The following is a 144,179-nucleotide window of genomic DNA, read 5'->3' as shown; positions in this document are numbered from 1 at the left end:
AGCACCCGCTGCGGTACCTCCATCTCCAGTCTCTTTTCCCTCCACGGCCTCGTGGCTTCCAGACTCTTCCAGAATCACCACTACAAGTGTCAGTCTGCGCCCTTTCGTTTCACCATGACTCACCTCTGACCTGCTCTTGGCCTCCTCCTCCTCCTGGGAGCTGCAGAGATAGCTCTGTGACTTCTCGGCTGGTGAGCCAAGACTTCTGTCTGGCTGTAGCCCAACACCGACACAAACCCTGAGCCCAGCAGGGCAGAGGTAGCATCTTCACCATGGCCCGGAACAGGGTTGAGGAGTTCTGGCTGTGGAAAGACATATAACCTAAGGCAAGAAAGCGAAGCGAATTGTACCCCTCCTTCTGGAATCTTCACTCTCTCCTTAGTTCTCACTTGACCTTGGCCGCACATAGAGTTGCCTTGGACTTTGATTATGTTTTATTATTTTCAAAAACGTATGTATATGAGTTTGGGTGGGGGGGGGGCAGGTGTAACCACTGAGCCACCTTGTCAGCTGTTGGCAGTGTGATGAGGAGGATTGTGATGAGGATGATCGCAATGAGGATGAGGATTGTAATGCTTGCTCCTGTCACCAAAAACTTTTATTTAATTGCCACAGAGAAAATCTAGGCCTCCATGATTTTAAGAGTTGCCCTAGTGGTTGGATATACAGCCACAGTTTCCACCTCAGCTCTGTTAGCATCAGGCCTCGGAGAAGCTGGCAAAGGGTCCCAGCTCTGTCAGGCTTTCTCAGGATTCCTTTGGACAAGTCAGAGCTCATGGGAGCTTCATTTATTTTCTCCTTGGTAAAGCCTGGAAGTTTGCAGGACCACTGCTGGAGATGGCTGATGGGCCAGGTGTATGATGCTTGCTGTGGTTTGGGTCCCTAACATCCCTCATAGGCCTGTGTTAAAAAGTTAGTCTCCCGATCCTAATTAGAGGATGGAACCTCCCACAGCCCCACCCCCTCTCCTTTTGTTCTTAGATAAGAGATGGATGAGTTCCTCCCACCACTTGCAGAGGTGCAATGGGACCAAGTGACCTTGGTGTAACAGCTAGTGATAACTGTCAACTCCATACAATCTAGAGTCTTTAGAAGGGCCTCTAGTCAAGTCTGTGAGGGATTATCTTAATTAATGGTAGGTGAGGTGGGAGATGCAGCTAACCATTTCCTGACTGCACTCCCGGACTACTTAATAAAGGGACCTGGGCTGCAACACCCATGTGTTCCTCGCTCTCTGCTGTCTTGATGATGGGATGTGACCAGCTACTTCAGGCTCCTGTACCCTGGCTCCTTGCCCATGGTTTACTGTTACCTTAAACTGTGAGTTGGAACACACCTTTCCCCCTTAAGTGCTTCTCATCACACTCTTATCCTAGCAACAAACAGGAACCTAAGACACACAGGCTGAAGCCTCTGAAGTCATAAACCAAAGCAGACCTTGCCCCTTTATAAGCTGATTATCTTGAGCGTCTATGACAGTAACAAAAAGCTTATTAATTGAACGTGTCCAGCCACGAACATCAACGGTTAGGTTTCCTCTTATGCCTTTAAGATGGTACTGCCCTCTCCCTCTCCCTTTGAAATGCAGCTTACTTTAGTATGAGTTAGACAATCTGAAGGGACATGGAATCGGGAGAAAGGCACTCGGGTAAAATTTTAACAAATGATTAAATAGAATCAGGTGTCTAGGGCCCCCACCTAGATTTTCTTTCCCCAAATTCTTTTTTACAGGTAGGATTTGAGGCCAGCCAGAGTGCTGTAGGACCAAGCAGGTGGTCTAGGAAGATGGGGGGAGAATTATTCCAGAAAACTTTCCTCTCATAACTATCTTCAATGCCATTATGCAGTAAGATTTTCCATAGCGCCCCCTCTGTGTGCGTTCTTTATTTTCTGGCGGCACAATATTCCTGGAGGCCTTGGGTGGTCTTTGTCTGCAAAATCTTCTCGTCACCAGCAATCTCCTCACCTCTGTGAACGTGAGTAAACAGGCTGATGACATCTATGGCCAGGTCATAAGTCCTCCCAGTCACCTTTAGCTCTCTGTCCCCCATTCCTAATATTGCAAAGCTGTTATGCAGGGCATAGAGGATACACCATCAGTGGATAAAAAGCTGGCACAAACATTCCCACTCGAGGAAAAACAGCTCACCAAACACTCTTCATAATGAAAAGAATGATGCATCTCTCCCGGCGGAGTTAAAGAAAACAGGCTGGAACACAGTCCACAGAGGGGCCCCAAGAACCCAGTCGTGATCGGAGAGGCCTGAGCTTTCACCTCAGTGTTGATGCTGTTCCAACCCGAAGGCTCCCACATCACCTTTTCCTAGAGACCCGCCTCCCACTGAGATGAAACACAAACAACCACGTCAAAGATGAGCAATGAATGTTGAAAGGCAAAGAGCCTGACAGCAACTCCATTTCTCAACACGAACGCCGTTCTAAGACACAGGACAATTATCCGCAGGCTTTAACATACTCTGGGAGCACCTGGAAATTCTATGCATTGAGTCACCCAGTTCAGCCAACATCAGTGGTCCTAATCAGCGTCTATTTATCCTTCTAACCACTAGTATGTTACAGGGCAGACCCTCCAAACTGTAGGCCTTGATTGGAGACTGAATGCTTCACACACTGGCAACTCTATGTAGCATGAATCAGCTGGGGAAAATAACTGCATGGATTTAGCCGTGCGTTCTGGTGAACTGAATGAGCAATTCGCTATATAAAGAAGCTTTACTGCCAAATGAAAAAAAAAAACTGTTAAGAGCTTGGTATTAATTATTAACAATTATAAAAATATTATGACTTCAACATTAATTTTATTGTTTCCATTAAACTTTATTTAATGGTGGCTAATCATTTCTTCTGACCCAACTTGGCAGTAATACAATGGATGAAACAAAAGATGTCAAGTGCTTAACACAGTGTCAAAAAAAAAAAACCAACCCACCGAGAGAGCAGTGAAGACATGATGGTCTTTATTTTATAATGGTGAAATCTTAATTCTCCCCAAAGGCAAAGATATTGGGAGAGAAAAAACCAGAAAACTTTCCAAAGAGAGGTTAAGGATGGTGCTAGCCCACTGACCACCCTTCTGGTTATGCCAATAACCATGAAGTTCACATTTTGATACTGATGGACACCGAGTTTTTGTTTGTTTGGCCTCAATATGCAGCGCAGACTGGTCTTGAGGTTTCTATGTTTCCCATGCTGCTATTCCTTCTTCCTGTCCCAGTCTCTCTAATGCCACGATTACAGGTGTGTGTACCGGATCTGCTGACACTGGTACTTTTGGTTGGTTTTGTCCTTCCTTGAATGAACAACATCATTACCATTAGCAGATATGACTTACTTCTATTTTGTGTGTGTGTGTGTGTGTGTGTGTGAATTATGTATGTGGGTGTGTTCCTATGCATAAACATGTACATGTGTGCACACGCTTGTTAAGGCCAGAGGTCAACCTCTGGTGTCATTCCTTAGTTGCCGTCCACCCTGGACTTTGAGACAGGGTCTCTCATAGGTTGACCCAGAGCTCACCAATCCAGTTGGCTGGCTGGCCAACAAGCCCTACTATCTCTGTGTCCCTGTCTTCCCAGTGCTGGGATTACAAATTGGTGGCCCCATCTTTGGAAATCAGTATGGTGGTTTCTCAGAAAATTGGGACTCAACCTATCTCAAGACTTAGCAATACCTCTCTCGGGCATATACCTAAAGGATGCTCAATCATATTGTAAAGACATTTGCTCAGCTATGTTCATAGCAGTATTATTCATAATAGCCAGAACATGGAAGCAACCTAGATGCCCCTCAACTGAAGAATGAATAAAGAAAATGCGGTACATTTACACGATGGAGTACTACTCAGTGCTAAAAAACAATGACATCATCAAATTTGTAAGCAAACTAGAAAAAAACCATCTGGAGTGAGGTAACCCTGACCCAGAAAGACGAGCACAATTTGTACTCAATCATAAGTGGATATTAGATGTAAAACAAAGGATAACCAGCCTATACTCCACGACCCCAGAAAAACTAGGTAACAAGGAGAACCCTAAGAAACAAAGATACAAGGATCCCCCTGGGAAGGGAAAATAGACGAGATCTGAGAAAATTGGGAGTGTGGAGGAGGGGCAAGAAGGAAGGGTGGCAGGGGAGGTGGAGAGAAGAGGAGGGGGAGGAGAACTTGAGGGAATGGGATGGTCAAGATGTGGGGGGAGAAGAGAGAGCAAGAACAAGGAAAGAGATAACTTGATTGAGGGAGCTATTATAGGGATAGCAAGAAACCTGGCACTAAAGAAATTCCTAGGAATTTATAAGGATGACCCCAGCTAAGACCCTAAGCCATTGTGGAGACGGTGCCCAAACTGGCCATGCCCTGTAGTCAGATTGATGACTCTCTTAAATGTCATCATAAAACCTTCATCCAACAACTGAAGGAAGCAAATGCAGAGATCTACAGCGGAGCACTTTGGGGCTGAACTCCCAAAGTCAAGCTGAATAGAAGGAGGAACACTAATATGAGAAAAGGGGTCAAGACCATTGGGGACACCCACTGAAATAGCTTACCTGAGCTAATGGGAGCTCACCGATTCCACCCTGACAACAGGGGAACCAGCATAGGACCAAACTAGATCCTCTGAATGTGGGTCACAGTTATGTGTCTGGGGAAGCCTGCGGGGCCACTGACAGTGAGACCAGGATTTATCCCTACTGCTTGTACTGGCTTTTTGGAACCCATTCTCTTTGGAAGGATACCTTGCTCAGCCTAGATATAGTGAGGAGGGCCTTGGTCCTGCCTCAAAGCAATGTGCTTTGAAGTGACTTTGGTGACTCCTGTGAGGATTGGATGTGGGTGGGGTTGGAAGGAAGGTGGAGGGAGTTGGAGGAAGGGAGAGTGGGAACTGGGATTGGTATGTAAAATGAAAAGAGATTTTTTAAAAAATACAAAAAATGAATTAAAAAATAAAATATACAACTTAAAGGAAAAAAAAAAACAAATTGCTGGCCCCATACATGGATTCTGGGGATTGAACTTTATGAATGTGTGGCAGGTTAGGTACTTTCCTGACTAAGACACCTCACCGGCCCTATAATTATTAATACTAGATGCTTTTGTGGTGGTTATTGTTGACATCAATTGCTTTTGCTTGCAAAGTCCCTTGCCTTGGCTAACAGCTACATTTTCCTTCAGATAACTACTCTTCCCCTTGGATCTGACCTTGTTTATATGTCAAAGCATACACCTTCCTCTGAAGAGAGACTCCAAGTTGGTACCCAGGTGTAGGCAATTTGTCCTGATAGCAACATGTTGATGATAACATCCTTCCTTCCCATCACTGATATGTCTTGGCTTTCCTGCTATTGGGAGCAGTGTAGCCATTCAGCTCACCCTCTGATTCTGCTATCAATCTCAGACACACTCAACGTGTCCTTTTCTTTCTCTTTCTCTAAAGCGAAACAAAGGTTGTTTGCTCTCCTTAGTAACCTAAGGACTTTCAACAATACTTGGTACGTAGCAGTAAAAAACAGCTATGATTGCTATTGTCACTTTCAAAGCACAACCATCTTTTATGTACCACAAAGCTTTTATGTCTGGAGCACATTCTAAGCATAAGCTGGTGACAGTCTCCTAACAGCTCTGTAAGGTACAAGACACAAATCATTGGCACCTACTTTGAAGATGAAAAATACAATGGCTTTGAGTTATTGGTAACTTGCCTCTAGCTAGTTAAGTGATGGAGGCAAGATTTATACGTTCCATTTCCAACGGTGACACCTGTACTCTTGATCACTCAACTGCCTTTCTCTGGAATGGCTCCGTAGGATGTACCTGGCAATGTGCAAGTCACTTCCCATCACTTACCTTGTTTAACTTCCTCAAGAACAACAGAATACTTTAAAAAATATTTTTCATTACAAGGCTTAAGCGGGGGCCTTTTGACTCAGTACTGGAGTGCAGAGCTCAATTCTGGCCACATTGTCTTCTCCACAGCCAATGCTTACTGTTGGCCAATGATGGCCTCCTGTGTCCTCCTGCACACTGGACAGCAGATGCCCCTGTTTTGTCTGGGGGCATGAAGCAATTACCACTCAGGGCATCTATCCCGCAGTTACCATTCAGGGCACATCATCTGGCACAGAAAGGTCTGAGCTTGTCAGGAGAAGGATGAAGAAAAGAAAAGGGCTTGCCTGTTGCACAGAACAAAAGGAGCCTTAGAGGATGCTCAAGATCAGCAACCCTCGGAAGATCCCCAGGAGGTTTCATTAGAAAAGGCAAACTTCCCTGCGCTGAGATAACTTTGAAATCCTCAGATCCAGGCCAGTTTCCCCACTCTTTCTTCTTTCTTCATTTCTTTTTTGAGAATTTGAGGCCTGATTAGGTCATGCTCGGCACTTGAGCCAGCCCAAGGTCGTACTTTAAATGACTGTGCTCCTGGTGACCTTATGAGAACACCATCCGAGGCTAAAGCTGTTTGTTTTACCCTGAGATAATGGAAAATAAAGCCACCCCTGCTCCTTTCCTGGAGACCTGGCTTGCCAAGTTGGTTTTCATAGCATACTTTTACAGTTGATTTAGCATCTCTGAAAATTGAGGCTTAGGAACTGAAAAATAAAGAAGTAGTTAGCTGTGCTTGTGCCAAAAATAAATAAATGTAAATAAATAAATAAATAAATAAATAAATAATAAATAAATAATGATGAAGGCTACAGGTGTCGTCATAGACCATGTCCTAGAATAAGGAGTCAGCGAGCTTCCAGACACAAGAAAGGAGATCCTGCCTTCCTGTGAGACCAGAGGAGCATTCGGTGGTTACATGGCTGGGGTTTTGTCCGGAAGTGCATGCTTGGAAGGCACTTTGCAGACTGCTGTTTGGCCTCTTCTGCCACATTACCAAATCCCGTTGGTATTTCTGGTCTCCACCTCCAAACTCCTAGGTGTAGTGTGCTTACAAACTTAGGATGTGCACCCAGTTGGTGCCTGGAGTCATTTGTGGGGCTTTAGGTGATGGTGAGTGGGGGCAGCGTGAGGAGGAAAATGACAAGATAAAAAAGCAAAGGATTTTGACCTCACCTTTTGTAGAAGTCATCTCTGGACCTAAACAATCTTTCAGAAGCATTATGGGGCAGAACTGTCCTGGACTGAAAGCCTCTGGTCCTCTTATTCACTTCTGTGAAATAGGGACAATCTAGTGTCTAAGTCAGTGTAAATGGGAGAATCCCATGTACTAGTGAGTACATGGTGTCGGCCACAGGGAACTGATCAAAAATGACAGCTTCTTGCTTTCTTAACCTTGCTCCCAAGTACTTCCATTCTGGGTCACCCAGAATGTATTCTTTCTTCAGGGATTTGTGACCCACTAAGGCCCCCATTAAAGTCCTCCCTGGGTCCATGCTCTATTGCCTGGGCCCATTCCTCCTGTTTCAGAAAACTGATTGTCAGAGAGGTTGAGTGGCTCTGGGTGGTGGTAGTGGTGCACACCTTTAATTCTAGAGGCCAGTCTGATCTACAGAGTGAGTTCCAGGAGAGCCAGGACTGTTTCACAGAGAAACCCTGCCAGGAGAAAAGAGAGAGAGAGGGAGGAAGGGAGGGAGGGAGGGAGGGAGGGAGGAGTTGAAGGAAAAAAGAGGGGGGAGGGGAGGGAGGTTGAGTGGTTTGTTTGAATTCACACAGTTCAGTTTAATTCTTTGTTGATTTTATATGTTAGCTATCTATTGCTGTGTGACGAACCACCCTGGAAAGCAGAGCGTGTTAAAATAACAATCTTTTCTTTCAAGGGATGTGAGGGTCAGGGATGCGGAGAGGGGGGTAATGGTTTACATGTAAAATTCTTTTTCAAAGTCTTTCTTGAATGTTGAGTCAAGGCTGCCCAAGGCCGTGGTTTCTGAGGATCTGAGCGACTCTGAAGGATACAGAACTTGCCAGTCCGGCATGGAGGTTGTTGACAGCAAAGGACTGGCTGAGAAGAAGCAGAAGCATGAGACAGTCTCTCCCCTGCGCCTGCTTCCCTAAAGCAGGGTATAAATCCACAAAGACACCTCCCTCCCCGCTGCCAGGAGAGAGAATCTACTCCCAAGAGACAACCCCAGAGGAACTGACTCAGCAAATCTCACTAACTGACCCATGTCTCCCACTGGCTTTCCCAATTTGCAGCCCCTGGAAGCTAAAAGCCCCTGTCCTTGGTCTCACCGATTCTCTACAATACACTGGGCTTCTGTTAAGATGCTCTCCAAGTCAACATCCTATCACCTCTGTGGGTGCCTTGCAACTGGGTCTATTGACATTTGCTGCATGCACACATCAGCCCCCTCTGGGTTTTCTCTTGTTCATATCTCTATTGAACTCTGTAGGGCACCAGCAAATTAACCTAACCCTGGAAGCACCATTGTTTTTCCCTCAGCTGTTGTCAGGGAGCAGCTCCTCTCTACATGAGTGTCTCCAAGAGGCTTTGCGACGTGATGTCCCTTGGAGAGCAGTCTGAGAAGCTTGGAATGGAAGCCATCATGTATTTCACTGCTGAATCTGAGATGCTCCATGATTTTACTTCTCTCGCCTGTTTACTGTCTCCCAGGTTGTTAATCCTGTCATCTTGGCCAGATTGGGAGATCTAGGGGATTAGGAGAGCACACCTCAGGGTGGGACATTTCAGAGCTGATTAGATCATGAGTATTCAGATCTAATGAAGGGTTGAACCAATGGAATGTTGGGGTGTGGCAGATGGATAGGAGGAAGGATGTCACTGGGCTCATGTTGTTGGGGATGATTACTTGCCCCAGTCCCTTCTTGTTGTAGCTGTACTGCTTCCTGTCCATCACAATAGGCACTGCTCCCCCATCCCTTCTCCATCATTATGGACAGAGACTCCTGAAACCATGAGCAAAGTAGACTTTCCTCCTTCGGAGTCCTTCGTAGCAGGCATTTTGTCATAGCAACAAGAAAAATGACAGGTAAAGTCACACAGACCCACTCTCCAACATGGTGAGGGGGAGCCATGCAACTTCATGAGGATGTAGAAATCATGGGATCCCACCTAGGAGGTCAGTGGCTGCACCCCATTATGGAAAGACACGCTCCTAGCACGTCTAGAAACCTGCCTACCTCTTCAGGCTGCCCTCACCCGTGACTCCCCAAAGATCTCATGTTTCAGGTCACACCACCCTGTTTCCAGTGTTTTGCATATGCCAGGTTCTTCTTCAGCCGCCTTCCAGGTCTACCTTCTTCATCACTCCTGGCCTAGGACAGTTCTATGTCACTCCATGGTCTTGTCAGTTCTTCTTCCTATAAAGCTGGCTCTTTAAGGAAGCCTTCCTGATTCCTGAAAGTTAAGTTTTCTTTTCTAGTTCCATGTGTGGTATTAATAAGAATATCACAGTCAACTATGAAATGCACATTTCCCTTCGAGGCTTCTACAGTCTGACTTATTGTTCCAGTTCCCCAGCAAGGAGCATAGTCTCAGATTCCAGGTGGATTCTGGGTGCAAACTGGTAACCACTTTTTACTCCTCATTCCTAGAGGGAGAAAAATAGATGTTATTGTGCCTTGTTCTTATATAAGGCTCTTTTCATTAGCCCTAAAAATAGAATCATGCATATTTTCCAAACCAAGCATCCAGCCTGCAGTTTTGCTTTCAAGTTTCTTACATTGACCATCAGAAAGAGAGCACTTTCTTTACAGTATATTATTGTAGTTCCTTACCAATTTGACTTTTTTGTCAGTGAATACAGGGTATTAAACATCACCAACAGCCCTACATGTCGCAGGTTTGCTTTGGAGATTAAGACCTGCTGCCAGAATACATGGGGTGAAAGAGCTGGAAGAAAGAATTCTTGGTTTTACTGCGTTTTATGGTTTGGCATAAATGAGTGAGCTGCTTAGAATGCTGTTTTCACAACAGCCTCCCTGTATTTGTTTCCTTCTCCCTCCTTCCCCACCCCCACCCCCACACCATGCTCCTTCGATTTTTGAGACAGCGTCTCATGTATTCCAGGCTGTCCTCCAACTTTCTATGTAGCCGTAGACGACCTTGAATTTCTTATGTTCCTGCCTCTACCATAATCCTGAATTGTCAGGATTATGGGACATAGACACCAATTTTATGCAGTACCAGGGATGGAATCTACAGTGACCATGTCAGTCTGAACTCTCTCTCTGTCTTTCTCTCTGTCTGTCTGTCTGTCTCTCTCTGTCTGTCTGTCTGTCTCTCTCTCTCTCTCTCTCTCTCTCTCTCTCTCTCTCTCTCTCTCTCTCTCACACACACACACACACACACACCCTTCTCTCAACTCGTTATTTGCTCCAATGATGTAAAGTGCAGGTGTGTGTTTGTTAAGTCTTAACTTGAGCTTACAATGGAATTCACATCTGTAAAAGTAGTGCGGGGCCTCAGGAGGTGATTTGTAGGCACGCTCTCCCACCCAAAGCTGGAAGGAATAAGGGATGGAGAGGAGCCCGTTTTTGCATTCCATACCTTGCATTTTGAGCGCTTAGAGAGGAGGTGCATAAGGATTAGAATTGAGAAAGTGTATGTATTAGACAATAGACCCCCCTCCTTCCGCCCCTGTAACACTTACACACACAGCAGGGCTGTTTGCAGATCTGGATGATCCTATGTTGTGGAGAGAGACAATCTCCTCCCTTCTGAGCAGATTAGCTCATTGGCGTCTGGAGACCCAGTAGTTGTGTGGATGAGTGGACAGCCCCTTCACTGTGACTGGGCATACATATTGAGAGTGCTTGGGGACTTTAGATGTGGGCGGCAAAAGTGGAGTGGGAGAAGATAAGAACCAAGTAACTTTTGTGTCTAGACGACGAGCACATGGGAGACCCCTCCTGGAATGCCAGGAGACAGAGACTGAGAAGTTGCAAGGTACTGGTATTCTGTAGGCTCCTATGAAAGAGCCAGGAATATGTGGAATGGCTGTGAGAAGTGCCAGGTTTCTATCCACAGGTCACAGAGAACTGTGAAGCACAGGTTCGTATACAGAGCAAGTTCACTGATGGGAGAGGCTTGCAGGACTTTGCAGGTGAGTCACGCAGTCCCTCACCTTAATGGCAGGATGCTGAATCTTACAGAGAGAGGCTACTTTCCCCAGTACAGAGAGCTAGGATAGAGATCTGAACTCTAGGTATGCTGATGTTTCCTTCAGACTACTGAGGTCTGGAGAGTGGACGTATGTTAAGACATCAGCGGGGTACCATGTTGTGTGGCTCCCAACAGTGTGATTACAATGGAAGAAAGCCAGCCAGCCTTAGGTGCCTCCCCAGATGGTATCCTTAATCAAAGGCATGCTCCAATAGGACTTTCTTTCTCTCTAAAACTGTGTACTTAGCAAAGACATAGTGTGTGTGTATGTGTGCACGAACATGTGCATGTGTGTGTATATGTGTACATGCATGCAGAGGCCTGAAGTTGTCATCAGGTATCTTCCTTGATGGCTTTCCATCTTATATAGGGAAACAGGCCTCTCACTTGAACCCAGAGCTCATTAATTTGGGTATTCTAGCTAGCCAGATTGCTATGGGGGTCTCCTGTTCTCTGCAGTGCTAGGATTACAGAGATATATGGTTATGACTGCTGAGAATTCATGTGGGTGCTAGGGATCCAAACTCCAGTCTCATGTTTACCTAGCACGTGTGTTACCCACCGAGCCATCTCCCCAGCTCCAGCAGAGATGATTTCAATGGGACAGTTTTCCCAGTAAGATAGACAACCCTGGAGGATCTAAATTCCTCGTGTGAGCCTGTGAGAGCCTGTGAGGTGCGAGTCAATGGCTACAGCACAGGCAGAGATGCCTTCAGATCTGAGCTGTAGCAGGCCTGGGTGAGCCCTGTAGGGGTGGTGTCAGGATAGCTGAGCAGAAGCTAAAGTGAGGGAAATAATAGATGCAGAGGACAATGACACTATTTATGCCTCCTTGGGGGGCAGAACTCACTGGTTTTAGATGCTCCGCAGGGTATCAGTTCTGTTTACAAAACCCCTCCCAGGCGAGAATGTTCCAGAATGGCCTCATGTTTAGGCTCTTGGCCTTGCCTTCCTGTAGGAAGGAAAAGGAGAGAGAAGCGAATGGGAACGAAAAGAAAAGAAGAAAAGCAAAAGGGAAGTAGGGAGGATAGAGGAAGGGCAGAAAGACGTGGGCGCAAGACAGTGAGAAACCAAAGTGTGTGTGGAAAAGAGAGAGGCTTCGCAGAGAGCCATAGTGAGAAAGAACAGACAAGGGTGGTAAATTGTTTCCAGGGTGTAAGGAACCCAGTGCACTTGAAGAAGCCCCCGGGGCCACTGTTTAATAGCATCCTGTCGTCCAGCTGCAGGAGGCGGGGGGAGGGTCTCACCTGACTCCCAAGAGTGTGCCTTGCCTCTGGAAACCTGTGTGATTTATGGGCCCCTCTGGGCTTCTGGCCAGACTTTCACCCCATCCACCACCTCTAGGGTGACCCTGATGTGCCCTCCTTCCGGAACTTGGTCCAGCAGGTGCACTTGACTTTCTAATGACTGCAGATACCGCTGTTTCTCTGAAGCACTTGCCATGGTGAGGGAGAACAGACCCAGGCCATACAGCGGAGGAAGCTAGCCTTGCTGGAGGCATGGAAGAGCCATGAAAGTGCGGGCCCTGTTACATTTCATTACCTGTTTACATTTCTCTGGCTGCCTTCCACTGGTTACTGGTCCAGAAACAGACCTGGAAAGTAACCTCAAATGAGATCAGATTTTCCAATGAAACATGATAAGGAAAAATGTCCAGAGCCAAATCATAGGTAAATGGACCTAACCTAGCAGAGGGACATTCCAGCAGAGCCAGGTGACATGGCCCTGTTCCAGCCTGAGGGATGGTTGTCTTGAGGCTGTGGGAGGCCCACTGTGAAGCAGAAGGGGGAAGGGAGAGAAGGTTTGCAGAGAACAAGGAAGGTATGGACAGACTGGGATTTAGCCAGATGCCTCCAGACCTCTAAGGTTTCTGGAGGGCAGCATCCTTCCCCTCTTGGGAATTCTGCTCCAGGTCACTGAAAGTCAAGACTGAAGGTTTAATGTCCATGGTCAGGCCAGAAGGGTGGAGGAAAAGAGACTGCATGAATCCTGGGCTGCGGAGAAGGCTGAAACCTAAGTTCAATTCCCAGAAGGCATGTTAAAGAGAGCCGGGTAAACCAAGCATGGTGTTGTAATTTTGGAATCCCACTTGAGAGGCAGGGTGTCAGGAGGATCCCTGGGAATTGCTGGTCAGGCATCTTAGCTTGTTTTGGGAAATCCAGGTGAGTAAGAGAGCCCATCAGAAACCAAAATGGAGAAGCAGTTAAGTGATGTCTTCTAGTCTCTATCTACACACACACACACACACACACACACACACACACACACACACACACACACACACACAGACACCGACACGGACACACACACAAGGACACACACACCAGAGACAGAGGTAGGGGAGGGAGAGGGAGAGAAAAAGAGAGAATGCCAGTCCTAAATCTTTTAAGAGGAAAAAACAGTTCATGATTGTTCCTTGGTAAGCCACTTGGCTTCATTCCCAAAAGCATGCCTGGAAACCATCCTAATCTATCTAGACTCAGTGTGTGGTGCCAGCTCCCAAGGGTCAGGCTCTCTGGCTGCCGCTTTCCCATTTTACCAGAGGAGAGTGCATTCCCTGCTAACCTGTTCATGACTCCTGTAGAGGCTATGAGAAGAGACCTTATGAGAATGTGACCTTAGAGAAGGTGACATCTGTCCATCTCAGTCCCCACTATGTAAGTGGCAGTCCAAGGACCTATGTCACGTTGGAATCATTTAGGAGAAGTGCGACATCTCTGGTCTCTGTCCCAGCCTTGTTGGATCTGAAAGTGCCTGTGGGAACTCAGCTCTGGGCCCCCTGGCATGCGCAGACCTTCTAATAGTCAGATTGGCTTCTGCGAGCTATAGCCCAGGGTGTTAGCCTTGGTTAGCCTCCATCTCAGCCACCAGGGCCATGTGTTCATGCATGCATGTCAGGTGTCGGCGGCTGATGACCATCTCTGGCTATTGTTAACTTGTTCCGCAGTTTGTGTCTGTAGATCTTCTCTGACTTACTGTGGGAGGGCTCCTGATAACCCCATCATAAACTGGTAATGGAAAACGTGTTTGCATAGGCAACGCCCTGCACACCGTAGTTTGGTAACACAGCACAGGGTGCAGTGTCCATTGTCAACCCTTGTGACCCTGTGGCCTCTTAGCAGCTATCGCTCACCGATTCTGCCAGCATCTCTTGTAATATCATATAGTTCATCACTAGCCTAGAAGAAATATCCCACTCAGCATCACTTTAACACCATCATCAAGTAAGACAACCTTAAGTTGATCCATTGTGTGTCTCCACTTGGCTGGCCGATGCCTGTTCTCGGCGACTGAGTTCTCTTCCACTACTGCCGTACTTAACAGTCCCACTCAGTGTCCCTACCGTACACCTATCTGCATGCCTCACTCCGGACCTCCCCAGTCACTCAGGCTCCCGATCAGCCCGCAAAACCCTAAGCCTGTATGTGTATGCTGACATCGGACGATTTTTCCTTCCACACTACAGAGGACTAGTAGCGGCATGCAAGTCTTGCTGTAGAGACAGCTTTCTCTCTTTCAGGGCCACTCCTGGATACGGCAGCAACACCCACCACCCATCCTTACTGGCTATGCTTCGGAGGCTGACTCACACAACAGGGCAACTGATGGTGGCTGCCTCTTCCCTCTCCTCCTCCTTTTCCTCTCCCTCCCTCCTCCTCTCTCTTTGAATAGAGGGGTTCCTTCAGCGCTCTACCATGTGCCAGGTAATATCCACACAGCCCTCACACAGGGAATCGCCGTGGCTCCTCTCTCAATCCTCCACGCGCCATCAATCACAGGTCCCATCTTTCTGACCTCCTTACTGCCTCTTTCATCAAGTCACTTCTCCCCACCCAATCGAATGCACGGCACAAAGAGCTGTTCTGAGGTTCGATATAACCCGGTAACTGTCTGGGGTTCAATTGTTTCTCATTGTCCTTGGAATAAAGTTCATTGTTTGCAAGGTCTTGTCGCCGTATTAAATGGTCCATTCTGATCCTCTAGCCTTGGCTCTTTTTTTTTTCTAAGTCTTGAAGAACAATGTCTCTTCCTCTGAAAGGGTTTCTGACCCAAAGGGAAGATTGAACTCCTTTTTATCGACGTCAGAGATATTCTGTTTTTGCTTGTTGTACTTAGCACTTTGCTCAGGGTTTAGTCCTGTGTGTTCTGTATGTCTTGAATGGGGGAACTCACACAGGTTTCCCTCACAGCCATACTGCTAGGATCTACAATGATGAACGTAACTCATAATAATGTGTTGAATGACTGAGAGGAGACTGCTTATCTAGTATTTGCTTTATATCATTGATTTCCTTCCACAGAGAGAAGCAGCTTAATTTATATACAAACCCTTCTCAACCTAGTAAACAATGTGGTGAGATTGAACCAGATTTTCAAAGCTAGGCTCCTGGCAGTGCAGGGGTGTTTCTGAGACCTGGGCAGGATCCAATTAGAATAAGCTTCTTCTGTTTTCCACCAAATGCATATTTTACCCCTAGACCTCCAGCTAAAAGCATAATTGTATAAAAAAATACACTTTTAGAATGTGCTGTTGTCTTGAACCAATAGCAATATAATGTAGCTTAAATTACAGATCTGAGGAAAATAGTACCCACTTTTTAATTTCAGCTAACAATTTGAATGGAATATTGTTTTTGAAAGAGCTGAAGTGGGATTTTATAGATAGGCACAGTAATGGTAAATATTGGTTCTTTTGTATTTTCCAGACTCATTTGAAAATTCTAAGCAAATTTATAAGGTTGTTACCATTTCCATTTAAATTTTATCAATTATTTCTTTATTTATCACGTGTGTGTTTGTGCACGCATGTGCACGTGCACACAGGAATGCCATGAAGGTCAGAGGACAACGTGTGGAGGTCAGTTTGCCTTCTAACATGAGGGTCTCAGGGAACAGACTCAGGTTAGCAGGCTTGGCTGCAAGTGTCTCTCTATCTGCTGCGCTGTCACGACCAGTCCTGTTTGGCTTTAAAGATGTAGAAACCGAGAGCCAGAGGGTCAATGCAGAAAAGTCAGCAGTAGATCCTTGGTGCGTATGGGGTCTGCTGCATACAATGCCCGCTTTGTGTTCTGAGGTCATACCTACCTCCACCCTCTGCTGCCTTCTCATGAAATGACTTTATTTTGTGTTCGCACCTCAAATGGTTCCACTACTTAAAACTCATCAGCTAGCCACTTGGATCATGGCCAGACATTCGCCAGTGTTTTTGTAAAGCTGTGTGTAGCAGGCAACTCTTATTTTTAGTTGAAGTTCATAAATACACATGTGGAAGTCAAGCCCACGGCTCTCCAGCTGCTGCAGGAGCACATGGACTCTGAAGCAGAGAGGCTTGCTGGCTTTCAGCAATTCGCTTGGATGACATAGGGCCAGAAGAATGCGGCCAGAGAAGAACCACAGAGGCACCTTCTCTAGCCTGACTCCCAGTAGGAAAGGAGAGGAGCAGAGCCAGCGCTAGAGGCAGAAACATGGCTGTTTGTTGTTTAGGAGAACAGCAGGGATTTATTATGTCTGGACACTTCCATGGTGGGGCCAGTCATAGCAGGCTCCAGAGGAAGGTTCTTTTCCTTTCCACAGAGCTCCCCTTTCCTTCTCCTGTCCTGGTTGACTTGAACACGGGTTCTTGTGATGCTGATGGATACCAACCTTAATTATCCCACTCCCTTCACAGACCACTCTCCCCTGTCTTTTTTTCCCTCTGGATTCTCCTGTGTGGAGATGGTCTGCAGAGACTTACAGGCTAAAAAATGGGGAACTGCTGGCATTCGTAAAGACAGCCAACTGTCTTTATATGTTGGTGTTGCCTGTGTATAGTATATGTGTGGGCTGGAGGTGCCAACAGGGGTGGGGTGGGACAGGTTTTATTGAAGCATCTCATCCTCTCATGTGAAAGTTAGTGGCTATTAAGAGTGGTTTGACTCTGTCTACTACAGCCCATTGTTGAATTCTGAGTGCCAAACTAGTCTTGAATTGACAGAGATCCTCCTACATCTGCCTGCTGAGTGCTGGGATTAAAGGTATATGTCACCACATCTAGGCAGGACATAATTCTTAATCCTGCCTGTCATTTCTACTTCCGGAAGTATGATTCTGCCTTTTTCATACTTAACCTCTTACTTGGGATGTATTACTCGCTGGAGTATTGGATAAGAAGCATAGATGTCTAGTGGGCAAGATGGTTTGGTAGGTAAAGGCACTTGCTGCCAAGGCTTTAGGATTTCTATTGCTAGGCAGAGACACCAAGACCACAGTAACTCTTCTAAAGGAAAACGTGGAATGGACTTCAGTTTGTGTGTCAGAAGCGACATGGTGGAAGGAGAGAACCAACTCCTAGAAGTTGTTCTCTGACTTACACACACACACACACACACACACACACACACACACACATGCACACACAAATAAATAGATGAATAACTGCAAAAAAATAAAACAAGAATTATGGATGCCACTATTATATACCAAGTAAGTGTTAGATTTTAGGTACTGTTCTGAGCGCTTTGCTCCAGTCCTCTGGGAGGCGGTACCATTATTTGCTCCAAGCCTATGGGAGCTGATACCATTATTTTTCCCACTTGACAAATGGAAGAAGTAAGAACATCATAAGTCCATAGATCATCAGGGGTCAGTCAACACTAGGGAGCATGATCCAGGGTGAGTTCTAAGTCAAGAATACTATTTTCTTGAAGATTTTATTTTTATCTGTGAGTATGTCTGTGAACATGCTGTGTAGGTGCCCATAGAGGAGAGTGGGTTGGATCCCCTGGATCTGGGGTTACAGGTAGTTGTGAGACCCCTTACATTTGTGCTGGGATTGGAACTCAGATCCTTTGCAACATCAGCAAGTACTCTTAACTCCGACCCATCTCTACATCTCTAGAAATACTCTCTTTTAAAGGTGGGGTACAGACCTTGCAAACATCTTGTTTATGGCCTAGACTCAACAATTTCTTAGCTGTACATAACTCTTTTTCCTAAATTTAAAAAAATAATATTTAGTCAAGTTTTTTTTAAATCTCATCAAGATCAATGTTCGTGAAAGTTTATAGACGATATTTTAAAGAAGGCTATGGCTTCCTCTTCCTTCAAGAGTGGTGGACAAAATATTTGCATTTTGAGACTTTCCAAGGCCCTCTTAAGTCCCCTTTTTCCATGAGACTCCTTGTGTTTGTTTGTTTGCTTGCTTTTTAGGGGTTAAAGCTGAAGATCAGAGAAGCAGAACAGTAAGCCACTAGAGAGACCTTTTACCTCTACCAATGCTCAGACCAAAGGGGCGATCCTCAAACTGCCTAGACTGCACTGTGTCTCCACCAAACCTCAGATTCCACACTCCAGTGACTTCCTGTCTCTTCCCCTTTATATTCCTCTCTCTGCCCAGCCATATCGTGTCTGTCTCCACCTCCCTTGTGCTGGGATTAAAGATGTGTGACTCCTGAATACTGGGATTAAAGGTGTGAGCCACCACCACCGGGATCTGTTTCTAGATCCATATTGTGTGGCCCAGGATAGCCTTGAACTCACAGAGATCCATCTGCCTCTGTCTCCCATGTACTGAGATTAAAGGTGTGAGACTCCCTGTTTAAAAGATCTGATTTAGAACAACACTCAACTCTCTGTTAAAAATGGTACTGATATTAATGGGAATGCAGGAATCTACACTCGTATTGGAAAACAGATTTCAGTAACGTTGTGCAGCCTCAGACAATCTGACTTTCCCACGTCAGCATCACAGCAGCCCAGCAGCTCCTGTGAAGTTTAGCAGAGCATTATCTGATGGTTGCTGCTTTCAATCATCCACACAAATGTTCGTACTCCTTTGTACGGCAGAGTTTTTTTTTTTCCAGAATGATTTCCAAGTTCCCTTGCCCAAGGAAACCTGCAAACCCAAATTAATGGCTCAAACTAGAGTGCAGACTCCTGTGGGGATTCCAGAAACAGAAGAGGAAGTGTTTTCAGTTCTTCACTCCAGAGAAGCCAAGAACTGCAACCCAGGACTTTCTTAGGATGCAGTCAATAAGGTTTAGAAAAGAGGGGGATTATCCTTTTTTTCCTCTAACCATTTTGTGATCATTGATTGGGGTCTTGCCAATTAGACAGTAGAAGACAGATTAATGAAAGGAAAACTAAATATATACACAATCCATATACCTGGGAGTATACATGTACATGCATGTTTTTACGTGCTCATGGCACATGAGTGTACAGTATGCATACATGCATGTATAAAGAGGACAAGCTAGGACTATCCTTCTCAGAATTGCTGTCCACCTCCTTTGAGACACTGTCTAGGAGCTCACCCATTAGGCTAGACTGACTGGCCAACAGACCAAGGAGGTCTTCCTGGGGTTGTATTACAGGAATGTACCACTACACCTAGTGTTTATAGAGCATCTTAGCAGAGCAATGCATTTGTGAGGTGTCAAGAATAAGGATGATGGGTTTCCATGGCTACAGCTGCGAGAAGCCATGAATATATATGGAACCTATTTGGAGATAGTAGGGTTTGTATATCAGTTCCTCCAAGCCTATAAGGGTTATAAATACTAGCTTGTGATTTTCCTATACAGACAGGAAATGGGGACTCCTTTATAAGTAAGGTTTTCCAAATGGAAGGAGTACTAAGTTTTTCTCACATTAGTGCCTTCTCAGTTAGCTTCAGCTCAGTCTTTTGTAGGAGTGGCGTCTTTGGGTGGCATGTTTCGATGCTCTTCAGGTTCATGACCCAGAACCCATCCTGTCTGGGGTACAGCTGCCATAGGGAGGAGGCTTCTGGGGCTTGGTGCAGTTTTACCTTTGAAGTCACATAGCATAGTGGGTAGGGATACAACCTGTAGATCTAAGAGCAAGAGGCTCAAACCTCACCTGTGCCCCTTACTTGTGTGACCTTAGGTGAGGTAACTCTCAAGGACTCATTTCCCTGTTTGTGGGAAAGAGGCTTGGGTGATGGAGGCAAAGGAAGGAAAGAAATGGTCCAGTCAACTGTTAGCAGATTTGAGAGGTCTTAATAGCCACAGGTATTTAGAAGCGGCACTACCTCTGTCCCATTGCCGTTACCGAAGGACCAGGAATGGTTGGCCAACAACAGAGCAGACTTCTTTTCTCTAATCTTTGCCTTGAACTCTTTCAGATATCCATATTGCTCTTTGTAATTTTTCTTCTCTTTAAGGCCACTCTTGATGCTCATTTATACAAATATCTCCTGGACAAAGACGTTGACAATGAGGAAGAAAGCCCACACCAAGTGTTTCCTCAAGGTCAGTCTCAGGATAGACAATGACGAGGCCTAACATTTATTTGTGACAGTCAGTGTATGCTAGATCATGTAGTGCCCTTGCATGTATAACCTCATTCCATTTTCCAAGAGTCTCCAAGACAGGTTTGACCATTGCACTCACTGTGTACTGAAGAGAAGTTGAGAGAGTGTGGCTAGCTCACTCCATGTCATGTAGTCAGAACGTGAAGGAAGGCAGGCGGGGCATACCTTCAATCCCAGCACTTAGGAGGAGGAAACAGGCGGATCTCTGTGAGTTTGAAGTCAGCCTTGTCTACGGAGAGCTAGTTCAAGGACACCCAGAGCTCCACAAAGAAACCCTGTTTCAAAATAAAATAAAATAAAATCATGAAGCAAGGATTTGGACACGGGTCATTGAATGCTGAGTTCTCCAAGACTCTTCACTGCTCTTACCCAGTTCCATGCATGGATGGAGAGCCTGCTCTTCTCTCTAGCCCTGGGTGATCTCCCTGAGTGGAGAAAGTGGAGCCCTGTGGCATGGCTCTTGTCTTTCCAAACTGTCTCAATTTCTGGTGTTCACCATCCCTTAAGTTGTCTCTGTCATATTTTCCCTTCCAATTCTATGGTTTGCTCCTTGTTTCAGGCCCTCAGGGGTAGTCCAGCGTGATTGTCTTCTTTGCTTTGTGACCAGTACTAAATCATCAAGGCCCCAACAACTAGAGGATAAAATCTGGACACCTTGCTGCACTCACACTTTGTTCTTGCTCATTGCCATATCCAAACCCCACACTCATCCTCTTCAGTGGGCTTTGCTATTTAACCTCCATCTCTCTCTATATATATCTACCATCTGTCCATCAATTATCTATCATCACTCTCTCTATATTGCATCTATCTATCTATCTATCTATCTATCTATCTATCTATCTATCTATCATCTATCTATCCATCGATCTATCATCTATCTATCTATCTATCATCTATCTATCTATCTATCAATTATTTACCTACCTGCTTATTATATATCTATCATCTGTCACTTATCTGTTGGTCTACCTATTTATCCATCCATCCATCCCTTGTCATCTATCTAAGCCATTTAAAGTGCATTTGGTTGGTTAACTTTGCTATAGATAATTTGGAGGAAATGAATGTCTTTGTTAGGGTTTCTATTGCTGTGAAGAGATGCTATGACCATGGCAACTCTTATGAATAAAAACATTTAACTGAGGCTGGCATATAGTTCATAGGTTTAGACCATATTATCAAGTCAGGAAACATGGTGGCACACAGGTAGACATGGTGCTGGAGAAGGAGCCAAAAGTTCTACATCCAGACTGGCAGACAGCAGGAAGAGAGCACGCGAGAGACAGACAGAGAGAGAAAGAGACACTTGGCCTGGCTTGAGCATCTGAGATCTCAAAATCCACCCTCAGTGATACATTTACACCAACAAAGTCATGTCTCCTTCAACAAGACCACATCTCCTAATAGAGACACCCACTATGGGCCGATGGGAGCCATTTTCATTCAAACCACCACAGTAAATATATGCATACTCTGAGATTAACTTTTTCTCAGTTATTTTATTTTATTGTTTAAAATTGTTTTTATTGACCTATATATTTCTCTCCTCTCCCCTTTCTTCTTCTCCCCACCTCACCTTCTACCCTCTCCCATGATCCCCACACTCCCAATTTACTCAGGAGACCTTGTCTCTTTTTACTTCCCATGTGTATCTCTCTTAGGGTCTTCTTTGTTGTCTAGGTTTGAGATAAATTTATAAACACACATTGTTCCCAAAGGCACTGGCGGGGTTTAGTTTTCCTTCTAGAAAATTCTTACTGCTCTCTTCCATGGATGGAGCTCTCATTTTTCTCACTAGTTTTGGCCTGGAAGAATCACCCATTTCTCTTAACTTTGTGTTTTAATCTGATATCACAGTATTGGCATAGCCCAGAGCTCCCAGTCAACATTAGACTTGAGTATATCATAGTCCAGTGACTATGCAAGTCGCTCAAAATCTGAATCTCTTTCCAGAATCTTTAGAAAATTCTACTGATTGTATGTCTTGACTATGTTGGTTAAACTTACTTTTATGTGAGTTTTACCTTTGAAGCCATATAGCATAGCATATTAGGCCTACAGTCTGTAGGTCTGACAGCCACAGGCTCAAACCCCAGCTTGTGCCCCCTTACTCGTGTGACCTTAGATAAGTTAACTTTCAAGGGCTCATTTCCCTGTTTGTGGGAAAGCAGCGCCAGGGTCCTTCCGGTAAGCACTGGGAAGCGCTTTTTGTGCTGGTGAACTCACTGTCAGGGTTTTTTTGTGGGAAGATCGGTATTTCCCCAGTACCCTGCTTAATAAGCAAAGGGCCTGTTTTCTAAACTGCAATTACACGGGGCAGAAATGGGGAAAGAGAGCTTGGAGGTAGAATTGGAGTGTTGAGGAGGAAGTATAGGCGCTTTTTCTACATCTGCCCATCACGTATTGGGGTCGGATGAGAGGCTCTCCTTCTGCGGCTTGATTAAATTCAGGTCCTAGCACTTGAACAGTTAACAGTTCTTCCATCTCGCTGGCCCCCAGGCTACTCTTCTAATCTGACCCCCTGCCTGACCGATTCAGGGAAATAACAACCAACACCTGTCCCAGCCTCCCATTCCAGCCTTCTGAGCCCTCTTTCTCAGTCTCTTCCATCAGCCTTCCATCCTGTCCTCTCAGCGCCCCATCCTAACCTCCTATCCCCGCTCCATCCCAGCCTTCAATCCTAGCCTCTCAGTTTAGCTTTCTAGCTCAGGGTATGCGGTGGTGTGGGATGTTTGAGCGAGCATCCTTCTAACCTCATAAAACAGAGAGGTCCCAGAACCGTTCCTAACTTCTGTTTCCGGCCAGGTGCTGTCTGCCGCACACCTCTACCCTCATCCTCACTAGAGGTTGACCACGGAAGTCCTGCGGGACCGAGCTGGCTCTGGTGTCCCGCAACTTCCCCGTGGGTCGCGGTATACCAGCCTCTAGGCGCGGGCTTGTCAAGGGTTAAGAGGAGAGCTTTGGGCTTACGTCGCTCTGGTTGAAGGTGGTTCCCCTCTCGCTGAGGGTGGGAGAGCCCTGTGGGCTGAAACCTGAGCTCCAGCTCAGCTGGGACTTGGGGAGGTCCCGGCAAGAGCTGAGCCTGCTGCCCTGCTCTCGCCCAAGCGTCACTCCAGTTACTCAGGCACCACCGGCGCAGCAGCAGCAATGATGGAGCTGGACCGCTGGGCGCAGTTGGGGCTCGCTTTCCTGCAGCTCCTTCTCATCTCATCCTTGCCAAGAGGTACTGTTAGTGACTGGGAGCCCTCCTGGGGGCACATGGGGAGCCGTACCAGGCTGGGAATTGTTGCAGTGATAATTTGGGGTATTCGCTGGTGGCTCTGATGCCCCTGCTTTCCTCCCTAAGAACTGGCTCATGTTTTATCCCTAATTGGGGAACTGTCCGGAAAGAAGAGAGCTCCTATGCAATCTATCTGTCTGTCTTTCTTTCTGTCTGCCAATTTCCTTAAAGTAACACATTGCCCCGGGAAGTCCATTATTTGTGAGTTTGTGGTTCTGATCTACAAAATCAAAGTTTCCTGGGAGAGCAGGGATTGGGTGGGTATATCGTTAATGAACCTTGCTTGGTGAAGTCTCAAGGTGGGAACTCTACTTAGAAGATCCCCAGTATAGGAGATGTGCTCACTCAGAAAACACCCTACATCCTGGGAAGTATGAAGCAAAAGCTTGGAGAAAATGGGCAAGCTGTTTCTTGGGGTGCAGCGCTTGGTTTGAAAGAGCTCTGGCTCATTTGTTACTCATATGTCTTATTTGTTACCACAGTTCCCAGGAGATGGGCTCCTAGGGGTATAAGAGGCTGGGACACGACAGGGTTCATGGCAGCCCCTTGCCAGATCATGGAGCAGAAGTCAGAGAACAGCAGGTCTCAGAAGAGGGAAGCAAGGACTCTATCTGCTTCTGTCTTGGGAGGCTGGAAGGCTGAGGTGTGAGGAGGTGAGGTTAGAGGGGTGGAGGAAGCCTGAAGGCTGAGGTGTGAGGAGAGCTGAGATGCCAAGCAGAAAGGCGGAGGCACAAGGAAGTGAGGCTAGAGGGTTGCCGGAGTGGTGAGGGGTCAGGAGAGACGGTAAGAGCCCACCCAATGAGCACTGCTGGGATTTGCCTAGGAGGGGAAACTTCGCTGGGGGGGGGGCACCTATGAGCCCTTCTGGTAGTCTTTGTGTGTTGGCTGGCTCTACCCTGCGCTCCCCACAAAGGGACGGTGCTCTGCTCCAGCAGGTGACCGGCAAGGTCCCAAGAGAGACACAGAAGTGGAAGGTGCTGAATGCAGTGGCTTGCTGCAGAGAAAGAGAACACAGCCTTCAGAAGCTTCCCTTAGTGTCAACACAGAGCCCAGAAACACAGGACTTCCCTTGCCATGTTTGGTTAATAACTTCCATGTACAGGAGCCTGCCTGTGTTCAGCCAAATCTTCCTTAATGATTTATTGCCCAAATGGTGGGGGCTGTTTGGCTGGGTGTATATCTCAGTGACATGGAGCTCGCCTGACGGTGGCTTGCTTGTCTCAAGCAGACTTCACCTCACTGACATCTTGTGCAGCTGAGATACAGTTCTGAAGGAAGGAAGGAGCCCTGTGAGGAGGGCTCATAAAACAAATGCCTGAACATTTAGGATGACTTGAGAACCCAGAATCAAGACTCATCCCCACTTCATTGCTGCCTTTTTTGTAGAGAATACAAATCTCTAGGGTGTGCTGAGTAGCCCAGACCCACTCCAGGGGGTCTTGCTTCCTCTAAGTTCCAGAGCCCAGTGCCCCAGACCCCCAGGGTGCCACCAACATTCATTCCCCTGCTTAGCTTCTGTGCTATGGCAAAGGAGACAGCACCACCCTTTACAAGTTAGGAAACACAGCTCAACTTGCCCAGGGGCTGAAAAACTCATTTATTGTTGACCTAAGACTCTCTCCTACCTTTTGCTATGGAAAAGTTCCGAGGACGGTGTGAGGTGAGCTGTCAGCCAAGCCGCTGGCTGAACCAAGCATCCGCTTTGTGTGTTTAGCAGGATTACCCGTCCTAGGGCTCAAGGCAGAAGGCAGAGTGGGGAAGGAAAGCATTTCTTCCTGCAGGGAAGGAGTCTGCTCCCTGGGCCTATCAAGGGAAGCTTGGAAGGACATTTCCTTTAATTGCTTTTCTAAAAAGAGTATCTGGTATGTAAACAACTCGTGGGTTGGTCCGGGAAGTTGTTGTTCACGGACATGTGATTCACATTGGAGGAGGAGAATCTAAACACGGGGCCAAGTGATAAACCTAACATAAACAGCCTGTGAGGGGAAACCTAACTCTGCGGACTCCACCAGACAGCAGCAGCAGGGGCGCTGCCAGCGGGACTCTGTCTAAGAGGAAAACCTCATTGAAAATATGGGGCTCTAGGGAAATGGAATCTTAATACGGATCACTTCACAACTGTGGCTTCCAACAGACGTTAGCTTGTAGGGAGTGGACACAAATGTGAGTGGGGAAGATAATTGGAAGCACAGATATTCAGTGAGCAGGAGCAGCCAGCTGAGAAAGGGAATGTTGAGAGTAAGCAAGGGAGGAGCGGTCAGAAAAAATTTAGAGGTTCTTTATAGCGGATACGTTAGCACATTCCAAGAAGAACTATGGAAATCGGCCTCCTTGGCAGGGGTGTTGTGTGAGGAGCATAAAGAGGGTGTTCCCCTAACATCTACTCTGAGAATGCCTGGCATCCCAACAGGGAAATCATTTCATGGGGGATGTACTTCCGCCACAGGCCCCTGAAGACCCTGAGCTGAGTCTGACCTGAAAGCTTCCTCCCTGAGGGCTAGCTCTCATGGTACCAGAAGGCACCGTGCAAGCTTCCAACAGAGGGAAACAGCCTGTAGTCCCACCCAGCTATGATGCCTGTGAGTCACAACAACCAGTGCAGTGCAATAATCGTAAAGGTGTGGTAGTGGCACAGATACCTCGGTGGTAACTAACAGCTCTCTAACTATACTTAAGACCTGTTCAATAAGAGGGAAAATGTTGTGTGATTGCATTTGAGTGTCATAGTTACTTTTCTATTGCTGTGATAAAGTACCATGAGCCAGGCAACTAGTGGGAGAAACAGTTTAATTGGACTTATAGTTCCAGAGAGTTAGCATTCATGATGGCAGAGGAAGAGCATCAAGCAGTTAGCTGGAGCAGCAACTGAGCACTTACGTCATGCACCATAAGCAGCAGGCAGAAAGGAAAGAATGGGCATGGTGCTAGTCTTCTGTAACCTCAAAGCCCTCTCCCAGAGACATACTTCCTCCAAAAATACTTCTACCAACTGGAGACTTAAGTATTCAAATGTATGAGCCTCAGGGAGCCATTGTCGTTCAAACCACCACAATGAAGCACAGTGAGAGTCATTAAGATGAAAGTTAAGATATGAATTGCCAGGTCCTACGGGAAGTAATTGGAAGTTAGTCTTTAATGAATACTGACCTGTGTCTTGATATGATGAAAAGGTTTGGCAATAAATGTTGGTCACTGTATGACATCAACAAAGTGAATATTGATGTCATTGAACTATTGTGTGTGTGTGTGTGTGTGCAGGTACAGTTAGTGTGTTATAAAGGTAATCATGTTGTATATATTTTCCTACAATAAAACTCACTTTCAGGACATGGCAAGTGGTTAATGCCTATAATTCTAGAACTTGGCAGGAGAACTGTAAGTTTGAGGCTAGCATAGGCTACATCATGAGAATCCCCTTCTCAAAAATAAATAAATAGATAAAAATATCTGAAGACACAAATTAGTGGACCCTTAGGTAAACTTTGGCCGCATAGTTTTCAAAATCACCTCATAACCTTTTAACTACCCCATCTAATCTTGGTAAAGCTTAAGACACACAAGGCAGAGGAGGGAGCCCTTGCCATCCTTGTTCGCAGGGCACCAGTGCTTGCTCTCGGGTAGCTGGGGTGCTGAGAGAGGCCACAGAGTAAAGGACTGCACACTGGTCACCAAGAGGCCACATGACCTGAAGTATCTAGTGGGGCACAAGGGTTAGAAACATTTGACCCTGACTGTGTTGAGGGAGGCTGGCTCCTCTCCGCAGCTGGTACATCCCATCTTCTCATATTTGATACTGGCTACCAGCACTTGAGTTTCTGAGAAAGATGCAGAAGGCTGAACAAGTGTGTAAAACTGCTACAGACTGATGATTGGCTAACAGAACTCTTTTTTGAGACAGGGTTTCTCTGTGTATCTCTGACTGTCCTGGAACTCACTTCCAGGCTGGCCTCGAACTCACAGAGATCTTCCTGCCTCAGCCTCCCTGAGTGCTGGGATTAAAGGCATGTACCAATCACTGCCCTGCTGGCTAACAGGACTTTCATAAGTTCCTTCTCTTTATCTATATAGCCCTCAGCTATGTTCCAAGCCACAAGTCTCATAGGGCCTGGTCTCACTTCTCTCTGTGACCTCCTTACCCCTGGCATACTACCTGCATACTACCTGCATACTACCTGCATACTACCTGCATACTACCTGCCTACTACCTGCCTACTACCTGCCTACTACCTGCATACTACCTGCCTACTACCTGGCATACTACCTGGCATACTACCTGCATACTACCTGCATACTACCTGCATACTACCTGCCTACTACCTGCCTACTACCTGCCTACTACCTGCATACTACCTGGCATACTACCTGCATACTACCTGCCTACTACCTGCCTACTACCTGCCTACTACCTGCCTACTACCTGCCTACTACCTGCCTACTACCTGCATACTACCTGCATACTACCTGCCTACTACCTGCATACTACCTGCATACTACCTGCATACTACCTGCATACTACCTGCCTACTACCTGCATACTACCTGCCTACTACCTGCATACTACCTGCCTACTACCTGCATACTACCTGCATACTACCTGCGTGAGCTTTTGGTGGAAACTGAGGGTGAGGCTGGGTCTATGTCTGGTCCTAAACTGTGGGTGAAATACTTCGGAACTAGAATTCCAGAAGCGGAAGTCACAGAGCATGCAAGGCCCTTGTGAACACTCAGAGCCTTTTAATGCCACTGCCATAGAATGTGAGTTTGATTCAATCTTGCCTGTATCTGGTTACAACGGAGAGACAGGACTGGCAGAGCCATAGTGTCTGAGGGACCTATGACTAGCCTCAAGTTAGAAAATTATTTCCATCTGCCCAGTTAAGGGCCAGGAAGTCCTGATGTAAAAGAAAACTTCTCCACTGGCCTCCCCCAAGGTCAGCTCTAGACACTGCAACTGATGTGAGCTGTATGCTTGTTGGAGAAGGTGCCCTTTCTGTGATGAATGAGGAAGGGTATGATCTTGTCCTCGGTGTGGGGAAGGAACTGGCAGCTGCACTCCATGGCTATTTTAGAGTAACAAACACTAGGCTTCCTCTCCTCTTCTTATCTTTACAATGGAAGTGAAATGCAGTGTTATGTGTTTCAGTCCCCAACTTCTGGGATAAAGACCTCAGAGGCCAGCCAGAGCACCCAAAGCTTCCGGATCAGCAGAGGAAGTTCACCAGATTCTAAGCCGATCCCCACTGAAATTGGTCAGTCATCGTAAGATCTGAGCAAAGCTATGGGTTTATAACTGAGAAGAAGTATTGTTTTTTAAGTATGACAAGCTAAGTCTCATTATGTATAAACAGCAGCCTTCAAGGAAGGTAGAAAATTAAAGCTGGCTGGAAAGTTTCAGGCTCTGAAACATTTACCATCTCTGTTTACCACACTCCTGTCATTTTTCTGGGTTGCAATGACCTGTGAGTAGATTCAGCTCTTATGGGTTGAGAATTGAGTAAAAAGGGTTGCGCATCAAATTCTTTACTGTTGATGAACTATCAAAGGTGGAGGCAACTTTGAAGAGGCTTCTATCATATTATACCTTACCTGAGGGATGTAATTCCAAGTTTGGTTACCTAAACAACTGACTGTTTCTGATGAATACATGGATATATAGTTCATCCTTGCAATAAACATAGGAAAAATAGGATTGTGAGCCTCAGATCACATGTGGAAGGACTCAGACAACGTTTCCACCAAGGTTGAAGGTTGAGCGCCTGTCCTGAGTGCAGACAGTCTGTCTACATGAAGTAGGAACTGTATTGTTGCAAGCATTACTGCAGTGAGCAGTAGGTCCAACAAGACTAAATGTCTGACTATCCTGTGGCTGTTGCAAGTGCTCGGCCTGACCCAAACGAGGGCACATGCTCACCTCTGTGGAAGTGATTTTTCTGAGAACAGCAGAAAAATCAGCTTCAATGGAGCCATATGGATTCTGAGAGGAGCCATTCCACAGAGGAAAAAGCTGCTAAGCAGACTCAAAACCCAACCAGGTTCAGGGATGGTATTCACAGTGTCCTGCATCCCACTCTGATTAGACATGGGAAGCGGGCATGGGAATTGTCCCATGGTCAGTTTTTGTAATGTGAATCACGTCTGTGTTTGCAGGGTGGGGACTGAACATGAGACGAATTTCAAGTTTGTCCCTGACTCTATGTCTTCCTGTTTTCTTATGGATTTGTTCTGTCAGGTTCATCAGTTGAATGCTTGTAAGCCATGGGATGGGGGAACTGGCCTGTAAGCTTCTTTTCCTTTCTGTTTTGGCATAACACAGTTGATGGATATTGCAGAAGATGGAGACTTGGTCCTTCACTATAAATAGCAGGATGCCTTTTAACCAAGTCATTTCAGTCTGGAGAATGCAGTGCCTGACAGACACCATCATCCTGGGGTTTGGGCCACAGAGAGCAAAGGCCCCTATTTCTGCCACCCCGCAGCCTCCACAGTTGGATAAACACTTGACTCCTTCAGGCTTGGCGTCTTCACCGGCCCTCACAGAGGCTCTGGCTGTCTCAGAGGGCTGAGTTAGTGGTTTGGCAGTGTGTCTACATAAGTAGATGTCTGGTCAGTTGGTTTTGTGATTGGAAAACCATGGCTACTGTTGTTGCCAAAATGGAGCAAGGAACATATTTAGCCAACTGTAGCTTACAGGGAAATTCAATGGTTTTCTTCATACCTTAATTTGATTAAAAAAAATACCAGCCTTTTTAATAAAAATAAAAATAAACCTTGAGTGGAGGGCAGATTTTAGTCCAGTCTATTTCAATTGATTAAATTGTTTGAGACTATGAGGAATAAACACTAGTATTTTCAAAGCCACTTTCCCTTCCCATTACTTCAGAAGATTTCACTAAAGACAATCAGTGAATTCCCTTGATCATATGATCCCTCTTCCAGAGTTACCAATAAAGATGAGAATGTCTTATGTGTCCTAAGACATGGTACCTGAGCTTGAATTATGGCTGGGAAATTCTCATCATAGTTCCAACATACATCTGTCTTGTCTGAATTTAAGCATAAGGAAAGATAGGATTGGGAGCAGAGTATCTTTGTCTAGGACGCTTTGACCTGTCTTTCTGCCTCTAGGGGGTGTACTGCTCTCTTCAAAATGGTGCCCAGCATGTCCTCTGGGTAAGCTTGGCTTCCTGGGCTCATGTGTCAACAGAAGAGTAAGTGTCTGAAGCCGTATAGAGATGTGACACAAGTATTAATAGACAGAAATGCCCAGCTTGAGGGATATGATGGATCTCCAGACACCACAATAAAGATGGAAATATCGGAGCTGGAGAAGAGTCCGGCATTTGTCTCTGTCACGAATAGCCTTCACTTCAGGGATTACGCCTGCCTCTTTTGTCCAAAGTCATGTATCTATTCAGCAATGTTTAACAAGCACCTATCAGGCATCAAGAATGTTTCTAGGTGCTGGGATATCATGATAAATAAGACAAAGTCCTTTTCTTAACAACATTTGCAGCCTGTTGAGGGAATTTGGGTTCATCCTTGCAATTCCCTCCCAATGTGAATTTCCCAAATTGCAAGTCCAGGTTGATGTTTAATAACAAAAGAGAGGATCCAGGAGGCTATGATAATATAAGCCTGGGGATTGATAATATACGAAGTCCATTATAGATTTGAAGGGTCCAACAGCCAGGAAAGCCATCACTAGTATATCACAAAGTTGTTTGGCCCTAGAGCCTTACTTGGCACACATCTTATACTGCTCGGTAGAACTAGTGCCTCATGGGGTATAGTTGTAAAATCTAGTCTCTCACTCACAACAAGTAAAACATTGAAGAATAATTTTACCGCTACAGAGGAAAGGGTAAAAAAGGGCTTTTAAAGACCAAAAAAGTATGGGCTTCTCTTTTTCAGACTTTATTTTTAATTGTGAGCAGAATCCGACGTTGGTACTACTAGTACTTGCCAAGATACTAAAAAGATCCTACAGAGGGTGATGCATCCACGGTACTGGAAGAAAATTCTGGCTAGCGTTCAGCTGCGTGACTCACTGAGAAAATTCATTTCCTGCAGTCAGGTTCCAATGTGATTGGCTTGGGATCATTGGGCATTCTGGGCTGTGAATCTGATTGATGAGCCACTCACAGTGAAGTGATGGTTCTGAGGAGTGAGAGGACTTGGGACCTGACTTCCCGACTAGATGCATCTCTCCTTCAAGAGCAGCAGAGCTAATTGATCATCCTTTGAATTCTTAGGAGCACTGGTTCCAAGGCCTACACCTACCCTCCCCATGACAAGATCCACTCATTTCCCCTTGTCCCCAGTCTAGTCTCGTGTTATTTCCCCAGTACTTCTGGAATAGTTCACACACAATACCGGATTTGTACAGCTCGGAAGTAATGAGGCTGTTTGCAGTTGGGACATATTCCGTGGAGACAGCACATGCATTTCTGTTGTTCATTGAGCCTTGGTTTGCTATTTCTTTACAAAATATTGTTCTTGTTCTCATGCAACATGTTTTCTGTGTTGGCAATCATACTGCCTGCCTCCTCTCTGCCCAAACTTGTTTCAGATGCAATAATAGTGGCCGTGGGTGAAGAACAAAAACAGCTGTTCCTATAAAAGGCATCTTGTCTAAGTGGACTTGGGAACATGAGATCTCAGAGATTCAGCTCCCACTCACCATGTATATGAGGCTCATCTTTGACGTGAATGTCTTGGTATGAGTAATCCACATGTATTTGTGCATGTACACAGAAGAATAAAAGCCTAGATCTGAATGTTTATATATTCATGTATAGATGTGATAATAATGTATACATGGGATCTAGTGTGTTCCCAAGCTGGGATCAAATCTCAGATATGTCATTTACCCCTATATTCCTCTTTACTTCCTTCATCTCTCTTGGGTGATCATATCACCTTCCAATCTATAGACCAAGGATAATGATGGCTACTGTTCAGGTTTATTGAAAGTTTTAAATGGAACAATTTAATAAAGATGGGGACTATTCAGGAGATTAAAGTCTTCTACCTACTCCTTTCTTTTAGAAATACTCCCTTCTGCCAAGCATCCTGACCATTCTCACTGCCCTCCTCCCCGACACCTCATCCACCTCCCCATAGATCTTCCTCTCATGCTCAGGTTGATTCATTTTGTTTTGTGATCCATTAAGGTTAGCCAAAGCCATCTGTGTGACCACAGGTTTGAATGATCCGCCGGAGCCTGTTCAATTCAGCAGAGGGTACCACAAAAGAAAAGTGATTTTCCCTCTCCCGATTCTTCCAACAACCAATAGTCCTGGGAGCTCTCCTCTTCCTTAATTGATTGTTGGCTGGGCTGGTTTTCTGAGGACCCAGTGTCAGTAACCACAGTTGTGTGAGTTAACGGTAGCTGCGACTGTGCTGAGCCTAGAGAATGGAGTTTCATGGCCCTTCAGTCTGTCTAGTCTTACTTGTCCCAGCGGCAGAAATTTCACAGTGGAGAATGGAGAAGCAGCAATAGCAGCCTTCTTCATCTGCAGTAGAAAGGGACTTGCATGGTCTTCTTGAGGTTTCCTTTACCCATGATTAGTCCCATTCTGTTCATCTGTGCTCCTGTCAGAAAAGAAAATCCCCAAACACTCAACATGTATTTTTTTTTTTATGAAACATACTCTCTTCCTTTGCTTTTGCCATCAGTGTTTTCTCCAGCATTAGGGGACATGCTTTCATATTCTGTGCCTTAAAGTCTATTTATTTGAAAAGGGGCTCTTGGCAGGGATTTACAGGGATTTACTTAGGAGACAGTGTTTAGTAGAAGAAGTGATTCTGGGGCAGTTATGTTGCAGCACAAACACTGAGGTTCCCTTAATAGTATGAAGATAAGATGTTGCCAGTGGCTATCCACTGTGCCCTAGCCAGGCATTTCAGTGAGAAGTTCCCTTCATCTTGTTCTAGCTTACAGAGCTGGAGGAGGTTACTCTAGCAAGGGCTAGACTTCCTGAGTTGCCATGAATATCAGAGCTCAACCTGATGGGACTCAGCATTACAATTATAAGCTATCTGCACTTAATATCTATTATTAGTCAGCTGTCTTTAATAGAAGGAGAAGCTGGCTTGCATTGGCATTGGTGAACATAATTATGAAAACAGTAACGCTAACTTTATGAGCGCTTGGCTGTGATGTAGTGGGTCTAGGCACGTCCAACCATTTGACATTGAAATACAGAACTCACCTAAGAGTGACTCTATAGAGTCACTAAAAAATAGCCCAAACATAATGTTTTAAGTACTCATGTGGTTTTGTGTTGGATTGCATTCATAGCTATCTTTGTGTTGACAGTGGATTGGACCTGTGGAAGACCAAGATACCCATGGTAACCCTGCATCCTCATTCAGAAGACTTTAATGTGCACGATTAGAAAAAGGGAAGTGGTTCGTAGAATGCCCGGGTCTAGGGAGCTACAGATCGGATGCTAAAGGCATTCCTTAAATTTCATCATTTTTAACATAGTCATTGGAATTCTTCAGCTAATACAATTTTTTACTGGATTCTATTGCCAAGTGAGTTTAGATACATCATCAACTGTTTTTACAATTTCTTTTTATTACTTTTAATTGTGTGTAGGTGTCTGTGTCTGCGTGTATGTATGTGCACATGAGTGAAGATGACCACAGACATGAGAGGTATCAGGTCCCCTAGAGATGGAGCTACGGACCTTTGTTAACTGGGTGTTGGAAACCGTTCTTTGGAAGAACAGCAAGTGCTCTTAACGTCTGAGCCACCTCTCTAGCCTACAACATTTTTTTCCTAGTGGCCAATGTTAATTTAAAAAAAGAAGAAAATCTGTCCATCTTATATTCTCAAATTCAAAATAGCCCAGAACAGCTGTCCTTGGAGAACTTCTGCACCACAGTTGTTGAGGATAAAGGCAATTGGGGAGTTTCTCCAAGACCGTAGCTTTGGGTTCCCTTTGGCTGTGCATGTGGAATTTCTATTTCTAATGAAAGGAAGCAGGGGGCGATGCATGCCTTTTTAAAAGCTACCCAAATGAGAAGCACTATAGTTTGAATATGTTCTCCAGTTTCATATGTAGGAAAGTTAATCCCCGAGTTCATCTGTGAAATAGAAGTGGGAAGTTTGGAAGAAGATGAGGTCTATTCATGAATGAACTAGCCCTTGGGTTTTGGAGAAAGTAGCTTCCTGTAGCTTGCTCGCACTGTCTAAGCTGACAAAACCCTCTACCTAACACTAGGTAGCGAGAAGACCCTCACCAGAAGCTGAGAAAGTTCCAGGAGTGTGGTTTCAGACGTTCCAGCATCCAGAACCAGGCTATACTCTATAACAAGCTACACTCTATAAATTATCAAGCCTTGTGAGTTTTGTTACAGTAGTAGCAACAACAAGAAAAACCGACTTAGACAAGAGGTGTTAGAGGAAAGAAAATAAGGTCTAAAGGCAGGTGGGAAGAGCCAGGAGTGGGTCAGAGAAACAGGAAGAAATGGCTTGAAAGGTGGGAATGTGTGAGCCTGTGGAGGACACACAGAACCAGGAAGAAACGGCTTGAAAGGTGGGAATGTGTGAGCCTGTGGAGGACACACAGTTTCTCACCCTCCTTATTCTCTGTGGTTTAAGCAAAGCTGTTATTTGAAAAAGAAAAAGTATACAGTGGATAATGGTGAAGTCTGAAAATTATGCAATTCTCCTTCCAAAGTCCTTCACGGTCATTGTCATCTTTGAGTGCAATGACATCTTTAACCCCATCCCTTTGGGGCTTTGGGGAAAGGCTGGGACAAGATGTCCTGTCTGTGACTGTCTATCAGTACAAAAGAATGGGTTCTATGGATTCAGGTTTGGAGTGTGGGATTCCTTTCAAGGATTTCTTCACTAAGGAGTCAGGGACATCATCCTGGATCTTTAGACTAGTGGGAAGGGAGAACCATATAAGTCTAATTTTTCATGGACTGGAAGAAGGCTGGCTGAAGCAGCACAATAAAGATGTAATTCTAAAAGAAGTGTTTGTTTTGTTTGAAAAGCAGAAATCTAGATTCTATCTCTAGTGGTGGTAACAAATGGGCCTGAATTGGAGTCCAGACATCCTGGTATATTCAGCACAGATGCTGGTGTAGATGAGAATGCTACCTTCTAACACATACGGACAGAGTCTCAGCTCTGCCAAGTACCATGTATCTTTGGTCAAGATTCCTAACCTTTTGTTGCCTCAATTTCTTCAACTACAGAATGTGAGACCATCATGTCATTGAGAATGAATTAACACATGGAAACACAAAGAAGCGGTCTACCCTTAGAACAAGCTCCAATAGCTGTTAAGTCTCTTGCGGTCATTCAGAATCAGGAATAATGTCTGTAAGCCATACAGAAACAGGCCACCTGTTTATGAACTCTATCTCTGATATGTACTACTTATGTGATGTTGGATGTCTTACCTACAGGCTGTAAAATGGGGTATTTCTTCTGAAGTTCTTCATAGTGTGTGACTGGTATACCTGTTTCTGTACATGTTTGCATGTGTATGGCTTCATACATATGGGTATGTGTTCGAGCCAAAAGTTGATGTCAGGTGTCCTTGAACACTCTCCATTTTATTTACTGAGGTAGACTGTTTTTTGACCCTGGCGCTCATAGATTAGGCTAGTCGAGCTACTCAGCGAGCCCTAGGGATCCACTGTCTCTGCTCTCCAAGTGCTAGGATTTCAGGTAGCTGCTATGCGGGGTCTGAGGGATCAGGACTCTGATCCCCACACTTGCATGTCAAGCATTTCCTCTACTGATCCCTCTCCCCAGTCCTGCTCCTTTCTTTTTAAATGCTAACCTTAGATGTTGAGACTCTGGAGAACTAATATGTCACATTGGCAAGATAGAAGTGTTGGTCCCAGTAAGAGTGGGGTTCTGATTTGTCTGTCTTTTTTTACTTCAGAGATGTACAATATGAGGCATCTATTTGCTGTATTCTTCCTTATTAAACGAAGACAACAACACACACTTTGAATGGAGCTGGGTGGACTGATGAGTTTCAAAGACTGAGAGCCAGCCCCAGTGTGTGGTGGGATGTAAACAAGGACTGAGCAGCCCTGTGGAGCCACGTGCTAATAAAGTGAAGAGGAAGAGCAAGTGATGAATTTAATTCTTACTCTCCTTCCTTCCCAAACATACAGGAATTCAAATATCAGATTTCTAAAGAATTCATTCAACACCATGACTTGCAAAGTGTGGTAATAAAGGACTTGACTTTGTAGTTGCCATTATCTTACTAACAAAAGAGGGACCGAGAGAAAGGAAGCCTAAATCACTGAATTTGAGAAGCTAGGACCACTGTTGTAACAAATGATGCGGTGGTTCAATAGTTCAATAGGATATGAAATAGATGGATTCCTGTTTCCATAGAGAGTCCCCAGTCTTCAGATCGACCTTAGGGGCCATCATGTCCACGTATATCTTTAATAATGGTGAAAACTTTGCACCTTAAGTTTCCGCTAAGAGAAAGGGATTCCTCTTCCCCCCCCCCCCGCCTCCATAAGTGCACACTGCTGAAGGAATTGTTTTTCCAGTTCATCGGCAATAGAAGGAGACCAGGGCCGGATAACCCTAAAACAAACTGCCAGCACATTCCAGAACAGTGAAAGTGAGTGCAAAATAATGATGGTGACAATGATGACAGCAGCCAGCTGTCCTTCTTGTCTTACTCATTTGTTTCGCCAAATGCATGGCAGCTGTGCTGATTGAGCAGCCTTGTGTAGGTTGCCCTGGTATTCTCTCTGTAAGGCAGAACTAAGATGTGAAGCAACTCCCGATATTGGTTAACCCTGTTTTTATTTTTTTTTAAATAAAGGAAACATAGAGAAGCCCTTATACATATAGAATAATTAATTATGCAGCAATTTCAAATAACCATTGAGATTTCCATGTCAAAGGAAAAAGTTCAGGGTAGAAGTAAAAAAGAAACTCTCTGAATTAAAGTATGTCATCAATTTCGAGAGGTCAGAATACTGTACGGTTACAGCAACATGTGGATATTTATGTGGACTAAAAGCACGACGTGAAAGATAGTCACCAAAATGTTGAGGCTATTTCTGAATATTATGTTTTATTGATGATTTTCTTAACTTCTCAAGCTTTCACAAGGATATCCCCCTCTACATGTATTATTTTGTGGGTGAATGAGGAAGAGATGTACGTAACAAGAAGTGAACTGGATATTAAAAATGGGCTGGATGATAATTAGTGGATTGTAACAAATTATCACTCGGGAGAAGGATGCTGTCAGTGGAGACACCATGCAGGCATGGATGGCCGATCTTTATACCTACCCCCCCGAATCTTATTATGAACCTAAAATAGCATCTTAAAAAGGAATTTGGAATGAAAAATTATTTTGTCCAAAGAAAAAGCAAGTAATGTACAAACAGAGAGCCCAGGGGCTGGGGAGAGGATTCACTGAGGAGGGATTGCTTGGCAAATGTGAGGACCTGAGTTTGAATCCTCGGCACACATGTGAAAGTCAGGCAAGGCTATACATGCCTGTAACACCAACACTGAGGAGAGCAGAGACAAGGGTCCCCTCCAGAGTTTTCTGGCCAGTTAGCCCATACAAAACGCTGAACTTCTGGTTTCGTGGCAGCCCCTTTCTCGAGGCAATAAGGTAGTCAGAGATAGATCAAGATACTTGTCTTTTTCCTCCTACTTCCCTATGAGGGTCCATGGATCGTCAGACCCACACAGTTATGTGTTAGGCACCACACATGCATACCTTTCTCTTACATAAACACACCTGAGGTTTGAGAAGATTAGTTTTAGCCATGAAACGCAGAGAAAGTAAAGTTGATCCCACACCAGGAGTTTGTTTCCCCTAAGTAGCAAACTTGTTCACCTTCTTCCAACCCTGGAATTTTCTTTCTTTTTAAAATGAATTTCTTAGAAAAGATGCTTGGGTGTGTCTTAGGGTTTCCATCGCTGTGAAGACACACCATGACCATGGCAATGAGCTCTTTCTCTCTCTCTCTCTCTCTCTCTCTCTCTCTCTCTCTCTCTCTCTCTCTCTCTCTCTCTTTCTCTCTCTGCAACACTTATAAACGAAACATTTAATTGGGGCTGGATTACAATTTCAAAAGTTTAGTCCATTATCATCATGGCCAGAGTGTAGTGTGTGCAGTCAGACATGGTGCTGGAGAAGGAGCTGAGAGTTCTATATCTTGATCTGCAGACAGCAGGAAGAGACAGACAAGCCTAGCTTAAGCTTCTGAGACCTCAAAGCCAGCCCTCTAGTGACAAACTTCCTCCAACAAGGCCACTCCTACTCCAACAACATCATGCCTCCAAATAGTGACACTTTTTATGGGGGATTTTTTTATTCAAACCATTACATCCTGTTCCTTGCCCCCCACAGGCTTATAGCCATATCATAATGCAAAATGCATTTGGTTCAGTTTCAAAAGTCCCATAGTCTATAACAGTTTCAAACTTGTTTAAAAATCCAAAGTCTCTTCTGAGAGTCATGGCCAATCTCTTAACTGTAATCCCTGTGAAGTCAAAATGAAAAAGCAGATAACACCCTTTCAACATAATGGCACAGGATATACATTACTGTTCCAAAAGAGGGGCAAGGGAACATAATGAGGAAAATACTGGGCAAAGCAAGACCAAAGCCAGCTTGGCAAACTCCAGACTCTGCATCTCCGTATCTGGTATTAAAGTGTTCTTCCCTTCTCCAACTCCTTTGAGCGTTGTTCATTGCAGTGTGCTTCTTTGTCTTGGTCTGGTTCCAGTCCCTATTCGTAGCTTTCTTCGGCAGGTATCTTACGACTCTGGCATTTCCAGTATCTTGGGGTTTCCAACTCAATCCAGGCTTCACCTTCACAGCTTCACTCAATGGCCCCTATAGGCCTCCATGCAGGGACATCCCTGACATATACCTGGTCTTGGTGACTTCTCTTACCTGCAGTGGGTGAATCCATAACCCCTTTCTTCTGTCCTTGACTCTAAAGACAGGACACGTAGTCAAAGCTGCCACGTCTGATTCTTCTTGAGACTGGAACATGACCCTTTCGTTCAAATACATTTTCACCAGCCTTCTGTTTTTCATGGTTTCCTCCACTGCCTAAGCTTGACTGTCCTGGAACTTGCTCTGTAGACCAGGCTGGCCTTGAACTCCCAAATCTGCCATCTGAGTGCTGGGATTAAAGGCATGCATGTACCACTACACGTGGCCCTTAGCGTTTCTTTAATTTCTTTTTGTACAAGTTGGAAGCTTAGTTGTGTGGGATCTTGCCTTGAGGTCACCACTGACTTTATTTCATTTAACATCAAGCTTTTTTAAAAATCTGTTTATCTCTTTGAACACAGGACTTAGCTCAGTTCCACTTCCTGGTAGCCCCTGTCTCCTCTTGCTGCATAGTTTTCCTTGTTCAGTTTGCTCCTTTTCATTATGTATTTGCATAAAAGTGAACAGTAATAGCCACATGACAGAGTCATTATTACGTTGTTTTGAGATTTCCTTTGCCAAAGCAATTAATCCAAAACTGTTCAATTTAGCCTCAGGCAGACTCTTCAGACAAGGGCAAAAAATAGCTACATTCTTTGCCAAAATATCACAAGGATGATCACTACACCACATATTAATATTCTTCTCCTCTGAAATCTCTTGAGCCAGGCTCCCACGATTCAAATCACCCTCAGTACCACTGTCTTCCATGTTCCTACTAGTATGGCCCATTAAACATCACTTAAAGTGCCCAAAGTCCAGGCAAAGACATGGCCTATCACAACAATTCTCCAGTCCCTGGTACCAATTTCTCTAAGTTAGGGTTTCTATTGTGGCAAAGAAACACCACAACCAAAAAGCAAGTTGGGGAGGAAAAGGTTTATTCAGCTTACACTTCCACATGGCTGTTCATTATCAAAGGAAGTAAGGAGGACAGGAACCTGGAGGCAGGAGCTGATACAAATGTCATGGAGGGATGCTGCTTACTTATTCAAACTACAACATGTTTCTCTGTGCTTCCATTAATAAGGTAACTAAGGTCCCCCCATAGTCTTTCCTCCCTGGTAAAATGAAGGCTGGAGCAAATGATTCTGACTTAAAAGAAAGCACACTATGAACCTCCCTGGCTCACTTTGAAGAAGACTGCATAAAGAATATAGAAGTGTCTTCAAAGTGAGGGAAATGCTAACGTGCCTCAATGTGGTAGTTTGAATGTAATCTATCCCCATAAGCCCATAGGGAGTGGCACTATTAGGAGGTGTGGCCTTGTTGGAGTAGATATGGCCTTGTTGGAGGAAGTATGTCACTGTGGGGGTGGGGTTTGAGGTTTCCTAGGTTTCAGGAAACTGCCCAGTGTCTCAGTTCGACTTCCTGATGCCTGCAAGATGTGGGACTCTCAGCTACTTCTCCAGCACCATGTCTGCCTGCACACCGCCATGCTCCCTGCCACAATGAAAATAGAGTGAATCTCTGAAACTGCAATCGAGCCATCCCAATTAAATGCTTTAGTTATAAGAGTTGCCTTGGTCATAGTGTTTCTTCACAGGAATAGGAACGCTAAGACACTCAGCATACATAGAGGAGACAGGCAAAATGTCTACTGCTGCTGTTGTTTCTGTCAGTCTTAGGTCCTGAAACTGGACCTCACTTCCATCCTGAAACACCTTGAATTTGTATAGCTGAAGCCAAGTCCTCAGTGTGCTCTTCCCACAAACGTAATTCCAATAAATGGAGAAGACTTCCAAGGCGCTGCTCTTGGCTGCTTATTATATACAGCTCAAGTCTCCTTAACAGGTTAGCTCAAGCTATCCTGGGATATTTCAGGTGTCTATTTTTAAAATGTATTTTGTTTTCAAGTATGAGTGTGTGCATCTGCATGGGGACATGTGCACATGTGTAGAAGCTGGGAGAAGTATTGCATCTCCTGAAGCCAGGGTTACAGGGGATTGTGAGTCCCTCGTTGTTGGTGATGGGAATTGAACTCATGCCCTATGCAAGAGCAGCAGGTGATCTTAGCTGACGGACTACATCTCCGGTCCCTGTCTGCTTACTTATTACAAGTCCATTTCAGAGGCCACATTGCTGAATCTTTCAAGCTGACAGAGTAAGAAGGACCATGGACTTAGACCATGAGAAAAAGAGCTTTGTATGACCCTTTGAAGCAATGACCTCTATTTGTCAAGTCCTGTCTTCCTGGAAAAGGTCTCATCTTTACAAATAGATTCGTTTCTTTCTATGACTTAATTTAAATGACCCCAGTCCAATTTATTTAAAGATCCTTTCATGATTACTTACTTTCATAAGTTTCTCTTATTTCAGTTTATGATCCCATGGGGTCATCTGAGCCTCTATCCCTCTACCAAACTGTGATTTCCTTGAGGTCAGAAATGGTATGTTTGCTCTCTGTTTATTCAGTAGTCAGTCTCTTTCCTAAGACATACCTGATACTTAATAATTGCTTGTGGAATGAGAGAGCTAATTCATCAGTTCACCCATGGCCTTGGTGCTCAGCCTAGTAGGGAAATGAGACATAGAGTGGCCATGTGACTTGCTGTGGCTTAGTCTGTCTGAGTGGACCCAGTGTGTTAATCCCCTATTGATTTTCCAGTCTATAACTACAGACTTAATGACTTTGAATAGCCCACATTGATCACCTTCTACTTTGGAAGTCAGCTAAATCTGAAATGAATCTTCCAGGCAAAACTGGGCTGTTCAAACCTTCGCTTTCTCCTTTCTAGTTTCCAGAACTCCTCCTTCTCACTCCCCACCCGACCCCCTCCTCCGTGGTCAAAGTCCCCTCAAATTCTACGCATATCTAAACACCTTCTTTTCTGACTTTCACCCTCTTACTTCCTTCTTACACCCTCCTGTGGTTTCACTGGTCACATCTGGACTATCCTGCACCCTTCTCTCATCCCAGGATACCTTAATAAGTTGCATCTGCCAAATCCTTTCCACCAGGTTCCCCTGAGGTCATTATCTGGGGCTGAAAAGGCTCTCTTAATAGAACAGGCTAGCAGGGCAGAGCTGGGCTTGCTCACTGAAGTAGAGACATGCTAGTGAAATTACTTCAGGGAATTAATTTTTGGATAAAATGGAGGCACCCAGGTTGGAACTGAACCAATCTGCTGCTTGGCGAACAGGATGTGGCCAAGTAGAACAAACCTCATTTGGCCTTCCATGTCAGAATACGACGTCTTAGAGATAATTCCTAAAATTTGCAAACGAGTTTCAACTGTGCGGTGAGCTGCCTCCAGAAGTTACCAGGATCTAGAACTTTTAGGAATCCTGGGAGGGGATGGTGCTCCAGGGTGGAGGGAGGGAGAGGGTTAAGACATGAGCCCACACCTTGCTATTTGCTGTTCAGAAAAAGCAGAAAACATTGTGGACAGGGGCTGGATTGGAGGAAGACAGACCCATAGTGGAGAAAACCTGGGCCAGCTGTTCTAGACACTCCCTCCAGGGGAAGAACATGTCCCAGCTTTGATATCACCCAATGGGCAAAGCTGACTCCTGGCTCAGAGGTCCAAGGTGGATCCTATGGATTTAACTGGAAAGAGGAAGCTAGCTCTAGAGTTTGATGAGCTCTGATCAATCAGATCTTGCTTTCTCTGCACTCTCTAGCACAGCCTTCCTGGCAGCTGTGACTGAGTTAGCTGCATTTGGGTCATGCAAAGGGGACAGGAGATAAGCAAGGAGAGTCACCCCACAATGGTATCCAAGGAGGTTGGTTCCAGATCCCCTGTGGTTATACAAAGTCCATGTATGCTCAAGTATCTCAGGTAAAATCAGTCTTTGTGTAATACCTGGCACATTCTCCTGTATGCTTAGAAGCATTCCTAGCTTATCAGAATTACAGAGTGCCATGGTAGAAATAGCTGACATATTCTTTAAATAATGGTTTTATTCTTTGTGTGATATTTTCCCTCTTTGTTTTTTAATAGGAAAATCACTTGAAAAGACAAAAGACTAACCCTGCCAGGCAGCCTGTCTGCTGCTGGCTGCATCAAACCCTAACATTCCAGATCTGAGTCACGGTGTTCAAGTTCATGTATCAAAAAGCAATGTAAAAAAAGTTAAAATGGCACCAGCAATGGAACACAACAAAACTTGTTTTCAAAAAGTCTATATACATGTTTAATATAGGAAAATTTGTTTTTACAAAATTTGACTAGAAGCTGTTTGAATCTGGGGGTGCTGTGCCCATAAATGAGGAGGGCTGGCTGTGGGGGTGCTATGCCTATAGGTGAGGAGGGCTGGCTATGGGGATGCCATGCCCATAGGTGAGGAGGGCTGGCTGTGGGGTGCCACACCCATAGGTGAGGAGGGCTGGCTGTGGGGGTGCTATGCCCATAGGTGAGGAGGGCTGGCTATGGGGATGCCATGCCCATAGGTGAGGAGGGCTGGCTGTGGGGTGTCACACCCATAGGTGAGGAGGGCTGGCTGTGGGGGTGCCGTGCCCATAGATGAGGAGGGCTGGCTGTGGGGGTGCCACACCCATAAGTGAGGAGGGCTGGCTGTGGGGGTGCCGTGCCCATAGATGAGGAGGGCTGGCTGTGGGGGTGCCACACCCATAGGTGAGGAGGGCTGGCTGTGGGGTGTCACACCCATAGGTGAGGAGGGCTGGCTGTGGGGGTGCCGTGCCCATAGATGAGGAGGGCTGGCTGTGGGGGTGCCACACCCATAGGTGAGGAGGGCTGGCTGTGGGGGTGCCGTGTTCATAGGTGAGGAGGGCTGGCTGTGGGGTGCCATGCCGATTTGAGAAGAGGGCTGGCTGTAATAGAAACAGAAAGAATAAAAACAGCGCTGTGTGCTGAAAGACAACCAATGGGATGCAGTGTGTGGTGGAGACAACCTAGTGGGATGTGTGTGGGATGCGTTTCTGAGGAGAAGGCCAGAGAGGCCCTCCCTGACAGATGGGATACAGAACTGGGACAGAGGCTGCGGGAAAAGCACAGAGGAAGGTCCGGCAGTGGGTAAGAGCTTGGGGAGGAGCGTTCAGAGCAACTGAGAAAAGATGAGAAATAGTGATCGCAGACAGACAGCAGGGTAAGGCAGGGGGAGGGGCGAGGAACTGGGCTCTTCACAGCTCTGTGGACACAGCAGAGAGTTTTGGGCTGCCATCTTGACTATTATTTGTGTTTCCTTCTTCTTTTCCTTTCTCTCTTTCTTTTCCTTCCTTCCTTCCTTCCTTCCTTCCTTCCTTCCTTCCTTCCTTCCTTCCTTCCTTCCTTCCTTCCTTCCTTCCTTCCTTTTTTCTCTTTTTTTAACCATACGATTGAAATAGATTCTTTTCTCATACAATATATCCTGACTACAGTTTCCCCTCTCTCTACTCCTTCCAATTCCTCTCACTTTCCCTCCCTTCCAGATCCACTCCCTTTCTGTTTCTCGTTTAAAAAGAATAGGCCCAAGAGACAACAACCAGACAAGTTAAAATAAAATGGTATAAGATAGAACAAAACCATCATATTAAAGCTGGAAAAGGTGACCCAACAGGAGGAAAAGAATTCCAAGAGCAGGCGAAAGAGTCAGAGACCCAGCTGTTCTCACACTTAGAAGTCCCATAAAGATACTGAGCTGAGAGCTGTGATATATATGCAGAGGACCTGGTGCAGACCCACTGTGGGCCCTGTGCTTGCTGCTTCAGTCCCTGTGAGTTCATAAGAGCCTCTCATAGTTAATTCAGAGGCCTTGTTCTCCTGGTGTCCTCCATCCCGTCTGGCTCTTGCACTCTTTCTGCCCAGATCCTCAGGTTCCCTGAGCTCTGAGAAGAGTGGTCTGATGGAGACACCCTATTTAGAGCTGTGTGTCTCAAGGACTCGCTCTCTCTGTGTAATATGTGGCTGTGGGTCCCTGCATCTGTTCCCATCTGCTATAGGAGGAAGCCACTCTGAGGATGACTGGATAAGGCTCTGATCTATGAGTACAGCAGACTATCATTAGGAGTCAACTTACTAATTATTTTAAAGATTAGTAGTATTTGACTTTACATTAGGTCTCTGGGCTATCTAGTCTCCGGTTCTTGGTCACCCAAGCAGTGTTGGGTGTGGGTTCAATCTTGTGGAGGGGCCTCGAGTCTAATCAGACACTGGTTGAACTACTCTACAGGTTTTCTAGAGTATCTGTCCTCGCCTATTTTGCAGGTAGAATAGGTTGTAGGTCAAAGGTTTTGTGGCTGGATTGGTGTTTGTGTTTCTCTCTTGGTAACCTGCAGAGCACCTTTCTGAACCAAAGACATTAGAATGTAAGGGTGAAGGCTCCGTGCAGGCTCCAGTTCTACTTCTCCATGTTCAATGAAGTGTGTTTGTCCTCAGCAATGGGGCCCTGCTGTCAGTTTTTGAAGCGTAAACCATTGTTTGAGCAACAGCCTCAATTATTTGGGGATTTCCATAGGATCCCCTTGGCTGATAACTAACTGCAACCCAGTCATGATACTAGAAGTCTCATTTGGCAACAAGAGATAGCCAGTTGGGATTCCGTAGCCCCCATTATTAGAAGACCTCATTAGGATCGCCTTCATGTATATTAGGTAGTTACCACTGTCCTAGGTTTCTGTATCATCCCTCAAATGGCTCTCCCCGAATTCTTTCCCTCAACCCTTACCCCCTCCCCATCCTCACCTTATCTTTCTGTTCTCATCCCCACCATCCCCCACTTCACCCTCAGTATCTATTCTACTTCACTCTCCCAAGGAGATCCATGTGCCCTCCCCGTCCCTTCTTTTATACATAATGTCTCTGGGTCTATGGTCTGGGTAGGCTGATTATCATTTATTTAATGGTTAATGTCCACATATAAGTAAATAATACAATATTTCTGGTCTGGGTTACCTCTCTTGGGATTGGTTTTTTTCCTAGTTCCATCCACTTGCCTGAAAATTTCACGATGTCATTTTATAAACATCTGAATGTTACTACATTGTGTACATATACCTTTCTTCATCCATTTTTTTTTTTGTTGAGGAACATTTAGTTTGTTTCCAGATTTTGGATATTGTGAATACAGCAGCAAGGAACTGCAATGACTGAACAAGTGTCCTGGTGGTAGGATGAAATGTCCTTTGGGTATGTGCCCAAGAGTAGTATAGCTGGGTCTTGAGGTAGATCAATTCCCAACTTTCTGAGGAACTGTCATATTGATTTCCATAGTAGTTGCACAAGTTTGCACTCCCACTAGCTATAGATGAGTTATTTATCTATTCCACATCCTTGCAACACGAGCTGTCACTTGTCTTACTGATCTTAGCCATTCTAACAGGTATAAGATGAAATTTCAAAGTAATTTTAATTTGAACTTCCCTGATGGCTAAGCATGTTGAACATTTCTTTAAGTATTTCTCAGGTATTTGAGATTCCTCTATTGAGAATTCCCTGTTTATGTCTGTATCCCATTTTAAATTGGATTATTTGATTTTTTAAAATATCTAGTTTCTTGAGTTTCCTTATATATTTTGGATTGTAGTCCTCTATTGGATTTGGAGTTGGTAAAGATCTCTTCCCACGTTGTAGGCTATTGTTTTTTTCTGAATGATGGCATTCTTTGCTGTACAGAAACTCTTCATTTCATGAGGTTCCACTTATTAGTTGTCGACCTCGGTGCCTGTGCTATCAGTATTCTGCTCAAGAAGTCATCTCTTATGCCAACGAGTTCAAGGATAGTCCCTACTTTCTTGTTTATTAAACTCAGTTTAATTTTGAGGTCTTTGGTCCACTTGGACTTGAGTTTTGTACAAGGTGATAAATATGGATCTATTTACATTCTTTGACATGTAGCTATCCAGTTTGACCAGGACCATTTGTTGAAGTTGCTGTCTGTTTTTCAGGGTGTGTTTCTCACTTCTTTATCAAAAATCATGTGTCTAGATGTGTTTAGATTAATGTCTGGGTCTTCAGTTCGATTTTGCTGTTCAATATGTCTGTTTATATGCTTGTACCATGTGGTTTTTATTAACATAGCTCTACAGTACAACCTGAAGTCAGGGATGGTGATGCCTCCAGCAGTTCTTCTATTGTTCAGGATTGTTTTAGCTGTCCTGGAACTTTGTTTTTCCATATGAAGTTGAAAATTGTCCTTCTAAGGTTTGTAAAGAACAGTGTTGGAATTTTGGTGGAGATTGCATTGAATCTGCAGATTGCTTTTGGTAGAATGGCTTTTTTTCTACATTAATCCTACTGATCCATGAGCATGGGAATCTCTCCATCTTCTGGCATCTTCTTCAATTTCTTTCTTCAAAGACTTGAAGTTTTTATCATTCAAGTCTTTCACTTGGTTAGAGTTACCCCAAGATATTTTATAGTATTTGAGGCTATTAAGAAAGAAGTTGTTTCCCTGATTTTTTTCTCAGTCCATTTGTCAGTTGCATTTAGGTTTAGAAGGGCTACTGATTTTTTTTTTAAAGTCAATCTTATATCCAGCCACTTCGTTGAAAGAGCTCGTTAGCTGTAGGAGTTTCCTGGTGAAATTTTTAGGTGATTTATGTATACTATCATATGAAAATAAAGATACTTTGACCTCTTCTTTTCCAATTTGTATACCCTTGTTCTCCTTCAACTGACTTAATGTTCTAGCTATAGAGCTACTATATTGAGTAGGTATGGAGAGAATGGCCAACCTTGCCTTGTTCCTGATTCTAGTGGAATTGCTTTGAGTTTCTTTCCACTTAATTTGATGTTGGTTATAGGCTTGCTATATGTTTAGGTGTGTCTCTTGTATCCTTAAACTCTCTAGGAGTTTTATCATGAAGGGGTGTTGAGTTTTGTCAAAGGCCCTTTCTGCATCTATTAAGATGATCATGTGGGTTTTTTTCATGTGTGTTGTTTATATGGTGGGTTACATTTGTTGGTTTTCATATATTGAACCATCCCTGCATCTCTTGGTTGAAGACTACTTGTCATGGTGTTCTTGGATTCAATTTGCAAATATTTTATAGAGTATTTTTATATCTATGCTCATAAGGAAAATTGATCTGTAATTCCCCTTTTTTGTTGGGTTTTTATGCGGTTTGGATATCAGGGTAACTGTGGCCTCAAAAATGAATTTGACAATATTTTTTCTGTTTCTATTGTATGGAATAATTTGAAGAGTATTGGTGGTAACTCTTCTTTAAAAGTTTGGTATAATTCTATGCTAAAACTGTCTGGCCCTTATTTTCTTTGTTAGGGATGGTTTTGAGAGATGTTTCTCTGTAAAGAAGTTCTGGCTTGTCCTGGAACTCATGCTATGGACCAGGCTGGCCTTGAACTCACAGAGATCTGCCTGCCTCTGAGTGCTAGGATTACAAGCATGCACCACCACCACCCTCTGGTTGGGAGATTTTTAATGACTGCTTCTACTTCAATAGGAGTTATAGGTCTATTTTAAATTGCTTACCTGATTTTGATTTAACTTTGGTAAGTGGTGACTATCAAGAAAATTGTCTATCTATTAGATTTTCCAATTTTGTGGAGTACAGGCTTTTAAAATTATGTTCTTATGATTCTCTGGATTTCCTCAGTGCCTGTTGTTATGTTCCCCTTTTTGTTTCTGATTTTGTTCATTTGGATATTCTCTCTGTGCCTTCCAGTTAGTTTGGATAAAGGTTTGTCTATCTTGTTGGTTTTCTCAAAGAACTAACTCTTAGTTTCATTGATTCTTTGTATTATTCTCTTTGTTTCTATTTATTGATTTCAGTCCTCAGTTTGGTTATTTCTTACAGTATACTCCTCTTGGGTGCGTTTACTTCTTTTTCTCCTAGAGATTTCAGGTGTGCTGTTAAGATGCTAGTGAACCTTGAGTGCATTGGCACAGGAGAGCACTTCCTAAATATAACCCCAGTAGCACAGACACTGAGAGAAACAATTAATAAATGGTTCTTCCTGAAACTGAAAACCTTCTGTAAAGCAAAGGACATGATCAACAAGACAAAACAACAGCCTCCAGAATGGGAAAAGATCTTCACCACCCCCCACTGGACAGAGGGCTGATCTCCAAAATATACAAAGAACCCAAGAAAGAAAAAATAATCCAATAAAAAATGGGGTACAGACCTAAACAGAAAACTCTCAATGGAGGAATCTAAAATGGCTGAAAGACACTTAAGGAAATGTTCAACATCCTTAGCCATCAGATAAATGCAAATCAAAACAACTCTGAGATTCCATCTTCTACCTGTAAGAATGGCCAAGGTCAAAAACACTGATGACAGCTTATGCTGGAGACGTTGTGGGGTAAAGGGAACACCTTTCCATTGCTGCTGGGAGTGCAAACTGGTACAGCCACTTTGGATATCAATATGGTGATTTCTCAGATAATTAGGGAATAACCTCCCTCAAGACCTAGCAATACCACTTTTAGATATATACCCAAAGAATGCTCAATTGTGCCACAAACACATGTGCTCAATTGTGTTCATAGCAGCATTGTTTGTCATAGCCTGAACCTGGAAACAACCTAAATGCCCCATCGCCCAAAGAATGGATAAGGAAAATGTGGTACATTTACACAATGGATACTACACAGCAGAAAAAAAAATAACAGCTTGAATTTTGCAGGAAAATGGATGGATCTAGAAAACATCATATTGAGTGAGGTAACCCTAACCCAGAAAGACAAATATAATATGTACTCAGTCAGAAGTAGCTTTTAGACATAAAGCAAAGAAAAACCAGCCTACAATTCACAATCCCAGAGAACCTAGACAACAAAGAGGATCCTAAGGGAGATATACATGGATCTAATCTACATGGGAAGTAGAAAAAATACAAGATCTCCTGAGTAAATTGGGAGCATAGGGACCGTGGGAGATGGTAGAAGAGGAGAGAAAAGGAAGGGAGGGGAACCGAGAAAAATATATAACTCAATAAAAACAATTTAAAAATGACAAAAAAGATGCTCGTGAGCTCTCTCTCTTTAATGTGAGCACTTAGTGTTATGAAATTCTCTTATCACCATTTTGAATGTATTTTAGTTGGAAAGTATTTTTATATCTAGGTAATTGTTATCTTTGTGCACTGATAGACTGGTGGCCAGTTTTCATGTTCCTAAGCAAAAGAGGATGGGACTCTGAGCCTCAGAGTGATGCGATGCTAACTCGCTGAAACTTGCTGTGAGTGCTTCCTATTCGGTGGCTTAGAGGCAAGTTCATGGTTTAACGTTTTTGTTATGACGGAAGATCTATAAATTAGAAGACAATTCTCAAAAGTGTGCATCTATTTCATGTGAGTAATGTCGCAAAACCACGGGAGTAATTCATATTGCAATTTCAATGCTGTTTTTGTAAATTAAAAAAATTTTATGTTCTGGAAAAACTTTTATTCTTAACGTTACTTGGGTTAGATTACTGTGACTGAGTAAACTATAATTTATTCCTGCATAGTATTTATATTTTTAACCCCTGTCTCTTGTTATTCTGTAATAAAATAATTTTTTGGCAAGATGCAACTTACAGTATAAAGAACACAAGGACATTCATCATACAGAGAATCAAATTAGTCAACAAATTGTGCTACTATTATAGCTTCAAAACAAATATTGGGAAAAAGTAACATAATCAGGGTGCTTAGCTTAGAAGGCGGAAAGATCTATGATATAAATATGTTGCAAGGTATTTGTTTTATAAATCTTCAAGAAGATGTGATTAAAGGTCTTTCTTTTTCTTGATTTTTTTTCCATCCAGATCACTTACATCTTAGCAAGTGGCCAATCATGGTTCAAAAGTCTAATTGTTGGTAAACAATAAAGACATAGATAAAAATATTAATATCCTCTGTTTACCACCATATTATTCTAAATGAAAGTGACCAACTTCTTACTTGAAGAAGTTTTTGACAAAAGAATAGCAATATCCTTCATCTATAAATTTCCTTGTTCTAAAGAAAGCAGTTATATTCTCTATATAAAATTATGTAAATAATAATTATTTTACACCAAAAACCCTCCTAATGATGTATTGCTATACACATACATCGGTACATTCTCCAACCCTCATCAGAGAAGCTTTTTCTTGCAGTAGATGATAAACACAGAGACCCAAAATTGGACAAAGTGCAGAGAATGGGAGACTTTGGAGTGCTTAGCCCTGAATGGGATGTCTTTCTCATGCCCCTCACTCAGTACACAGGGATCCATGTCAGAGGGGTTGGAAAGATTGTAAGAACCAGAGGTGGTGGATGGTTTTAAGAAAATAGCGTTTCTCAGACACCACAGGACAAGTGCACATGAGTTTACAGAGACTGTGACATCGTGTTCAAGACCTGCACAAGTTTAAGCCAGACATAACATTGGGAATTTTCAAATGTGGACGAAAAGAACAGAGAGCTAAGCTATGAGATTCAAAGGTCTTGAAGCCATAGCGGCTGCTAGGCAGAATGCATGCTGGGGATCCCTGCAGACAGTTTCTAGGGAAAGCTCCATGGAACCTTGCCCAGACAGATACACTTTCTTCTTCAAATACCTGACCCACTTTTTAAATCGTCTTATGCAACAGTTTTGGAAATGGAAAGTGGGGAAGAAGAAAATCAAGAAGACTAAATACAAGCTAGCAGGTCTGTTTTTTAGCCTGGGTTGCTCTGTACAGCTTCCAACTAATCCCTCTTATAGATCTTGCCAGATGGTTTTCTTTTTTACTTAAGGTCTATATAAAAAGAAATGAAAAAAATGAAAGAAAAAATATCCCACCCACAAACAAATACTTTTTGTCTGGGGAAAGAATGCTTGGTTGTACTAAGTTGGGCTAAAGAATTCAGCCCTGACATTCTCTCAAACATTCTAATAAAGATACTTGTTATCTTCTCTGTTGGTTTTATATTTGAAGATTCTACGGCTATGGTATGCTGCATCATGAAAGAATCAAATTTGGAAGCAATGACATAGTTTCCACTTGGTCACTCGTCTTGTATTTGAAAGGCCCCATCTAGATAGTGGTCTCTGGGCTTTTCTGATGGGTCCCATTTCCAGGTTGTCCTATGCAACCGTGCAGTAGAATGTTCTCTCTTGGTGTTGTGCAGTGAGCAACACATGCATCTATAAGCAGTAGCCAAATATATCTCAAGAAAAATAGAAATGAGGACTCAGGAGGGACCGCAGTTTGGCAATAAGTGCTTTGGTTTCAGTCTTTAAAACAGCTAAAACAAATTCAAAACCGAAGGAATCTGTATTGGCGTATTGATTATAAAGACAAGGAATCTGTATTGGTGTATTGATTATAAAGACATTTTACTGCTTGTTTACCTGTATTTGCCTGAAGCACACTTTAAAATTTTATTTGAGAAAAGTTCTCCTGTAGTTCAGGCTGGCCTAGAACTCACTATGTAGATCAAGGATGGCCCAGAATTCATAACCCTCCTGCCTCCACATTCCAAACACTGGAGATTACAGATATGAGCCACACCCATTTTTGTGGTGCTGGGGATCAAGACCATGCATACTAGCTAGGCAGGTACTCTACTAAGTGGATTACATCCACAGCCCCTGAAGCTTGATTCTATAAAGATTAAAAATAAGATGAAAAACAGAACCAATATTTTATGTATACCAAGGAATGGCTTTGAATACTCCTGGGGTAGGTCACCTTACTTTGGACATACTGACCTGGTAAGAGGTTACACCAGTGCCTCTCATTCAGACAAGATGACACTCTGGTAGGGCAAGGTTGCTCCTAACGGCGGAATGTTTGTGGGTCTTCCCATGCCTACTAGTCCCTAGCCTCACCTGCTTGTTTTCCATTGCAGAGTACACAGTCATTAACGAAGCCTGCCCTGGAGCTGAGTGGAATATCATGTGTAGGGAGTGCTGTGAGTATGACCAGATTGAATGCGTCTGCCCAGGGAAGAAGGAAGTGGTGGGTTACACCATCCCGTGTTGCAGGAATGAGGACAATGAATGTGACTCCTGCTTGATTCACCCAGGTGAGTGTGCAATGGGACACCACAAGTTATCATCACATTATCTGAGGTCATGGACAGGCGCAGAGTGGACGTCTGGATTCTAGCAAGCAGCCATCCATCCAGGGCTGTGGTGCAAGGGTTATTAAGAGTGACACAGCTCAGCTAAGTCTGACTGCAAGGAAAAGAATCTTATCTGTTATCTATATAATTGGTATTCTTTTCCATGATCTAGTTGTACATCTGAGAGTTTGTCTACTCATCCGTTCACTTAGCAAGCAGACCGAGTAGCCCTTAGGCAGTTATGGAGATGACAATTTGAGATGATTTTGTTGTTGTTTTGTTTTTTAGATTTTAAATTTTTATTTAACTATGTGTGTGTGTGTGTGTGTGTGTGTGTGTGTGTGTGTGTATTCCCACAGAGGTCAGAAGAGGATGTTGCATCCACTGGAGCCAGAGTTACAGGCAGCTTTGATATGGGTGCCAGAACTGAACTCAGCAAAAGCAGTATACATTCTTAAACACTAAGCCATCTCTTTAGCCATTTTGTTTAAAGACACATTCCCAACATTGCCAGAGCTTACAGCCTGATAGGGAAGGTGGGGAACAGGGAGCTATGATTGTTGCTATGTAAGGACTGTGGTAGAGATGCACAGGGTACCATGGTAACAGGGATGAGAATGGGGTGAGGCAGAGGAAAGATCAATGAAGACTTATTAAGCAAGGTGATGTGATGTGTGTACTGAAGACGGAAGCAGCAGTCTCAAGAGGACCTGGGGGACTGGAGGGTTCAGCTGTTGATAGAATGTGCAAGGGACCTGCATCAGGAGGAAGCATGAGGTTTTAAGAATTCCAAGGAGCTCACTCTATCAAGGAAAGCAAGTTTGTGCTGGGAGACGTGTTCAAAGAGAGACAGGCAAGAAGATATTAAGGGAGAGCAATTTGAAGGAGGAGCAGGAGCAGAATAAAAAAAGAGCCTTTGCCAAAGCCCTGCCGTGAGATCCAGGCTGCTGGAGATCTTTTAGTGAAAGGTTAAAAGCAATTTCTCTTTAGCTATAGATGGGCAAAATATCTGAAGGAGGGCAGAACGAAGGGCAGGAGGGAGTTAATGGGCACTGCAATGAAGGTCAGAAGGCTGCTGGATAGAGTTAGGTAAAGGGCTGAGAGTCATCGGGGAGTGGAACTGGGCGGGAAGAGCAGAAAGCATGGACGATGGAGGCTGAGCCTCTCACTGTGTTTCCGCTGTGGCTGGCTCTGGGCATTTACCAGAATAAAACAAGGGACTATTACTGTCTTACATTCTGACTCCCACTCTGCCCCCAACCCAGGAGGCTTACCTTGAACCTCCAGGACAGGTCAGAAGGAAGGGGACACAGAGGCTGTCGGTGAACTTTCTGAAGGCGAAGGAATGAAAGATCAAAACTGTGCTGGTGGAATTTCTTTCATTCTTGTCTTCCCCCTTCTTTTAAAAACAGAGGGTAGTTTTGAAAACAAAGCAGGACTAGCTTCGGTAGCACTGAACTTTTGATTTCAGAAAGGCACCTTAACCACCCAACTTCCTGGCTGGCAAGAGGGGTCTGTAGAGAAATTACTGAACAATGCCTCACGATTCCTCTATTATGGGACACTAGCCACAGTCTGTACGATTTTGAGTAGTTTGAGGGAGACCTGTGTTTGTTTACTGTGTAACCACAGGGTAGCCTCAGCTACTATAAGGTGATATGGGTGTCAGTCAGTCATGTGCTAGGCAAGAAAGGTACAACCTACAGGCAGCATGCAAGATCTGCAGTCCCTCCTTCTGAGGTCCTGGGAGTGGCCACTGGCTCTGGAGAGTGGAGGGTTGTCCCACAAGAATCACTCTGCTGCTCTGAAGGGCAGGCAATGCAAAGGAAGAAGGGCTGCTTTGAAACTCCTTTTCTGAGCCCTGAGAAGCCATCATTGGGGTCCAAGAAGCCTCAGTGTGTGCCATTGGGAACCGCAGTTTGTTTATATCCGAAGTTTATCAGCTTCAATCATTACCTTCTTTAGCATACATATGACCCCACTTTTAGGGTACTGAGAGTTCCTTTAGTCTTTACTCCTTGTCTTTTAGAAGCGTTAGAAGCTTCTTGGGTTTCTACCATGAACAAGTCTTTCAGATTATGTATATATTCATTCCAGCCCAGATCTGTATTCAGTCATTTCTCCAAGAAACTCTTATCCTAAGAGCACAGTCTTGGTACTGTGGGTATTTCTGAATTTTGGGTTGTCATTTGCTGATCGATGTGGTAGTAAGTATTAATGTAATTGGGCCCCATAAACTCAGGGAATGGCACTACTGGGAGGTGTGGCCTTGTTGGAGGAGGAGTGTGACTGCGGAGGCAGGTTTTGAGGTCTTATATATACTTCAGTCATGCCCAGTATCTCAGTCTACTTCCTGTTGGCCTGTGGATCAAGATGTAGCAGGCCCTTCTCCAGTATCCAGTACTAAATCTCTCTGCCCACCACCATACTCCCCGCCATGATGATAATGAACTAAACTTTTGAAACTATAAGCCAGCCCCAATGAAATGCTTTCCACTATAAGAGTTGCTGTGGCAATGGTGTCTCTTCACAGCAATAGAAACGCTAACAAGACAATAGGTAATCAGTTTTTAGTTTCCTTCTTTGTATGATATTTGTTAGAGCGCGTGTGCGCACACACACACACACACACACACACACACACACACACACACACACACACTTGCAGTGATAGGAATCATGCCCAGAGTGCCTGGCATGTTACCATTGTGTTACATGCCCAAATCCCAATGCTTTTAAGAGAGCTACTCTTTGTAGCTCAGGCTCTTAAACAAAATTCAGCTCTTCAGTGCTGGGTTTAAAGGTGTGGTCAGTCTGTATATCTACTATCTATCTATCTATCTATCTATCTATCTATCTATCTATCTATCTATCCATCCATCCATCCATCCATCCATCCATCTATCTATCTATCTATCATCTATCTATCTATCTATCTATCTATCTATCTATCTATCTATCTATCTATCTATCTATCTATCTATCTATCTATCTATCTATCTATCTATCTATCTATCTATCTATCTATCTATCTATCTATCTATCTATCTATCTATCTATCTATCTATCATCTATCTATCTATCTATCTATCTATCTATCTATCTATCTATCATCTATCTATCTATCTATCATCTATCTATCTATCTATCTATCTATTTATCTGTCTGTCTGTCTGTCTATCTATCTATCTATCTATCATCTATCTATTATCTATCTATCTATCTATCTATCTATCTATCTATCATCTATCTGTCTGTCTGTCTATCTATCTATCTATTCTCTGTATCTAATCCCTCTATTATCTATTCTATACCTCTTCTTTTTAAAGAAATAATAGAAAGCACGCAAATGCTCAAGTCCATACACAACAGTACAAGGCTATTTACTTCATTGATTTTTTTTCTCATGGTGAAAAGTCATTTCCTATAAATATTAAGGTAATTCCTTATTTGCCTCATCTTATAGAATACTATAAATGTGAAAAATAACAACAGCATTATCTGTACCACCCATAATCCCACTTTATACAGTTATGATTCCTTATGGCTACTCTTGACTTTAGAGTGCACGCCAGTAGATGTGTATAATCAAAATGTTGTACTGTAAAATCAATGGATGTGGCTTCCTTTTTGGTGTTATGCCACCTGTCTGATATCTAGATAGGTTATTTGTTTTCTGTATCTGAAAACACAAGGGAATAGGCACATGCTTTTATTTCTCTTCCCTGATTCCACACAAAAGACAACATAACATAAACATTGCAAACTATCTTGTAGTATTTTATTCTTAACAATATGTGCTGGAGATATTTCACATCAGAAAGATCCATCCTGTTCATTTCTTCAGTTGCATATGACTGCATTGTGTGAATTACTATAGCTTGTTGACATTGGGCTGTGCAGCTCTGCAGTGGCTCCTTTGACAACCCATGAGCAGCCTAGTGTGTTTCTTGCAGAGCCTGGCTCACCTTCATCTCCAAGCTGGGTTTTGTGGCTGGAACCTAAGGACCTAATGTGCAACTATACTAAGGAACAGAGTTAGCGAGGCCGTTGAGTAAATGTTCTGAGTGCATTTGCCTCCTCAGTGACATATGAGTGAGCTTCGAAGGTTCAGGGAGCCCACTGGGTCTCAGTTTTGAGGCAGAGGATGGGTCAACCACATTAATCAGATCAGCAACTTGGCTTCTCTGGTAAAAGAGAAAGAAAAGCCAGGAGGAATTAGCAAGAGGACTTTGAGTCCCACTGATATAGAGCACCCCCATCCCCACATACACACCCATACACATATATACACACATAAACATACACATACATACACACACACACACACACACACACACACACACACACACACACACACGAAGTGAAGAACCATGTTGTCAACCCAAGCCAACTTTGGCTATCTCCAACAGTTCACTAGTCATTCACTCATTCATTCAAATATAATTTTTGTTCAGCACCAAACTGGGTTCTGGGGATTTAATGCAGATCAAGATATATCCCTTTGCTTGAGTCTGCAGTTAGAGAATGGCAATATCAGGTAACATTAGGTGTGGAGTGTACAATAATAAGGATAAATCAGTTGAAATTATGGGAAAGCAGCATAATAAGAGTTCACAATCTGAGAGTACTTACTATTATGTGTCAAACACTTTACACATGGTAATGTATTTTTAAACAATTCTGAGAGGTAGATACCATTTAATCACATTTTGACAGGTGAGGGCATTAAGGCAGGGCTTAGGTCTGTGTTTTGATAAATAGAAAAAATTATTTCTACCTTTTCTCATGCTCCCTCAACCCTTCAAGAGACCTTGCTTTTGAGGCAAACCACATCTGAACAACACTTAGCTCTCTCTAATGTGCTTGGCCTCTTGAGGCTGCCTGCCTGACCTTTCTAGGGCAAGACTGTAGCTAGTCAGCGGGTCTGATTTCATACTGTAATTTTGTTATAAAAGTGCATGACATAGATGAATATTTAATAGAAAGGTATTTACCATTTGTAAATAAAAATGAATTAAGACAAAATGCATAATATATAGAAGAAGTCTAATTTTGTGTGTGCATAAGTATTCAGGTATATGTATGCCCATGCATACATATATGTTTATGTGTTCAAAGGCCGGAGAACAACATTGGCTGTCATTACTTAGATATGACCCATCTTGGTTTTTGAGACATGGTCTCTCAGTGGTCTGGAACTTGCCAATAGTGTAGCATGAACTCAAATTGGTCTTAACAATAAAAACCTGGAGTCAGATAGAGGGGTAAATGCTGAAAGGTCAGAGAAACAAAGGAGCAAGCCACAGCTCCTTCTTACCTCACCAACTCGTCAGCCTGAAAGGGGAGCGAGCTCCTGTCTCCACCTGCCTTATAGTCCTCTTTCTGCCCAGTTATAGCACTTCCTGTTTCTTCGTCCCTACTGCTGGGATTAAAGGTATGTGCCTCCCAAGTACTGGGCTCAAAGGCATGAAATTCCAAATACTGGGATTAAATGTGTGCCACCAATGCCTGGCCTTCATGGTTAGCTAGTGGCTGGCTCTGATGTTCAGGTAAGCTTTATTTGTTAGAGCACAAACAAAATATCACTACAAAATAGTTTAGGTGGGCTGGCCAGTGAGCCCCAGGTATCTGCTTGTCTGTGCCTCTGTAAAACTGGGATTACAGCTCCACACCTCATACCCAGATTTTGTTTTTTAACCTGGGTTCTGGGATTGAATTTAGGCCTTGATTATATTCCCAGCCACCAGGTGTAAGAAAGAGTGTTAACAGAATTTTCCAGATGATACCATTTTGGGTGTTCTTGTTTTCTTTTCTTTAAATAAATTCTTTTGTTCGTCTGCATCTTCTGTTATATGATAAACATGAAATAAATTTGCAAAGAGCAAAAGCTAGTACCACACTAGCTGATTCCATCCTGAATTAAAGCTGTTTTGTATTTTTTTCTATAAAACAACAACTGCTAATCAGGAAGATGCTTAAATCCCCTTCCTTCCACACTCCTTGCCTGAATCCCAGTGATTTTCCTGTTCCTTGGGAGGAGCAGGATCCCCTAATATCTTTGGTGTCTTTCCAGGTTCAGATGCCCCAGGCAGAGACAGAGCTATGGAGACGGGGGAGGAGAGAGAGAGAGAGAGAGAGAGAGAGAGAGACAGAGAGAGAGAGAGAGAGACAGAGACAGAGAGACAGAGAGAGACAGAGACAGAGAGAGACACAGAGAGACACAGAGAGAGAGACAGAGAGTTTGTTTCCCAAGAAACCTCAGAATCTAATATTATGGAATGTTTCAGGTTGTACCATCTTTGAAAACTGCAAGAGCTGCCGGAATGGCTCGTGGGGCGGAACTCTGGATGACTTCTATGTGAAGGGGTTCTATTGTGCAGAGTGCAGAGCAGGCTGGTATGGAGGAGACTGCATGCGTAAGTAGACACCCTGCACACACTCAGCAACTCTGGCTTTGCCTGGTCCAGCTTGCAACACAATCCAAGTTTTTCTTGGTGGACTCTGAGTTTGGAAAGCTTGTAGCCAGAGGGCTTTGTAGGTAGGACTGTTGAATCAAAGATGTGTTTTCATCTATGGAGGGTGGGTAGTGGATATGCATTTGGAATTGTTGTTTCCAGAAGCTTCCTTATCATGTTTGCCTTTTGCTCAAGTGAAGCCAAACTGTTCCATATACTACACACCCGGTGTCCATGCCAGGAGAACTTGAGAGATGGCTTTGGTCAGGAGTCAGCAAAGTAAGCTCCACTGTTGTCATCTGTAGTGCATTTAAAATCGGAATTCCTTTGATAAATTTCTTAACTTCTGGGTTAAATTCTTGAAACCACAGCAAATTGCCAGCACACCACTTTATCCAGGAAGGGAATTTCTGGAAAGTACTTGATCTGGGAGGATTAGTCTTTGTTATGCTTCTCTGAGCTTCAAAGATCTTTGAAAGTAGAATAGAAAGCTAGCACCCCTCTCAGAACAGGAGACGTCTCCTGGCTGGCCCCAGGACAGCTGGCCTTGAGGTCCTCTGAGAGCCTGCAGCCACAGCAATGCCCATGCTGTGTGATTTTAGCAGTTCGGCTTTGCTTTTTAGTGGAATCAGAAGCAGTTAGGATGATCAGCTTCAGTTCTATGAACAACATTCCCAGTTTACAAAGGTGTTTTAGACTGATGTTGACCTGACCACTGGTCCCAATGTGAGGCCAAACAGTTGTAGTTGGAGACTCCAGCATAGCCAGGGGAGGAGCCGGGTTTGTTTGTAGTCCAGCGTGAAGGTAACAGCTCTAGAAGGTGGGTGCATTTTAAGGTGCTGGTGTCTACTAAAGCTTCCATGCCGCTTTAATTGGGTGCTAGGAAATTGAATTTTGGGACATGTACATTTTTCCCAGGTAGGCCAGCTGTAGGATATAGCCCACTCTCCACCTTGGCAGCTGTTCTATGAGACAGTGTGGGAGGACAATGATCAGGATATAAACTCTACTATGACACAGACCTGGGCTAAAGCAATGACTGCATGTAACTTCATATGGCTTTGGGCAAGTCATTTAGCCTCCATGACATTGCTGCCTTTTCTTTAAAATAGGGAAGAATGCTGCTTACCTTATAGAGTTGATTAAACAAAATAAATACACATGGAGCTTTAGTGCTTTGCTTAGAGATAGTGAAAGCCCAATGCCATATACATATATGATATTTTGAATGTTTTCCATATACCTCTATTTAATAAGATAGCAAGAAGTCCTAATGCTAAACTACTTTCAGTAACAAATTAGGGAAAATCCTAGAAAGGCAGCTCAGTCAAGAAAGTGCTTGTCGTGTAAACGTTAGGACTCGGGTTTGATCTCTAGCACCTGCATAAAAAACCAGGCATGGTGCTATCCTGCCAAGGATGAGATATGAACACAATGAGATATGAACTCAGGTTAAACTAAGTGTTCTGAGAACACAGTTAAGTGAACAATTTTTACAGATATAAAGAGTCATATAGGAATCTTTTTGAAATTGTGATCTAATTACACTATTTCTCCATTCCCCCTTTTCTCTCCAAACTCTCTCATACACCCCTCCCTGTTCTTCTTCAAATCTGTGGCCTCTTTTTTTAAAAAAAACTAACTATTATTGCATACAGATATGTATCTTCTATATTCTTCCTGTTCAGTCTGCATAATGTCACTTGTTTGTATGTTTTCAGGGCCGACCATTTGGCGTTAGACAATCCGTTGGTGTACTTTTCCCCAGGGAAACCGCCTCTCCCACGGCCAGCTTTCTTCAGTTGTCTAGAGCTCTTTGTGCATGGCTGGGGCTTGGTGGGCTTTTCTCTATCATTTGGTGTGTTCCTTGGTGTTGTCCTTGTTTAGCTCAGGGTTGAGCCATCATGTTGGTGAGGCTTGGTGGATGTATCGTCTGGCATTACTGGGAGACATAGTTTTGGATCAAGCTCTTGATCCTTTGGCTTTTACAATCTTGTGTGGCCCTGCGGAGTTCAGGTGCGTTGAGATGCCATTTGCCCCCTCTTCCATAATGTTCCTGAGCTTTAGGTGTAGGAGTGATCTGTAGATTTATCTGTTGGAAGTGAGCTTGACAATTCTGCATTCTGATTGGGTGTGTCTCTGTGTAGTGATGTCTGTCTGCTGCAAAGGTAGGGAGCTTTTCGGACAGGCAATGGTTGAGTGATGGCTTTACTCAGGGGCTGCAGAGAGCAGAGGGAATGGGAGGGTCGGCGTATAAACTGTGGTGTGTCTTCAGGCAGGAGATGTCACGTGTGGCTGGGTCAGTGTGATGGTATCGGGGAGCGACCGGAAAGATAGTTGAGACCAGGCTCTAGAGATCTGTGTGTGCCAGAGCTCGGATTTTGATGATCTTCATGTGCCAGAACTTGGATTTTGATGGATTGGAGGAGGATTCTTGGTGTATATTGATGGTCTGATAGGTATATTAATCTCCTTTCTGTTGCTGTGGAAAACATCACAACCAAAATCTACGTTGCGATAGTGGGGAAGGGCTTCCACTCATCATGACGGAAGCCAAGGCAGGAACTAAAGCATGGCCGTGGAAGAATGCCACTTACTGGCTTGCTTGCTGACTCAGCTGCCTTCTTCATACATCCCAGACTCACCTACCACCCACAATGGGCTGAGCTTTCCAGCATCAGTAAGACATGAAGAATTTTCCCCACTGATAGGCCCACAGATGAGTTCAATGGAGGTAGTTCCTCAATTGACATTCCCTCTTCCCAAGTGACTTCTGATTGTGTCAAGCTGATAAAAATTAACCCACATAGCCAGAAAAGTGACATCTGACAGGTAATTCCAGCAGCATTGGAGCAGAGTTAGCACCATGGGCAACGGTCGTAGTTAGGAATTCTAATTTAATGGCTCTGGTGGGGAGGAAAGAGCAAGTCGTGAGAAGGAAGGGCTTGAAGGGCAAGATGCCACTCACTGGCACAATGGAAGATTGGTGAGGAGCCTCAAGTTTGATTCCCACTCGGAGCAGCTGCAGCAGGGGGTATTGGTGAGCTGGCGCTCCGCTTGAGATCAGTGGAGGCTTGTGCATCAGTAAGAGACTGTATGGGTAATAGGTTTCTGGAACTCAAAGTACTCCAGATGTGTGAGGCATTCCATACAGGTGTTAGCATTTACCTGCGCTCATGCACTGAGGCACAACTGGTCTCTACCTTTCAATAGGGACCTGTTGTATTATATTGCTCTGGCTGGGCTCTAACTACAGATTCTTTTGATTTAGCTCCCCCCCCCCACACACACACAAGTCTTTTACCTTCAAGTAGAGAATTCTGTTGTTTCAGGGCAAGTAGGGAGTGCGCCCTCTGCTGAGAGTAGAGTGGAGGCTGGGGCTTGAGGGTCTCAAATGTTTAAAACTGCCTCGTCAGTAGCAGGAAAGGGACCACGAGTGATGCAGCAAGGCATGCACAAATATCCTGAGATGCAGTGGCAGATGAAGCTGCTACGAAGGTGACATGATCAGTTAGAGATGCTGAGAGATCCTATCCTGCTGCACGGGAGCAGAAATGGCCTCGGATTGGAAAGGACATGAAGTAGAAAGAGACTGGTGGAGGCAGAAGGGGGACTGGGGACAGTCATGAGCTACAACAGTGGTTCTCAGCTTGTCTAATGCTGCGACCCTTTAATACAGTTCCTCGTACTGTGATGACCCCCTTTGTAACTACTTCCTAACTGTCATCTTGCTACTATCAGATGAATCATATTGTAAGTATCTGTGTTTTCCGATGGTCTTAGGTACCCCCGTGAAAGAATCATTCGGCCCCCAAAGGGGTCATGCCCCACAGGTTGAGAACTGCTGGACTAGAAAATCTGGTCTAATGGCAGTAAAGCCGTGGAGCATCATAGATGGCAGAGGTATCAGGCCGAGAACAGGATTTCTAAGTGAATGTTCTTGAAGTGGTGACAATGAGACCCTCAGTGCGGGCCTGGATAGAGCTCTGGCTTGCAGCCTCAATCCTCAAGCAGAAGGCAGAAGTCATTCGGAACTCTGTTTGGGCACAGAGACACACTCAAGGCTTCTGCTCACAACGATTCACTAACATCCCGCCAGCAAAAACTAAGTCACCACACAGCTAAGCTACAAATCAGCCAGTAGGCACGTGCTCTTGATGCCAAGGGGACATGCATTCCACTTGCGCATGTGATTGCTCATGTATGGGGTAGAGCAGAGGGAAAGGATATTTGCGTTCAGGAGATCAATAAGGCATAGTTACAGGAGAGCGGGTACCCAGAGATAGCCCATGCCTGGGCTTTCCTAAAGTCTCTTTCGGTTGGGTCTTGGTTTGAGTGGTTGGTTGGGCAGCAGAGTCTGATTGGTTAAGTTGCTGATGGTAACACTCCAGGGGCCAGGCACTCTGAAGGACAACAGAGCTGGCTCAGGGTAGACAGTGATCTCACTAGGTCAAGTAGGAAGCTTTTGGTGTTATTCATCAGTTTGCAGATTCATTCAAAAGAATGCACCCCGGCTGCTGGACACAGGACGATCAGCAAACAGATATGGTTTCTTCTGTTGTAGAGCTGCAGATCAGCAAAAAGAGATAAAAACCAACAATAAAGAGTGAAAACAATCGAGGAAAACAGCTCATTCTGCGAAGTAAATGAGCAGACTAAGGGCCAGATTCCTCTCTGCGTCTGATTCTGTCTTGGACACATGGGACGGCGTGATTGCGTTCTGGCTGTTTTGAAAGCTTTGTTCCACACACAGTGTATGTCATCACAGCTGCAAGCACACATGCAGGGTTTATTATGGAAGCCTGGGCTGGCCATCGCAGAATACAGTGAGCCCCCAAGGAGGATAAATTCCATCTGTAGGAAAAGGTCAACCCCAAGAAGACACTGCCTTTATGTTATTAGATTCTTATCACCTACACTTCATTCTGTCACTGCATAAATTTTAAACAAATCCAAGGGAAGAACTGATTCCTATGTCTGTCTGCCGAATGCCTGTCTGCAGCTGGGCATTAATTAAGCTGCCTTCTGGATACTTCTGTGAAGAGGCGACTGGATACTTCAGTGGCCCTGTCCTGGCTGAGGCACAGCGCAGAAGCTACAAGACAGTACCAGAATTTTGCCAGTAGATGGCGCCCAAACAATCCTTTAGATCTGTCTTGAAGCCTGGCTTCTTTCCTTGTAGGATACCATTTGGAGGGCTCCAGCAATTTTTCTCCGTGAGTACCATGTATCCCCTTAGCAAGAAAGGGGTTACAACACTGAAAGACTGTGGGTTCTATTAAAGCATTAGAGTGTTTGGCACTGGAGAGACGGAATAGTACCTTAACTTGTTAACAGTCCATACAGATGATAACATTAGCCTGCTTCCTGTCTTAAAACTTGGGCTGTGACTGTTTCATCCATTGCTACAGTCAGATTCTAGCTTCTAGGAGAATGCTTGAGTCTAGGTCCCATAGAGTTTACTCATTTTCACCTTCCTGCTCAAGAAAGACAATTTGGTGTTCTCAAACTATCCATGCTAGGAGCCAGGGTGCTGTATTACTAAAGGAAAGATGTTTCTTTCTTCTTTCTCTCAACTTTTAAATTCGAATAATTTCAAGTCTACTGAGTTGAAAACCTCTGTGTTTATATTGTCTGTCTAGATTCAGCAGTGATCATTTCTCAGTATGTGACATGACTTCTCTTTTTCTGTACTATAAACTTGAGTGTTTTGTGTCTTATAACGCTAGTACGACCTTTCCTTCCTTCACTTTCTTTTTGGACAGGGTCTCAGAATGTAGCCCAGGATGGCCTGGAAGTCTCTGTCTTCCCGCGTCGTCCTTCTGCGTGCTGGAGTGACAGCTGTACTTCATGATGCCTAACTAATGTTTCTTTCTGATCCTCAAATCTGGCCACTGAAGATCCTTTACACCATCTCTGCTCCTTGGTTCTGAGCACCCTCCTTCCCCTTTTCAGTCCTCATAAGTATTTCAAATTCTCTTGTACTTCTCCTCCGGGTCCTGAAATGGTCATTTTTCTGTGCCTCTTGGTTCCTGTCAAGGGGAGCAGTACTCAGGGCTGTCATTAAGTGCCGGCTGGTTGAAGTGCTCATATCTAAAGCTAAGAGGAAGGCTGTCTTCAAAGCTTTTTAGACAGGAAAGTTAACTTCTTGGATGAAACCACCTGCTGACCTCCAGGACTGGCTTCTGAGCTGAGATTATTTATTTATTTGTGTGTGTGTGGAGATGAGATGTTTTGTTCTTTCTTTGAATTTAATTTTCATTGCATACATTCATTGTACGTGGTATTGTTACCTAAAGACAATTTCCACAATACGAATTGTACACTGAACATGTTATCTCCATAGCCCCACCCCCTTTCCTAATTCCTTACCTCCCATTAGTCCCCTTTCTCTTCAACTTTCACATCACGTTATACATAAGTGATTTTTATATATTTACATAAAATTTAGGGAACACATTTTAGAGCCAGCACATAATATTTGTCTTTCTAAGACTGGGTTAATTTGCTTGATATGATCATCTCCAGTTGAATCATTTTTCTTTTTGCAAATGACAACTTTGTTCTCCTCTAAGGCTGAAAAATTCCATGTGCATATAGGCCACGTTTCTTTATCCATTGCCACGCTGTCAGATACCTACGTTGGTTTCATATTTTAGACACCGAATAATGCTGCAATAAATGTCAATGTCCATGTGTCTCTGTTGCGCTGTGTTGGCTTCAGGTGAATGCCCAGGACTGATAGCTGGATCATGCGGTGCTAGCTTTAGTCTTTTTGAGAAAACTTCATAGTAACTTGACATTTTCCTTTTCCTGCTGTGCATAAGACTTCCCTTTTGTCCACATCCTTGCCAGTATGTGTGATTCATTTTCTTAGTGACCGCCATTCTAACTGGGGTGCTATGGAATCCTAATGTAGTTTCAAATTATATTTCTCTTATAGCCAATACACTTGAACATTTTTCATGTGTTTATTATTTGTGATTATCTTCTGAAAATTGTCCATTTCATTAGTCCACTTATTGATTGGATTGTTTGATTTCTTACTGTTAAGTTTTTTTAGTTCTTTGTGTAGTCTTGATATTAATCCTCTCTTGGACTAATAGCTAATGAAGATTTTCCTGCCATTTTGTAGACTTTATTTCCTAGTTGATGAACAATCTTTTTCTGTGCAGGAATGTTTTTAATTTCACAAAGTCCTCTTTGTCAAATGTTGTCATTATTTCCTGAGTGACTTAACAGTTATTTGGAAAGTCTTTTGACTGTTCCTTATCTTGAATCATGTCCCTACTTTCCTTAATAGGTTCAAAGTTTCAGGTCTTATATTGAGATCTTAGATCCATTTGGAGTTGACTTCTATACAGGATGAGAGATAGGTATCTAGTTTCACCTTAGAATGGTATTTATTTAACTTGACCCTCAGGCTGCTTTCTTGCTTACCCATACATAGAGACAGCAAGAGGACCTGGAGCCTTGAGGATGTCACCCTTGAGGCCAATATTACAGTGATCCCAACAATTCAACCTCTGAAGGATACTGGGGATCTAAGAAGGTTAGGAAACCAGCCAAGATGAGAGGATTTATGGGGAGAGATTATGGCCCACTAATTCGTTTATCTTCTTATGTTTTGGACAGAGGCAGAGGAGCAGAGGAATTGTATGTGAGTCATGCCCCCAAATGTTCGAGGGCTAGGAAATGTGAGATGATTTGTGCGAGATTCTATCCAGAAATGGCTGAGAGAAAATTGGAGAGGGGAAAGACTAGAGGAAGATGAAAGGACAGTGTGGGGATTGGGGACAGCAGAGATCATTCACTGAAAACTGGACCATCTTGTCGCAGCTTTCTGTGGCAAGTCCTGATTTTTCTAGGGAAAGAGCAATGACAATTGGGTCTACTATGAGGAGGGTGGGTGCCATGGTGCCATGTAGTGGTTAGCCGTCAGAACACGGACAACAAATTTGCTAATCATGGTTTCTTTTTTTATGAATAGAGACAACGGTGGTCCTTGGTCTTTAGAGAATGTTTGTATGTATGTTTGTGTGTGTGTATGTATGTATGTATGTATGTATGTATTAATTCTTGTGAAAGTTAAATCAAGTGCTGCCTATAAGTTCCTTATTCTGAGAAATGGTAACTACTCAGTAAATAATTAATGCATGTGCTGGTGCGTTTCTACTGTCAACTTGACACAACCTAGAATCACTTAGGAACCAAGTCTTAACAAGAGAGTATCTAGATAAGTTTGGCCTATAGGGAACTGGAAAGTGGTGGAGGAAACCTAGCCCACTGTGGACGGCACCATCCCTAGGCAGTGGGTCTTGAACAGTGTAAGAGAGGAGAGAGCCAGCAAGTAAGCAAATGCGCATGCAAGCATCCCTTTTCTCTGCTCTTGTCTATGAAAGCGAATAGCTGCCCCAAATTTCTGCCACTGTGACTTTCCTGATGTGATGGATACAACCTGTTCTCCCATAAGTTGCTTTTCAACAGGGTAATTTATCATAGTAATAGAAATAATACCAGAGCAATCCTATTCTTATTATTAACCCAAAGCTATGAACTTAGGCTTTTTTGTTTATTTTTTCTTGTTTGTTTGTGAGCACACACATGTATGTCTGTGTGTATGTATGTGTGTTTGGGCAGAAATTAATATAAAAGAAGTATATTGAAAAAAAATTCTGAGAGGAAAAAAAAGGAGGATGTAGTCCTGTCAGGGTAAGTGTTCTGGGGTAAATAGCACTTCATGTTTCCTGCTTGAGAAGTTTCTTGACACTAGGTAGTTAATGTTTGGATGGCTGCAGACAGCTGCCCATGACTGGTTAGCTGAAGCTCAGTGTCTAGGGAGGAGGAAAAGGCACCAAAGACTTTTCCAACAGTAACAAATAACTAGGTTAGCAGAATGCAATCAGAATTTTCTTAAAGACCACTAGATATCTGTGAATATAGAACCCAAAAGACTTCAGCATTCAGAGCAGAGCTTCAGTTTCTCTCCCAGATGAACAAGGTTCAAGGATGCTTGGTTCCTGGGGCTGGCTGCTGAAGCAGGTAGAAGGCGGGGTACCCATGAAGAATGTGTCTGTCAGAGGAAAAGCAGAAGAGAGGCTTTTGGCGATCCTATGAGCCAGCTTGTTGTGCAGAAACCTAAAGCAAAGACAGTCTCCACCTAGTATTTTCCGAAACAAAGTTTTGTTAATTGATCAGGGTAAGGTTTAGACAGCAGATCTCTACAGGGATATTATTACAGGGGGATGTACCGGCTGCCGGCGGTCGGAGGGGTTAGGAAATAACCAAGATAGTCCTTTTATAATAAATCAGTTTTATTAAAAGGGGAAATAAGGGAACTTACAGAACCTAGGGTCCAGCGGAGCAGAAGGTATGCAGGGGAGAGCGAAAACGGGCTCCTTTCGGCGCCCCGATCCTATTTAAGGGATATCCTACTCCGCTGGGGCAGCCACGCCCCTGAACGCAGGGATTGGGCCAGCTGCCCCAACATCTCCCCCTTTTGTCTAAATAAGACAGATTTAGAAACCAAATACAACTATATACAATGGGAACAGATCATATAAAATTACAAGAAGTAAACAATATCAGGCGAGGAGTATATAACAAAAAATTTTTTTAATCACTCTACTTTGGGAAGTCTAAATAATCTAGAAGGTAGCTACCATTATCTAATCTTTAACCCCATCAAAGATCTGAGAAGGAGAGTAAAATTACCAAAGCAACCAGGAAGCACAAACGAGAAACTTTTAAAATGTGTAACAGAAGACAGAGACAATTGACTACCTGGGCAACCACACGAAGTCTTGATAGCAATGTTGAGGCAACCAACTTTGGCTGAGGCCTGAAAAAACCTGACATACCATTATACAACGGCAAGGAACCTTTAGTAGAACAATCCTATCTTGTCTTGGCAAGATAAGACAATTTTGTTTTATCCACTTATGGATATTTTGTAGTTTAGTCAGTAATGGAGGTATGGGCTTTTTTTTGCCCCAAGGCCAGTTCTGCCAAGTAGAAGACAAACTCCCAGTGGAGTGTCTTTGGTGCTCAACGTTCTCTCGGGAGTAGAGCATTGTTGCCAGGAGTGATTGTGTCTCATAAATACAAAACTCTAGGTTAGATTAAAGGCCATGTTTTACAGCTCTTTAAAGAGGTTGAAGATTATGTTATCTATACTAAATACAACCTCTATGTGTCTAAAAAACCTGATTGTCCTAAATATAAATATGACCAACATATAATTTTTAACACTTATGTAACTGTATGACTAACAGAATAGACAACTGTGTAATAAATGAAGACAATGATTTTTAAATGTAAACAGGGTCATTACATAAATAATATCTGAGGTAGAAATGTACATTGCAATATAGTAAACAATGTCAATATAACAATTGTTTTAAACAGAGGTAGTATCATACTCTCATACAATGTTTAATATATCAATATACAAGAATCAACACTCATATAGTTTTTTTAAAAAACAATAACTCACAAAAATCAATTATTTTTTTGGGAAACCAAAGATGGCGTCCCGCGCAGAGCACAGTAGCTGGGGAAGCGGCGGCGATGTTCCGGTAGCTTAAAATCAACGGTGAACCTCTGTAAAAGCTGTACAAACAGCTGGCGGGTGAGCGGGTAGCGATCCGCTAGCTTAATATCAACGTTGAGTATCTACAAGAGCTTTACAAACAATTTGGCGGGCGACCCGGCGCCCTGAGGTGGGGGGAGGGGGGAGGCGGATCGCGCCCGGGCGTGCACACGGCTCTCAATGGCCTGTGGCCTGACCCGGCTACGGGGACGCACGTGGAGCGCAGGAGCGAGCCTCGGTTTTGTCGCGGTTTTGTCTGGTCCTGCTGGCGGAGCGGCCCGTGAGGCCAGGTAGCTCCTGGGCGGAGCAAAGCAGCAAATCTGTCGACCGCAGCAGACTGTGGGGTACGGGTGGTTTTAGGTGGCTTGGCTGCTCGGGGTTTTGCCCCACGTTGGGTGCCAGATGTACCAGCTGCCGGCGGTCGGAGGGGTTAGGAAATAACCAAGATAGTCCTTTTATAATAAATCAGTTTTTTTTTTTTTTTTAAAAAATATTTATTTATTTATTATGTATACAATATTCTGTCTGTGTGTATATGTCTGCAGGCCAGAAGAGGGCACCAGACCTCATTACAGATGGTTGTGAGCCACCATGTGGTTGCTGGGAATTGAACTCAGGACCTTTGGAAGAGCAGGCAATGCTCTTAACCACTGAGCCATCTTTCCAGCCCCTAAATCAGTTTTAATAAAAGGAAAAATAAGGGAACTTACAGAACCTAGGGTCCAGCGGAGCAGAAGGTACGCAGGGGAGAGCGAAAACGGGCTCCTTTCGGCGCCCCGATCCTATTTAAGGGATATCCTACTCCGCTGGGGCAGCCACGCCCCTGAACGCAGGGATTGGGCCAGCTGCCCCAACAGGGGGCGTCATTACAGGGGGTGTCATTACAGACTCATAAACCTGCAGTCTCGGGCCTCACACCCTCAGAAAACTACAGTGTTTTAGTAATTTTTTTTTTACATTTTATCCTTTTTTAAAAAAAGAAAACAAGCTATCTTTTTTTTTTTTATTTTACAGATCATTCCTAGTTCCCACTCCCTCCTCTCCTCCCATTCCCTCCACATACCCTACCCCTATCGCCCATCCACTCCTCAGAGAGGATAAGGCGCATACATTGCTTTGGGGAAGGACCAAGGTCCTCCCCACTATATCCAGGCTAAGCAAGGTATCCATCCAAATAGAATAGGTTCTCAAAAAGCCAGTACATGCAGTAGGAATAAATCCTGCTACCACTGCCAGTGGCCCCTCAGTCTGCTCCAGGGATACAACTGTCACCTGCATTCAGAGGGACTAGTTTAGTCCTCTGCTGGTTTCTTCCCTGTCTGGCTGGTGTTGGTGAGCTCCCGTTAGCTCAGGTAGACTGTTTCAGTGGGTGTCCCCATCATGGTCTTGACCTCTTTGTTCATATTCTCACTCCTCCCACTCTTCAACTGGACTGGGAGCTCAGCCCAGTGCAGCATCTTAGTCTTGTAGCCCAGAAAGTGGTGGAAGTCAGAAGGAGGAGGACTCGAAATGTCGAAGAGAGATTGTAGAGGGCTAATGGTGCTTGGGTTTCAAGTCATTTGTGGTAGGGTTCTAAGAACCTTAGAATGTCCCAGTTCTAGCCAGAATGTGCCAGCTGCTACTCCTGATCTGACTGAACCAAAGTGACCGGTTTTTATCTCACTGGCCTGAGAGAGGAGAGCATATTTCTAGTCAAAAGAAGCAATGAGCTGTTTCCTGTTGGAAAGAAAGGAAGAAAGAACTGCAGTAAAGAAAACAATTAGCCAAAAAAAAGTTTCTAGATGATCAAATAGTGGAAATTTCAGACCAGAACTTTGAGTAACTTTTACATAAATTATATTAAACAATCTAAAGGAAAATAGGTCTCTTAGGGACTAACATGAGAAATGTCAGGTGAGAGTCAGAAAAATAAAAGAACGAAGTGAACATCCAAGAATTATAAATACAGTATTTGAATAAAGAACAACAAAAATATTAGGAAACAAGGAGGAGGAAGAATCAGAGAATTACAAGATAGGCCAACAAACATCAGTCAGACTTACGCCGGGACAAGACACGCAGAGTCCTCCATGTTGTTTTTTTAAATTAGTATCTATTCATTGTATAAAACCCTGGACTTCAGTGTGATATTTTAACACATGCAAGAAGAAGTGGATTGGCGTAGGAATTGGGTGGGGCACAGAGGAGAGTAATGGGGGCTGGAAACAATCAGTCTGGTTTCCTTTTCTACCCTCCTCCAGTTCCTCTCTTTTTGGTTGGATTGGAAAGGTGACTTAATGTGAAAGGATTCAGGCAGCTTGGGGAGGAAATGTCTCCTGCCTCAGAGTGGGATGTATTTTTGATGTTAAACAGTCATTTTAATGGAAGGCATGACACATGCGGTCTAGGAAGAAGGGGCTCTGAAATGCTTTGATTGGGCGGGAGCTGTTGAATTATTTGATATGGTCACCCATTTGATTAACAATTCACTGGGCACCAGCTTGATGCTTATAAAGAGGTGAAAACGACATTGTCCCTGCTCTCGCCCAATTGTACTACTAAGTACAAAAAATATAATTCAATCAGCAGTCTTTACAAAGGCCAGGCTGAGTGGGGTTGTAGGCCAAATCACAGCTTGGAACAATGCTCAGGGACCCCTAGTGATCCTGATGAAGACAAGAGTGAGTACCCATCAAAGCAAAGCCTTTGCCCGGCACTTCCTGTGAACTAGGCGTTGTTCTAAACACCTTCATGCACAGACTCATTTAGCCTTCCCTGCAACCCTCATCAGAGCTATTTTATAGATGAGGACGCTAATGCTCCCAAGTCAGGGACGGGATGGAGTAGAGGGCGTGTTATCACAGCTGTAAGTGTCTTGGCCAAGATATGAATCTGCAAACTTGGTACCAAAGCCCGTCCTCCCTGAACTATCCCTGTAGAACAGGGGCAGCAGAGGTCATGGATCCGAGAGTCTGTCTGAGGACCTAAAAGGTGATGGTGGTATGCCTGGAGTCACACACAAGGTTCAGGTTTCTTTTCTGACCCTGGCCTAGTGCACTTGCAGGTTAACATGCCACCATTAGGCCTCAGCTCTGCCAGCTGTGTCTCTGCTGGGTTCTAGCCAGTGTCACCACGTGGTTCTCATGATCTAGACTAAAGGGCAGAACCTGGGCTCTCTCTGGGAATCTGATGCTAAGGTAGCGTCTCTGATCCAGAAAGAACTCAACAGAAAGAATAAAATGATTGACATTTACAGAGCAGTTTTAGGAACCAGTTACTGTGTTGAAAACCAGGCTGGAGTCGGAGCTCATTTGGAGGAGCAACAGCCCAGCACAAGGGGACCTTGGTTTGATCGCCAGCAGCACATGAAATGTACCTGTGGAACACTCTCATGTGACAGGTGGAGAGAGAAGGATCAGAAGTTCAAGGTCAGCCTCAACCTCAGTTAGCAAATTCAACACGAGCATGGATTACACAAGACCATATCTCAAAAAAGAAAAAGGAAGGAAGGAAGGAAGGAAGGAAGGAAGGAAGGAAGGAAGGAAGGAAGGAAGGATCAGATTTACTCAAACAAGAAAATAAGAAAAGCCACAATGACAGGTATTACTATTATCTCACCTCCAAATGAGACACACTAGCTCAGACAATACTGAACTCGCCTAGGGTTCAAACACAGCTCTTTTCATGGACTGAGACCTACCTCTTGAGTTATCTTTGAAAGAGAAGAGAAACACCAGTGTCTCACTGTCTGGGCAGTTTCTCCAAGTCCCCCCCCCCCCAAGATGGAAGATTAACTAAAAACAAAATGAAATCACTTCTCAGAGGTGTGCTGTGTCTCTCTTGCCATTCACTGCCCACACCCAGTGCTGGAGATGATGAGCTTTCGTGAATGCTGGGGTGTGCTATGGGGACCCTTCCAGCTCCCTTACTAGTTTGGAAATTAAGGAAGACTTCTTTTCAATTATGTGAACTAGAACCAGGTCTGTCCACCTATCCCATCCATGTTGAGCTGTAGCAGTGGGGAAGAACAGGAGTGAGTCCAGGGTTTGGAAGTCTTCGAGATGGTCTGGATACAAACATACACTCACACACAGACACACAAAGACAGACAGACAGACAGACACACACACACACACACACACACACACACACACACACACGAGCATGCTTGTGCACAGTAAGACATAATTAGGGAACCTGAGCATGTCTTCTGGGCCCTGAGCCTGCTCTGGTCCTTTAAAGCAGGACCACCTGCCTGGCTGGCCAGTGGCACTTCCTTGGTAGGGACTCTGGCTATGTTCACTGTTCTGTTCTGGACAGAGAGGTGTATTAGCTTGTCTCTGCATCCAGATCAGCCAATTCCAGAGGAGAGGCAGAATTGGGAAGGGAGCTGAGGAAACCCCTAATGCGGGAGGGAGCGGGGTTCCTTCTCTTCCCTTCTGCCCAGTGTCCACTCTCCAAGCACACTTCCAGAAAGTAGCCTCTTTGTCTTTGGTTGGCTGGAAGTTGTTCCTCCTCCTGGAGCCAAATATTCCCTTCCCTTCAGAGGGAGAGGGAAGAACACAACGAAGTAGGGCCCGGCCTCTGCATCTGCTTTGGAAGCCTGACTTCCTCTGGGGACAGTTCTGAGGCAGGAATAAACAGTTCAGCTTCCCCTGGGTGGGGCTGGGGGCTCCAAGCCCTCCAGAGACTGACTGCACGAAAGCCTGGAGCTGTCCTAGCTTCTCCACAGACACAGGCTGTCTGATTCCAGTTTCCACAGGGAGAGAAGGGAAGGAACCGGAAGTAGGTTGGCAGCCTTCAAGCTGCTTCTAACTTGGGGCTCCAGCAGGAGATTTGTAGGGGGTGCGGGGATCTAACACCTTGCAGGCTGGGAAGCCGCCAGGCTCTGGAGGGCTGAGGCTGTGCGGGAAGGCTGCTTTTTCTGTCTCTCACACCCAGTGCAGCACGCAGCACTTCCTTAGCGCTGCACAGATGGGCAGATGTGGGCGAGAAGAAGAGAGAGGTGCGCAGGAAGAAGAATGTGTGCTTCCGGTGGGGGGGGGCAGGAAGAAGAATGTGTGCTTCCGGTGAGGGGGGGGCAGGAAGAAGAGTGTGTGCTTCCGGTGGGGGGGGGCAGGAAGAAGAATGTGTGCTTCCGGTTGGGGGGTCACTTCGCGGGTAGTGTGTTGAAAGCGGAGAAAAATTCTTGCAGCTTCCTAGTGCAGAGTGAGAGGGTTAGATCCGAAAGTCTTTAAGGCAGTACGATGTATTATCCAAGACCCACTACCCAAACCAGACACACGCAAATCTCCGCTTGACCACCCAGCAGCAACAGCTGATGATCACTGATTTTTGTTACCACTTCCATACCCAATCTGTTTGCAGCATCACAAACCATAATGACCTAGGGGCTGCTTTGTTCACATCTGGTGGGGTTGATTGAGGTTTAGAGAGGGGAAGTAACTTATCCAAAGTTACACAGCTATGAGCCTGAAGCCGGGCCTCAGAGGACAGACCTTGAAGTCTCTGTCCTAACGTAACGCAGCTCAGAGATGGGCAGGGTCTTCTGTTGGCCATCTGAGCTTGGGAGCATCACATTCTTATTCTTAGTGTTCGGCATCCAGGCAATGGGAAAGTGAACATTATTTCCCCTGGGTTTATTATGAGAGTTCCATGAAAAAAGTCTGCTACACCTTCAAGCCAGAGCCTGGCTTAGTACTTTTTTCCTTCCTTCATTTGAGAAACATTCCAGGCACTATTCTAACTACAAGCTAGCTAAGGTCCCAGCTCTATCAAAGTATGGAGGAAGAAAAGTCAAATGATTTAACCGTGTGTGTGTGTGTGTGTGTGTGTGTGTGTGTGTGTGTGTTATAAAGAAAACAAAATAAGACAAAGTACAACTAGAATGGGGGCAGGCATTTCCAAGGATGCTCGAGGAAGGGTCTTTGAGTAAGGGGTAGCTGAGGTTAGTCACCAGAGGGAAAAAGACCATGAGCTTCCTAAGAAGGAGGAGCAAGTTCAAGGCCTGGTTTACAAAGATTGGTGTGGCTGGAGCAGAGTGCACAGGCAGAAGGGGATTAAGAGTCAATGTGACATGGTCAACAGGGCAAGGCTGTGAATGTCACTGTGTTGTGTGACTTCCTCTGGGGAGAGGTGAACGAATGTCTGTGCCCTCTAGACAGGACACTGATGTCTAACTTGGCAAATCGCCGAGTTTACCTGGGTTACTTACATGAAGAGTACATGTGCAGAGTTATTTATAGGAACATGGATGGCTCAAAGACAGTTGCATCACAATAATCAAGCAAATAAATACATTTCCTAGAATAGACAACCATACCCTGCTCAAATTACAGGCTGCTCCACCCACCAGAGAGTCTCCTCTCCGCAGCAATTGTTGCTACTTTTAATGCATTGGGCAGGGGCCTCGTGAGCCCTGTAAGTTTCTGGAGCATCCTCAGTCTTGTAGGTTTCGTTAACTTCTTGCATCTTACAAGCTTCCTTTACTTCATTAGTCTTACCAACTTGCTCTTCTCTCTGGAAGGAATGTTTCAATACAGAAGAAATAGTTACACAACACATGGGAAGGGGATCACACAGGGGGTGACCTTTGGTGAACTTAAATCAAGAGTGATACTATCTGATTTATTTATTCATTTAAGGTAAATAAGAACAGGCTTGGGATCTGTGTGGAGAACAGAATGCTGAGTGGTAACCATGTATGCAGGACAGCTCAGAGGAGCCTGGGCCATCACACGGGTCCACTGGAGACGGCAGCGAGTGACACTTCTCATGGCAGAGCAGGGCAGCAGTCACCCATCTCAGTGAAGAGACAAATTAGACATCCTAGTCAGTCTAAAAAGCCTTGGGTCTCACCCTTGTAGAAAATAGGGTTGAGGCTCTTTCCCTAAGACCATGTTCACATCTCTACTGTCATATTCCTTGGGTGAGCACCTACTGATATTACTATTTTATTTTAGCTTTCCCGAGGGCTGGCTCTGGGATGGAACTACTACGTCTCTAGAGTTTAGGATATCTTGACCTCTGCATAGACCCAGAGTAGATCAGTTTCCCCTATGATGCTCTAGATAGTAGATATTTGCATTTGCTGAGACCTGACTGTCTCTGTGACTTCTCAACTCTGCGGTTACTGCGCTGAAGAGCCAGTAGTATCCTGGTGGGTGGGCACATCTGTGGGCAAGAAAACTTGGTTGTTGTTGTTTAATGATGTCTTGTTCTGTAACCTGAGCTATCCTTAAGCTTACAATCCTCCTGTGTCAGCCTTGCTGGGTGTTGGTTGCATCACCAAACCCAGACCAGTGAAACCTCATTTATAGCAATAGGAACAGGCTCTGTTCAGCTCTTTGGGTCACAATTTGCCAAGATCAGGTAAAGAAAGCCATTTATTAGCATTACTCAAATGAATTGTTTTTCTATAAAATCACCTGAAAATGTTTACCACAAACCCTTTAACAAAAATAGGGTGTACCTTACTGTGAGTAAATGCGCAATTTGAAGAACTTCCCTTTAGGGACTTCTAAGTCTTAGGGCTGTCTTTGGAAACAGTTCATGGGATCAGGGAAGCAGGGATTGAAATGCTTCTGGCTCTTGCTTCTGCTTATCTTTTATCCATAGTTTGTATTTTTGGTTGACAGACCTAATAAGAGCTTGATCCCATATCTCTTCTGTTGACCTCATTGTCCGTGTCTAGATCTCTTCTTCTCTTTTCAGGATGTGGCCAGGTTCTTCGAGCTTCTAAGGGTCAGATTCTGTTGGAGAGCTACCCCTTAAATGCTCACTGTGAATGGACCATTCATGCCCAGCCTGGGTTTATCATCCAGCTGAGGTAAGATGCCGGATCCAGAAATGATGAGCCTATGAGGAAACTGGGCTGGGATGGAGAGTCCTTTGTCTTGGTGACCAGGGATGAGACATTGGCACCATTCTTCCTCCAGTAGTTTTGCCTCCTGGAAGCTCTTCTTCTCCTTCTCCTTTCAGGGGATGGAATGATCCCATCGCTCATATAATATTAAGAATATTATTCTTCTCTAACTAGTGATGACGCCCAGGTGATTAAAACCCCTGGCTCTCTGACTTATGAGCCTTCAGTAAGTATTTTCTTAGTGAACCAATTCATGCCAATGTTGCCACATACCACTGGCTTCTTAAATAGCTTCTTGCCCTTCAAAAGGAGCAACATGGCATCAAAACTGACCAGGAGAAGCAATCTAGACCTCTTCCTAAATCCTCCTTAGCAAAACCGGACTTGATATCTGGTGTCCCCACAATCCGAGGACCTAGACTTGTGGATGAAACTCGATGGCTGGTTTTTCTACACAAAAGCTGATGTAAGGAGCCAGTGAGGGGCCTTAGTCTCCTGCTTAATGGACTCTGGGCTGGGCCTGTGGGGATGAAAAATCAGGTGTTAAATATAACAAGTTAATATTTCAGTAGTTCAGCCACCAAGACGAATGGTTATTTCAGAACCTCTGAGAGTGTCTCTAGGACTCAGGGCACAAAAATAAACCTCTCCTAAAATAAAATGGAAGAAACATGTCAGCTATTCGAGAGTCCCGGAGAAGCGCAGAAACACGGAATTCATTCCACTTACTTAACTGCAGGCCTCCTGGCCAGGGACAGCTGGAATGGTGGGGATATTGGGAGGCATATGTAGAATATTTGTCCAAAGCTCAGCGGTCAGTCCCAGTGCTCCACTTACGGCATCTACCACATCCATGCTGCTGTGCAAATCTGTTTCCCTGCCTGGAAAAAGACCCCCCAAGCCATCCGCATCCCCTTTTGCCCACGGTCAGAATTTTGCTGCAGGGGTCACCAATTCTCCCCGGGACAGGTCCAGGATCCTGCCTTGTCTCCTCGCTTCCACTTGCTACCATTTCCTCCTCTCAGAGTGATCCAACCATCATCCCATTGTTGAAACCTGCCACCAATGGCCTACTGAACGTATAATGAAATCTGAACCCCTGGGAATGCAGGGTGAAGAAACTCTGGCTCTCCTTCTCGGCCTTAGCTCGCAGTTCCTCCTCCACTCACAACCTCGTTCTCTGTTCCTCTTTTTCACTCACAGCTTCGCAGCCGCCTTGATTTTCTTTCAGGTGCTCATACATGCCACACTCATTACGGCTGCTAGGGCTTCTGCACTCATAGGGTCTCCTCCCTAGGTCACTCTTACCCAAGACCTTTCCAAGTCTGACTCCATTACATTGCTTAAATCTTGCTTGGATTTGGGCTTTTAGAGAGGTCTCACATAACAGTAACCTTTTTTTTTCTCTCCATCTGAGTTAATTTCTAATCTTACTGGTTTATTCTGCACCTGTCCCAGGTCTCATTCTTCATTATCTGTTTTCTATATTAGAGTTTGTCTCCACGACGTCATTATCTGACCTTGAGTTCACCGTCCTCTCCCCCCCCCAACCCCCGGATCTCAGGACAGACCTGGGCCCACCTGCTCCTTCTGTCACCCTCTCCCCATGCAGGTTTGGCATGCTGAGCCTGGAGTTTGACTACATGTGCCAGTATGACTATGTTGAGGTTCGTGATGGGGACAACAGCGACAGCCCCATCATCAAGCGTTTCTGTGGCAACGAGCGGCCAGCTCCCATTAGGAGCACAGGCTCTTCCCTCCACGTCCTTTTCCGCTCGGATGGCTCCAAGAACTTCGATGGATTCCATGCCGTCTTTGAGGAGATCACAGGTAAAAAGCCCAGTGATAACTGTAGCGGGGGATGCCTTGCTCCCTAACCGCACCTTTCTAGGTCTCCTTGCTCATCTTTATCCAAAGTTAGGATGCCCAGCTCTCATAGTTAGTCTATGTAATGAGAAAAAAGAGGAAGGATGAGGGCTTTTTTTCTTCCACTTCTGCAAAGCTCACTCAAAACTGGAACAAGGAATTATGCCTCCTGCATCCAGAAGAGGTGGTTGGAGCCCACAGGGGCTGTGTTATGTAGGTATGAGGGTGGAGCCTGAGATTTGTATCAAAGCTTTTGACTCTAGCAACCATGTGAAGAGGCCACTCACGGTGAAGAGTACTGGTTTTGTGACCAAGCTGTGTGACTTTGGAAAATTTCTTCTGCCTTTCTGGGCCTCAGTTTTCTAAGAAATAATAAAAGGAAGAAAAGGTGGAAAGATCCTTAAAGACACTCTGGAAGAAGAAGCTTGCACAGTCCAAGCACTCAGAACCGCCTAAGCCAGGAGCCTGGAAATGGGCATGGCCTGTCTTAGGTGGAGCCCATGCTCCAGTAATAGCTCCCCGTGTCTTCAGACGAGCAACCCCAATTAAACTCGGTGGGCCACAAAAAACCATACAAAACCAAGAAAGATAGGAAAACAAGAAGGGATTTAGGAGGGAGCAGAAAAGGCTGAGAGGGGTTGGAAAATAATCAAAATGCACAATATTCATTAAAAAATTATAATTAAAAATACTTATTTTATGTGTATGGGTGCTTGGTTTGCATGTAAGTCTGTGTACGATGTGCATGTCTGGTGCCCACAGGGACCAGAAGAAGGCATTCAATTACCTGGGACTGGAGTTACAGACAGTTGTGAACTGTCATGTGGGTGCTGGAACTTGAACCTGGGTCCTCTGGAAGACCCAGGTTCAATGCTCTTAACCTCTGAGTCATTTCTTCATCCCCAGAAATATATATATTTTTTAAAAATCTAAAACATAAATGCCATTTACTTGACTACTTCAAAGTTCAACTTCAATCCTGACCTACCTGGTCATATCTGGTCATATCTAGAAGTAGGGTTGACCATCTGGACAAAATACTGGATTTTAAGGAATCACTTCAGCTCTCCTTATTGTGATTCTGGATTCCTCATGGTTTACACAAAAAGACTCTGCTTTAAGGCCTAATTTTAAAGCTACTGAGTAAGAGTAATGAGGAAAAGAGCCAATGGGCAGTGGCCATCTGGCTCTCAGAAGGCCGTGGGAGGACAGTCTAATGTGGGAGTCTCCAGGAAGGAGGAGATAAGAGGTCACAGAATCAGGGTCCCTTCAGCTGTACCCTCTGGCCAAGACCAGCATCCCAACTGCCCACTGTTCCCTGCCTTGAAGATGGTGCTCGAAATAGCTCTGTGCAGTTATTCCTTATTGGCCAAGTATCTGGTTCCTCTTCCTGCTGTGTCCCATGGTGCAATGCAGGGAGAGCGGCTTGGCTGCTGGAGTGGCGTGTGGTCCATCTCTGGCTGTCCCCTCATTCTATAATGGCACCCTGCAGAACAGACTGAGGAGACGCTATGAGCAGCGTCGGTGGATGTTTGGAACACGCAGCCAGAACTGGCTGTCCAGGTAGCGGTGACAGCAGTAGCTTGTTATCTCGTGGCCCTGTGAGTAAAGAAGCATCTTCCCCTCTGAGGAGCACTGGCAGACAGCAGGCTGTACCACCTCTTGTCCCTCAAGCACCCGCAACTGCTGACTTACTCTTGAGTTATTCTGGCTAAGGTCACCTGTCTCAAACCTGTGTTTTGAAACCTGTCCCACAGGTCCTGTGCCACATTCCCTCTTTTCTGCTCCCTTTCTCTTTGTCCATTGAACTATGACTTTGCTCTTTTGTTGGCTACCCTGTAGCACCTCTTTTCTCCACTATAAACCAACTGCATTGTGCCTCAGACTCTAGTCATTGTACACTCTCCTTTACATGGCCTTGATCCAGTAAACAGGAAGTCCTCTGTGTCTCTGTAGCTCTCCAGGGCCCTTACTACTGTTTCCTTGAACTGAGCCAAGGGATACAGTTCTTCTACATGAGCATACATGAATATAGAAATGAGGGCTAACACATACATCAATGTTTTCCATTGACCTTTGCAGGAAAAGAAAGTCCTTTAGATGCTCAGTAAGCCACAGGTTCTGAGCTGCGGTAAGATTTGAAAAGACTGAATACTATGTGTGTTCCTGAAACTTCACAAGCACATTAGGCCACTGAATAAGAAGTTCTGCAGTAAAGAGATCTGATCCACTACCTTGAGTAACACTTCTTGGGGAGTCTAAAAAAAAAGCCCATTCAAGGGCAGGCGGATCTCTGTGAGTTTGAGGTCAGCTTAGTCTACAGAGTGAGTTCCAGCACAGCCAGAGATACACAGAGAAACCCTGTCTTGGAAAAAAAATAACAAAGAACAAAACAAACAAACAAACAAACAAAAACAACAAAAAAGCTTCCAAAAAACCCCAAGACCTCCAAACCATTCAGTACTGGTTTAGTGAAACAGTGAGCTTTTTAGGGTTTCTTGCAGGAACTTGGTGAGGGGTCGGTACAGGAACTGTGCCACTCAGGAAGCCGCTCAGGAAGCCGCTCACTCAGGAAGCATACCCCAGCTTGGTGATGGCCCCCAAAGGCTGCATCACTGGAGTTGCCTCTGCAGTTGCAGACAGCTACACAGGGGAAGATTCTCCTTTATCCAGCATTTATTTGTTCTCTGGTTGTAAAACCTGAAGGAGGAAACTGCCCAGTCCCTGTGGGAGAGAGAATGCACGCACGGTGCTATTCCACTGTGTAATGCTCTGTGGTTTGCGTTCTGGGTGTGGGTGTTGTTGGTTGTTTTTACTCTTTGGCTCTTCAGGGCCACCACCCAGCTCCCAAATAAATCCATATGAAGACTTTTTCTCACTTATAAATGCCCAGCCTTATCTTGGCTTATTTCTAGCCAGTGTTCCTTAACTTAAATTATCCCATTTGCCTTTTGCCTTTGGTCTTTTTCCCTTTCTTACCTCTGAATATCTTACTTTCACTATTGCTTCACAGCTATCTGGGTGGCTGGGTGGCTAGCCCCTGGCATTCTCCTCTCCTTGTTCTCTTGCTCCTCAACCTCACTTCTCTCTATTTCTCCTTCTGTTTATTCTGTCTGCCTGCCAGCCCTGCCTATTCTTTCTTCTGCCTTGCTATTGGCTGTTCAGTGCGTTGTTAGATCAATCAGGTGTTTTAGACAGGCAAAGTAACACAGCTTCACAGAGTTAAACAAATGCAACATGAAAGAATGCGACCCATGTTCGCATCATTAAACAAATGTTCCACAGCATAAACAAATGTAACATACCTTAAAATAGTCTTAAGCAACATGTGGTACCGTGGGCATACTTTTAGGTGTTTCATACATGTTCAACAGCATCCACATCATTTGACACTTAATATCTGGGTATTTTCCACATTCTCAAATCACAATGTCATGAATTCAGTAAGATGAACAATGACATTTAAGAAGTCGGGGAAAACACATTGGTTCAGATTACAGGTTTGGGGAGGTGGACTCACTATCGGAGGTGACACTGACGGATGTCTTTCTCTTTCAGCCTGTTCCTCATCCCCTTGTTTCCACGATGGCACGTGCCTCCTTGACACAACTGGGTCTTACAAGTGTGCCTGCCTGGCTGGCTACACTGGGCAGCACTGTGAAAGCTGTAAGTGTGACTCTAGGTGTTAGTGGGGCATGCAAAGGGATTCGGGGGCTACAGCACTTTGGTTACTTGTCGTCTCCAGTGGTGTGTCTGAGATGGCACATCATATGGACATCTGAGTCGTAGTTGTTGACATCGCTGTTGTCATCACGATGTGTGTATGCCTATGGCGGCCAGAGTTTGATGTTGGGTATTTTCCTTTATTGTTCTCCTCCTTATTTTTCTCCACTGCACTTGGAACTCATTGATTGGCTAGTCTGTTCCTATAGCAAGGCTGTCTTCCTCTTTGCTTCTCACAGCACCGAGACTGTGGATGTGTCCTGTCATAATGACCTTCAAGGAAATGGATCCTAGGAGTCCAGCCTTAGGCCATCATGTCTTCACAGCGAGCAATTTACCCACTGAGCCATCTCCCCAGTCTTCCTCCCTCCCTCCCTTCCTTCCTCCCTCCCTCCCTTTCTCCCTCCCTCCCTCCCTTCCTTCTTTCCTCCCTCCCTCTCTCCTTCCCCCTTCCTTCTTTCTCTCTTTCCTTCCTTCCTTCCTTCCTTCCTTCCTTCCTTCCTTCCTTCCTTCCATCCCTCTTATCCTCCCTCCCCTCTCTCTTCCTTCCTCTCTCCTTCCTTCCTTCCTTCCTTCCCTCCCTCCCTCTTACCCTCCCTTCCCTCTCTTCCTTCCTCTCTCCTTCCTTCCTTCCTTCCTTCCTTCCTTCCTTCCTTCCTTCCTTCCTTCCTCCCTCCCTCCCTCCTCTTACCCTCCTTCCCTCTTACCCTCCCTCTGATCTCTCTTCCTTCCTCTCTCCTTCCTCCTTCCTTCCTTCCTTCCCTCCCTCCCTCCCTCCCTCCCTCCTTCCTTCCTTCCTTCCTTCCTTCCTTCCTTCCTTGCTCCTTTCTTTCCTATGTCTCTTTCTTGGCTTGGGTGCTAGGGACCGAAACCAGGATTTCATTCATGCTAAACACACATCTTTCCGCTGAACTACAGCTTTATTCCTCGTGTCATGGATTGACTCTCCCAATAAATCTGTAGCTCTTTGGTTCTTATGGATAGTCAAAAGCAGAGCAATAGCAGCCCTCAGTAACCTGGGATCCTCAAAAAAAAAAAAAAAGGAAACCAAGAGAAACCAACTCAAACAAATGACTCACGCCAAAGCAGCAGCAATTTTTAAATTTTGTCCTTGAAAAGGCAGGACATGATTCTCTTCTGATACTAGTTTTGAGCTTTTGTCAGAGAGAACAACTCTAACTCATTGAGTTTAACTATACATATTGTAGGGAATAGCCTTGGCCTTAAGAAGTGTGTGTACCATGACATCATAACTTTCAACTCTCTATGTGGTGCTGAGGATAATGCTGTTGGCAAAGAGAAACTTCATTATCACGTCCAGAAATCATTTATTATGGTATCTGGTAGCCAAGATCCTATGTATAATGTGCTCACAGAAATTTGAGAACTAAAATTAGTGCCACTGTCTCCAGCTCTCACTCTTCAGTGAGTTGCACAGAGAAAGAATGAAGGTTTGAGGACAAGAGGAGGAAGAAAATGTCCTGAGCGGCGCTCTTCAAAATAGATCCAGAGGTGGGGCATGTGCCAGTAAGGCTGGAAGGACAAGCGCCCCAGAGGTGCTCTTACAGCTTGGGAGAACTGACCTGGAAATGGAACAAAGTCAAGCAAAAAGCAACTTCAAGAAAAAACCTAGGCCCACTGCTTGCTTGGTAGTAGTGAAATATGGAATGCCAGGGAAGTGGAGGCACGGTACTGGGTTCTTCTATCCACAGAGCAGTTGGTCACGAGCCAAGACTGCCCTAGGGGAGAGGGGAAATGTGGACTCAGGCATGATGTCTTAGTTAGCTTAACTGTCAACTTGATGCCACCTAGAGTCACCTGAGAAGGGAATCTCAGCTGAGGGATTGTCCAGATCAGACAGGCTCAGGCCTGCCTGTGGGGTTTGTCTTCTATGTTAATCAGTCATAGCAGGGCCCAGCTTGGTATCATTCTCTGGGCTTGTGTTCCTTGGCTCTGGAAGAAACCTTGCTAAGCCTGAGTCTACAAATGAGACAGAGTACAGACTTCTTCCCTCTTTTCTGTTGCACTTCCTTGGGCAGGAGAGAGTTGCCTGCTTGGAGGTAATGCAAGTGGCCCTGCTTTCAGGCTCCTGACTTGAATTCTTGTCTTGACTTTTCTCAGTGGTGTACTGTGACCTGGAAGTGTAAAAGCGATAAACCCTTTCCTCCCTAAGTTATTTTGGGTCCCAGTGTTTTATCTCAGCAACAGAAAGGAAACTAGAACATATGCCTGGCTTCCTGAGCAGATGCTCCGTGTGGTTCCAGGAACCCAGAGAGGATCATATAGGCCACACGATTCAATGGGGGGAGGGAAAGGAGCAGGAGAAAGGGCTTCAAGGGCAGAGCACCAACCATGTCTTCTCGGTCATTCCTAACTACTGCACACATGTTCTGTGCTCTGCTGCTGTCTGAGAGCCCTCTGGGAAGGTGGTGCGTTTTTCAGGTGAATGTTTTCTAGCATTTCTTACAAGCAGTGCCGTTTCAACAGTGGGTCTCTGAGGACGTCACTGTGTTCTGCTAAAATCTCTGGTTTGGCACAGCTGACCCGAGTGTCACTGTGTAAGAGGCTGAGAAGATGATGCTGAGATTCATGGACACTCCCTGTGTTGAGGCTTCAGTGCAATGTGTAAGGCAGATGAAAGTGGTGTTGTTTCCTCCTTATTTCAAGGATTTGTAAACATGGTCTAGAGTCGCGACAGTGGCACACTCTAAGATTCAGAAAGGAAATGAAGAGAAGGAAGGCTTGATTTCTGAATGACTAGCTACAGTTTTGATAGACAGAGGTAACACTAGAAAAAAGCTAAGCATGGCCACATAGGCCAGACACCTTTAAGAACTGTTTCAAATCAGGAGAGAAAAGCAAATTGCTCCAGATGCTCTGACTAAGCTGTGCATGAGGGGCTTGCAAGTCAAAAGTGGATTTTTTTCCCTGTAAAGTTAGTCTATCAAAAGAAAAACAAACATCTAAAAAAAGAATGTAGCAGAAGGCACACGGATGGTAGCTTGATTTATAAATGGTCTCAAATCCCTTTAAATACCAGGGAGGTTGGGATGTAGCTTTGTGATGGAGTGTGTGCATAGCACGTGCAAGGCCTGCCCATGGATTCCCAGCACTGCAAACAACAAAAAGTCACAAACAAATGAAAACTGCAAACAAACAACCACCACGACCCCCTAGGGAGTTGGTCAAGGGATTTAATTCTCTATTTCCGGTTTTCGAAATGCAGTTCAGAAACTGTGAGCCCCAGTGCTATGGCTGCAGCTGGGTGAGGGGTTGAGTGTGGGCATCTCGCCTGTCACTTGCTACTGGCAGTCTGGGAAATTAAAGTTTTATTATTTTTTGTAAGGTCCAGGTCTGATTTTCCTTATAGGAAGCTCGTGGTGAATTTTAACTCAGTTGGTTGGCAAAACATCACAAAAACCCAGACAGGCAGTTGACCTTGCTGTTTCAGAACAGATCTTAGCCACTGTTCATGGCAGTCTATCCATGAGGAGAGTAAACAGAGCAGGTGTGGGTGTGGGTGTGGGTATTAGTGTATGTATGTATGTGTGTGGTATGTGTGCATGTGTGTATGATGTATGTATGTGTATTGTGTGTGTATGTATGTTGTATGTGGGGTGTGTGTGTGTGCATGTGTGTGTACTCCTGTTTTCCTTCTGAGAATATCAGTGGGCTGGAGCAATATTTCCAAAGGGAATTCTTTCAAAATTAGCAAGAAGTGCAAGCAAGTATTTGGAGAATCTCCAAACACCAAAGTACCGAAATTGGACCTGGCACTTGCTTTTAAAAGCAACTTCAAGTATACCAAAGCCGGCACAGACAAGAGTCCAGCCCTTTATGGATGCACCTTTAAGCCTGGTCCCCAGAAAACTCAGAGTCGGGAGTCACAATCACACATTTCTCACACAGCTTGTGATAGCTCAGATGCAGATCCTACCTAGTGTGGCGAGAGTCCAGGTGACTGATGGCCTCTGCTCACCAGAGTCCTTTCCGCCAGGTGAGGTGCATCTGCTCCTCTGTTCTAGACACGGTCCTGACATTAGATGCTCTCATTTCTCATGCCAGAGAATGGGAGTAGAATAGGAATAGATTTTTCAACTTCATTCCCGAAGTAGCATATACTTCAAAAAAGTCAAATAGGGGTCTGAGAGGTCACTCCATGAGTAAAATGTTGGCTACACAGTGTGAGGACCTGAGGTCAACCCTCCCCCCCCCCCCCCCCGGCTCACATATAGCCAGATGCGTTACTGTGCACATCGGCAATCTCTGTGCTCCAATGGGGAAATGAAAGGTAGAGGCAGAAGAATTCCTAGTGATGGTCCTAGTGTTTGCAGTGTGTGGGGGCCGGGGTGGAGAATCCCTGATTCAAAGGTGGACGGCAGGAACCAATGCTGGAGGTTGTCCTCTGTTTTCCATATATGTGCCATGACCTGTGCATGCCAACATTCACATACACAAATGCACACACACACACACACACACACATACACGTACATCATACACAATTATTTTTAAGAGCTCAAGTAGCATCAGGTATATAAAATAGAAGTGAAGTATTATTCTTCCTGATCCATCTTTCTTCTCAGAGGAACCACTTTGAGGAATGCTAGATCTATGTTTCTCAGATTTTTTCTAAGATAGGCAAAGTTAAGTTAGTTATTGAAATCATACTGTAAACCAGGGATTCTCAAATGGGGTGGCTTTGCCCTCCATCTCCACACATAGAAGGCATGTGGCAATATTGGAAGATGATTTGGATGCAAATTGGGCGCTGATGCATCCTGTGGGCTGAGGGATGCTGCTGAACGTCCTTCAAGACACAGGACAGGTTCTGGGACTGGAATTCAGCCCCGGCGCCAGCAGTAAGAAGCTGGGAGTCTCTGTTTTAAACAAAAGTAGACTAAAGCACACTTACAAATTTTCAATGTGTTGTCAATGTCCGTGACATAGACTTTTTTCTCAGCAAAATGATTGCTCACTATTCTATGGTGAATGTGAAAATGTGTACTCATCTAATCTTAAAATGGACTTGTTATTGTTTGAAATATTTTGTTATTATGAAGAGGGCTCTTTGTTCAGAGGGAATACATGCTTATATTTTTGAGAGCCATTGCTGAAGAGGCACTAGAAGATTTGTGTTTAAGCAATCTGATACCATCTAGGGTTGCAGGAATGGGTTCGTTTTTTTCTGCTAATTAAAGGATTAGAAAGGCAGGAAAACCTGGAGAGTCATCAAAGCCAATGTTTATTCAAAAAGAACAAGTTTATTAGAGTTTAAAAGAAAAAAATCCCGGTCAGGGAAGCACTAAATCTCAGCAGCTGTCCGGAGGACAATAATGGAGAAGAAAAGGGTAGAGGAGGCCATACTATTTGAATTGAGCCAGCATGGAGGGCAGCCATGTGGCGGCAGACCGATGGTGGGGCAGTGGGCTTTAGAGGAAGGATGAAGCCCTGAGTGTTGGGGGAAAGCTTAGCTGGGAATGGCATAGAAGAAAACAAAATGTTAGGCTTTTCTGAGTGATTCAGGAAAGCAGATAGACTTCACTCTGTAACAGAGTATGCTGGGCAGGAATTCTAGGAAGGGAAGGTATTGACACTCTTTAAAGGGGTCTCTTTAGCATGGTTTGAAGTGAGCCTGCCTCCACAGTGCTCCTGCCTTCCAGGGATGGTCCCTTGGCCAGGTGATTGAGCAGGCTGTCTGGGCTAATTCCTTTATACTTGAAGTAGCTTGAAATGGCAAGGCTTGATATTTCTTTGCCTTGACCATAAAGGAATCAGTTTTCCTTTAATGGACCTTACCATTGTGTCAGATCTACAGGATGATGCTTAATATAACTGCTGCTCTTCAAAATAAGAACTGGGACCTGTATTTCAGAAACTAGGGGTTTCTACTCAAAGGAACCCTCAGTCTGAGGAGGAAGTTCCTGGTTTAGATGTATGAGGTTTGACTTCATTCCTGTGGCCGGGAGAATGTCAAAGCCCCTGACAGAACAGCCCATAGATGTTAGCTCTCAGCCTCCCCTTTCCTGAGACCCTTCCCAAGGTGGAAACCTTTCCCCTGCTCTTGAGTGACCTCGGAAACCTAACTAAGGGGAATGGCCCCTCCTTAGCCCTCAGACTCAGCTCATCTCCTGCCAACACCCTCAGCGACCTCCAGGATCCCGAGGCCACCATGTGAGAAAACGGGGCCTTTCTTTCCTCTGAGGGTTCCTGTTTCATTGTGTGGAGCACAAGGAGAAAGCAAGTCTTCTAGTAAAGGGTCTGAAGCTTGTTTTGAAAGAGTGGAGAGTGAGAGATTCATCGCCTGCTCCAATTTCCATGTTGCCTTTGTTCCTCTGGCCCAGTTGACAGAGCAGGGCTTTCCCTTTGCATCCTAATGAAGGGCGATGAAATGGGCTAAATCTTCAGTCCCAATGTTCACACTGCAGGCTCTGACGCTCCTTGGAACAAAGCAAACCAGTCCTCACCAATTAAAGTAAAACGGTGGATGTGGACTCGCTGGGGCTTTTGGAGTCTCAGGAGGTTTCCCACTGGTCTGTCCCAAGGACCAAGGAGAAAGAGCAGGATAAGAGGCACACTTTATTCTCCAGCTTCAAAGCAGCAGCCGGAGTTTCTCATCCGAATGAGCCACTGTGAACTTTGGGAGGGTCCGTGAACTTTGGGCGGGTCCGTGGAAAGACCAATGCTGGTGCGAAGAGACTATAGGAGACCCCTAGTGGGCAGCAGCCTCGTCTCATCTTAGATGGGTAAACCAAGTGGTGTGGGGTTCATGTGAACTGTCCTGGTATCTGGCAGGTGAGGCACTAAAAAAATAGACTCACCGCCCCTTTTCTCAGTTCCAAAGGCCTCTCACCCTGAGCATGTGGGAGATGGGTACATCTTTGTCTAAAGGGAGGTGGTGCTTGCCAGCGTGGAGGCCTTGGAGTTCAAGGCTAGATGACTTTGGATTGACTATGAGTTAGCGTTTCCCAGCCGGCCAGCCTTGAATGAATAGTTTAACGTATATGAGCCTCCATTTTCCGAGTTAGAAATTTCAGAAAAATAATACCAGATAGCTTCCATGGTGTCTGTGTGGATGAAGTCTAGTGATCTATGCAAGACAGTGTTGAGCATTAGGAGCCATTATTTTAAATTATTATTATAAATACCTCTTTTAAATAAAACATCATTTAAAATTTATTGTAAAGTTCCAGTGAATAAATCACTAAAATATTCCATGTTATTTATAATAATGACTAATGACAGTAATGTAAATGACACATTAGGATAGAATCTCATTAAGACATGGTACATGAAAGAAAAAAATGACCATATATTTTGCCTTTCTTTTTAAATTTTAAAATAGTCTGATTTCATTCATAAACTAATTTTTAAATACATTTTCTTCTTTCCTACAAAGCTAAAAAAATTTAAACTTTTATTGAAAATAGATTCTTCTCTCATATGATATATCCCAACCGCATTTTCTCCTCCCTCCATTCCTCGCTCCTGCTGTATAGTTAATGGACTTTTATGTGATATTTCTATCCATACATATAGCAGCCATTGATCATGGCCATCTTCCCTTCAGCTCTCTTCTTCCTCCCTCTGTCTCTTGTTTCATGTAGGGTGTGTAATGGGTGGGGGGAGTGTTTTCCTAGTCAGAGCTCAGCAAACAGTGTTCCCCCCAAATAGGAGAAATTGGTAAAGACAGAAATTACTCACTAGCTGAACTGCTCCCACAAACATGGGATGGAGCCGACCATTTGGTAAGGGCCACCTGCCGTAGGGCTTCGCAGGCTCTGGGTCCATCTGCCTGTTCCTTGTCCCCGTCCTCTTTTTGGCAGATGAAGTCACTGAGGCTTTACTTAATGCAGGAGGCAGATCTTTATAGGTCCTGGGTTAAGAGGTAATTCATTAGAGCTGGAATGGGCTGTGGGCCTACAGAGAGTAGGGAAACCAAAGAATTAACATGAAATGGGCCAGGTAGAGGGTGGTGGTGGTGCACAACTTTAATGCCAGCACTCTGGAGGCAGAGGCAGGCGCATCTCAGTGAGTTCAAGGCCAGCCTAGTCTACAAAGCAAGTTCCAGTACAGCCAGGACTATTATACAGAGAAACCAAATGAAAAAAAAATTAACTTGAAATGGAAACAAACATTCCTGAGGCCACAGCCCCACAGGAACTCCAGCCTCAAACATAGGTCACAAAACTCCCATCTTTCTTAAAGACCTGCCTTGGGGAACATTCTTTACCTGGTTTCTATCAACTTTAAAAGTTGAAAATGTCTTCTTTGTAAGTTCCAAGGCATTCCTGTTGGCATCCATGTGCTAAAAAAAGAAGTTTTTTTCTTGAGATAGGGTCTTATTCCTGTCACCCAGGCAGACCTCAAGTTTGCAGTCCTCCTGCCTTAATCTCCAAGTCTTGAGATTCCAGCGATGACCGCTGTGCCTAGCTCCTCTTGTGTGTGTGCGCATATACACACATTTCCAGATGTGCATGTAGAAGCCAGAGTCAACTAGGCATCTTTGTCAGAGGCCATCTATCTGGTTATTCAACAGTGTCTCTCCCTGACCTGGAGTTTTCCCTTTCAGCTAGCCTGACTGCTTAGAAAGGCTCATGGTTCCTCCTGTCTCTCTCTTCTCCAGTGCTGGAATTACAACTCGTTCCATACGCTTTTTCCATGTGGGTTCTGGGCCTCAAACTAAGGTTCTCATGCTTGTGTGGCCAACACTTTCCTTCCTGAGCTCTTCTGCTGTCTCTCCAGTCCTATATCCATCTTGACAATGATTCAAAAAGCTCCTGAAATTTGGGGGAAAACCAAAGAAGACTGTTATATCCAAGCAGATCCATCAAGCGCCTCCTATCACAAAAGTGGCCCACTTACTCTATCACAGTAATATGCCAGGTTGATTTGAACAACAACAAAAAGTTAAACAGCTAAGGTTTTCTGAAAGATTGTCAGTGTTGACCGTCTCTTGGACACGGGCAGTTTTAAATAGGCCATCCAAGCACCGGAAAGTAGGGTTTGAAAGACACAGTGTACCAGAGGCTCAAGATAATACTGATTAAGATCAAATAGCCAATTAAGGCCCAGTCTCCAAATTGCTGCCGGATGAATAAATAGCAGTGTGTGCCATCCAAGCCAGCTTCACATGGTAGCACCTCATTCACACCCACAGGAGGCTGGAAAACATCAGGGAAGCAGAGTTCTACTGGCTGGAAAGGGATAAAAAGAGATTTTGGTGAAGGTTGTGTCATCAGCCAGTATCATTATTTCTGTTCAGTGAGGACCTTCAAGAGAGTAAAACACACTTGTTTTAGTCCAGAAGCACCAGATTCAAGCATGAACCCAACAACAAGGAAAGTGTGGAGAAGAAATAGGCCATCGTCCGCTTGTCTCTGAGCACTGGCTTTGTCAGGTTTTAGAATAACCTCAGTGAGGAGGCTAATGCTTTGCCCAAACAAAGACAGAACTGTTACAGACTCTTTCCTTGATTTTGGTGAGGTTGGGTGGATATAAAGAGTATGCTAAGAATTGAAACTAAGACCTTCCATCCCAGCTCCTACGACAGCTAGATCATAGGGTGATGACTTGTATTGACTTCAGGCCCATGTCCTTTGTTACAATGCTCAGATACTCTCTCAGGGAGAGAATACCAACCCCAACTTTTGCTCAATGGGTAACTTGGCTTTCACAAAAACTTCATGACTAAAATTTGCCAAAAAGCAAATATACTTCTTCATTCATCACTTTGTGGTTCATTGTAGACCATTTGTGAAATCAAGAATGATATAAATAATAACAATTGATTAATTAAAAAATAAGAAGAAGCAGAATAAGAACAATAAAAATAGAAGGTGTTGAGGAGATTAGACAAAGATCACCACAAGTTCTCTCTCTCTCTCTCTCTCTCTCTCTGTGTGTGTGTGTGTGTGTGTGTGTGATCCATACATGGATACACCTAGATACACACTGACTATATGACTATGAGACTGAGCAACTCCATCATCTGCTCTCTGTAAAGTGGAGAACCAGAAAATCTGGTATGAAGTTTAAAGTTCAGAGAGCCAATGATGTAGCTGAGTGAGCAGAAGGCTAGAGGGCCAGGGCTTCCCAAGCTTTATGAAGAACAGCATTTTCCCCAGATGCTGGTCATGAAACAACCGTGTTTGACTTTGGCTCTGCTGCATTTTGGGCTTGCTTTGGTCTCATCTCTCTTTTCTATGGGAGTGTTTACTCTGTGCCAATATTAGAATTTTAGAATATGGATTTTTTTTTTAAATTTCACAGTGGTTCATATGTCCCAGAGTTTGTCTTAAGTCTCAAAAAATCCTTTGAGTTTTTTAGCAGAAGTAAGAAAATGAAGGTTACTGAGACTTAAGGAATGGACAGAACTCATTTTGATTTGTGAAATGGGTAAGAACCTTGTAGGGGCAAGAGGGCATGCCATGTTTTAAAAGTCATGTGTTTGGGCACCAAGTTGACAAGGGATGGGTTTTATGATGGCTAGGCAATTAGATCACCATCTGTTTGCACTTGGTTATTTGAAGGATACTTGAAATCTGAAACATCTATGTTGTAGATTTATAAACTGTCAAACTGGAGACTTTGGTGTGAGTGCACGTGTGCATATGTGCACACACAGATGGATGGATGGATAGAAGGATAGACAGACAGACATGGCTACTCTTATGTTCTTCATTCCACGGGTAAGGTCATGGGAATGAGTAGAGGCAACAGCAACAATCGTGGAGAGAGGCAATGCTGTTTCTGAAGGGATTTGGGACCTTCTTAAAGATTTATTCAAACTGCTACCTAGCATTTTCCAGACAGTGTGGCACACAGCTGCTTCCATCATAAGGAATCATTTCTGAGTCTGTTCTCAATGTCTCCTCCTCTATAACTTGTGGACTCATGCCTGATATACTGGCTGCACTCCACTGACTATGACATGTGCCCTGGCTAAGTAGCAATCGCTGTCTAGTAGCTTAGAGATGGCACAAATGTGATAAAACTGGGAACTCTAATTCCAAGTCCCCAGTAGTTACCCTGGGCAGAAGATCCAAATTAGAATCTGGGTCTATTTCACTCGGCGTCCTACCTGTAAATGAGGAAGCTTTCTTTCAGACCACACTGCTGGCTAAGTGGTATTAGGGCAGTTTCAGCAGTTTTGCCTCATGGAATCTGTGCTGCCATCCATACTAGAGCCAACTTCTGTTGTCAGCTGGTGTTTGCTGAGGTCCTTCACACCCTGCACAAATCACTTACAGCCTTATGTTACTTATTCCTTAGTTAGCCTGCTACCTTTCGACGTGATCTTAGAATGAAGGCATTAGCCACAGGCAAGCTGATGCTAACAGAAAAGGTGTGTGTATTTATTCCCACACCTTTACTTGTGGTGTCTTCTTTTTCTCTATCAGAAAGAGTTGAGTCAGTCAGCCTAAAGAAATTAAACTGAGTTTTTTACAGTGACAACCCTAAAAAATTCAATCAAACTATGAAGATTCTTCTTTTTCTTTATTTTTGTAGGGCTGGAGGCTGACATGTAGGATGTCACATTTGCTTGGGAAGTGCCCTGCTATTGGGTCATATCCTCAGACCTCTTGCTATGTTTTATTTTGAGACAGCCCGGCTGAGTTGGGCTGATACTGAACCCATGCTGTAGCACAGGCTGATATTGAACTTGCAGAATTCCCCTCCTCAGTTTCCTGAGTCCCTGGGACAGCAGGTCTGTGCCACCATAGCTGGATAAGGGGGTTTCTTCATTGAGAAAGGTTTTGCTTGGTAGAAATCAGACCCAAAGAATAACCAGCTTGATGGATGTCATGAGTCCTTTTCATTTGTAAGTGCCTTCGTGAGGCTGAGGAGAGGTTGCGCACACAAGTCTTAGTAGAATAAGCCACAACTAACATCACTTGTGTTTCTGGTTTGGATTTGGAAGAACCACTCTGTCTGCATACATGAACTCACACAACTGCACAAGACTTGCACAGAATCCAGCCAGCTAGTTCCAGCATGGATGAGGGAAGGGCTCATGAAGTCCCACTCCTAGCTGAGAAGCTCCTGCAATTGATGACTGCTGGGGAAGAGGAGAATAAATTTTCCTCAGGGATGCAGTCTCTGAAAGTCCCCATGCTCCAGTAGACGGTCTCATATCCATGCACATATAGGCAACACTAACCAGAGAGAGAGAGAGAGAGAGAGAGAGAGAGAGAGAGAGAGAGAGAGAGAGAGAGAGAGAGAGAGAGAGAGAGAGGGAGAGAGAGAGGGAGAGAGAGAATTCAGTCAGTTAGGAGGGAAAGGTGATGGTGGGGGATAGGGAAGGAATTGGAGATGACAGAATAGGGAGCAGACTTGATCAAAGCACATTATATTCACGTATGTATTTCTCAAACGATAAAAATGTTTTTAGAAAATATAGAAAAGCACCTGTCAATGCCTTTTTCTTCTTGCTAAATATGTACTGATCGATCAGTATTTCTCCAGTCCTCCAACAAGTGACATGATAGATTTTAGAAAGACAGAGTAAGTTGGTTCTTTGTTCCCAGAAAGCTTTGTAACTACTCTTGTCTACAAATCTGAACTTCGAGTCTGGAGATCGAAGCAAAAGAAAAATGATAAATATTTATAGATTAGTGCAGCACATTAAAATTCTAGATTCATTCATAAGATGTACTTCTTCTGTGGACAGGAATATTATATGGATAATGAAAGAAGGGAAGAGGGAGCAGATTGGTTTTCCATGACTGGGCTCTGCCCCAGGGCCCGCTGGGTGAATGGGTGAGGGAATGGGAGAGGCAACTCCACTATGAACTTCCTTCCGTTACAGGCAGCGTGACTTTATCTGAATGCAGGAAGTGGTGTTATTGGTGTGTACCAATGAACCAGTCTTCCTGAAGACGATGTCACAAGGTCCTGACATATTGTATAATACTGCCATCTTTGTGTCACTGCTTTCTGGCCTTGCTCACCTCAGCTGTCAGTAGTGGTTCTTACTGTGCCAGTCAGAAGGAAGGAAAGCAATATAACTTTATTTGCTCTAAATCAACTTAAACCCAGCTCTCAGATCTATAATTGGGAATTCAGTATTGGTCATTGCAGGGGTCTTCTTGATGTCACAGGCTGTATAGAATCATGCTATGTAGACAGCATTAAATCGCCAAGGAGAGTCCTGGGCAAATCTTCTTTCTTGAGAAATCCCGTTTTCTACACTACCTGAGCAGTTCAGGTACAATAGCTTGGCTGGGGTACATCTCTGCCTTGGAGCATGCGAGTGCTTCTGGAAGCGGGTGGCCCTTCTCTAACGGTTTATCCTGTTCCTGTTCACCTTCCTTCAAGAACTCATTACCCAGTCATGTTCATGGGCTCTGGAACAATTGCCTCACTAGGCTCCCATCACTGTCCACAGAGTCAAGAAGGGAAGGCATGAGGATTCTGGTGCCTCGGGTAAGAAACAGCGGAGCTATCTTAGGCTACTTTCTCCTGCATTTGGCACTAGGCTTTTGCTAAAGCAAGTACTCCTAGGATCAGACAGTACAGGAACTGGAGGAGACAAGAAAGGGGAGGAAATCAGTCAAGAGTGTTTTCTACTGAATTCCCAAATGCAGCCTGATTCCATAGGTTTCTGGAAAGAGTGAATTACAGCTCAAAAAAACATGCCCATCCCATTGGTAACTCTTGGTTGGATTAAGGGTGAGACAAAAATCAAGGCAATTTTCAATGCTCTTAAGTTGGACAAGTTAGTTTCCATACTCAAAGACAGTCCTCTGTAGGATGCAGGTGCCAGCTCTCAGCAACAAGACATGGTTTGAGAAGTAGAAGGCAGCTCTCTTGGGTTGGTATAGGGATATCAGGGACCTGGTGGAGGCTCCTTGAGAATCCAAGACAAGAACAGTTTAAAGTTTTCCCATGTGTGTCTGTAAAATGGAGTCATAATGAACCACCTCATACAGTGCCCTTCAGGGAGGGAGGGACTGAGGATATGGATGACCTTAACTGTTCATCTGAAGCAATTTTTTTTTTTTTTTTTTTAGAAAAATGCCCCTCTGGTGACCGTTTTGTTCATGCACTAGCATATAAGGGTGTGCTGAATTTGATGTGTTTGTGTACCCAGGCTGAGTATCAAAAGGCAATGTGCTATTTATCACAGTTATCATGGGATGTTCTAACTTAACAAAGTTGGGGCTCTAGTTCCTTTAAGCCAGAGATAGAGATATTTTAAATTCTCTATTGGCTGTGTCTGAAATATCCATTTCACTGAGGTGAAATGAGACATAAAGACCTTGAAAAAAAATCAAAGAGAAAAGAATCATGAATCTGTCCGATGTTGAGATACAAAGGTTTCCAAAAAGAGAACACATGGAGGATTGGGGGTTGCTTTGAAGTCTGTGGGAAGGACCTCTGATGAGATGTGGATGGTCTGTATACCCCCAGGGGGCTATCTAACGAGGAGGAACAACGGTGGGTAGACCAAGTTTTAGACTTCCCTTCAAAAGCATGGTAAGTGGGTGTGCAGCTTGGGAAGATCCAGAGAACGGAGAGAAGAGACAATTCTGTCCAGGGGCTGTTTGCTATTGGAGTAAGGTTTTAAGGTTTTAGTATGTAGGATTTAAAATGTGAAAGTAAGACACCGCACTTGGTGCTCTTCTGAGTGGGCAGACTTGAATTTGAATTTGGAAGCTTGTCATTGGTAAGCTACTAAAGTTCAGAAAATGGAGAGGAATTCTGCATTAAACTCTAGAGCGGTGGGTCTCAACCTTCCTAGTGTTGTGACCCTGTAATGCCCTTCCTCATGTTGGGGTGACCCCCAGCCATAAAATTATTTTTATTCCTATTTAATAACTGTGATTTTGCTACTGTGATGAATAGCAATGTAAATAATTTTGGAGATTGAGGTTTGCTAAAGCAGTTACGACCCACAGGTTGAGAACCACTGCTCTAATAGTTCCAATAATGGGCACTCAAGGCTTCTCTTTGAGATGTTTTGTAATGTGTTTTCAATTTGGGAACATGGCTTTTAAAAGTAGTTGACTACTTTGTAAACAATTGAAAATATAGGAATTTTTTTTTTACATTTTCAGTCTAAACACATACATATTATAGTCCTGTACAAGAAAAAATAACATTTTGAGACATTAAATTTCCAATCATTGTTTATTCAGTAGAAGGATGAAAGAATCAATTCTACCTCTTTGGTTAATTGTGATTATTTGAACTCCTATGCTAGAAGGCACTGTTTTCTACCAGTGCTTAGTGGCTGAAGAGATTTCAAAAAAAAACCTTTGTCAATGATTATGCATAATATTAAAAAGATTTTTCTTGGGATGGAGAACCTATGGGACATTTAACAAAAGGCACAGAACACCAAATTTTGACTTTAGATACTTAATGGAGAGGGTCCAGGCTGTCTTGCCTGATCCTCGAGAGTCTAACAATAGAAATAGCATTAATAATAATAAACAAGAAACTTGTCTGCTGACATTTTAGAACTGCAAATTTTGAAAACAAAATATAAAAAAGCAAAAGCTATTCTCCGTGTTATAAGCCATAGATAATGACTAGTTTAAAATTTATTTCCCTTATTCCACATCCCCCCTCCACTGTAAATATATGTCCATATATATGTGAGTTTCTTCATGTTTTGGAGGATTTGAGACTATGAATCTGTGAATGTTTTTCAGCTACTGTCTCTTAGCACATTGCTTCGGTTCCTCCCTCGCCTCTCATCCATGATCATCAATTTACATACATATTTATTCATTTTTTCTATACATATTTATTTTCCTATACATTTTTACCTCTTGGCCATTTAGGCTGAGTTATGATTCTTTTCTTGAAAGTGTTCTTTCAGCTTACTAATACTCTTCAGCCCCATTAGATTTCCTATTAAATTATACACTGAATTTTTTATTTTGTCATTGTACTTTTCCATTTTAGATTTTTCCTGTGGTTGTATTCCAAGGGTTACAGTTTCCCAATAAAGCTACCAGTTTTGTCTTTGATTTCCTTGAGCATATTCAGCATAGTTCCTTTTTAAAGTGGTATCACAAAACTGTATTCTCTAGGTCTTTAATGAAGCTCCTATGGTCTGTTTCTCTTGATACTCAGTATTGTGGTCTTGTCTTCCTTCTTGGTCAGTTGTAGGTAATACAACAGAGTGGCACTGATCAAGTGATTTAACATTTTATTTCTCATAGTTACAGAGGCTAGGAAGTCCAACATTAAGACACTAGAAGATGACTTGTCTAGTAAAGACCTACTTCCCAGTTCATAGGTGTAAGGAAGGCAGGAGAGAGAACTGTCTGGATTCCATTTTATAAAGACAGTGATACCATTCACAAGGGCTCTATCTTCACGGTTTGATTATTTCCCAAACATTCTACCTGTGAATGCCACTCTATGGGGAGTAGTCAGGATTTCAACACAAGGCTTTTGAGAAAGACACGAGTATTCACTCCGCTGAATAGTCCCTTGGATCCTCACTTCAAAGTATGCTTGGATCTATCCCGGTGACATTATATATGCAATATCTTAAACCAGTAAGTGTTCTCAGAATTCTCTGTTGATTTAGCTGTAGCTTTTCTTAGCTCAGAAGTAAGATGCGCTATAGAAAAGTATACATATGGCCTGATTTGACAAATGTTATGTTATAAAGTGTACACACTGAAGCATTGTGAAGAGTCATATCCTCACAGCTTGGGTAGAGATGGCAATGGATTCCAAATAAATAAATAAATAAATAAATAAATAAATAAATAAATAAATAATATTTCATTCTTATTTTAAAGCCTTCCCAGTGAGAGAAATGAATAACTTGAAGGTTCAAGAACTCCTCAGTGTTCAAACCCACAGAATATGTAGCAGATGTATGATTCCTGAGGGTCTAGCCCGTGCTAAGTCATCGAGTCTATCAAATTCTGAAAGTGACACCTTCCAAGGAAAGAGAAAGCCGGCTCTTAGGCTTCCCTGTCCCAGCCATCAGCAGAAAGGATTTCTTATCGTCTGCTGAAGGTGCCGTGGCTACAGTTCAGTGCTTCAGTTTTCACCATTTTAGGACTGGCCTTAAATGGCACCCAGCCTCTCTTGGCCATGAGCAAAAGAAGAACAACGCTTGTATTATACAGACTTCAGCTGCTGATTGACTAATTTGCCGTAGATTTAAGTAAAAGCCCAAGCGAGGCAATCTAGTTAGGGATCATGGCGAAGTGAATAACTCTGCCTCATGAAGGCAAAGAGCTACTTATCGACTCCAAATTCCAGTTGGTGGTTTCTTTATGGGAGCACAGATCCAGGGATTTCAGTCCTGAATCACGTGGAGGGCCAGCAACTTGACTTAAAACTTCCCAGTTCCTTTGTTATGTCTAGTAGCACAGTTTTTAATCGTGCAGGCAGGATACACCGTGCTTTGTATTACAGTCTCCAGGTTTCCGCAGTTGCCTATTGGCTATGTGCTCAGAACTGAATGCGTCTGTACTGGACGAAGGGAGCAGCGCTGGGCGTTTCGTCTACCTGTTTCTCCCATAGGAGAGGCATTTCTGAAAACGTTAACACTGAGGTTTTCTGAGTCCATCTGAAGTGGTGTGCTTTGCTATGCCATCTCAGTATTTTTGAGCCGCTTGCTCAGTGAGGTCCCTTTTCTTACACTTAAAATAGGAGCTTAGGATTCACTCGCCAGAGGAGCTGCTTATATTACATAACCGCAAGGCACACAGATTATGATTGATCTATTGCCATATGGCCTCGACAGTCTCCGAGAAGAGACAAGCTACTCATTTGGCTGGTTCTAGCAATTTTCCCAAGTGGTACATAGGAAATGGTATTTATTTTTCTTTAATTTTTGAATATTTTAGAGGCATTATCTGAATGGAAATTCTTTTCTTGCCTGGGAGCAAGTAAATTAATTCCTGGGAAGGTAATTGGGGCAGTGAGTTATAGGAAGAAAGCCCTGCGGAAGGTACAATCGCATTACCTGGGGACTGTTCCAGGGGAATGAGTCTGCGCCTGCGAAGAAATGGCTGAAAAGAAGTCAGAGATAGGCACTGGAGAGAGGGCTCACTTGTTGCTCTTGCAGAGAACCCAGGTTACATCCCCAGCACCTACCTGGTGGGTCACAACAGTCAAGGCATTGGATTCCTCTCTTCTGACCTCTGCACAACCCAGCACACATGTCGCCCACAAATATATATATATATATATATATATATATATATATATATAAAAGCAAACACTCATACACATAAAATTCAATAAATATTGAAAAAAGAAACAAGAAAAGCTGATAAAGTCATTGGTCCCAAATTCAATAATTACAGGTTGGATTCTTCAGGAGACTCGCTGTTTTTCCCTAGGCTAGTCATATTCATTACCGTGTCCTAGTCTGTTTCAGTCAGTTCTGCTCTGTACCCAATAGAGCATGTCTAGGCTATGGCTGGAAAGGCCCAGAATAGCTGCTGATGTCATTGTGACTTTAAGTCTCTGTCCGACAGGAAAGAAAGAAGAGAGATTTCTTCATAATGAATGCTCACTGTGCAGATGGAAAGTTCCATTTGGAGATGAGGGAAGTCTGCTGGATCTGCAATTATATTATATAGCTTTATTTGGTGTGTATGGATGTTTGCCTGCATCTGTGTCAGTGAACAACTTACACGCCTGATGCCTGAAGGCTAGAAGACAGACTTCCTGGAACTGGGGTTATAGACAGTTGTGAGCTGCTCTGTGGATGCTGAGAATCGACCCTGGTCTTTTGGAAGACCCAATGGCTGAGCCATCTTTCCAGTACTCCCCCAACACCCTGTTTTTTTTTTTTTAAACAAAACAAGCCAAAAAGTTTCAGCGTACTATTTTCTTCCTGGAGATGAAAACTAAAGCCTACATCCATTTTAGATAAGCACTCTTGTTTCAGGTCAGTTTACTTTCTGAGTACACAGCGTAAGTAGGAAACCGGTGGAGTCTGGTTTAGTTGCCTAGGTGTTAGAAAGTGAAACATATAAGGCAATTCTTCCAAAAAACAATGACCATGATATAGTGATTGAAAAGTCTAGGTGACATATTTACATCGTTCAGGTGTTCCTAGCTTCCACAGCTTGAGAGTAAAAGGAACAATATCATGTAAGGCCAAGATTTAGTGTCTAACTGATTTATATTTAGAATGAATGATTTCTTGATTTAGGAATAAGCCATAAAACAAGCCGAAGACACGCTTTCCACATGCTTCTCTAGGCTTAAGTTCCTCTCGGAGTTCCTTCTAAGCAGTGCTGTTAGCAGGCTCTCTGCCACTGTATTTTTAATTCAATGAAATGTGAGAGGAGTCTATTCTAAAACTGGATGACTCAGACTTTCAACAGTTCTTTTTCTTCTTCTTCTTCTTCCACTCCTAGTCCTTGAAGAAAAAAACTGCTCAGACCTTAGAGGCCCAGTCAATGGGTACAAGAAGATCACAGGAGGGCCTGGGCTCCTCGATGGGCACCACGTGAAAATAGGCACGGTCATGTCATTCTTTTGTAATGGCTCATACGTTCTCAGTGGCAATGAGAAAAGAACATGCCAGCAGGATGGAGAATGGTCGGGGAAGCAGCCCATTTGCATAAAAGGTAAATCAGGGATGTTCCTGGATTCGGTGGATATGCACGGAGTTGGTGTCATTCTTTGGCAGCTCCTATGCCCGCTTTTAAGTCCCTGGAATAATATCTTCTTGTAGGCTTACCTGGAAATAATTTGCAACTCTTATCTTGGAGAGTATCCTTTCAAATTTTTTCTTCTGTTTTTTTCATGGGTCCCAAGAAGTCCCCGCCCTCATCTTTTCTAAGGTGATGGAGAAGAGTGGGTTGGGAAAGATGGCCAGGTTGAGTTGTAGATACGTAAATCCAAAGACGGAATTTGTAAACCTTTGCCTGGCTGATTTTGTTATGTCTCTAATAAAAGAGTCAACAAGCACTTGTTGCTGGGGAGGCTGCAGATGCAGATGGCTAAAAACAAAGACAGCAGACCTTGAAACATTTAGAGGGCAGTTAGAAGAACAAAAGAAGAGTTGGGGGTGATCAGTAGTCCTGAAATTGAGAGATGATCCGTAGCAGTCAAGAGGGATTTAAGGACACTAGGAGGAGCTGGGATAGCACTCCGGATGAAAGACGGGAGAAGAAGTGGGCGTAGATGGAAGTGGAAGCGTCTGTCTTATGGCGAGCTCAAAGCAAGCCAGTCTAGGCAGTAACATTTAAAATATAGGTTGGGAACAGAAAACCCTGGACCATTGTGTAGGGATCCTTGGGTGCCCCCCATCACAGTCCAGATGCAGCTTCTCCCCGACTTTACCCATTAGTTGTTCTGGGCTGATGCCACCTTAACTGAGAAAAAAATTGTGTTCATGTCCTAGATTGTCAAAACCATTGCCCCCCACCCTCCACTCTCTCTGCTGGGTGTTTGTCAACAACCCGGATCATGGGGAAAGGGATGAAAGCGAAAAGGGGATAAATGTGAAAGGGATAAATCACTTTAGACTTTCGCCAGGAGCGACTCTTTCCCCTCCCGGCGCAGGGCCTGGTGTTTGATTTCATTAAGTATGGGAACGGTGTTGCATATGTCCTTGGAGGTTTTTTGTCAACTTTTCTCTTACAAATTAATACAACCAAAGTACTCTAAGTTGCTAATTAGACAAATGTTGGCTGCTGGATTGGGAAAGTGAGGTGGGAAGGATTCCTTTTCCCTGGAAGAAAAAAAGAGAAAGATTTCAGTGAATTGAAACTGGGCTCTGAGTTGTCCTCTGGTGACTGCGAGGGACCTTCATTGCAGAGACAGGACAGGGAATGGTTGGTTACTCGGGACTTATTTATAATTGGCCCTGTGGTCTGGTTTGAAACAAGGGCTTCTTAATTCCCTCTGTGGGCTCTATTTTGGCACCTTCATTATGATCTAGTTTGCTAACACCATTCCCATGAACAGATGGCCCTAATCTATGAAGTGCCACTGTCCCAACTCACCTTGGCAGAACAGTGTTTTTTTTCTTCCAGAGGGGTCTACTGGATTCTCCAGAGACAGCTGCGGCTTAGGTGAAAGGCAGCTGAAATCGTGCTAAGTGCTCTGTTGACACTTTTCTAATGCATCCAGCCTCTGAGACCGGGGAATGAATGCATGGTGTCTAGAAGGGAGGGAGTCCGGTATTATTCTGGATGGCATGGGGTGAATGGCGAAGATGATAAAGAATCGCACAGCATGGCTTCTCTGTTCCTAGCCTGCCGGGAACCGAAGATTTCAGATCTGGTGAGAAGGAGAGTCCTCTCCATGCAGGTTCAGTCAAGGTGAGACCAAGCCCCTGAACTCCACTTTCAGGGCTAATGACTATCTTCCCTTCTCCACTTGTATTCAGCCAAAGGCAGCCTGGCATTTCTTAGGGACATTTAGTACTAACGGGTCATGAAAGAATGGGGCTTGTGAGACGGAGGCTCATTAGCCAGCTGCTTTTGGCCAAGAGGTAGCTACTACTGGAAGAGGTACAACTTTTACTGGATCGTGGGAAAGCAGATGGCTGATGGGAAGCAGCGAGCTTCCCTGATGATCTTTGAGGAGTGGAGTTTAGTATTTTCGTCTTCCTGAAACCACTGCTTCTTTATTATGGCAGCTTCTAGGAGCTGGCAAATCCTGCCAAATACTGCAGCCCGCTAGGGGTTAGGGACACAAGCTTGATGGTGACCAACCAGATGAGGCAAATTGGTAGAGCCCAGGGGCTGAAGATAAATGACCAATCCAAATGAGGGATATGAACTCTTGTGTATACCCAATGCTTCTCTCGGGAAGACAGAGGAGGTGGCCAGAAAGACCATTTCTGCTCTCTAGTTCATCCTCGTCTTTTTTCTCTTTGCTGAAGTTGCACAGACATCTTTGGTTTTCTTCTACCGATCCAAGCATAATTCTGCGTCAGAAACATTAAACTTGCTGCTTGTGCAGTCTGGATACTGCTCAGAATACTACACAGAAGCTTAGTGCCCCCACCATATCTTTCAGTTCTCTGCTTGTTTCATCTAGGAGAGATATCATCTCTAACTGTTCTTTTATGATTATTTTAAAAATATTGTATGGTATTGAGGAATGTACCCAGAGCTTAACACATGCTAGATAGATATTTTACTACCACATCCCCAGCCCTGAGCTGTCGTCTCAGTGAAACGAGCAGCAGCATGTGTCCTGATGCCACATCAGGCTGCTTCCATTGCCGCCCGTGTTCTCTGCCCTTCACCATGATTCTTACTTCATTTTAGAATCCCTCTCTTCTCCTTCTCTCGATCTCTCTCCTTCCCTCCCTCCCTTCCCCTTCCCCCTTCCCTCCTTCCATTTCAAATATACAACTTACAAGTAAAGGAATACTGTTTGCTTCTTTTATGCTGAAGTTTTCTTGTTTGATGCCACCTCTGCCACATAGAAATCATTCAGTTCATAGCTCTTGTATGAATAAATTTGCTTGACAGTCACATGTTCAAAATATGCTTTTGCCTCTCTTTAATCCTAGTTATGTTTAAGCAACTTCCTGAAGTTACTGGGCCTTCATTTTCTCTTTTTAAAACCAGAGGTAATTAATAATAATCCCGGAGGATTGTTGTAAGGATAAAAACCACAACGATAAACCAAATTCAAGAACACATTTAAAAAACAATCATGCACCATGATCTCACCCCAGAGATGCAGGGATGGTTCAACATATGAAAATCTGTCAATGTAATCCACCATTTAAACAATCTGAAAGAAAATAAAAACACATGATCATCTCATTAGATGCTGAAAAACCTTTGACAAAATTCAACCCCTATTCACGATAGAAGTGTTGGAGAGATCTGGGATATAAAGAACATACCTAAACATAATAAAGACAATATACAGCAAGCCAACAGTCAACATCAAATTAAATGGAGAGAAACTCAAAATGATTCCACTAAAATCAGGAGCAAAACTAGGCTATCCAGTTTCTCCATATCGATTCAATATAGTACTCGATGTTCCAGCTAAAGCAAAAAGACAACAAAAGGAGATCAAGGGCATATGAATTGGAAAGAAAGATGTCAAACTTTTGCTATTTGCAGATGATTTTATAGTATGCATAAGTTACCCCAAAAATTCTACCATGGAACTCCTATAGCTGATAAATACCTTTAGTAATATGGTAGGATACAAGATTAACAACAACAACAACAACAAAAAAGTAGCCTTCCTGTATACAAAAAATAAATGGGCTGAGAAAGAAAACAGAGAAACAACACCCTTTACAATAACCACAAATAATATAAAATACCTTGGGGTAGCACTAACAAAACAAGTGAAAGACCTATATGACAAGAACTTTAAGTCTTTGAAGAAAGAAATTGAAGAAGATATCAGAAAATTGGAGATATCTCCCATGCTCTTGGATAAGTACAATTAACATAGTAAAAATGGCATTCTTACCAAAAGCAATCTACAGAATCAATGCAATTCTCATCAAAATTTCAGCAAAATTCTTCACAAATCTTGAAAGAACAATATTCAGCTCCATATGGAAAAACAAAAACAAAAACAACAAAACCAAGGTAGCTAAAACAGTGCTGTACAATAAGGGAACTTCTGGAGGCATCACCAACCATGACTTCAAACTCTACTATAAAGCTATAGTAATAAAAACAGCTTGGTACTGGCGTGAAAACAGACAGGTTGATCAATGGAATTGAATTGACGATCCTGACATTAATCCACACACCTATGAACACCTGATTTTTGACAGAGAAGCCAAAAATATGCAATGGGAAAAAGAAGCATCTTCAACAAATGATGCATAACTGGATGGCAGCAGGTAGAAGGCAAATATATCCACATCTATCACCTTGCACAAAAGTCAAGTCTGAGTAGATCAAAGACCTCAACATAAATCTTGTTAGACTGAACCTGATAGAAATGAAAGTGGGAAATAGCCTTCAATGAATTGGCACAGGAGACTGCTTCTTGAATATAACACCAGTAGCACAGACAATTAGTAAATGGGACCTCCTGAAACTGAAAAGCTTCTGTAAGGCAAAGGACACTATCAATAAGATAAAATGGCAGCCTACAGAATGGGAAAAGATCTTCACCAATCCCACATCTGACAAAGGGCTGATCTCCAAAATATATAAACAACTCAAAAAGCTGGAGATCAAAATGCCAAATAATTCAATTTAAAAATGGGGTACAGATTTAAACAGAGAATTCTCAAAAGGAGAATCTCAAATGACCCATTAAAACAATGAAAGAATTGTTTAATATCATTAGCTATCATGGAAATGCAAAGCAAAATGACTCTAAGATATCATCTTATACCTGTCTGAGTGGCTAAGATCAAAACTGCTAATGACAGCACATGTTGGAAAGGATGTGGAGCAAAGGGAACACTCCTCCACTGTTGGTGGGAGTACAAACTTGTACAGTCACTTTGGAAATCAGTATGGTGTGTTTTCAGTAAATTGGGAATCGACCTACCTCAGGACCCAGCGATACCACTCCTAGGCATATAACCAACCGATGATCAATCATACCACAAGGGCACTTACTCAACTATGTTCATAGTGGCACTATTTCTAATAACCAGAACCTGGAAACAACCTAGATGCCCCTCAATTGAAGAATGCATAAAGAAAATGTGGTACATTTACACAATGGAGCATTACCCAGTGATTTTAAAAAAATGACACCATGAAATTTGCAGGCACTAGATTTGATGCAAGTAGAAAAAGTCATTCTGAGTGAAGTAACCCAGACCTAGAAAGACAAATACAGTATGTGCTCGCTTATACGTGAATATTAGATATAAAGCAAAGGATAACCAGACTACAATCCACAGTCCCTGAGAAACTAGGTAACAAGAAGGACCCTAAGAGGGACGCATGGATCTCCCTGGGAAAGGGACATAGATGAGATCTCCTGGGTAAATGGAGGGGGAGTATGAGAAGGGGGTAGGGGATGGGAACAAAAGAGATCAGGATTATTGAGTTGGGGGAAGGACAGAGAGGGAGAGCAATGAAAGGGATATCTTGATAGAGGGGGCCTTTATGGTGTTAGGGAGAAACCTGGTGCCAGGGAATCTCCCAGAAATCCACAAGAATGACCCCAGCTAAGCACTAGTGGAGAGGGTGCCTGAAGTGGCCTTCTCCTGTAACCAGATTGGTGACTGCACTAATTGTCATAGAACCTTCATCCAGTAACTGATGGAAGCAGGAAGCAGATGCAGGGACCCACAGCCAAGCACTCGGCTGAGCTCTGGGAATCTAGTTGAAGAGAGGGAGAAGGGATTACATGAGCAAGGGAGGGTAATCAAGACCATGACAGGGAAACCCACAGAGACAGCTGACCCATGCTCATGGAAGCTCACAGACTCTAGACCAACATCTAGGCAGCCTGCATAGGATCCACCTAGACTTTCTGCACGTGGTGTTGTGTAGTTTGGTCTGTTTGAGGGACCCCTAGGAGTGGGTCCAGGATCTGTCCCTGGTGCATGAGCTGGCTCCCATGAAGACACCTTGCTTCGGTGATGATGCTTGTATAGGGATCCTGAACACAAGAGACAACAGGGCTTCCTACTGTTACAGCAATTTTAATGGTAGATTGGGGAGAAGGTGCTAGGCGACTCCTGCAATTGAGAAAGCAAGTGAAAAATCTAGTTAAATTTCTCTGGGAGGCGAGCTACTGAAGTAGCGGGTATTCTTACTTTCTGCAGCCTCCTGCAACAAACAGTAGCTTTGGTGACCAAAATGGAAAGACTGCACATTCAGAAGCTCCCAGACCTGGTTATAAACATAGAATAGATATTTGTTGAATGAAGTCAGTGTGGACTGAATGTTTCCTGAGCCCAGCACCACAGAGACATAAGAAATAGATTTCATTTTAAACAATATCAGATTGATATGGTGGAGACTCTAGGGAGCAAATGGTGACTGCTAAATGGTGTCTTGGGTGTCATCTTCCTTCACCGAGTCTCAAAAGCACTCCACCTCTGCAGTAGCTCTGAAGACAGCGGAATGAAGAACACAGAAATGAAGACAACAGTTCCTTAAGGATTCTCCCTTTGCCGACTGACAGCCATTCTACCTCAATGTAAAGCCATCACAAGCTGCAGATATGAGCATCTCTCCCCGGAGAGTGTCTCTAGGGGCCTCAACTTCAGGGCTCATTTAATGCCCCTTTTCATATTTACATGTAAGTTTTTGTATTTCTCCCAAGCAGTGTTGCCTCAGAGAAAGTTCAAGTCTCTGAGGTGAACTAATTACATTTGCTAATTGCCAAATCAAGTTACTGTATCAACACAGTTTAGTTCAAGTCAGTTCCTAATATTGCCCCATTATGATAATGGTTAGAGAAAAAAATGTGCCTGCCTTTCTCTCATTGAAATTAACTCTTTTTCCTATCTAATTTTGCAATTAAATGTGTGTTATCTCTCTCTCTCCCTTCCTCTCTCTCTCTCTCTCTCTCTCTCTCTCTCTCTCACACACACACACACACACAGTATACCTTTGGATAGCAATATTATGTCAGACTTTATTCTGTTTGATTGAAACCCCAAGTACTCGGAAGAATTCCCGGAACAAAGGAATACAATATTGAGTGACAGAAGAGGATGTATTCAGTAGCAAAAGAAGAGAGAGCAAGGAAGGGACAGAGCAGGGAGAAAAGGAAGGAGGGAGAGAAAGAGAGCAAGAAGAAGCAGGAGGGAAGAGGAAGTGGGTAGACAAAGAAAAGGACAAAGACAGAAAACGGGAAATGGGAGATGTTTTCTTCTGTAACCAATAGCAGCATTGGAGTTGGATACTAAAGTCTTGCTCTTCTTTCTCTGATCCTGTGTGCCTTGATCCAGGGAGACACCATTACACCAGCTTTATTCCACAGCCTTCAGCAAGCAGAAACTCCAGGACGTCTCTACCAAGAAGCCAGTCCTTCCGTTTGGAGAGCTGCCGCCTGGGTATCAGCATCTGCATACCCAGCTCCAGTATGAGTGTATCTCACCCTTCTACCGCCGCCTGGGAAGCAGCAGGAGGACATGCCTGAGAACTGGCAAGTGGAGTGGGCGTGCCCCATCCTGTATCCCGAGTGAGTCAAGGCTCATCTTTGAGTGTGAGCCATTTGCGAAAAATTGTTGATATCGCTAAAGACTTTTATGGGAAGTTGAACCGAGCAAGGGATGGTCTTCCATTGCTTTCCCGAGTTTGGTGACCTTTGGAACTCCACAAGAAGAGAGCCTTCCTTTTGCCTTAAACTACAATTCAGGAGAAATTGACTCATTGAATCTTAGAGGAATATTTTCTTGTAGAGAAAATATTACCTAGATATTATCATATCTAGAAAAAGGAAAGAGTCACAATTAAATACCAATGGGGATAGGTATAGCTCTGAGTAGACCTCTGCCTTGGACATCTGGACTACTCGCTAAGACTCCATTTCCACACTGATTATCCAGGGATTTTCAGGAATTGCCATTAATGAAATGATGAGGTGATAGTAGATAATGTAAGATAAAATGCAGAACTTCCAGAGTAGACCTTGCACATTCTTACCCGCCACTGTCACCCTCTTTGTGAAAAGAATAGCATGGCTGAGTTGGTTGTGGTCATGCTCGACAGTGAAGGGATTTTTGTCTGTCACATCATCCCATTCGGTCTTCTCAGAAAGCCCCTAAAGTCATAGTTATTTCTCTGTATATTTTTTAGGCAACAAAACCAAGGATTGTAGTGTGAAGCGGCGGGGCTGCGTCCCGCCACCCGCTGCCGGCTAGCTTTACCCAAAATAATTACACGGAAACTGTATTCTTTTAAAACACTGCCTGGCCCATAGTTTCAGCCTCTTATTGGCTAATTCTCACATCTTCCTTTAACCCATATTTAGTAATCTGGGTAGCACCACGAGGTGTGGCTTACCAGGAGAGATCTTAACTTGCGTCCATCTCGGAGAGGAGCAGCATGGAGACTCCTATGGCGACTGCCTGAAGCGTCTCCCCCACTCTACTTCCTTGTTCCCACAATTCTGTTCTGTCTACTCCACCTACCTAATTTTCTCTTAAAGGGCCAAGGCAGTTTTCTTTATTAATAATGAAAGTAACACATAAACACTCCTCCATCATTTCCCCTTTTTCTGTTTAAACAAAAAAGAAAGGCTTTAACTTTAACATAGTAAAATTACATGTAACAAAACAGTTATCAAGCAAGTATTACAGTTACAATATTTAAATCTATTTTATCTTTTATCATAACTAAGGAAAGCTATAACTATCTATTTATTCTTCAACTCCATCAAAGACTCCAGAAGGATATAATGCTACCTAAGTAAACAAGAAATAAGTAACTTATAAAACTCTAGAAATGACAGAGACAACTCGCTGCCTGGACAGTCACCCAAAGTTCCTCTATACTGTTGGGGCATCCATCTTCAGCCTACAGGCCCGTAAGTATCCAGCAGACATTTTCATGAAGCAGGAAATTCCAAAGACAGTTCAGTCACTTTCTGCTGTGTCCTGCAGAACGTCTCGCAGACTCTTTAATGAATCAGGAACCCCAAAAGACCATCTCACCTTTAGGCAAGTTCAGCAGTCCTCTCTCTGCGGGTTCTTTGTGTCCAGTTTATGGAACAGTCCAGCCAAGAGCAGTTTCTTGCCCAAATGGCTAACAATCTCCATAAGTAGCCTCTTCGATGCCCATCTTCCTCTTGAAGTAGATTGGTGCTGCCAGGAGCAGACGTATCTCATTGTCATGAAAAACCCTAAGTTATTAAAACATTAAATGCCATATTCTGCAGTCTTTGAAAGATATGAAGAATGTCTATCTAACTGAAATATATCTCTACATATCTAGAAAATCTAATTAACATGACTATAAGCTTGACTATTATCAATGATTATCCATTAACAACCTATATTTCCTAATTATACATTACATTCTTTAAAATGAACTACAATCACAATAGCTTAATCAAGATCAGAAATACATATACATATAACAAATTGACCTTAAAATCCATACCATTGCAAATTATTCATCTCTATATCATATCTATATCATATCCCCCTTTAAATGTAAAAGAACATTTATAAGCAATATTTGGGAAAATGGGCGCAGTTTTTTCTCTCCAAACTGCTTCCTGCTGAATGGGGGCGCTGTTATTTAGGTCTTTCATGGTGTAACCTGTGTGCTAGGTTCCTCTCAGTTGGCAGTTGAGTGAAGTAATTTTTTGAGGGTGTTCACAGCAACCTTTCAGGAGGGCGTGGTCTATCATACCATATTGGGATAGAAGCAATCCACAGAGTCTCATCCTCTGTGAAAACAAAAGAAGAAACTCTTTTCCAAAGCATCATGTTCTTAGATCCAAATCCTGAAGTCATACCGTTAAGATGTCCATTCTGGTCTAGCCTGGCAGCCCATATAATGAAATGTCTCTCTGTATTTAGCTCCTTTACAGTCAAAAAAATCAAAGAAAACACAACAAAATACATAATCCAGACTCTCTGTGAATTTTCCATTTTTACGTGGCTTATTTTTACTCTATCACTTTACTTCTTTTAATCTATAACTATCTGTACTCTGTCTCTTTAAAGACTTTAACCTTTTTTTTTTAAGGCATTAACTTTATTCTCTATATTTTCTTTTTCTCTCTTTTAAGCCTACGTGAGCCATTTAAAGGCCTTCTATGTCTGAATCTTTTCTATTGTGAATCTGTAATTTTTTACTATCCAGGAGCATTTCTTAAAAGGTTAAGCACTTCTTAAAAACTTAAGTTGCGCCACTTATAGGTAATACGGTACTGCCTGTTTACAGCCAAGTCTAAACCTTAACTGCGCAGTTATTGTGGTAATTACGATAGATCCTGCCTGAGATCAGCACAGTTCAGCATGGCGGAGCAGAGCCAAAGCCGCTCCTGCCTCAGTCATTTGGTGCCCCTGAGCCGCACACAGTTCCAGGCACACAGCAGTCCACATTGGAGCCGCACTCAGCAGTTTAATTCTGAGACTGAGCGTGCAGCACAGAAACTCTTTTCATCCAAGTTACAGCCGAATCTGACGCGCAGAGCACCGTGCAGTCTGAAAACACCTCTCTCTCTATGGCGGCAGGAATCCGCAAATGCTGTCCCGCTCGCCTAAGCCTGATTCCGCCATCTGCCCAGGTGCAGGCAGGGAGCAGTGAGCCATTGGCATGGTCTCAGAGTAATTTCTTTCCGATCCCAAGCGGGCAAGGTTTTTAAGTGGATTTAGTCACCACGTTGGAGCGCCAAACTGTAGTGTGAAGCGGCGGGGCTGCGTCCCGCCACCCGCCGCCGGCTAGCTTTACCCAAAATAATTACACGGAAACTGTATTCTTTTAAAACACTGCCTGGCCCATAGTTTCAGCCTCTTATTGGCTAATTCTCACATCTTCCTTTAACCCATATTTAGTAATCTGGGTAGCACCACGAGGTGTGGCTTACCAGGAGAGATCTTAACCTGCGTCCATCTCGGAGAGGAGCAGCATGGAGACTCCTATGGCGACTGCCTGAAGCGTCTCCCCCACTCTACTTCCTTGTTCCCACAATTCTGTTCTGTCTACTCCACCTACCTAATTTTCTCTTAAAGGGCCAAGGCAGTTTTCTTTATTAATAATGAAAGTAACACATAAACACTCCTCCATCAAAGGATCTAGGGGTCCAACAATTTGTCCATTTGCCTATTGTTTCATTGAACCATAAAGTGTCCACTTTTAACTCTAGACTTTATGGTCAACTATATGCCAGATAGTGATTAATACCAAAGGGAAGGGGGCTAGAGCAATAGCATGACAGGCAAGAATTGCTGTGCAAGCATTACGGAGATGAGTTTGTCTGAGCACAGTGGCACGCACCTATGATCCCAGTTCTGAGCGGCAGAGACAGAAAGATCCCTGGGGTTTGCTGGCTAGCTAGCTGGGCCAAATTGCTGAGGTCCAGGTTCAGGAAGAGACCCTGCCTCAAAGAATAATGTGGAGAGAAATCAAGAAGGTTTAATACCTGACAGTGACTATTAATCTTCACACATATATGCACATGTGTGTCTGTGTGCTAACACATGCATATATACACATAAACACATATGTACAAGCATGTAAGTACATCAAAGTAAGTGAAAAGGAAGAGATAACCAGGTCGGTTCACTCAGTGCTTCTCATCTCCATTAGGTCCTTTCTTTCAGATTTGTGCTGTCGTGGTTGAGTGACTCGTTTGCTGTCAGACGGGAATGGTCTGGATTGATACGATTAAACTAATGCTTTCTCCACAGTCTGTGGAAAAATTGAGAGTGTTGCTTCTCCAAAGACCGAAGGGAGCCGCTGGCCGTGGCAGGCAGCCATCTACCGGAGGACCAGCGGCCTGCACGATGGTGGGCTGCACAAAGGCGCATGGTTCTTGGTCTGCAGCGGCGCCCTGGTGAATGAGCGCACGGTGGTTGTGGCTGCCCACTGTGTGACTGACCTGGGGAAGGTCACCACCATCAAGACAGCAGACCTCAAGGTTGTCTTGGGAAAATTCTACAGGGACGATGAGCGGGATGAAAAGACCATCCAGAACTTACGGGTGAGTGAGGGCTTTCTGGGAAACGGGAGCTTTGACTTAGCCAGCTATGAGCACAGGGGAGCAGGGCCCACGTCAGCCCTGTCACTTCGGCATGTCAGTATCCGATCCAAAGCCTAGCATGCAGCAGGGGCTCCGAGTTTCAGACTGACAGACTCCGGACAGGAAAGTTAGCAAACCGAGCAGCTGTCCTCCATACCTTTGCTTGTTTTGAAAACAAGGTAGAGCCAGGTATCACCTATTACTGTAGTCCTGTAAAATATACATGGACTTTATCTAGTAGCACATAATGTAAATTATAGTACCTTAAACATTGATGAAACTATTTGTTTCATGGATATCTCTGTTGGAAAATTTGTTCCGGGGATGGTGTGACTTGTTACTGTGCCCTGACTACTCAGATCAAGGTAAATTAATGGGTGTTACTTGAATAAAAAAAAAGAGAACTACTTGCCTCTCATATTTGGGTTTGGGAATTATCACAAGCAGGCTTTGAGTCCAGGATACTCCTAACTGCCATATTTCTCAATTGTCCTGTACCTTCCATCCTTCCACTCATCCATCTGTCCATCTATCCTAGCCTATACTTCTTTTCACCTGCCTACCCCTCTTCTACCCATCCTTCTGTCTCTGCCTCAGTTCATCCACCAATTTATCTATCATCTATCTACTATTGAGCCCCTACAACACGTTATCCATGGAAAATATAGAGAGGAGAATAAAATGGCTATTTTCTCTAGTTTGATGGAAGGGGCAGACCAGTATGTCGTGAACAGTATTTTGTAAGATAAGCCCCCAAGTAATAGGATCAAGTAATAGAAATATACATTTAAAAATTGAAAGATTGAATATGGGTTCTTAGAAGCTCCTGCAAAAAGATTGACTAGGAATGCATAAAATATTTAGTAACTATCCTGTGGAAAATCTTATAGTGTAATCTGAGAACATTCTTGTGGAAGAGTCTTAGGGACTGCTGTTAAGAAACAGAGCTCTATCTTACTGGTTCGAAGGCACATGAAATGCTAACAGTAGGCTAGAGATTGCAAAGCATTAACATGTAGGATTCATACAAGGATAGTGCTAACATGTAGGATCTATACATAGATAATGCTAACATGTAGGGCTTATACATGGGTAGTGCTGACATATGTTCTTTTAATCAGCTCATTAAACATTAAATGACTGAGGTGTTTCAAAGAAAGACTTGGAGTCCATTCTCTGGTAAAAATCAGAACGCTTATCACATCTTTGTACAGCAGTGATCACCTGTAACAAAATATCATCTGCCCACATTAGATGGGGCATGAACACCCACTCCTATGGCCTTGCTTGTAGGCTCCACTTGTTTAATAACATATTCCAGGTTCCAGTAGGCATTTGAGTTGACAACTCTGAAAATACAATTGTTATTTTTTATGATTCATTGAGCAATGTGCCTTCATTCTTGTAGCTGCCACTCAGACAGTTTCAATAATTTGGCCCCTAACTGTCCCTTTTCTTATCCACACTGGAGCAGGCTGTTTACCCCTGCTCTCTCTTCCTTGTTTTCGTAGATTTCTACTATCATTCTACATCCCAACTACGACCCTATCCTGCTGGACGCTGACGTCGCCATTCTGAAGCTCCTAGACAAGGCCCGCATCAGCACCCGTGTCCAGCCTATCTGCTTGGCTACCACTCGGGACCTCAGCGCCTCCTTTCAGGAGTCTCACATCACTGTGGCTGGGTGGAACATCCTGGCCGATGTGAGGAGCCCTGGTTTTAAGAATGACACATTGCATTCTGGAATGGTCAGGGTGGTCGATTCGCTGCTCTGTGAAGAACAACATGAAGACCAGGGCATTCCAGTTAGTGTCACTGACAACATGTTCTGTGCCAGCCAAGACCCCAGCACTCCTTCCAACATCTGCACTGCGGAGACAGGGGGCATTGCTGCTCTGTCCTTCCCAGGCCGAGCCTCCCCTGAGCCACGCTGGCATCTGGTGGGGCTGGTCAGCTGGAGCTATGACAAGACGTGTAGCAATGGCCTATCCACAGCCTTCACCAAGGTGCTGCCGTTCAAAGACTGGATTGAGAGGAACATGAAATGAACCAGCTGCAAGGCCACTGAGAAGCTTTTCCTGTATAGATAGTATATGGCTCAGTGAGGACCTGAACTATGATTTTGCCCATGACCTTGGCTGCAGAAAGGCCTCTGATTTCATGGATATACCTCAGTAGAGGGTGAGTAGTGTTTTGCTTTCTGGCAGAAAACTGCCTTCCTGACTACTTGGAAACCATCTAAAAGATGTCCAGGCTTGCAAGAACTGAATTTCATCAAAGAAAACCACGTGAATAGAAAAAAATCTCCCAGACCTTGTCCACCTCACAGTGATGTGAATGGCATAGTCAGTTCTGGATGAAAGGGTTGACCTGGGGTGGGGTGGGGAGACTCTGGGCTGTACCAGGCTTCAGACAGTGTTCCAAAGGACAGCCTGCATGACAGCCCTTGGCAAAGGAGTTTGGATGTGACATATGCTCCTGTGCACATTGTCACAAGATTTTCTGATCCCGTCCCTTCCTAATCTTCTGTACACATTTCAATAAAACGAGGGTTGACTTCTGACCTACAAAGCGAAAGTGCTGCTCTCATTTTTGAGTTACATGGATTTGGGCCAATAGTTTGATGAGGATTTTTTAACATAGAGCCAAGGGATATAACTTCCCAATGTGTATGTTAGAGCCTAAGCAGTCATTGCATTGGAGTTTAGAGGACGGGGCATGGGACAGGCAGGCCCGACAAGACAGAGAAGACAGCATGGGTGATGCTGCTGGTTGATCTTGTCTACACACTCTCTTTTATGAGGGCTGCCTAGGTTAGTAAAGTATGGCTGAATGTCGGTGAGGCTGCTTCGAGGGAGGATTAGTCAAGAAGAGAAGACTTACCCTGAATGTGGGAAGCTTCCCACATTCCATCTTGTTAGCTGGGGGCTCAGGTGTAACAAAGGGGAAAAAGGAGAAAGCCAGCCAGTGCAGACATTTTCTCTCTGCTGACTGCCGTGATCCATACACTTCCCATTATGATGAAGTGACCCCTCTGAGACCATGAGCAAAATAATCTTTCTTTTCTTCAACTATTCCTCTCGGGTCACAGCAGCAAGGAAGTTTAATGTAGAGTACCAATTCCAAGTCTCTTCCTGATTCTATATTTTAGGTTCAGTATAAAACTGCCTTGAGCCACCACAAATCTTTTTTAAAATATTACAGTTATACATTTAGTGTGTGTGTGTGTGTGTGTGTGTGTGTGTGTGTGTGTGTGTGTGTGAACTGAGTGCTTGCCATCATGCAAGAGTGGAGGCCAGAGGACAGCTTTCAGGGTTAGTTCTCTCCTCCCACCATGTGTGCCAAGGAGTCAAAGCCAAATCATCAGGCACGGTGGCAAATATGGTTACGTAGTGAGCTATGGAACCAGTCTGCCCCTACACAGGTCTATGTTTCCAAAGCAATTGAAAAAGAATCACATGTTTGCTTACACCAAATTTGATCTGCCAAGAACCCAAGGCTTGGTGGTTTCTTACAATGTGTGTGAGTGTCCTTGGAAGCAAATTTAGTCTGATAAATTCTATGATCTTTCTAGTACCTTCTCTCTTGGGGTTTGACAAATGCTTCTAATATCTCCCCTCTTTTCTCATCACAAGTTTTCCTGCCCACAAGATAGTGCCTTATGAACACTGAGACAATAAGGGGAAACTCCTGAATCCATGCTGTTTGTTGGGTGTGTGTGATGGGTCTTTCCAATTCCTTGGTGTTTTCCTAATCTTTAGTGTAACGTCTGTCTGGTTTCCATGTGGCCCTGCCTGTTGACCAGGCTTCTCCTCAGCTCTTGTGGGGACTGGCATCTGGTGTTGATTATTATTTGACTCTGGTCTGGATCAGTCAACCCAGCTTCTCTAGACTGCACAGCTGCATACCCTCTTCTTACTTTGGAAACTTGTGGGGACTCTTAAGTCTTTTCTGTCCTTTACAAGAAAGGAGAACCCATGCCTGTTATAGACCATCCTGGAAGACCTTAGCTTCCTATCCATTCAAACAGGAACTTTCTTCTCCCACTACCTGAGAACTTTAACCTTGGTGTCTTTAATCCTGAGACAGGAGGTGAAGGTGTGCTTGTAATCCAGCTTGCTTCTTCACCTTTGGTCCTTTACACATTTCTTTGAGTCAGAGAGTGACATCTACTTTCTCTTTTATCAGACATTCCTGGGGCTTTCCGTGAGTCATTTCCTCCCATCACACAGCCCTTCTTCTTATCCTCCTGGCTTAATCAAGGGGCAATGGATTAATTACTGCAGGCTACCTAACGTGGTGATTTAAAAGCAGACCCATTTATTCTCATGGAGGATTGATACTTCAGATAGTTATGAGGTGATTCAAAAACTGTGTTTTAAGAAAGGTAGGACCACAAAAACTTTGGTGTGAGTTAGGTCAGAGAGATCTGGACTCAGGTCTTGTCTTTCCATTTTCTTATTATTGGTGCTGAGCAAGTCATTTAACTTTTCTGTATCAACTCGACATGTGTTAAGTGGTCATAAGAAGATCATGTGGTGGCTTTGTGATCTGTGACAACTGCAATGTATAAAGCAATGAAATCACGCACGGTTTGATGGAGGTGGGTCTTCTATCAATCTGTTGATTTCATTGGTTAATTAATAAAGAAAACTGCTTGGCCTAATAGTTTAGAACATAGGTGGGTGGAGTAGACAGAACAGGAAGAAGGAAGTGGATGGCTCAGTCAGATGCCACACCTCTCCTAAGTTAGTCAGAGTGCCATGCCTCTCCTGAGAGAGAGAGATGCGATGAAGCCAGCCACCAGGTCAGATGTGCTGAGTCTTTCCCGGTAAGACACCATTCGTGGTGTTACACAGATTATTAGATATGGGTTAGTCAAGATGTGAGTAAGAGGCAGAAAATAATGGGCCAGGCAGTATTTAAAAGAATACAGTTTCCGTGTAATTATTTTGGGTAAAGCTAGCTAGGCAGCCAGGAGCCGGGCGGCGAGAAGCCGGCCAGCAGCTACCTCACTACAACGGTTATTAAACGTTCTCCCTCTGGCCTTAAGTGTTAAATGCTTGCTATCTAGCCCTCTTGTGCTATTGACCCATTGTAGAACCTTTAGCTCATAGTCTAGTACAAGTTTATTAGAGGCTTTACCCTGAAGGAACTATGTGAACTCCTCTGTCTCTCTCTCTCTCTCTCTCTCTCTCTCTCTCTCTCTCTCTCTCTCTCTCTCTCTCTCTCTCTCTTTCTCTCTCCCCTCTTCTTCCTCTTCCTTCTCCAGCTTCCATCATGAGGAACCACTTTTGCCCCCTGTGTGCTCCTTCCATGATACATTGTACTATTCTAGGCTCAAAGCGACAGGACCAAATGACCATTGATTGAACCCACTGCCACCATGAACTAAAATAAGTAATTTCTCCAAGTTACTCATCTCAGGAATTTTGTCATGGCCCAGGAAAGCTGACTGAATAGATGCCATATTATTTGGTGCCCGTTATACTGAGCAGTGCTGGAGGAGTTCCTCTGGGTACAGCTTCACAAAGTTTCCACGTCTGCTCAATGGGCATTCCACACTACCCATTCTAAAATGTCTGTTACCTGTCTGTTTTGATTCCTGACCTGACCCCAACCCCCACCAACCTAGAACACCATTTTCTGCATGTTCCCTATATCCCCTTTACCCACAGTGTCATTTGTAAGGTTTAGGGAGTAAGCGAAACTTACAAGGCCCAGAAAGCTCCTGAAATTTACAAGATCTAGAATGCATCCTTCTCTCATGCTACGTAGGTTGGAAAAGCAGCAACAATTGCTGGAAAGGGGAAATCTATGACCCATGTAGCCTCCTAAAAGTTGTTCTGTGAGTTCCAGAATCAGCACCAGTGTTAGGGTGGGTTGTCTGTTCACGTGGCTGCCCATGAGTCACCTGTGTTCGTGTCAGCAACCCCGTGCCCATGCTCTGATAAGCTCAGCAAACTCACTGCTTTACTAGGCTACACTTTGTGGAATAGTTTCTTTTGTTTGCTATCAGTGCCCTGTCTGAGGTGAATGGACACCAGCTCATATCTTCCTGGAAGTCACAAAACTCCACTAAGGTGCTTGATTCCTAGTTTCATGACCACAGGCTCCTCCTGCAGTGCCCACCCACAGACCTCTCTACCTGGCACTGCTCTTGGAGGCTTACATCCTCATTCACATTGTAAACTGAAATTTCCAGAAAAAAAAAGGAAAAATATGAATTCAATATTCTACAAGGCCAGATGAGTGAAAAACCCAATCATAGAGTTGAACTGTTGCAGGCCAAAGCCAATGATCTTGAGCTATTTTTAATCCCTCCAAAAGCCATTTACTACTCACCTCTGTGTTTGGCCTGACATCCCTGTGACTAGCGTAACCTTTACAATGTATTTTTTGCAAACAACTGTGTCCCACCAATCCAAACACTAAGTATGTCATTAGATGGCATCTGAAACTCACAGCAGTGGTTCCCTGCTTTGCTATGACCCACCTCTCGGTGACCCCATCTGCATAGTTGGGAAGTGCCTTATAACTTTCTTGTTCTATAAATAATGAAATATCTCATAATAATTTCCACAAAGGAAGATGTCTTTGGGGGTAACCTTAATGCATGTACGTAGCCATAGTCATTCATATTTGACTTAAGAACAAACTATCTCTTGTCATCTTTGAGGTGCCAGCTATGTCTCTTGGGAAGAAGCTGGCAGAGTAGAGACATATTGGGTTTTATGGAGACCTAGCCTCTAAGGTGAGTGGCCTGCTGGAGAATCCAGGCCCTCTCCCATGGTCCAGGAGTCACAGAAGCCAGAAGAAGGTTTACAATAGGCTTCAGAGGATCTGGGGCCTGTGTACTCTCCCACAGCTGGCTGCAAGGTGAACTTAGACAGCAGGTGTGAACTGCCACTGTGGTGTCTCATGGACTGTACCAGCTTTCAAAGTGTGAAGATAGCTTCCACTCTCTTCTTTCCAAAGCTCATGTTTTACTTAAGCCCACTCTAACCCAGCCCCATACAAGGCAAGGAGCTCTGCAGCATAGTTCCACTTTTCTGATGTTGACACAGCGTAAATCCTGAGAAGTCCTGGAACACTACTGCTGAGAAAGTGACTCTCAACAACTGGGGATAGCTTGGGGAGGGGCCAACATGACCTCTGTTTATCTACAATAGTTTGGTCCTCATTTCTTTTGCAATAGTGGCTTCTGTTTTTTTAAAAACTTGTCTTGTAAAACATTTATTTTTTATTTATTATTGGGTATGTGCATGTGTGCACACATGTTGCACACATGCCATGCCATGCATGTGAAGGTCGGAGGACAACTTTCAGGAGTCAGTTATCTCCTTGCATCATGAGGGCCCAGCAACTGAATTCAGGTTGTCAGGCTTAGCAACAAGCGCCTTCATGTCTTGAGCCATCCCGCAGGTTTGTTTTTGATCCTTATATACATTTGTAACCCCTAATATTCAGTATTCTATTGGCGGAGCTTCTGCTTATAGGGGTTGATTGGGCATTACTGGCAAGGCTGTGGTGTTATCCATTTAAAGGCAAACCATGTTGAAGAATGACATTAACATGAGGATCATTCTGTGACTGTGGTAGATCAAGATACAAGCAATAACAGTCCACATGTCATGTAACAGCAGATGTTGACACTGGGTGCCTTCTATCATGTCAGCTCTTCTTCTTCTTCTTCTTCTTCTTCTTCTTCTTCTTCTTCTTCTTCTTCTTCTTCTTCTTCTTCTTCTCCTCCTCCTCCTCCTCCTCCTCCTCTTCTTCCTCCTCCTCCTCCCCCCTCCACCTTTTCCACCCCCTCCTTCTCCCTCTCTTTCTTCTTCTTCTCCTCTCCTTTCCTCTCCTCTCCTCTCCTCTCCTCTCCTCCTTCCTTTTCCTCTTTCTCTTCCTCTTCTTTTTCAATAGATCTGAAACCGAGAAAGTCGCTCTCAACTGAGGATATCTTGGGGAGATAGAATAGGTTGGCCTCAAACTCTTAGAGATCCACCTACCTCTGTCTCTGGAGTGTTTGGATTAAAGCCATGGGCCACTCTTTCCAGCTTCTGCACCTTGTGTTTTGATGCATACAAGGTTTCTGACTTCATCTGGAACTCACAGTGAAGAAAGACTGGCTGGCCTGTGAGCTCCATGTATTCTCCTGCCCCCACCTGCTGCTGGGCTTTTGAGGTGGGCTCTGGGATGAGGTGAACTCGGGTCACTCTACTTCCAAGGCGGCACTATACTCATGACCTATCTCCCCCAAAAATGTGCTTCATATTCCTAGTGTGCAGTCGTTTCATATTGTCAGGAGAACAAACAGATAGAAGCAATGTTCACTGTCTATATCAGGATATTACACTATAAAATCTCTTGCATCTTGAATTCCGCCAAAGATTATGAGTCAATCTATTTTCTACCTATCTTTTATTCATTCCTCAACCAAAATCTAATGCATGCTTCCTATATGGCATGGACTGAGCAACACTTATGGTGAAAAAACAGGCCTATCAACTGAGACATACATGCAGAAATAGAAAGCATGGTCAGATATGAACTCCCAAGGACTGTGGATCATGCACAAGGCCTACACATGTTCAAGTCAGACAGAAGCACTGGCACAGAGAAGGGAAGGAGAGCATAAAGTCCTACACCTAATCAAGAAGCTATTTGCAATTTATATTTGTTGGGAGAAGGAAAATCAATTTTCTTCAATGTAGTGACACTGGGTGTATCAACCACACTCCAGGGCAGGCCGAATGTCCATGCGTATTTTGGTCAACAGAAAATGGACTCCCTATTTTTGTTTATTTTTTGTTTGTTTCTTTTGATTTGAATGTTTTGTTCATCTTTTTTGTTTGCTTGTTTTGATTTTTATTTTGAAAGAGAAAAAACATGAAGTTGGTTAGATAGGGAAGTGAGGATGATCTTAGGAGTTGGGAGAGGAGAACGAACAGGATATAAATGTATTGGATGAAAAAAATTAAGCCAATAAATGAGAGAGAGGAAGAGAGAGAGAGAGAGAGAGAGAGAGAGAGAGAGAGAGAGAGAGAGAGAGAGAGAGAGGGAGGGAGGGAGAGAGAGAATGGTGAGAATGGTCAGTATTGGGGAGGAAAAGGCAGTATGCTTTAAGGATGTCTAGTTTGGGGTGGGGTCCTTATTTAATCTAGAAGTGCTGGGGAAAATGGTTTCACCTTCCAGAAGCTGAGTTGCTGATGAAAGTGCGGGCATGAGGGTGGGAGGTGAGGAAGAACACTCAGGAGGGGAAAACATGTGCAGAATCTCTAGGTGGGCTTCTGGCGTATTTGTAGAGTAGAAAACCTGTGAGGCTTCAGGAGAAAACATGGCAAGCAGAATGGTAGGCAGAAGCCTGGAAACAAAGTCACGTGATGCGGGGCCTTGCCGGAAGCCGGAGGATCAGGTCAGAGTGCGCTCCTGGGCCGCACTGCACCCACGGACTCCTATCACTTGCTCTAGTTAGTCAAGAGGCCTTAAAGCAAGCATATCCCTTGACTGTGACTTGGGATTTTTCTGTTTTTTAGCCTGGGTGTGAACGAAAACCCAAGACTAAGCACTGACACAACCCTGCACTGTTCTAACACAGAATTCTCGTACACGAGAGATGAGTTCAAGGGGAAAGCGGACAGCCCCGACAGGTGAGGGGGCAAGGCTGGCCCCGTCCCTCCCACCGGATTCACCGTCTTTGGATCCTGAGATAATTCCGACTGAAACGCTTTGGATCCCTGGGACTTGGAGAAATTGATATTTTCTGCACTGTTGAAGAGAGGAGAACATTGGGGAGTGGTTTGATGGCAAATTGTGGTCTCTGCTTTTCTTGGCAGTAGCCCTAGCTTTCTCTGGCAGGGCTCTGCCCGGATGTGCAGTCGAGGCCCAGCATTTTAAGAAGACGGTCTCAATGGCTGCATTTTTTAAGGGCTCACTTCACGTTTGTAACCCAATTCACTCGGTGTTTATCCAGAGGCTTGCTCTAGGCTTGGGAGAGAGACCTTTGTGAACCAAGCAAACAAAACTAGAACATCAAACCGGGGAACAATATTCTCGGATGAGGAATAAAATTCCAGATGGAAAACAAACACCCAGTTACGTTCTTGTTCTTATGGTTTCTAGAAATGTGATTTAACACAGGAGAGAGAAAGAGAGAGAAATGCTTGCTACTAACTGGACTCAGAAAGTTTACTTGCAGTTGAAGGGGAAACAGTGTCATAACCAAGACAGTCTCCAGATGGGAATGATGGAATTTTGAAGTGAACTAGGGAGAAGCCCCAGCTCTCTGGAGTGTCGATCTTTATCCTTCAGTGGAAATATATGATCTGTGAATCTAGAATCATACAGAAGAACTAGGTCTTTCTTTAATGCAGAGCATCTTTTAAGAGTAAATGTTTTAGGGTTTGCTACACAACCTCTCTCAGGATTATTAAGGATTTTACTAAGAAGTAAATAGAGAAAGCAAACTATCTTTGTGTCTTTTGGAGGCACCAGAACCAGGCCCAGGTCCTTGGTCCAGTCCTTTTCCTGGTTGATACAGCATTTAACCACAATGAACTGGTGCGAAGCAAAGAAACCAACCGCATGGAAGACAATGCATTTCTCTTTTCTCTTTGCTGTCTGGGAAGACATCACTATTGATCACTTTCCCAGCAGAAGAAAGAGGCCACTTTTGCCAAGACTGGGGAGAAGCTGGGTACAGACATTTTAATATCACCAATAAATGACTCTCAAAGTCTCCCCACTTTGTAGAATATCAACCTACCAAGAAGGAGACAGTCACTCTGATTCAAAGCACAGTGGTTTTTATGGCACACAGAAAGGAATCTGAGCTAACCTTAACACTGAGTCCCAAGAGATCTTGCGCTAGACATACTGATTTGGGAATGGTAGGCAGAGACCTCACAATTCCTTTTTGCATTGTCTTCTTGCTAACATCATCTATACCAAGCAAGAATGAATTCATTATTTCTACAAGAATTCATTAGGCAGTAAGCATAGCTGTGGAATGTTTTAACCTTCTGGGTACTTAATGAGAGGGTTTATGCCCATGGAGATTATATTTAGACCAAGCTATCAGTCTGAATTGAAGCTACAATGAAGAAACATCTCTTTTCTCATTAGCTCAGAGAGTGAGACAAAAATAGAACCTCTTCATCTGTCGTTTGCTGATGTGCGCTCAGGAGGAAAAGTGAATGAACTCAAATTGTGTCTTAAAGTTCCCCCACATCTATGATAGGATAACTGCCTTTCTTTTCAATAGCCACAGTGGGAAGACAAGCCTGCAGGCTGGCTCGTTGCTAGTGGTGCTGTGTAGCTGAATTTGAAGCTCTACTACTGATTTTCTGAGGGACAAGCTAGTGACAGCCGGGGAGCTGGCATCATAAAGGTGATAATTGTCACTGCCGTGTGCCTGGAGCTGTGCCAAGGGCTTTTGGTGACAGATCCTATTCATTACTACACTCACGGATGGCCAGGGAATTACATAAGTGATTTTACAGTCATTCAAAATGGAAAGAGAAGATGATGAAATCAACTCGAATCTCTCAGGGCTCCAAACGTGCTTGGCAAGGATGACTGCTTGAATTCTGAAGATCGTCCTACAGCTTCAGTGCCCACTCTTCTCATGCTCATTCTTGGAGTGAGCAGGTACCACCAGCGGAAACTCCTCCCTTGCCCTTTATTACTTCAGCCTCCCTTTGCTTTCTAAGATCTTTCAGTTTCAGGCATCTCCTGTCTTGAGCGCTCTTGGCTTCTGAGCCAATGTAGAGAACAGTTTAAATATATTCTTTCTCAAAAATAGAAACTCTACACTGACCTTTATACTTCTACTCACTTATGAAAGGAACTTATGTTTTATTGATTTTTAAAGACTTTCAACTGTCTAGACTTACAGCTTTAGTGATGGCTTGGCAGTTTAGTTTTTATTTTTTTGGTTGCTTTGAGATGAGGATCTCACTACATGACTGGCAATCCTTCTGCCTCAGCCTCCTGAGTGTTGAGATTATAGGAGTATGTCACCCTGAGCTTTGAGCACAGTTTTTTTTTAACTATTTATTGATTCATTGTGGGTTTCACATCATTCACTCTGATCTCACCCATCTCCCTGTCCCTTCATATCTGCTCTCTGTCCTCACAACCTCTTCCCCAAAATAAAATAAAATTGAAAGAAAAAAAGTCTTGTTGTGGAAGCTGTACTGTGTCACTGTGAGTCACACAGTACACCCTTTCGTACAGACCCCTTTCTTACAAATGTTCATTGCACTGAGTCATTGGTCTTGTGGAGGCCTCTGTTTTCTGCTACACTATCAATACTGGATCCTCACTGGGACTCCTCCTGGATATCCCATTGTTGCCCTGTGTCATGGAGATCCTGCAGCTTTGAATCTGCAGGACCAGCCCCTTCACATACTCCAGCAGTTCTTAGTAGGGGTGGGTATTGGGGTGGGCCACCCCATAGCCCTGGATCTGGACCTGGGTGCTAGTCCACTTCCTCTAGCTCTGCCTCTCTCTCCCTGTGAAGGCCCCCAAAGAGCACCAGTGGCCTGAGACCAAGTAAGTGTGCAAACATGCCAAATATGCGAGTCTGTGGGGAAACAGCTTATGTTCTTTCTGTAATGGGAAGTCTTGGGATCACTGGCTTTTACTTTTCTCTTCAGGCCATTTTCTTCTGACAAACTTGGAAGTTTAAAACATTTCTCCTCTTCTGTCAACATGACGGAGAATAGTTCTAATTCATCAACTTTTTAAGAAAAGTACACAAGACTTTTTTCTTTTTCTTCTTATATTAGGAGGCCCATCTCTCTGGTCCCTATGTGGAGCTGCAAAAACTAGTCTCAAACACATAGAAGTAAAACAAGACAGGAATAGAACCTTGAAAAGATACACTGGGGAGATGAGTCTCTGTTTCTTCATTGACTCAACTAAGTTCCTGTGATCACTGGAGAGGACCTCAGAGAATTATGAACTTTAGGTCTGAGCCCTCTGGAGCCATTTGGTGACACCTCCCATGATATAAATGTACATTTTTTTCCTGATCTCTAAAAAATGATCTGACCAAACCAGTTTCTCTGGTAGAAATGTGGAATGTCCTTTCATGTTAGAGGGGCAGCTTGGCCCAGTGTGAATGACTGCTGCCTCAAAAATATCACATCAGAGAGGGGCAAAACAAGGTTCTGCAAGAAGAGAGCTAGCACTCAAACTCCAGCCGCTTTTGTTGCTATGGAGATCCCTCTGCACTGGCCTTTTCCTCCCTTGTTTTCCGGGAAGAGGAAATACAAGATTTGTTTCCAGGTCTCACCCTCCAAATTCTAGTCACTAAGGAGCCCTGTGGGGGCTGAAGGATGGGAAAGAAGGGGGTTAGAAATGTTCAGCCCTGGGTCTCTTCCACTGGAGTGCCACAGCCCCAAGGCCTCTGTTAGGTGACCCTGTCCACATTGGATGCTCTTTGGGGTCCTAGTAACTGGTAGGTAACTATTGTGGAATATTTGTTTACACTATAAAGACATGTTTCTGCCTAAGGTGCTTTCTGATTGGTTTACTAAAGAACAAATGGCCAATAGCTACGCAGGAAAGAATAGGTTGAACTTCCAGGCAGAGATAGTGCTGAGGAGGAGGAATATAGGGCCGTGGATTTCACCCGCAGAACTGGAGCAAGTCGGATGTGTTGCGCTAAGAAGAGTCAGCCAAGTCACAGGGCAGAGCATAGATTAAAAATGTGGGTTAATCTACATGGGAAGTAGAAAAAGACAAGATCTCCTGAGTAAACTGGGAGCATGGGGACCTCAGGGGATGGTTAAAGGGGAGGGGAGAGACAGGGAGAGGAGTAGAGAAAAATGTAGAGTTCGATAAAAATCAATAAAATAAAAAATGAAAAAATATGGCTTAATTAAGTGATAAGAGTTAGTTGGGGGAAAAACCAAAGCTCTAGCCAAGCTTTCATAATTAATAAAATGTCTCTGGGTTATTATTTGAGGACTGGCGGTCCAAGAAAATCCAACAAGAAAACTTGCTACAGGTGAGCTTTTCTCAGGCTCTGAAAGAATAATGGTGCCATACAGTTCCTAGCACGGATCTGTCTTAGCCTGGAGAGATCCCCACTTATCCTGAAGTGCCCTTCCACATGGTCTCTTAACCAAACTCAACCTTATTAATTTGATTTGAATGTGTCAGCATTCTCCAGCTAGGATCCTGAGTGAGACAGCCAACAGTTTTGTAACCATAAGCAATCCCCTTGATCTCCTTGGACTCGAGTTTTTGCTCTGTGAATTGGAGACAGCTTTAATGTTTTCCGTAGAAGGTTATCTCGAGAAGAAAACAAAGCTTTGGATACGGGGCCTTCCCGTGCATTGTAAGCCCTTGGTAAATGTTATGGTAAAGCTACGACTAGCAGGAAGACGTTCAAACACTACCTTAATGCAACTCAAGTCACTTCCTTCAACTTGGGTTAGGTTCTAAGTCACAAATCAATAAAACAAGAAGAAGAAAAGAAAAATCCTTTTTCTTAAAAAAAAAAAAAAGTCCATCAAGTCAACTATCAGAGAGAGCACATAGTTGATTTTTTTTAATTCGGTTCTGAGAATAGTTTCTATGTTGATATTGGAGAATACACGAACTTGACTTAAGAAGACAAATCTATGTGCAAATGTCAGAACATTCTATCACATCTGCAGTGTGGAATCCTGGGGAGACAGACCAAGGCAACACTAAACAATGTCCCCAATACTTGTCGGGGTGGCTCTGTCCCATTCTCAGAATTAAGACTCCATCCACCTGTTGCTCCCTGGGGACTTAGGGATGGCCGTGAGGAATAAAAGAGACAACAGGCCATACTTTGAATTGGGGAGACTGGCTTCACACATGAACTAAAATTAGTAAATGCAGCTCAGTATGTTTCCCTGTGTGTGTGTGTCTGGGAGACTTCTTGATGTATGAGGCCGAGCTCATTCTACGTGTTATCCTGTCTAATCCTCATGACAACCCTGAGATGACCATTTGCTGCTATTGTGGTTTGAATCTAAAATGTTTCTCATGGGCTTATGTTTTTCAATACAAAGTCCCTTGCCTTGGAGACTGGAGCATTCCCATGGTAGATCCTGGCTGGAAAGTGGATTACTGAGAAAGTTATACCCATGCTGAGTCAGATATATCTTTTAGATCTGTATACAAAAGCAATCATCCAATAGTTAACTTTCTGGGTCCTGCTTATTTTGCTTTACATGATGATCTCCAGTTATATCATTTCCCTGATAACTATGTAATTTTTATTCTTTTATGGCTGAATAAAATTATATTTTGAATATATGCGATCCTTTCCTTTATCCATTCCTCTGTTGATTGACAGCTTTGTTGGTTCCACAGCTTGGCTATTTTGAATAGTACACCAATACACATGGATGTGTATTATCTCTATGGTATGTTGGCTTAAAATTTCATTGCATGTGTGAGTGTGTGTGTGCGCACGCGTATGTGTGTGCGCGTGTGTGTGTGCATGTGTGTGTGTGAGTGTGTGTGTGTGTGCGCACGTGTCCAAGACTGATACAGTGGAATCTTTGGTTTTTCTATTTTTACTTATTTTGAGGAACTTCCATACTGATCTCTATAGTGATTGCACTGAATGACATTCACTTTAGTTGTGTGTGTTTTTCTCTTCCCACATCTCCAGCAGCACTGATTATCATGTGTGTTCTTCATGATAGCCATTCTGACATGAGGGTCATACAGAGTTTCAATGGAGTTTTGAGTTTTCTTTGTTTTTGTTTTTCAAGGTAGGGTTTCTCTATAATTTTGGAGGTTATCTTGGAACTAGCTCTTGTAGACCAGGCTGGCCTCAAATGCACAGATATCTGCCTACCTCTACCTCCCGAGTGCTGGGATTAAAGGCGTGTGCCACCACCACCGCCCAACTCTTGAGTTTTCTTAATGGGTAATATGTCAAAAATCTTTTCACATATTTATTGGTTATCTGTACTTCTTTGGACAATCATCCAATTCACTTGCCCATTGAATGACTTTTTGGTGTTTAATTTTTTTAGTTTTTATGGATTCTAGATATTCCCCTGCCAGATGTGTTGTTGGCAAAGATTTTCTTCCAATCTGTAGACTTTTTTTTTCACTTTGTAAAGCTTTTTGATTTCATGTAGTCCTATCTGCCAGGTCTTGTTACTTCCTGAGATGCTAGGGTCTTTTTCAGAAGTGCATGCATATGCTGAGATCTGAAGTGTTTTCCTCTGGCAAATTTCACACATTCAGTTTTTGCACTATATGTCTCTGGTCCATTTTGAGTGGGTTTGAATGAGGTGAGAAATAGAGATCCCGATTTATTCTTGTATATGTGAATATTCAGTTTTTACCTGGGATGAGGGGGGATACCAATCAGTTTTAAATAGACAGTACCAAAATCTCAAGAAAGCAGCCCAAATATTACTAGCTCAAACCAAACCAAACCAAATTAAATCTCTGACAGAATATCTTATTTTACACCCAGTGTTCACAAGGTCCTTGGGGGGTGTTGACAGAGAATCAGCTTCTCCTGAGCCCGAATCTTTTGTGGTATAGTCCACATGATTAGTAGACCTAACTCCCTAGGCAGCTGAATGCAAATGTCTCTCTAATGTAGGAAGTGATGTCAGGGCACACAGATATGGCCATTTACAGGGAAGGTGGCAAGCTGGAATGACTATACCTATCTAATCCCACGTGTCTAATGACTCCCTCACCTGAATCCTCTAAGGTCCTCACCATGGAAAACATAATTAAGAATGATTTTCAGTAAGATTTTTTTTTCAATAGAAACAATTTCATTGCTTTCCTTTCCCCATCTTTTAACTTGTTCTGTGTTTGGGGCATCAGGAGCCTGCTGGGAGCAGAATTCCAGAGAATGGTGCAGCTGAGCCCTCTGGGGCTCTGTGGATGCTGAGGGGTGACCTTTATACAGCAGGCCATTTAGTCTCTGCTTACAGGGGATTCTGGTCATAGAGGAGTGTTTCTGGGGTTCTTAATATCCAGCCAGGGAGGGGTTCTTGTGGCTTTGTTCTTCAGCTGCCACCTCAGCAGACAAGCAAGGAAAATCTCTAAATAGTAAACGAGAGCCTCAGATACAAAGCCACGGTACAGGGCTTCTGAGAAGGCAGTGTCAAGCGCACTGCCGTGTTTCGGGATATGCCAGTTTTGCACACATGCTTTATTTTTTTTAATGAAAGTTAAAAGCCCAAGTATGAAGGGACAGTCAAAGAATTTATCCTTTAAAGAAAGTACAAGTTAAAATAATTCGGAATCATCAAAACATTTTTAGTTTTTATGTATTAATGTGTTTGTGCACTGAGAGCATGTAGGAACCAGTGGAGGCCAGAAGAGGGAGTCAGATAGGCAGGAGCGGAAGTTACAGACAGTGATGAGACGCTGCTGGTACTAGGATTCAAACCTAAGCTCGCTGCAAGAGCTCTCTCTCCAAGTGGGAGTCAGTCTTTAGATCTGGTCAAGGTAATTGGCAGGCAAAAAACAGAAGAGGGGCACTAACTTCTGTTAGCTCCATCCCATGATCTTTTCCTCCTCATTTCTCTCATTTGCCTAGTCGTTTTTGAATCTTTTGCCCAAGAAACAATCTCTAAGGTTCCGTGAAATTAACTGAACCTTTTGTTTTGTTTTGTTTGTTTCTGAGGCAAGGGCTTACTCTGTAGCTCAGATTGGTCTCGAACCTGAGAACTTCCTAACTCAGCCTGAGCGCTGGGATTGTAGGCATAGACCACCATGGCTGGTTTATCAGAACATTTTTAAATGTCTTTTATTCTATTACTTATCTTTTGCGAGGTGCGATTGAAGGTGATACCACCAGTTTGCCTCTGATAGAAAGAAACAAAGATGGAAGAGAAAGGCTCCCCAGGGCTAGGATCCTGGAGGGGACCGTGAGGAGAAAAGAAATAAGAACACTAGGGTTCTGAGATCTCACTGGCAAACCCCAAGTGTTAGGCTCACGTTTTTTGATATCTATGTTTACACTTTACAAACCTCTCAAAATAGTATGTTTAATTCTCATCACGACCCTGCAAAGGAGGTTGTTTTGACTCCCATTGTCCAGCTGAGGAAAGGAGGGCTTTGCCTTCCAGGTAGCCACAGGGTCAGCAGGTGGCAGAGCTGTAGGTGTCTGCTGTGTCCCAGCGGCCAAAAATATAATAAAAGCTGCGCGAACAACTCATTATTATGCAAAGCTGGGCAGGAGGCTTGGACTCTCCCGTGCAGAAGCCCATCTGTCTTTGCGCACCGCCCCCCTACACTCAGAGGGCTTCGTGAACTGAGTCGGGTGGGTGGAGATGCGCCCCCAGACCTTGGCCCTGACAATTTCTCTGAGCCTTTCTAGCCCGAGCCCTCCAGGCAGATCTCTTTTGGATTAAAAAACAAACCCCCTGAAATTATGGCCTCCGTCACACCCCGCCCGCCTCCGGGTAATCACATTAATATTAATCTAGATAAATAATTGAATGCCCGAGATTTATTCTGGCCTTGACGAAGGAGGACCCGCAGCTGGGTCGCGGTTCCATCCTGCCACCTGAGGGTTACTGCGGCTAGGATTCTGTGGTGATTCCTATCCCAAAAGTGGTACGAGGAGGGTGGGTGTGCCTGCCTGTGCGATGTGAGCCGGAGAAGGTGTCGAGAGAGTGATGGGGAGAGCCAAGGCTTCTCCAAGGATTGGGGACGGAGGGGCATCCCGGGTCTCAGCACTTGGCCCAGCAAAGGGTGACCCGGGGCCACTCAGACTCGAGAGGAAACAATAGAGACTCCTTAGATCCTGGGCTCCTGCCACCCACCGGCTGTCCAAAGCTTTCCCGGACTACCGGAGGGCTTTTTTTTTTTTTTTTTTTTTTTTTTTTTTTTTTTTTTTTTTTTTTTTTTGGCTAATTTATGACTGGAAGCTGATGGGGGAAGGAAGACAGAGGGGGGACAGCGTCTGAAGATGTGGGGCAGGGGCGACGGTTAAAGAAGTCGCCCAAGGCTGCGGCGCGGGTGATGTCAGCTCTGGACAAAAATAGAGAAGGATCGCCTGCAAATCCCCAGCTCCGGCGGGGCTAAACCTTGCAATCCCTCCCGGGCCGGCGCTGAGCCAGGGCGCAGCGGCCTCCACCGCCTCCCCCGGCGCGCACACACCAGCACACGCGCACGCACGCACACACTCCCCCGCACTCCCGGTCTTCCCGGGTGTCTCTAGGTGCGGGCCACTCGCCGCACCAGTTTGCTCCCCGGTGAAGCACACACAGGTGGAGGCCGGGAGGCAGGGAACGCCTTGCTGCAGCTCTGCAGCCGGGGCGCTCCAGCAGGAGCCAGTGTGGGATCCCCGCAGAGCCTCTCGGAGCGCTGGCCGCGAGCCGCGCACGGGAACGCGGACCGCGAGTCGTGGATTAGCGCCCGCAGCAGCCTCCCGCGCGCGCCGAGGCGCTAAAGGGCTTACCCAGGAGGGGGGTGCGAGGGCGGGGAGAGGCTGCCCGTTAAATACCGCTCCCCGCCGCACTCCGGGCTCACCCAGCTCGCCGCCACCGTCGCCAGACCGTGCCCGGGAGGAGGGGGCGTTCCCCACGCCATGGCATCAACTGAAGGGTGAGAGGGCTTTTCTGGGTACCTGCCGGGAAGCGGGAGCCGCGCGCGGGGTGATGCTGCCCTATCCCAGATGGGAACAGAGAACTGTGATTCTGGACCTTTGAAACCGCGACCGGAGGACAGCTGGAGGTGGTGGGGAAGGAGACTGATTTCTTTGATGGATTAGCTGTCCTTTGAGGATGCGGGAGACAGAGTCTTGGTTCTAATGTAATGGGCCAAGTACCATGGGATGTGAAAAAGTGTAAAAAGAAACCCTTTGGAGGTCGTTTCAGAGATTTAAAGACAATAAAAGATTGTCCCTGGTGCCAGGAGACACGGTCTGGGCTGCAAGGTGGGGACCGCTAGGAATGAATGAGCCAGGACCTGAACCCAGGCCGGGCAAGGAGCAGCACGCGGCCTTGAACTCTAGCTTTGGGCGCGGGTGGGAGGCGGGGGGCTAACTCCGACCCAAGAGATCTTTGCTCTTAGGTGTCGGAATCTCCCTGGCCAGCAGCAAGAAAGGGTGGAAGAGATTTGGGTGCTTCCCGAAAGAAGGGGAGAAAACCTGTAGCTTGGAGCAGGACAGGAGTTTCCAGACTCTACTGGGAATATCACTGGCTCCTTTATTTTGTCTGTGGCCTTGGGTTCGCCTCTTGAGGCTGCAGTTGGCATGGTGATCGCTTCTGTGATATAGAAGGACAACTGTATTTAGAAAGGAGGACATGGGGGAATGCAAGGGCAAGAGAGTCCCTTGAATACTCACTCCAAAGCAGTCTGGTTCTGTCTCCTACAAAAACTTTTCAGACTTTCCAGAGCCTAGATGGGAACCCAAAGAACGATTGGGGACCCCCAGCTTTTCGGTTATTTTACAAAATGGCACTAGCTGCTTGCAAGAGATCCCTGGACTCACATGTGGTGTCCAAAGCAAGTATGGGAGCTTCTCGGGACTCTACACTGAGACCTTGGTTCTGGTATTTTCTGGAGCTTTTAAAATAGAAATCGCCAGCTCTCTGTGGTGGGTGGTAGGGCTCTAAACAGGAGTGGAGAGATGGTGTTCAAAGCCAGACTTCTCGATTCCAAACTCAGACAAGGAAAATACTTCAAAATGTGTATCTAAGAGAAAAAACCCATCTATCTATGTCTCTCTTCCCACGAATCCTGCCAGAGGTGCCTGGCATCTTGTCTAGCATGAAATTTCTTCACATTGCCCTATTTACCAGTGTGGACCTTTGAAATGATTACTTATCAAAAAAGATGCTCCAGATTGGTACTCGTATGCATTTAAGGTGGTCTCTAATGTTCAAACACATCTCTAGAGTTAAACGTTAAGACTCCACATGGCTTAATATCAGCGCTACTCTGTGTTTGATTTAAAAGACTTTCATCTTAGAATGGGTATAAAGGTATTTCTGGCTACCAAAAGAGATCTTCTAGAATTACTTCAGTCTTCAGAGTCTTAATTGGAAAATCTCTTTGAAAATTATTGTCTTCCAAATACAACACCCAACTTACTCTCTACTCAGATGGTCAGAGGAGAGACAGTAGAGACAACAAAACTCTTCAAATGTGCTTTTTCCTTCCTACTAAGTGTGACATTTAAGGTAAAGCAGATGTGATTTTCAAGGCTGAAAACCAGTTCTAGTCCAATTAGTGCCATCTTGTGCACTGTGCAAGGTTAGGGAATGATTGCCAAAGAAACTTGCTTTTAAGAGATGAAAATTGAAAAAAAAATCTGAAAACTGGGGAACAAATGTAGAAAAATATGTTATTATTTAAGAGCAGTAATGGGTCAGCTGGAGACATCCTCAAAACCCTCCTTTTCTCCCAGAAGCCTTTGCAAAATCTTTGTTGGGTAGAATGCACCTGCTAGCTCTCTGGTGGAGATAACAGCTTGCCTTGGAGATGACTTTCAGAAGGGTTTCTCAGGGGAGGGCTTTCATTCCCAGATTGTTCTCATGCGCTGGTGAGATCCGTTTGCCCCTTCTGATATCTTTGGGTAATGCACCTTGAAAAGGAAATTCAGGAAGAGTCCCCAAGCTAGTCTCCTTGTTAGCCTTTGTCTTCTGACAATATTAAAGCTGTTTTTCCGAAATATACATTGCTTGGAAGGATGCCGAAATAGCACTGTAATTACATGCTTTCAGTTTATACATGTTCAGCTCAACTCTGTTCACGAATGCTGGGGGAGTGGAGTGGTATATTAAACCAATCGATCTGCTGAGTGTTTATTTGGTGATCAAGTCGCCTTCGAGAGCATATGCAAATTGCTACTCATTATAGAATTATTAGAGACAGCAAATATATTTGTTTAGCGCTTGTTTTAAAGCACATTTACATATCTTTATATTCACTTTTCTTATAGCTCTGCACAGTAGGCAGTCCAATGAAAACAGACTTGAAGGTTCAAAAAAATGTTGTGAAGGCACAACATAATGCCATCTTTCCAGGAAGATTCTGGGATTTGGCAGAGCATTGGGGTAGCATCTGGAAATGTCAGTTATCCGTAACAAGTGTGTGAGGCATGGCTTGTGCCTATTAAAATCTTTGTATACGTTTGTGGAAAGTTGCCTTTTATAATATTTCTATGTTTCATGTGTTTGATCTTTGAACTTTCATAGACCATAACAAACGTTGTTATGAAAATCTGAAGTTTCTGATTATGTTGTACTGGGAATGTCAGCATGGCTTTTATAAAACTCAGCAGTAGCTCTTGTAGTTTTCAGGTTCTGATAAGTGTTTTCCTGCAAAAGCAAGGTTCAATTTAACAGTTGCGTGTCTTTTGTTGTTGTTGTTGCTGCTGCTGCTGCCCTTCCCCAGTCCTAGGCTGGAATTACTGAGATGGCTTTTAGGTTCCTGACCCAAATTGGAAAGAGATTATAAGTCGCTGGTGACAGGCAGGCTAGTGTCTGTTATTGACTGGGTCAAAGTGGAGTGGCCAGATGCTGAAGAGACAACCATTTTAGAAATACATTTCTAAGGCCAGGGCTGGAGTCTGCACATATATCAGAGACTCCTGGCAATCTATCTTCTGATCAGCTCCCAGGAGCCAAGGGGTCAGGGTTGCACCAATCAGGAGGGCTTGGGTTTCAGTCTGTCTTAGAGAGCAAGTGAAACAGAAAACTGCTGACAGCAAAAAAGCCCTGCCAGGGGAGACCCCTGAATTTATGAGTCCCAACCCACGACGCTAAACATAGCGATTGCCTTACCCGCCTCCCCTCCCCCCACCACCCGCCTCTGAAGATGAAATGGAAGGGAGCAGGAGGATGTGCTCGTAGAGTGGGCTTATTATGGGGTGCGTGGAGGGCCGGGGCAACGGGGTCTATGAGGGCTTGCATATGTTATGTCTCAGGCTGCCCTGGGACTCATTTCTCACTTTCAAGAATATAGAAATGAGGTGAAATGGGTATGCGTGGAGCTATGGTAAAGCCGTCCCATGTTTACCGAGGCAATCTCTTGTGAGTAGTTGAAAACTTAATTCTCCAGAAATAATTTCTCAATCCAAATGAGACTTGCAAATTGGGAATGGCAGCTTATTACAAACCAAACGGCCGGGCTGAGCCTCAGACCCAAGGGTCGCGCTGTTTCCCCTTTCCATTGTACAATGAGGCTTCTGCACTCAGGGATGTGTCAGACCTTCAAAGATGAGACTCTCACCACACAAACAAGCAATATTCACACAGCACTCTGGGCCAGTGTGCTGAGGTCCTTCAATTCCAGATATGCCTGGCGTCTTCACAATTTGAAGCTCAAACACAGGTTAATTTCTTGACAATTCCCTGTGCACCTTCCCCCATGACTGCATCGGCTGTAATGACGTCTGAATTGCCTCCCTTTAACAGCAGGCCAAATTGTTTCCTAGAGCGAATTGTTCACCCGCCTGGATTGCCTTGTCTCTTGGAATGAGCTGAATCTTCATTTCAATTGCCCGCTATCATTATTTTAATCTAATGAAACAGAGGTAACTTAAAATCCTCTCCAGCATTAGTAGGCAGAAGCACAGATCTCAGGATAAAACCACTTATTTAGGTTTGCATTTCAGGCAGACGTGTCCTCACGGTTTGAACAATACACCTCACAAACATCAGTCAGTGCCCGCTGGCCCACAGTCGCCCCTCCCCACAGCGTGGTGTGGGGCAGGAGGCAATGCTTCGCAGAAAGGGTTTGGAATCCAGATTACAGCAAATCTCTTTATTTGCCAGGGCTGTGTGGGATTGCTTCCCCCCTCCCTCTGCCCGCCCCTCACCCTGCAGCATCAAGTCCTTAGAATGAATTAATTAGGGGGAGTGTTTAAAAATATCTCATGGCTCCATCTCCACGTGCTCTGTCACTGACTGGAGGCAGATGGAGTGCATGTTTGTCAGCAGAGGAGAGGGGCCACTGCTCTTCACTGTGTACCTGTCTACTTGGCTTCAAATAGCACCAGAGAAGACCCTGGGCCCCAACTACACTGACAGCGTGCGAAAGCTGCCTTAACCATTCGAAGGATATACCTTTATTATTATTTTTTGCATAGCTTTGTTGCATTTTCAAGATTGTTTCTCAACGGCACTGCTATTTTCTTGCATGTGTTTACTTACTGTCTCAGACAAGCAGACGTGGTCACTGTCTGCTCAACTGTCAGCTGGAGTTTCTGGTGATGTCGCCAGCTGCCTTGGATTATAGATTCATTGAGCAAGGGCTGGCCTTTGAAAAGAGAATGAAGGGAATGAATTCCACTTGGGCAGTTGGACTTGATCTGTGTCAACCCCAGTCCCCGCTAGGACGGATGATGGCAAAGACCTTGCTTGAGGTCCTTGGGGACAAAGGCGTAGATATTGTCTCTGGGCGTCATGTATATAAAAGGAGCCATTTAAATGGCAGACGGGACTTTGCTTTGTTGAATTGGTCAGGACGACCATCTGTCATTTGCTCTTCCTAATCTGGCATGGGACTTTGAATCATATGCTCCCACTCCTGGTCCCCAGCTTCTGCTCTCTCTCAGAATCATAGAACTTGAGACAGATTCAGAACCTCTATTTGCCTTGGCTTTGCTTTTTGCATAGATTTGAATGCAAGGGGCTTGACACTACAGACGTCATGTGGCCCAGAACTGTTTTCTTGTTTTGGCTCTAAGTGAGTTTTGAAAATGTTTGAATTATTTGCCTACTTGAAAAATCTTTCTTTTTGCTCTATGTGTTTGGGTGTTTTGCCTGCAGTATGTCTGTGTCCTCCATGCATGCCTGGTGCCCGTGGAAGCAGGAAGAGCGTGTTAGAGGCCCTGGAACTGTAGTTACAGTTGGTTGTGAGTTGCCATGTGGGTGCTTGGAATCGAACCTGAGTCCTCTGGAAGAACAGCCAGAGCTCTTAACTGTTGAGCTATCTCTTTGGTCCCAAATTCCTGACTCTAACCTCTTTGGAATATTAGAGATCTGTTGACAGAGAACTCATGTTTCTGTCTTAATACATTTATTGTGTGATTATAAGCCAGTATCTTGTGTGTGTGTGTGTGTGTGTGTGTGTGTGTATGTGTGCTTGTGTGTCTGTTTGTGTGTATGTGTGTGTTTGTTTGTGGGTGTATATGTTTCATTGTTGCATGTACGAGCATGTGTTTGGTATTAGAGATTGCACCTGATAGGTTAGCATTCTACCTTTGATCTATATTCTATTCTCTTTTCACCTTTTTAATTTTTTTCCCATTTTGAGATAAATTTTCACTAGGTTGTTCAAACTAGCCTTGAACTCACTTATAGTCCAGGCATTGAATTTGCTGTCCCTCCTGCCTTAGCTTCTCTAGAAACTGAGACTACAGGCCTGTGCCACAGCTTTAAGAATTTTTAAAGCACTTTGCAGGTACACATTTACTTAATTCTTACAATATATGAGATAGCAAACATTATTATTGGTCTTATGTTTCCAGAGATAGCAACTGCAGCATAAAATCATTTAGTAATTTGACCCAAATTTCTTAGACCTCAAATTCAATGATCGTGGGTCATGGAGCCGTGCCTTTAACTAGTGGGCTAAATTTAACTATTGTGGCAGTGGTTAGCTGAAGCTGAGGAGTGACAGAATCCTGAGACAAAGCACGTGTCACTCAGGTTGGGTACCATTGTTGGGAGGTCCTCTCACTCATTTTCCATGCACAATCCATTACCTTTCTGGGCAGCACCCGAGGGCTCAACTTGGAACACACACTATTGCCATATACTATTGCCTAAATACATATATATGGTATATACACACATACCATGCCTAAGTTCTTCTACAGTTCGAGCTTGGAAGACGTTGTCAGAATGCCATGCAATTCAAGACCCTTTAAATGATTTGTTAATTCTTATTTTATGTGTATGAATGCCTGCCTGCCTTCCTGCATGTGCGTGTACGTGTGCATGTGTGTATGTGTGTGTGTGGGGGGGGTTCTTGGTGCCTACGAAAGTCAGAAGAGGTCATTGGATACCCTGGAACTGGAAACAGAGATGGGCGAGGGACCATGTAGGTGCTGGGAGCAGAACTCAGGTTCATTGCAAGAAAAGAAGAGAAACCTCTCCACTATCTCCTCACCCCAACTTCTTTCTTTTTAACCCACAACTACTCCTTCCCCTAACCATTTCTTGTTATTTCCTTTAATTTTGCCCTGAGTTGCTCTTAACAGGGTTCCTCCATAATTATTGATTTCTACAAAGCTAATGGCATTGCCTCATCTCTACACAGTGCCTTTGTGATCATGTGGATCAATTGCTAGACTCGACTTCTGTGCTTTTTGGTGGGAGATGTTGCTGAGCAGTCATCAAAGGGCTGTGACTTAAATTACTCGGTTTCTTGATGTCGTTTATTTTTGCCTGGTGCAAATTGTGATGGCCCCCAGGACACCTTCTGAATTGGCAAGAACTCAGAGGCAGTATCTGTGTGACATGTTTTCAAGATTTACTTTTATTTATCTGTAATTTAGTGTGCTTGAGTATCTGCCACATGTGTGCCCATGCTGGAGAAGGTCAGAAGAGGGCATTGGATTTCTTGGAGATGGAATTAAGCTGTTGTGAGCTACCCAGCATGGGTGCTGGAATCTGAACTCTGATCCTCTGGAAGAACAGCAAATGCTCTTATCCACTATACCATCTTTCTAGTTCCTTGCTCCCCAAACCCCTTTTAAAGAGAACGGAGTTTGTTGATCACCCAACAGGGGTCAGTGAGAGCAGTTAATGTCTGTGGAAATGTGACTCCCTTTGGAAACCCTTCCACCCTTAGGGAATCCCAGGTCCCACAGCACAGCACCTCATTCCCTTTTGATCAAATGTGTTTCTCTACCACACACACAGTCTGATAGTAATGAGATAATTGTCATATATTGAAGTGGTGGAAGTGTCACCCTAGACAGATTTAAGCAGGGACGTTCACTTAGTTTTTATTCCAACTGCATGTGACTGCATGTCTGTGACTTAATTTAATCTTTAAAATAGCTCATAATATTATGCTCGTTTTAGGTAAAGAGAGACATTGAAACTTAGAGAAGTTCTGGTTAAATGCTGTCACTGGGTTCTTAGTCCCCTCCCCCTTGTCATCTAACATAGCATTTTCAACATTCCACAATTACCCCACATTTCCTCCAATGTTAATAAGCCTTCCTTCTTTTTCTTTTTACTCCATTTTTGTGAGTGTGTGTCTCCAGTCATTTTGATAAGAGGAAGCAAGCGCCCTCCCCACGCCAAAGAGACAAGATCATGAGACATGCCATAGGTTATGCACAAGAAGGAAGAAATTAGCTTATCTTTGGATAAGGATGTTGCGGAGAAAAATGGCACTGTAAAATGACGTAAGAGGAAGTTTACGTCATGGCGAACTATTGTCGCATTGCAGTTTGTAGACATCAAACCAGAGGGATTTCAAACAGGGGCAGCGGTGCTGAGGGGAGATAAGGAAAAATGACACAGGCAGGAAGGAAAGCACCCCAATAAATGCCAGGGGAAGTCAAGCCCACAAGCCTTAGTGATGTGTTTATTTGCTTGTTTTTTATCTCAGTCTTACTTAAATGGCCAGTTGGGATTTGATGGCCAGATTTTATAGGAAAGTGGGGGAAGCCATTCTGAACGATGTGCTTACTTAGGGCTGAAATGGAAGGACATCAACTGACTATCCATCTCAGGTGGTGTTGTCTATATTTATATGCAACAAGTGGTCTGGAAAAGGAGTGTCAGGAATAAAAATTGGACTAACTTCTAAGAATGGATTTGAGACTAATGGACTTGTAGACCGGATCTAATTCCCAGTGTTTTCTTGGAATTCAAAGTCATCCATTAGCCAACATTTTGGAATTACTGTGGAATCATAACATTGAGTTATCGGATTTAAGATCATGACCATAAGCATTTCAGATGAGATCAGGTGCTATGGTCATATAGATTAATCGCCAACATTTCAAATGAAACAATGATCACTGTGGGAGTTTATCCAAGCTACCCCTTTTAGATCTGGACCTTCTTTTTTTCCATGGGCCCTGACATGTTGGATTTGAAGAATGGGTGCAGGGGGCAGAGTCAGAGCTGGAGGCTGACAAGTGTGCAGTTTATTGGAAGCCTGTGGGGTTGGCTAAAATTCCCTGGGTGGAGTAAAGGAAACAAGGGTGGGCAGACGGAGAGGTGGAAACTCAGCCAAGGCCTCATCCTACCCCTGGGATGATCTGGAGCACTTCAGAGTGCTCCCTGATTGAAGAAAGATATGTGTTTTCTACCCCTGCATTAACCAGTCATTCAGTGGAACTGGGATAGGGCAGGAACATGGCTCTATATGGGTAAAATGTAAGGGTCTGGAAAGAGCCGTACCCAACAGCTGTCAGTCCAATCCTCCTAACAGCTAAGCCAGCGAACCCTTTTCTGAAGTTGAAGGCATGGGCATCTTGGCAGTGCACTGTGGTAGCCACTTCCCTTCTTGTGTAAGTGTTTGGGAAATGACAACATACCCACTTCAGCTGCCTTCAGTCTGTGCGCTGAAATGGATGACAGCCTCCCCCTTACCCCC

At 44.1% G+C, this 144,179-nt stretch overlaps 1 protein-coding gene across 2 annotated transcripts; it reads left to right on the top strand.

Moving 5' to 3' along the window:
- Nucleotides 1-23,418: 23,418 nt before the first annotated feature.
- Nucleotides 23,419-118,202, top strand: Pamr1 (peptidase domain containing associated with muscle regeneration 1). Of its 2 annotated transcripts, none has more exons than XM_038330481.1 (11): nt 23,419-23,620; nt 53,363-53,539; nt 59,869-59,997; nt 78,320-78,434; nt 80,083-80,300; nt 83,895-84,002; nt 103,418-103,630; nt 105,265-105,331; nt 110,878-111,074; nt 115,294-115,586; nt 117,137-118,202. In XM_038330481.1, the coding sequence occupies exons 1-11, from the start codon at nt 23,545-23,547 to the stop codon at nt 117,671-117,673; spliced, it is 2,130 nt and encodes a 709-aa protein (XP_038186409.1). In that variant the 5' UTR covers nt 23,419-23,544; the 3' UTR covers nt 117,674-118,202. The 2 variants fall into 2 exon arrangements, with proteins under 2 accessions (XP_038186409.1, XP_038186408.1); XM_038330480.1 differs by having other exon boundaries at nt 110,878-111,110.
- Nucleotides 118,203-144,179: the final 25,977 nt, after the last annotated feature.

This window comes from Arvicola amphibius, chromosome 5, assembly GCF_903992535.2.
Source record: "Arvicola amphibius chromosome 5, mArvAmp1.2, whole genome shotgun sequence".
Classification (NCBI taxonomy): Eukaryota; Metazoa; Chordata; class Mammalia; order Rodentia; family Cricetidae; genus Arvicola; species Arvicola amphibius.
This window is presented reverse-complemented; position numbering and strand designations above follow the sequence as displayed.

What these genes read in the sequence shown, in the direction of transcription:
- Pamr1 (XM_038330480.1), top strand. Translation starts at nt 23,545, where the DNA reads ATGATGGAGCTGGACCGCTGGGCGCAGTTGGGGCTCGCTTTCCTGCAG. An exon ending in GGGTTTATCATCCAGCTGAG is followed by an intron (nt 78,435 to 80,082) that starts GTAAGATGCCGG and finishes CTCCCCATGCAG; the next exon opens with GTTTGGCATGCTGAGCCTGG. An exon ending in TCCATGCAGGTTCAGTCAAG is followed by an intron (nt 105,332 to 110,877) that starts GTGAGACCAAGC and finishes GCCTTGATCCAG; the next exon opens with GGAGACACCATTACACCAGC.